This window comes from Trichosurus vulpecula, chromosome 1 (assembly GCF_011100635.1).
Source record: "Trichosurus vulpecula isolate mTriVul1 chromosome 1, mTriVul1.pri, whole genome shotgun sequence".
NCBI classification, from domain to species: domain Eukaryota; kingdom Metazoa; phylum Chordata; class Mammalia; order Diprotodontia; family Phalangeridae; genus Trichosurus; species Trichosurus vulpecula.
In genome coordinates, this window is record NC_050573.1 from 205,253,719 (window position 1) to 205,367,394 (window position 113,676).

Genomic DNA, 113,676 nt, shown 5'->3' on the forward strand with positions numbered 1-113,676 from the left:
CTCCCTCCCTCTCTCTCTCTCTCTCTCTCTCTCTCTCTCTCTCTCTCTCTCCCTCTCTCTCTCTCTTTCCCTCCCTCTAAGGGACGGCGAATTCCTGTTTCAAAGTATTTCTGTTCTTTACTGTTATACATACACTTTGTGTTTTCATTCATGCCGATGCTAGCTGGATACAGGATCAATCCTAACTGTTCTTGGTTATGTAGATTATTATTTATGAAGGAGAAGACAAAGAGAAAGGGGGTCAGTGAACGGTTTGTGGTATATGAAAAATAAAAGGACAGAGGTTCAGACCTCCCAAGTCACTAGGACTCTATCCTAGCTGAGGGCTTGATCTTGTGTGGGACAATAATTCCCCTAAATGAAATAACAATCAAAGGTCTCTCAAGGTAAAGACAGAAGCTTTATTTGCAAGTCTCGCATGAGAACTGGGCATCACCTACTCTAGGGCGGAATGGGGTAGGGAGGCCAGTTATAGAGAGCAGATAGGCAGTTTATATGCCCCTTGGAGACAATTCTAAGAAATATCCCTAAAACCCCCTTACAAAACAAATCTAAGAAGCCCCCCAAACCCCCTTACAAAACAATTCTAAGAAGCCCCCCAAACCCCCTTACAGAACAATTCTAAGAAGCCCCCAAAACTCCCTTACAAAACAATTCTAAGAAGCCCCAGAAACTGGACTTCTATCCCCATTGGTGGGGATAATTGGCCTCACATTCTTGAAACAAGGAAAGATTCTTAATCTAACACCTTAACCCCAAACTAAAAGACAGCAGTTACAGGCATGTTGTAGGATGTGGGTATATGTGGTATATGTGCAAGTTTAAGCAGGGAGGGGGAGGGTTAACTTTAAACTTTATGATATAGTTCAGGCTTTATGGAGGCTAAAATATTAAGTATCCTTTTCCTTAAATGAGAGACTTTCAGCCATTCCACTCAATCTAAATGAGGAAAAAAAATTATTGTTATTGGTTTTAAAAATAATTTTATAAATTCTCAAAGTAGAGCAACAACTCATGGGAACCCAGGCCAGCATCATTATTTCCTCTGGGCACAAATAAATTAAAAGCAGCCTTAGGGGAAAAAAAAGATTTGGTAAGCAAGAGGAAAGTTGACCTCCCCTCCCTGCCCCCATCTCCCCTCCCATATTGTTCCAACAGTCTAGTCTGCTCCAGGGCTAGGAAAGTAATGTCCCCAGGGCTGGTTCCAAAGAGAAGATGGAAAGAAGATGTGTGGGCCATCAAGAGAGAGGAGTTAGATTTCTGTTAACCTAAACATCTTCGATCTAGACCCTGGCTTTACTTGTTTTATCTTCTTCTGGGTTATTGTGAAGAAAGTGCTTCATAAAACTTAAAGCTCTATTAAAATGTGAATAGTCATTATTGGTACTGCTGTAGGACTCTACAAAAAGACCCTGAGTTCTTTCAAACCAGTGCCAGAATAGCCGAAGATCTGGCAGGCCCGCCAAGTGGGAAAGGCTGCAGGTATGGGCCCTTAGTCATGGACTGTAAGGCAGGGGTGTTCAGTAGCATCTGACTCCTGGTGACCCATGAACCTACATAGCATGTTAATGCTGTCCTTGGAGTTTTCTTGGCAAAGATACTAGAATATTTTGCCATTTCCTTCTCTGATGGATTAAGGCAAACAGAGGTTAAGTGATTTGCCCAGGGTCTCACAGCTAGAAAGTGTCTAAGTCTAGATTTGAACTCAGGGGCTTCCTGACTCCAGGCCTAGTCCTCTATCCACTGAGCTACCAAGCTGCCTCCCAGGGAGGGGTAGCAAGGCTCAAATGAGATAATGGATATAATCAGTCATTTTTTAGTCATGATCAACTCTTGGGGACTCCCAAGAGTAATTTGACACTTCCTTATCCAGCTCATTTTACAGATGAGGAAACTGAGACAAACAGAATGAAGTGACTTGCCCAAGGTCACACAGCTAGTAAGCGTCTGAGGTCAGATTTGAACTCAGGAGGATGAGTCTTCAAGATTCCAGGCCCAGCACTCTATCCACTTCACCACCTAGCTGCCCGATGGACATGAAGCACATTGCAAATCTTAAAGTGCTATGAAAAGGCTAATTATTATTATTATTTATTACTATTATTGTTAACTTGCAGTTACCTCAGAATTGCTGCACTTTTGCTGAGCTCAAGTAATGTTTTAAGGGCAATACAGGAGTGTGCTGACAAATGTTTAACAACTGGCCTCCCCAAGGAAAAAAAATTTATGCATAAACTTTTAAGTTTAATCTTCATTATTAATACTTACTTAAGGCTAAACCATCAACAAGACAATAAGCAAGCCTGACTTGTAGCCGATTTATTATTTCTGAGGTGTAAATACTCACACTGAAAACTCAGAGCTGGCTCCAGCATGCTACTGACTGTAGGTCCTGCCTAGCTAAGCTTAGAGTAGGTCATCTGGGTTGGCTGAGTAAGGAAAATTTTCATCTCTAGCCCTCAGACCACCACAAAGTTGTTGAGATTTCTATCGAGGAAGGGTGTACTTCCACCAATTCAATTCGGTTCAACAAATATTGGTACCTAGTTGGTGTAAGGAACTAGGAACGCGAAGACAAAAACAATACTATCCAGTTTCTCGGGGAGCTTGAATTTTACTTGGGAGGTGCAATATGCACCCAGGCGAGTAAATACAAAGTATGTAAAAGTAATTCAAAATAATTTCAAGAGGAAGAGACTATCAACCGGGGTTTGGGATCTGAAAAGGCCTCAATGATGTGGCATCTGAGTTCTGTGTGGAAAGATGCCAGGGGTTCCAGGAGGCAGAAGTGAGAAGGCTGGAGGGGTGGGGGGAGAAGAGGTATCTGTGCAAAAGGAATGAAGAGGCAGGAAATAGCATGTCAGTTGTGTACAGGGAATAGGTAGCAGGCCAGTTTGTCTGGAAAAGAGAACATATGAAGCAAAGTAATAAGAAATGACACGGGAAAAGTAGATGGCAGCCAGATCGTGATGGACTTAAATGCCAGAATGGGACATTTAAAGGAAATTACAGAGTCCGGATGAAGTTGTTACAGGCTATTGTATTCTTACCTTTCTGTCTGATTCCTAAAGATTGATAGCTGGTAAGGCAGGGACTGGATCTTGTTCATTCTTCCATGGTGCCCATAGCACATAAATCAGCCTAAAACATCTTCCAAGTCCTTCTGCAGCAAGAGCAGAAAACATTATGCTTGAAACTGGCTAAATTTGCAATTCTAAAGAATTGTGCTGGACAGCCATTTTCCAACATGACTATAATTAGCGAGAGGGCAGGAGGGAGAGGGGTCAGAGCAGCTGGACAGGAATCAGCAGGCATATTTGGGGATTTCTGGGTTATTTATAGATCCCAACAACTTAAGGAGAATGAGTTAGAATCCCAAATGCCAAGGATGCTTTGCTCGCATCTTGAGCCACCAAAACTTTAACAATAGGTTAGAAAAAAAACAACAACCTAACAAAACAACAACAGCAAAAGGATGCTCTGGCCCTCTCCCACAGGAGATAACAGTATCTCCTTGCACTCAAAAGTGCCTTTTGTTTCCTCTGAAAATAGAAAGGATGTTTCAATAGCTTTCTTATTTAGCATATTATATTAATCAAGATGAGCTATAATATTCTTTGGTTGCCTAATGTGTTTTTTTGACTGTAATTATATGTATATATGTATCTATCTATCTATCTACGTCTGTCTGTCTATCTATCTATCTATCTATAGGGAGGCCATCAATATGTATTGAGCACACACAAGAGCTTGACAATGTTTTCCTATCATAGGGAGATGGTGATGAAGCCGAATTGTGGCAGCAAAACAAGGCAACATGTCCTGTGGGTAATAGCTGAAAAGTGAGTGAACCAGCCTCCTTCACATGGCCAAGCAGGATGCAACCAGCACATTAAGGCACAGAGGCAGGGCTGACCCTGATGCTGTTGCCCTAAGAATGTTATCAGATGAGTCCACCAAGGGCAGCACGAGGAGCAAAGCAAGTCTAACGTGGCTGGATTACCAGCACTTACCTAAACGTAATATTCCATCTCTCCACTCTGGTATTGGCATTACCTCGTTCTCCATGCCTGTGATGTCCTCCTCCTTCGTCTGTGCCCCTCAGAATATTTGTCTTCCTTCAAGGTTCTGCTGGGGGCTGCTTCCTCTCTAAAGCCTTCCCTCCTTTCCCAAACTGCTAGTGCTTTCTGCCTCCTACAGTTTTCCTCGTATTATAGTTAATTTTGTACATGTGCTTGCCCTTCCCTATCTGCTCAGCTGAATGTAGACTCCCTGAGAGCAAGGGGTTGTTTGGTTTTTGTCTTTGTACCTTCAGTACCTTGTGTCCCTTGTACCTTTTGGGTAATGAATATTTGGGCCTCAGCAACTCAAAGACCACTACTGAGTTAGTGAGATCTGCATCAGGAAAGGATATAGGTGCTCAATAAATGTTTGTTAACTTGCATCACACTGAAGCATGGTCTCAAGGAGCTTTGGTTGGCAGAGACCTTCATTTTCTTGTGTGCTAGTATAATCCAGCTTCTACCCAAACTTGGGGTGTTTTGGATGCTGTAGAGGGACATGTGACTCTTGATTAGCAGAGAAAATAGCTGAGCATGATGCTACATACCTCTTTAAAGGACTCTTCAAGTTGGTGCCAGGGTTTCTTTGGAGAGCCAGGTAGATGGTGGACACTCCAGAAAGGAAAGAGATAAAGACTTTGGAATGGTATGCAAGCATGGGAAGCTGGCCCCATCATGTCTCTGGACATGCTTGAAGTTATACGTATCTCTGAGCATGAGCCTCTGCTGAGTTAAATCATTCTTCCTCTCCTGGTTTGAGAGGAGAATTCATCTTCTCTCAGATGAAGAGCTTATTCTTTTGCTTCATCTCAGGATCACTGCTCAGCCGCCTACGCTCAAGAAAGAAATACAACAGAAAAGGCAGCCCAAGACCTAGGCTCAGGCTCTAGGTAGGGCATGTGCCCTCTACCACGTCCTTGCAGATGCAATGCTTTTGGGGCAGGGAAAGGGAAGCCCCTTCTGCTAACTCCCTAATAGGAGGAGGATTAAAGAGTTCGGATGCAATGGATAGGTGACAAGAAAAAGATACTCAGAGGGCGGCGTCACTGCCTTTAAAATATGTAGGTGAATCTTCTTGGCTTCCTGACCAGTCCTCTAAATGGATACATCCCTTGCTGCCATCTCAGGACCAAGGAACCAATAGCGGGATTGCTTCATCATCTCAAAGCACCCATATCCACACGTGGTCAGCCACGGCAGCTCAGTGTATGTTTTATGGGTTGCACTCCAGTCTGAGCCTCACTCTACAGGTGCTTAATGAATGCTTAACAAATAAATGCTTTAAAAATGCTTAATAACTGCTTAAATAAAATTAAATCAAAGGGGAAAATTGGACTAAAAGTCCAAAGAACTGAATTCCATTCCTAATCCTGCCATTGGTCAGCTATACAACCCTGTGTATGCTGCTAATCTTTCCTATGAAGTGAATCTTATTTTCCTATTTTCAGCAAATTGTGATGCTGCTCTGATCTTAGGTTTCTACATCAGAAGTGTCAAACACATAGGCTGCAACACTCTCAAATGGGGCAGAACCAGATTAAAATATAATCAGGAAATATTTAACAAAATGAATAAAATACAATAAAACATATATAATGTTAATATGTGGTTTTCTAAGTTAATATGCAGCTATGGAAATCCTTACATAAGGTTTAGTGGCCTCCATTTCTACTTCAGTTTGATACTACTCATCTAGATCACTTCACAAAGGGTAGTTATGTAGAATGATATGAAGGATTAGGTAGGAGAGCTTTGCTATTGTCAGCAAGATTTTTTTTCAGTATGAAAAGGATTCTTTCCCTTACACATATGTTACAAAATCTAGGTTTGAAACTATCAGAAAGAATGACTGAGTGGGTATTGAGGATATATTGAGCTGATTCCCTACATTGTAGGGCATGAAAGAATAAACAGACATTGTTCCTCTTTTAAAAGTTTGTTATTCTGAGGGTCTATAATTCACCTATGTAGTTCTAAGACTTCACAGAACACAGGGTCAGCCTATGTAGAACTCCCTTGTTCTCCCTAGCCAGAGAGGAAGAAAGGATCGCTACATACATGTGTTTTGGGTGCTGGGGCAGACTGGGTGGGAAAGGAGTTTTTTCCCCTACTGATGGCTGAAGAGGTTTGTTCTAGTTCTCTCATAGTGAAAAGGCCAGAGAAGAAGGCTACATGGAGAACACGGAGAATAAATGGCAATCTCTACAGGGTTTCATGACCACAAAAAGGAAAGATGAACTGATTTGGCAGCATGAAGACAACTGGGACTGGGAATAGCAATTCTTGCCTAGGCTAAACCAAGCCAGAAGCTACATTGGAGACTAGAACAAGTTGAACAAACTACAAGGAGCAGATAACAAATACCATTGTTCAAGCAAATACACCAAAGCTATCTACATGGACATTTTCCATGCCTCTCTACAGATACAGAGATCTTGCCTACCTCTGACTTTAGTGGAGGCATGAATCTCACAGGAGTTCATTACTCAGGCTGCTCTAAGAATGGATGTGGAAGGACAATTTAGTCATTCAGGAATGTGGCTGATATTATTTTCCTTTGATTATTATCCATTTCTGTCCTGAATCAATGTCTTATATTTTTTGAATATACCTTGCCTATATTTTTAAGATGGGGTGCAACTGAATAGCAATTAACTTTGGAAGTTTCCAATTTTTGAACTAGGTTGGGGTGAGTCAAAATATGTTAATTACAACTAAACGTTCCCACTACTTGAATTGTAAGAGTTCAGAGGTGATGGGAGTCACAAACTACATATAAATTATATAGAAAGACTAAATTAAGAATCCTTTCACATGCTTACCTGAACTACCTTACACATCATGGACATGTAATATAAATTTTGAATTGTCACTTCTTCAACATGATTTACCATGTTTACTCCTCTTTTGGATTGCAATCCACAGCCTCAGAGTAAGCTGAAGGGAGGATTTCTGAATTGTGTTTTTTTTTTCCTTTCAAGATGGAGAACCAGTTGCTATGTCTCTCACTCCTAAAGAAGAAACAAAGATGGGCCTCATGGCAAATGCCTGTTGTCCCTGTTACTGGGGAGGCTGAAACTGGTCCATCCATTGAGTTGGGAGCTCTGAGGTCTAATAGAGTGAAAGCCCAATATATATATGTATATATATATATGTGTGTGTGTGTGTGTGTGTGTGTGTGTGTGTGTGTGTGTGTGTGTATATATATATATAAATCAACTTCACAAGTATATGATGAGGGAAGTATGACAGCTAGCAGTTTGTCTAAAAAAGATCTAGAGGTTTTACAAGATTTATGAATTCAGGAGCAAATGGCTGCAAAGAAATCAGTGCCCAGGAATTAGGGAGTTATAATACGACTTTCTCTGCTTTATCAGACCATGTCTAGATTGTTATATTTAATTAAGGGTGCCATATTTCAGGAAGGACACTGATAAGCTGGAGAGTGTCCGAAGAAGGGCAATGAGGATAATGAAGAGACTTGAGGTCTTGCCATATAAAGATCCCCTAAAAGAACTGGGGAGCCTTAGCCTATATAGGACAAGACTTGGGGGAGTTTGCTATCTGCCTTCAAGTATTTGAAAGGCTGTAATGTAAAGGAGGGATTAGGTTGGTTTTGCTTTACTCCAGAGGGTAGAACTAGGAGCAAGGGCAGCTGTTGCAATGGTTGATCTTGCAAATTGAGGCTATAAAGAAAAATGTCTTAATAGTTAGAGCTATCCAAAGTAGAATGGGCTGCCTTAGGAGGTAATGCAGTTGTAGGGGAGAGGACCTCCTCAATTGAGGTTCATTAGTGTAGGCTGGAGGACAACTTCTGAAGTATGATGTAGATCCTTTTTCAAGTTCAAGTTGGATTTGGCATCTAAGGTGCTTTCTAGCTCCGAAGTTCAGATTCTATGAAGATAAACTTTCTTGTAAGTAGTTATTTAAACAGTCATTGCTGAAAAAAATCATCTGTCATTATTGTTCAATATGTATGCATTAAATGATCTCTTCTAGCTCAAACTTTCTGTGATTATAAGTGAAATGTTGGCATTCTCTTTCAAGATTTCATGTGCCTGTTGATTCAGTCACCCTCGCTGTTATGAAAGGTACATAAAGGAGTTTAGGCTGAATTCCAGTTCTATTTGTATAACAGGAATCCCTTAATTTTTAGACTCCAATGGCCAACAGCAAATAGGTGATTTACCAGCAACCTGCAAAGATCATGAGTAATAATCTGGCAATGTGCCTGAGTGAAACAAAGCAAAACTCAATATAAGCAAATTATGCCATAGAAAAAGAAACTAAAGGCAGAATTAAATATGCATTTATGATTCAAATACTGCTATATTTTGCATAAAATACAAGAAAGTCAATTTCAGTTTCAATCTAAAAACTTTAGGAGCTTCTGTTTCCTGTTCTGTCATAGATTTTTCATGAATAGGAAACCAGAATATGTTTTAATTACAATAATAAAAGGGTGGTAGGTCCCTGTAAATACACACATACTATTGTTTCCCAGCTAGTGTTGGGAAGCTGGAATGACATGTTTAATTTGTTGCAAATTCCTCCTTACAATTTTTGGTTGAGTGTGGAGATGATAATTTTGGACTGGAGAGAAGGAAAGATGGCTGATATATGTACATAATGCAGATGAGGATAGGAATGATTGAAGTAAATACCTGAAATGATGGATGGCTAGGGTAGGGAGCAAGGATGAATCGTCCCTTCACAGACTAAAAAGGTTAGAGAAATTGATGTTGGCAGCTATATGATTTAGAGTTTGGACTGAATTTGGCTATAACAGACTGGTGGTGGGGTCTCCCTCTTCAAGATATGTTGGTTTGTCTTACCTCAAGTGGCTAAGCAAAGAAAAGTTTCATTCTGATTGGATCATACTCTCAAAAGCTTATTACAAAGCCAGAATTGTATCTCTCCAAAGCTACTTCTCTCTTAAACCTTGACATATTTGTAGCATCCATCTTGCGCTGATTTTCTCCCTATTGTCTACTGGTGAAGTCATCCCACTATTCTCTGCTGTTCTCTGTACTGAATATGCTACCTCCCCAAACTATGTAATTACTACTCTCTCCTACCATTTCCTGAGCTTCAATTTTTCAGGGCCATCTTTTGGCTCTCTGCTCCTACCTACTGAGATGTAGTGGTCAGAAAGCCTCACTCAGATAAGAATACTTGTGTTTTTTTCTTTTTTAAGAATATTTTTTAACCTACCCAGCAAAACTGAGTATCATGCTCCAAGGCAAAATATGGATTTTCAAAAAATAGAGGACTTTCAAGCTTTCTAAGTGAAAAGACCAGAGCTGAATAGAAAATTTGACTTTCAAACACAAGAATCAAGAGAAGCATGAAAAGGTAAGCAAGAAAGAGAAATCATAAGGGACTTACTAAAGTGGAACTGTTTTGTTTACATTCCTACATGGAAAGATGATGTAATTCATGAGACCTCAGTATTAGGGTAGCTGAAGGGAATATACATATAACATATATATATATATTATATATACATAATATATATATATATATATATATATACATATATACACAGAGGGTACAGGGTGAGTTGAATATGAAGGGATGATATCAAAAAATAAAATCAAATTAAGGGATGAGAGAGGAATATATTGAGAGAGGGAGAAAGGGAGAGATAGAATGGGGTAAATTATCTCACATAAAAGTGGCAAGAAAAAGCGGTTCTGTAGGAAGGGAAGAGGGGGCAGGTGAGGGGGAATGAGTGAATCTTGCTCTCATCGGATTTGTCCTGAGGAGGGAATAACATACACACTCAGTTGGGTATCTTAACCCACAGGAAAGAAGGAGGAGGGAGATAAAAAAAGGTGGACAATAGAAGGGAGGGCAGATAGGGGGAGGAGGTAATCAAAAACAAACACTTTCGAAAAGGGACAGGGTCAAGGGAGAAAATTCAACAAAGGGGGATAGGATAGGAAGGAGCAAAATATAGTTAGTCTTTCACAACATGAGTATTGTGGAAGGATTTTGCATAATGATACACATGTGGCCTATGTTAAATTGCTTGCCTTCTTGGGGAGGGGAGGTGGTGAGGGAAGAAGGGAGACAATTTGGAACTCAAAGTTTTAAAAGCAGATGTTCGAAAGAAAAAGTTTTTGCATGCAACTAGGAAATAAGATATACAGGCAATGGGGCATAGAAATCTATGTTGCCCTACAAGAAAGTAAGGGAAAAGGGGATGAGGGGGAGTGGGGTGACAGAAGGGAGGGCTGACTGGGGAATGGGGCAATTAGAATATATACCATCTTGGAGTGGGGGGAGGGTAGAAATGGGGAGAAAATTTGTAATTCAAACTCTTGTGAAAATCAATGCTGAAAACTAAAAATATTAAATAAATAATAATTTTTAAAAAAAAATATTTTTATCATGCCCTTTATATTTATATCACTGTCACACACACACACACACACACATACACATACACACACACACACACAAACACACACACACCCCAGCACCTTCCTTTGTGACATAGTATAAAGCCCACTTTGCTCCCAGGATCCTCCCTAATTGGCTACAAATGAAGTTGAGCAAGAACAAAGGCAAAGTGAAAAGGGCAAGGCCACTGTCCTGTACCCTCCTGATCTATTCATATTTCTGTCTTTCTCGTATAAATCCACCAGTACCCTAAACCCCTGGATTTTGCACAGTATTCTAACTGGCAAAGTCTCACCTTGTGAGCTATGTCACAGCATGTGAGTCACAGTATCCACGTTGATGCTGGTTTGTAGTCTATAGCACTTTAGAGCCCACACACAGCAGGCACCAGATTTGGGAGAGTAGGGGATGATGAAAGCTGTGACTGGAGTCAACCTTGAACTGTCTATTTGAATTGTACCAGCTGAGCTCACTCCAATTTCCCATCACCTGGAAAGGATGCTCAGTGGTAGGCAACATCTTTGATAGGCCTAAAGGAAGTGGGGGCTGGGGGAGAGTTCAGTTAATGTTCGTCTTAGGTGAATTAAATCCTTTGCTTGTCAAATTTATTTTCCAATGCACTTATGATAGCAATGAGTTCTGGAAATAGGCACTGCTTGTGGCATGTGAATGCTTCTACACACCAGGGACAGGTAATAGATGTGTCCTAATACATTTATTTACTGATCATATACAGCAAGCACTCTGTTTCTCATAGCCTAGGGATCCAAATTCACTTGAAATCAGGTTAACTAGAACTAAATTTGGTCTCTGTGTGACCTGATTAGGTATATGCAACCTGGGGTATTGAATTTCCTGTTTCATATTGTTTTTGTTCTCAGTTGCATCTAGTTATTTCCTCAGAGACCACAGAGCACAAGTAGGCAGCGAGGTAATGAAATGTGGTAAATCTGGTTAAGGAGAAATATGACTACAAATGCTTTCTTTTCTCTCCTTTCAACAGACTCGTATATACACTATGGTTTCCATTAGTTTGCAAAGTACTACAATCCCTGCTTAGCTGGTCTGATTATTTTGGGCTAAACAGAACTGGCTTAATTTCATACCATCTGAGAATTCTTGTGTTGTCATAGGTGGGACTGAATGTCAGAATGGGAGCTGTCAACAACCACTGCCGAATGTATTCTTTGTCCTGTTACTTAACGTGATTTTTTGCTGATACCAAAAAAGCACACATCTAATTTCATGAGGATATTTTCAGAATGAAAAGCCTATGACCTCTGTATGAACTCCTGATCATTTTAAACTTCTGACCATTTAAAAATACTGCTATGTCTGGCCACATTTTTGTAAAGAGCTGGAAACAAAGTTGGTGTTCTTGAATTGTGAAATGGTCAAACAAATTGGGATATATTAATGGAATGGAATATGACTGTGCCACAAGGCATGATGAATATGAAGAATTCAGGGAAACATGCAAAGATGTGTGAATTGCTAAAGAGTTAAGAAAGCATTATCAGCAGAACTATATACCCACTGTCCAGAATAATGGAAAAGACGAGATTACTAAAAGGCAACAGAAATCACATCAACTGTAATGATCAGTATTGCTTCCAGATAACTGAGGCTGAAACACATTTCCTTCCTTTTGGGAGAGGTGGCAAAGTATGAGTGTGCAATGTTATATTGGCTTAGTCTCAGTCACATGGTATTGAATAGTTTTGCTTACCTGTTGTTGATGTTGTTCTGAGGGAGGGTACAGAGGGATTATTCCATTTAATTCACTGTGGTAGGTGCTTGGTTAAAGTTAGAAGCTGTCAGCAGGTGCTATCAAACCACCTCACCAGGCAGTCCTTCCCCACACGAGTGCCTCCCTGGCAGCTTAGTCCCTTCCTGAATCTCCAACAGAGGCCTCCTAGTCAGTAAATTAACAAACATTTATGAAGTACCTACTGTGTTCCAGGCCCTGAGCCTAGCACTGTGAATGCCTTATTATACATTGAAAGCTTCTTGGGGATGGGATGAAGTGGGGAGCTGGAGCAGGGGCTGGGACCAAATATAGCCTCAGGAATTGCTGAGTGTAACTAGCACAGTCTCATAGCTTCCTTGGAATAAAGGCTAAGGTCTTCTGCACTTGAATCCCATGCCTGTGTAACAAGCCCCCTAAACAGGATAATATAATACCGGAGTAATTTATGTAACCACCACAACTTACTTTAAAAGATTTCAATCACATCATGGATCAATCATAGCAGGTCGTCCACGTAACACTATTGGGTGAGTTTTTGTTTTTGTTTTTGTTTTGTTTTGGAGCGGGGGAGGGCAGGGCAATTAGGATTAAGTGACTTGCCCAAGGTCACACATCTAATAAGTGTGTCAAGCGTCTGAGTCCTGATTTGAACTTAGGTCCTCCTGACTCCAGGGACGATGCTCTACTTACTGCATCACCTAACTGCCCCCGTTGGGTGAGTTTTTAATCAGTAAAAACTAGAGATGATCATCAAACCCATCTCCTCTTCATGAATAAAAAAAAACTCTTGTCTTAAAGGAGCTCATATTTTGATGAGTGAGACAACAGACAAATAACTATATACATTCAAAATATACATACTATAAGTGGGAGATAATTTTAGAAGGAAGGCCCTAGCAGTGGTGGATGGGGGGAGCCTGAAAGTGCTCTTGCAGAAGGTGGGATTTGAGCTGAGTCTTGAAGGAAGTCAGGAAAGACAGGAGACAGAAGTAAGGGTCTAAGGTCTCTCAACTCGTCTCTTAGAAAACTGACTTGAAGGCATGCTTGGTGTCACTTGTCTAGGGTGCAAAAATTTTGAGTTGCAATTCCATTAAAGAGAACCATTGAAAGTAACATCAAGTAAAAAAATCTTATAACAATTAGACCTCATATATGATTATGTATCTGGTAGGAAATCTGAGTTGAGAATATAAATGTCAATCTGTTGGCATCGGTACAACTCATTAGTTGTTCATCTTGACTTTAACTGATGCAATTAGCTTAAAAATATGTTTTATGTTATCTACAGCTTAAGTGATGCCCCAGAACTTTGTTCAGGCAAACCTAATTTATATTGACTTCAGGCCATTAACTGAAGCTTTAGGGCATGAGCACTTTAATTTTACAGTTCAATTAATGGGGCAACTAGGTGGCACAGTGGATAGAGTGCTGGAACCGGAGTTAGGAGGACTTGAGTTTAAATGTGACTGAAGACACTAGCTGTGTGACCCTAGACAAGTCATTTAACCCTGTTTGCCTCAGTTTCCTCATACGTAAAATGAGCTAGAGAAGGAAATAGAAAACCACTCGAGTATCTTTGCCAAGAAAACCCTTTAAACGAGATCATGAAGATTTGAACATGACTGAATAACAACAATTAATCATAATGAGCATTTATTAAGCACCTGCTATATATACTAGGCACTGCGAATAGAAAAGGGGCAAAAGACAGTCCCTGCCCTCAAGGAGTTCACAATCTAATGGGGGAGACAACAAGTAAATGAGTATATGGAGTCAAGCTATATGCAAGATAAATAGGAAATAATTAACAGAGGGAAAGTATTAGACTTGAGGGGTTGGGAAAGCCTTCCTGTAAAAGATTGAGATTTTAGTTGAGATGTAAAAGAAGCCAGGGAAGCCAGTAGGCAGAGTTGAGGAGGAAAATCATTCCAGGCAAGAGGGGCAGCCAGTGAAATTGGGAGACAGAGTATCTTATTTAAGGAACATCCAGGAGGCCACTAGCATTGGATCAAAGAGAACCAGATAAGGAGTAAGGTATAGGAACACTTGAATGGTAGGAGGGGGCTAGGTTATAAAGGGCTTTGAATGCCAAACTAGGGAGCCACTGGAGTTTATTGAGTGTGTGTGGGGAGAATAATATGGTTGGACCTGTGCTTAAGGGAAATCTCTTTAAGAGCAGAATGAATGATGGATTGGAGTAGGGAGAGGCTTGAGGCAGGCACAGCCACCATCCAAGCATGAGAGATGGCAGTGTCAGAGGGTACATATTTGAGAGATGGTGCAAAGATGAAATCAACAGGTTGGGGCAACAGATTGAATATGGAACGTGAGAGAATAGTGAGGAGTCAAGTGTGACTTCTAGCTTGGGAGCCTGAGGGACTGGGAGGATTGTGTTGCCTTCTAGAGTAATATCAAAGACAGGAGGAATGGGGGAGCATTTAGAGAAAGATATTGAGTTCTGTTTTGGACATGTTGAGTTTAAGATGTCTACTGGACTTTTAGTTAGAGATGTCTGAAAGGCAGTCAGAGATGCGAGATTGGAGGTCAAAGAGAAGTTGGGGCAGGATAGGTAAATCTGAGAGTCATCAGCATAGAGATGATTATTAAATCCATAGGAAGTGATTAGATCACCAAGTGAAGTGGTATAGAGGGAGGTTGAGAGCTACTCCTTCTTTAAGTAATCCTCGTATTGGTTTGCAAAGAGCTTCACATCAGTCAATCAAATAAGCATTTATTCGTCACTGTGCCAGGAACTATGCTAACCACTGAGTATACAAAGAAGGGCAAAAACAGTCCCTGGCCTGGAAAGATTCATCCTTCATTTTCAAAGAGGACCAGTAAAGACCAATCTCCAATCATGAGGAGGTGATGTCTTAACTCCTGTGTAAACTGAATTTAAGTAAGGCAAAGCTGCACAAAGTAGTCAGCCTCATTATCTCTTCAAAATCCCAGTGGCAAGACAAAAGTCAGGACAACTGGCAATGGCCCAGGACGCAATGGACGATCTTGGCATCTTCAATGTCTGACCAAGCTCTAAGCTCTCCACAGTGCCTGCTTCATGGCCATTGGAATAAATTGTTCTCATCTGCCCATTCCACAGAGGGAAGTCTTCACATGCTTGAGATAGACATCCCCCCCAACTCAGTAGGGTTTTGATGCCTGTTGGTTATTCTCAGCCTCATTTAGCCTATCTGCCTAACTGGTTTTACTGGGATGTGGTTGCTACAGCTTTTTGGAACCACAGATGAGAGTTGGGTGACAGGTGGACACCGAAGGTGGATGAGCAGCCCTGGAAAGGGCTTGGCAAACTCTCACACCAGAGGTGCTAGTCCTCCCTGAACACCCCATATATTCCTATGACCCTGCCTTTGTCTCCTTCTGGAAAAAGCTCTCCTGCAGGATTCTGGGTCATGGAGCCCGAGGCTGGTACTGCTGGGCTATGTGCTGTGTGCCACTGCCCCAGGACAACTATCAGGTCCTTTTCAGTTTCCCTACTCTGCGCCTGAGTAGATGGAAGGTACCTTTAGAGGGGAGGCAGCAACAGCTGGAGAGGACTAGGAAAGGCATGCTGCAGCAGTTGGCTTTTCAGCTGAATCTTGAAAGAAGCCAAGGATTCCATGAAGTGTAGATGAGGAAGGAAAGCATTCTAGGCACAGGGGACAATTAGTACAAAGCTGTGGAAATGGGAAAGGGAGTGTCATGTACAAGTTAAATAAGGCCAGTATGCCTGGACTGCAGAGTATGTAGAGTCAAGTATGAGGAAATTGGAAAAGTAGGAAGGAGCTAGTTATGAAGAGCTTTAAATGTCAACATTCTTTATATTTAATTCTGGAGGTAATAGAGAGGTGCCAGAATTTACCAAGGAGGAAGGCAGCATGGTCAGACCTACACTTTAGAAAAATCACTTTGGTAATACAGGGATTTGCTTTGCTTGACTACGCATATTTGTTACAAGTATTTTCTTTCTTTTTTTGTCTTTCAGTTGAGAGAGCAGTTGGAGGGAGAGAAAATAAGTGCTTGTTAATTGAAAAAAGAAAAGAAAGTTACTTCAGCTGTGTGAAGGCTAGTTCAGAGTGGGAAGAGACTTGAAATATGGAGTCCAAGCAGAAGGCTATTAAAATCATCTAAGCAACAGTTAACAAAGACCCAAGTGATGGCTGTGTGAGTAGAGAGAGCTGTTGTAAAGGCAGAAACACAAGATTTGACAATTGATTGGCTATATGAGTGAATGGAGTATGATAGTGAGTTTGCAAATGTGTGTGACTGAGGATGGTGGAGGCCTTAACAGTAGTAATGATGTTCAGAAGAGTTGTGGATCTAGGTGGAATGATTCTGTTTCCTACATGTGGAGTTTGAGATGTCTCAGGGCCATCCAGTTTGAAATGGCCAATAAGCAATTGGTAATGTGAGGCTAAAAGTAACTCTACTCAGGTTCATTTATAGGATCATAGGATTTAATGGAATCCAACCCTTTAATTTTAGACAAAGAAATTGAGGGTCAGAGGGATGAAGTTACTGTGCCTAAAGTCACACAGATATTAAATAGCAGATTTGGGGTGTGTTTTTGGTTTGGGTTTTTTTTGGCAGGGCAATTGGTGCTAAGGGACTTGCCCAAGGTCACACAGCTAGTACATGTGTGAAGTGTCTGAGGCTGGATTTGAACTCAGGTCCTTCTGACTCCAGGGTCGGTGCTCTACTCACTGCGCCACCTAGCTGCCCCCAGGTTTGGGATTTTAAATCAAGATTCCATAGTTCAAATTCAGTGCTGTTTCTACTACAACAGGTTGCCGGGTTAGATGGTTAAAAACCCCCATTTTAAAATTCGAAACATCATTGAATTATAATGGCAAATTGGTATACTTCCTACAATGGACCTTAATGGAATTTCAACCACTTTGAAAAACAAGCCAAAGTGCTTTAAAACTTTATACCAAACAATAATAACTTCTGGACCCAGTGGGGCTGTCTACTCATCCAGTAAAAGGCCCCTTTGATCTGGACCCCTTGATGGGTCAGTCAGGCAATAAACATTTATTAACTGCTTACTATGTGCCAGGCACAGTGCTAAGTGCTACAGATGTCATTGAACCCATCTTTTCATGAAAACTGGAGGTAATTTTAGAGGGAAGCATCAGAGTGGACTGTATTCAGATTTGATCAGACTAGATTCAGTCTTGGAGGAGCCCAATTACCTAGAAGAAAGGCCTAGGCCCAGCATTCTAGCGGCCCATAGTAATAATAGCTAGCATCCATACAGCCCTTTAACGTTGGCAAAACTTTTTACATATGCTATTTCATTTGAGCCTCACAACAACCCTATGAGGTAGGTGCTATAATTATTTCTGTTTTGCAAATGGAGAAAAGGGGAGCTGAGATAAATTGAACTATTTTCTCAGCGTCACACAGCTAGGAATTTCTGAGACAGAAGTTGAACCCAGATCTTCTAGACCCCAAGCCCTGCAGTCTGTCTACTCTTTCACCCTATCTCTCTTTCAGATGAGCTAAGGTACACTTGGTATATGATTAGGTATAAGAGATACAGAGATATGTGATTTCCAGATGCCACAAAAGCCTGTCAACACTGATAGCTCAAGGGGATGATATATTTATGAAAAAGGCTAGCCTGCCCTGAGCCAAACAAAATAAGAACCAGTCCTCTACCCTGGGAAACAGCAGAGTAATGTAAAAGTATTGACTGCGATTCCCTCCCGAATTCTGGGTGAGCTTTCCCTTCTGCCCTTTTTCTTCTGTTTGATGAGAATGGGCAACATGTGAGAGTTCCCATAGCCTTTGAGCTGAGTTAGTCTCAGCTTGGACCCCTGACAAGCATAGGTTTTGGCCAGCCTACAAGTAGTCTATTTAAAATAAGAAAACAGGGGGCAAAAATAGAATGAAAATATTGCAGGTGTGTGATGTCTTGAATTGGTGGAGGGGGGTCTAATTCACATACACTGAGCGCCTACCATGTGCAAGGTATTGAGGGGATACAATGATGAATGATACTAGTCTCTTCAGGGTCTCAGGAAGATTACATCCTAACCGGAGGAATGAAACAAGCATACAAGTAAGTAGAGAGACCTTACAGAGCATGTGACTAACAATATAGAGTATTAGACATTTTCTCCAATCTTCACAACCTCTCGATCTTCTCCAAATTAGGAATTATGAACAAGAGATAAGCAAATTCAGCTCCCTTCATGGTCTAGGACACCAAGAACCATAAAGATGAACTAATAGCAGAGAAGGCTAATTCCCCATAATTCATTTAATCAGCACCCCTTCCTCCACCCCCACTACACCCTGGCACTAGGGCTGCGTAAGTTAACCCATGAGGATGCAACAAGATACAACTCTATATCTTCCTCTCCCTTCCTTCCCTCTCCTAGTGGCACAGAAAACCGAAAGACAGAAGCTTGTCCTGACTGGGACACCCACGTGACAGCACTCTGTGCTACAACAGAGCTCAGTCAGAAAACTGAAGAATAGAGGGTCCTGGGGCAGGACATGTGTGGTTGTGTGGCATTCTACTAAGCCTGAAGGAAAGAGCCCAGCATGCAACTGAGGCCAGCTCACTTGGGGCAGAGACTGAGGCTGATGAAATTTGAATTACCCAGCATGGGAAGGTTGAGATGGCTTTAAGAGGTAGGCCCCAGGGAAATCATATTGAAATTTGAAAGCATCAGAGAGTGAGCAATAGGAGAATATAATAGGTAAAAGACTGAAATTACAAAAGATGTTAGGAAGAAGAAAACTCAGTTAAAGACCTTGAGCATAAGTAGATAAACTAAGAGGGAAGATATTAATAACAGAAGGGAGTGTGTCCTTCAAGTCAGCTAAAAGAGTCCAGAGATTTATGAATAAATTTTGCAAGGCAAAGGGAAATGAATTAATATCTGATGAGGCAGGGAGACCTGTGGATTCTGAAGAGAGCATAAATTCTTGAATGTTTTAAAAAGAGAAATAAGAATTACAGAAGCAGAATTTATGGCCTTTACAGAAGAAATAATTGGCAAAAATATAAAAACATTATACTATGAGGGACCAAAGACAATAAACCAATATCAACATTAAACTTACATGCTCCAAATTCCTTAGCATCTAAATCTATAAAGGAAAAATTAACTGAACTATAAGAAGGCATAAACACTGATACAATAATGGCAAGGGATTTCAATGTTCCTCTCAGTTTTGGATAAGTCTAACAGAAAGATAAATAAAAGAGAAAATATGGAATTGAACAAAGTTCTGGAAAAACTAAAGCGGAAAACTTACGGGATCTCAATTAGCAGATACGTTTTGGAAAGAAATTTGAACTTATGCAAATAAAGTGAATAAAATGTTCATACCCTTTAACCCAAAGCTTCTATTACTAGGCTTATACCACCAAAAGAAGACATTGATAAGAAATTACTCATATACACCAAAATATTTATAACAGCAATTTTTGTGATAGCAAAGGATTAGAAGCAAAATAGGTGCCTATTGATTGGGAACTGGCTAAACAAGTTGTGGTGCATGAAAGTAATGGAATATTGCTGTGCTGCAAGAAATGATAAATACAATGAATACAGGGCACTGAGAAAAGATCTATGTGTGCTGATGCAGAGTTAAGTAAGCAAAGCCAAGAAAAAACAAACACAATGACTACGACAAGGCTAACAGAAAGAACAATCATATGACAAAATTATAAGAACAAATATGACTTGAAAGAAGAAATATGAGAAGACACTCCCACTTCACCCTTTTGCCGAGGTGGGAGCTCCACAAATACATTGCACATATTTTCAGACATTTCCTATGTATTGCCAATTATACTGATCTTTTTTCTCCTTTTTCTTTTCTTTTTTTCTCCTTAAAAATTATTGTTTAATTATTTTTTAGCTGTATTTGACTCTTAGTGACCTCATTTGGTGCTTCCTTGGCAGAGATATTGGAGTGGTTTGCCATTTCCTTTTCCAGGTCATTTTACAGATAAGGAAACTGAGGCAAACAAGGTTAAGTGATTTGCCCAGAGTCACCCAGCTAATGTGTGTGAGGCCAGATTTGAACTCAGGAAGATGAGTCTTCCTAACTCGAGGCCCAGTACTCTATCCATTGTGCCACCTAGCTGCCCTAAAAATGTAATTTTTAAAAATACAATTGAAAAAATACCAATCTTCAAAAAATACAGTTCATTAAATGGGATGGTTTTCTGGGAGGAGAAAAGGTAGGGATACTGGGGAAAACTATAGCAATATATAAAAAAGCAATAGACATTCATAAAAACTTATTTTTTTTAAATACGTACATAGGAGAGGTACAAAGCACTACCAGAGGTCGTAAGAAGGTATTTCTTGTGTTTGAAGAATCAGAGAAGGCCCCACAAAGAAGATAGCATCATTGCTTGATACAAAAAAAGGCAGAGAGAAGAAGTGGAGGATACATCTGGGGATGGCGAAGAGACGTATTTGCCTGGAGTAGGGAAAGGGGAGTAGCTTGGGATCAAACTGGAAAAGCAGATCTGAGCCATGAAAAATTTTTGAGCAGTTAGTGATGTGATCAGACCTGTATGTCAGGTGTGGCATAGTGGAAAGTTTATTAGCAGTCAGTCAATAAACATTTAGTACATGTACCATCACTGTACTAAGCATTGGGAATACAAAGAAAGGTAAAAATATGGAATGCTAAGCTAGCACTATTTACTGCAGTAATGAAGGTTCCCTGAGCTGGAGGGATTTAAAAATGCAGAGGAGACTTGATCAGTTTCCATGATCCATTTCATTTTTAAAAATTTTATGGCAAAACCACATTATTATGTAGCAGCAACTCTGCTACCACCCTAGGGAGAAGAGGAAACCCATGCATAAAGCATAAAGTGTCCAAAGTATTAAAGGATATGCTTTACAGCTTGCTAGAGAAAGAAGTAGGACATTGCAAATCAGCATCCGTATTAGGTCAATGATGTGACAGTTCCTCAGACTAGAGTTATGTGGCAACCCCTCAAAAGGCTTCTGAGCTTTCCCTTTTTGTATAGTAAGTCTCACCTCTGATGTGTGTTAGAGATATTGCTTCCTTTTCAGGGGTTCCAGAATGGTAATTAATAAGGAATAAAGTGTTATCTGCTATCTCTGCTCCCAGAGCTATGCTTTGGGATCTTTGAGTACAATAATTGGTGAAAGGGAGAGTACAAGAGTGGAAAATTTCCAGATTTACTCAAGGTTAGGCAACAAGTGGGAAATGGAGGGTCTCATCTATGACAAGGTGCTACGGAGCTATCGATGCCAAGATATATGCTTTTTCTAAGACGTCATTATTGGTCAAAAGGGGGGAGATAGTCTCAACTGGCTTTAGGGATGAAAGCAAAAGAGCAATGAAAACTTAAGGAATGGGTGGCAGTTTTCTACACAGTAGCAGGAGAATGGCCTTAGATTATTCTCTCAAGTGAAGAATCAAAGTCATCATAGAAATGCTTACCTTTTTCTTTTGCTTGATATTCCATATGTGAAAAGTTAACTCAGATTCCATGGAGAGAGAGGATAAATTTCCCATACACAAAGATTCTGACAAGGGCTTACTTATTAATATATTTATGTCTAAATGTTTATATTCATGATCATGTTCTATAGCAAGCAATATTGGTTCATTTACATTCCTAAGGATGAGGAAGGATATCACTTGCAGTTAGAAAATTCTAAGAGGCAACATCATGTTAATCTATCTGTCTATCTATCTAGTATATGCATACATAGATATTTACATGTAATAAGAAAGGAGCATAGAGCTGCAGAGACTGGCTATTTTGGAAAGCACTACAGAAGTTAAAATTTTGTTGGCCATTCCATTGATAGTCTTTCTTGCTGGGGGATACTTAGGAGGGTGCCAAGCAGATTCTTAGGAAAATATGGTCATCATTCAGTACCCTCAAAATTTATTTCAACTGAAGGGTATGATATTTTTCTCTCCTTTTATCATTTTAAAAACACTGTGGGCTTTACTACTATATCATGGAATTCAGTGTAATGGATTTATCATGAAACACCTTGTCCTGGAAAAAAAGAGTTAACAAGGAATCATAACAAAATAGATATAAAAGAGTGGAAAAAGTTAAGAAGGGGAAAGAACAAGCAAAGTAATATTGTCACTACAGTATTAAATTTATTTAAAAAAAAAGCTATGGATTAACAGTTTTATTTGTAATCCCCTTTTTTCTGGCCTTCTTTGTATAAGGAAATGTTTGTGTTTGTTGATGATTTTCTAGTTCATGATAAAAAAAAAAAATCTTTAAAACACAACCCTCTGAACACCTGAAAGAAAAAGAGAGGTGAATAAAAATTACATGTGTTTTTTCTAAACTGAGAGAGAAGCAGTATTTACAGTCATTATAAAAGGTGAATCTATTTAAGATTACCCAAGTCTCAAGAACTCACACTAAAATTTCAATATCTTCAACCATTTTCCTTTTCAAAATCTTCAACCATACTTCTTCCTTCTCAATTCAGAGGATAAAGTGTTCCTACTTTTTGCCAAGGACAATCCTTCCACCTATGATCTTGATCTCATCATCTCCCTCCTCTGCAAAGACTTTGCTTTGAAATAATCACTCTCTCATAACGTAACTCTAATCTTTCCTTGTTCACTGGCTCCTTTCTATCTCCCTACCAACATGCTCAAGTTTCTCTAGTTCTAAAAAGGCTTTCCCTCAACCTTTCTACACCACCAAACTACCATTCCATCTTTCTGTCAATAATTACATTTCTTGAGAAAATGGCTTTATATTCTATATCTCCACTTCCACTCATTTCTTCATACTTTGAATTCTAGCTTCTGCCCTCAGTACTTAACTGAAACAGCTCCCAGAGAGCATCAAGGGCTTTATAACTAAACACAAAGAACATTTCTTTCCCTGCCTCACATTAACTCTCTGTAGTTTTTGACACTGTTGACTACTTTCTTATAGGACAATCTTTTTCTTTGTTTCTAAGATATGACACTATCTCACTTCTTCTACCTCTCTATCTTGTCCTTTGTTTCTCTCTCTTTCTAGTTGTATTTCCCAGCTCCTAAATTATGGTGTTTTCCAAGATTCCATCCTTGATACTCTTAGTTCTACACAATTCTCACTTTGCAGCTTCAGTCAGTAACACACAACAAATTCAATAGGCATTTGTACCACAACTACAACTATCAGATAGAAGCCCAATCTCTTTCTAGTATTGACCTTTTCCAAAGCTTCAGATTTATGTTATAGACAATCTCCAATTGATGTTCTATAGACTCTCAACTTGCTCTCCTTTTGATTTTCCTGTTCCGTCAGTGGTACCAAAGGTCACTCATGCTAAAAAACTTAACTTTGGGGGCAGCTAGGTGATGAAGTGAATAGAGCATCGGTCCTGGAGTCAGGAGGACCTGAGTTCAAATGTGGCCTCAGACACTTGACACGCTTACTAGCTGTGTGACCTTGGGCAAGTCACTTAACCCCAATTGCCCTGCTTCCCCCCTTCAAAAAAAAACACTTAACTTTGTTCTCTTTCTCATACTCTTCATATCCAATTAGTTGTCTATCTCTGAAATATTCATTTAATCCATTAACCTCTCAATTTTCACCTCAGTAAAGGCCTTATTATCACACATCAGGATTTTTGCAATTAGTTTCTAATTGGTCTTCCCTTTCTTATCCATTCTTCATATGGTTTAGATTTATCTTCATGCGCAGATCTGACCATGTCACTGCTCTGCTCAAAGGCCTCTGAATGGCTTCTAACTGTTTACTGTTAACAATGACACCAGGCATTCATTTTGTGCTTTAAGCTTTACAAAATGCTTTACATCTTGTATCTTATTTGATCCTCATAATAACTCTGTAAGTTAGGTACTACAGATAATGCCATTCCAATTTTGCAGATGAGGAGACAAAGTCTAAATGGTTTGCCCATGATCAGAAAACTAGTATGTACTAGAGCCTAGGTTCAAACCTCTTTACGTGTACTGTACTCCAACAAAACTAGTCACAGAATCTAAGAGTTGGAAGGGACCTGAGACATCGTCCTCCTGAACAAGATGCTGCCACCCCACTCCATACCTAGCAAGTTGTCATCCAGTCATCACTTCATTTTTATTAGGCCTAGCTAGAACTAGACCTGTTCTAGTCCTTTGAATCTTTCTGTATCTTGACCATCATCTAATGTGTTCAAATTCATTCCAGTCATTAGCTAAAATATCAAACAACACAGATCCTCAGGGACATCCACAAGACACTACCCTCCAAGTTAACATTGACTTGTCAATAATTACTCTTTGAATTTGGTCACTCAACCAATTTTGAATTCATCTAACTGTGTTACTGTCTAGACAACATTTTCCCATCTTACCCACAATGACAGCATGAGAGATTTTTAGTCTTTTTTTTTAAGTTGGAAAACCCACTATTGGGTTTTTATAATTTTTTTTATTTTACACTTGAATGCAAAATGAGAAAAGAAAAAGAAAAAAGGAAACATTGCCATGTACACAGCACATTATAAGAGAGGATTCAATATAAAACAATAAAGTCCCATCTCAAGAAAACATATATAATAACTACTACACATTGTTTTCAAAGCTGCCCAGCTTTTCTTTACTTTTCCATTGGTTTTCCATTGTTCTCTGCTGTACACGTCCTACTTTGTTATTTTTCAGTTAGTTTTTTAAAAGACCTTTAGTTAGTCTTGAATAGAAATCATCATTTATATCGAAAAAAATTATATGATTTTTGAAAAAAATTTAGAACAATGAAATAAGAAAGGAATGTACATGTAACAGCTACATTGTACCTCTTTTTTAAAACCTCTTTTTAATTAAAGAGCTCATTAACAGGATTAAAAGCATTCATTTATTTGTTTAATAAACATTTCCTAAGTCTGTATCATGTGCATATCCTGTTGGAAAGGAGCCTTGGAAGCAAAGAAGCTTTGAATACTGGTCCTTTTCTCAAGCCACTGGAAATCTTGTGACAAATTAAAACAAGGTACTGTTGGAATTTTAAAAAGGTGAGATCATCGAGAGTTGGAATGGTCAGGGGAAAACTTTATAGAAGAGGTAGAAGTTAAGTTAGATCTTGAAGGATAGGTAGACAGAGAAAAGGAGGGAGAGGGGAGAGGAAGTGAGTAACACAAGCAATATTCCATGAAGCAGAGGAAAGGAAACGTGAGAAAAGGCCTGAAGTTAGGAATATGTAACTTGTGTCAGCCTGAACAAGTTATCCTTGGGCAGTAGTTACAGTCTGAAATGTAGGTCAGGGCCTTAGCACCTCACATATAGTCTTTTCAAACTTCACTCCCCCTACATGGATGTTACAATGTAGCAACACATATATGATATTCTATCTCCTGATTCCATGCCTTTCCACCTCACCCCTGGAATTCTCACCCTCCTCTTCTTGGCTTCCCTGAAGATTCAGCTTAAACTCCACTTTCTGCAAGAAGTGTTTTTCATCCCCTCCCACTGCCACTGCCTTGTTTTTGAAATTGTTGCCTATTTATATTAAATTTATTTTGTATGTATATTTTTATATGTTGTCTTCCCCATTAAAATGTAAACTCTTTGAGGGCAGGGACAGTTTTTTTTTGTCTTTATTTGTATCCTCAGCACTTATCATATCACCCAGCATGGACTTACTAAATGTTTACTAAATGCTCGATGATGCCGATGATGATAGAGTTTGAATTTGCTCCTGTAGGAGCAATGAGGAGCCGCTTAAGATCATTTAAAAAATAATGAGGACCCATTTGCAATTGCTTAGCATATGGTTTATATGATGACTATATTATTCAAGGAAGTTCTATAAGGGAAGAGATCAAGTTAAATATCTTTGTATTTCTCCCAGTGGGAACATTATAATTTCCCCATTGTTATCATTCAAGAAATAATGTAAAGCAGAGATTAGTGAGGGAGAGAAACTGGAGGCAAGGAAACTAGTGAGGAAGTTCTTGCAAAAATTTAGGCGTTGGATAGAGTTTTGAGTAAGGTGGTAGTAACGGGAATGGAATGAAATAGAAAATAATGAATACAAGTAGCACTATGAAGAATCCACAGTTCTTGGTGACTGGATACTGATGATAAGTGATGCAAAAGTCTGAGGCCTGTACAACTAGGAGAATGACAACGTCACTGACAGAAATAATGAAATAGCAGTTGGAACCAATATGAGATAAGGTTATTTTAATTTTATTTAAATTTGGGTTGACAGTGGGACAATGAAGGAACACTTTGAGATATATGGCTAAACCTTGGGATAGAATACGGGGCAGATATAAAGATTTAGGAGTCATCTGTATAGAACTGATAAGTGAAGCCAAGAGTATAAATGAATTCTCTGAGTAAAAGAGTGTAAAGAGAGAAGAGTGGAGAACTAAGGACTGAACTTTGGGAATGTCCAGAGTTAGGAGGTGAGAGGAGGTCATTGATAGTGCAAAGTGCTATAGAAAGTTGAGGAAAATAAGGCCTGATAAAAGTTTACTGGATTTGGTGTTTAGGGAGTTATACATGGCAATGGAGAATGAAGTTTTAGTAATTGATATAGATGTAAATCAGACTAAAGGATGTTAAGAGTAAAGAAATAAAGTAAGCAAGTAAAGACCTCTCATTCTAGGAGGTTGGCAGTGAAAGGAAGGAGATTAATAGAAATTCCTTCATAGGTTAAGAAAGTATTTATTTATCAGTCCACTCATATTAATAGATCAAAAACTAATTTAAGAATATTTTATAGGGTCCCTAAAATCTATTAAAGGAGTGGTATTCTCTATGGTCTTACTGAGGGTCTTCTTCATGCTGTGCCAGCCTAGAACATGACATTAGAAATAAACATTATCTTAAAGTAGGTTTATTGTTTGCTTTTCAGAATAAGATAATGTAGAAGACATAACAATATGAATAGTTTAAGATGGACTAATGATTCCATAAATGAGCAATAAACTAAATGCTAGTATTGACAAAGTAATTCATGAGTCATTTTGCAGCAAAAGAGCCAAAACTGGTCTGAAGAACAATATTAGAGTAAGAAGACAAACTATCCATTGAGCTGTCCATATTTCTGATTTATTTACTATGGCAGACATGAAATAAAACAAATACTATTAGGCATAAAACACTAAAAGACAGCATGGATAATATCTGAAAAAATTGCATTCCTTTAAATATTAAACATTAACTCAGGCATGTTGCTGTAAGTTTAAGAAAGCAATTACTATAAAATTTTATGGTACCCAAATAGCCTTAGGATACAAGCAACCATGGAATCAGTTATCCATGGCTTTACAATTGCTAAGTTTCTGAAAACAATGTTCAACTGACAAGCAAACCAATTTTTGGCTCTTGGGAAAGACTTCTGAGTATGCATATGACAAAGCAGATATGAAGAATGCCTTTTTGATTCCATACAGCAGATGGATTATCTAAAATAAATAAACACACATATACACAGATTTATATTCATTTAGCATTTTAATCAGGCTTCAAAATTGGAAACTAAAGAATTCTACAATGCGGTCATATTTGTTCATTATTTCAAACAAAAATCTTTGTACCCATCAGTGAACATTTATAATAGTTTGGTCTGTGACTACCCACCCTCCATTGGAACTAGGATATCAAATAACCAAGTAACCAAATTGTACATATTTATGCACATCAGAACAGGAACATCAAAACAAAAAACACTTTTTCAGAAAAAGGAACTGAGAATAACATAAATAAATGTTCTCCCCTTTAAAAATTTATTAACTTAAAAATTATTCTAATTTATCTTTATATCATATTGACCAGATTAGACTGTAAGCTCTTTGAACGCAGAGGCCATATCTTATTTATTTTTATAACTCTCATAGAAACTAAGATAGGACTTTGTACACAGAAGAATCAATATGTGTTGGCTGTTTGAACACATGAATTTAAGTGATAGAGTCTGAGCTCTTGACCCCTTCCCTTACTGCCTTGCCCAGCAGAAAATCGTATCAATCACTTCCTAAACTTCAGCATCTCTCTACCTACTGATTCTTTCCCTATTGCCTTCAAACATGTCCAACTATTCCCCATTCTTAAAAACTTTCACTAGATCATACCATCCCCTCAAGCCATATCCTATATCTCCCCTTCTTTTCTCAGGGAAATTCTTTGAAAAATTATCTACATTTGCTGCTTCTACTTCTTTCCTCTAATCCCTCAATCTGGCTTCTGACCTCACCCTTTGACTGAAACGGGTTTCTTCAAAGTTACCCCTGGTCTCATACTTGTCAAATACGATGGTCCTTTTAGTCCTCATCTTCCTCAGCCTGTCTGCTGTATTTGACACTGTGGTCTACCTTCTCCTGAATATTCATCTAAGCTTTTGTGACACTGGTCTCTCCTAGTTCTCTTAGCTGACTAACTACACTTCAGTGTTCTTTACTGGTTTACATGGGGATACCACTAATTCTGGGTATTCCCCAAGGCTCAGCCCTAGGCCCCCTACTTATTACTTTCTATCTTTTTTTGGTGATCTCATCACCTCCCATGCTTTAATTACCATCTTTATACTAATGAATTCCTAAATTATGTAGCTAGCCCTAATTTGAACTGAGTTTCAATCCTGCATCGGCATTTGCCTACATGTCCCAGAGACACTAAATTCAACTCAATGTTGGATTCAGACTCAACATATCTAACACAGAAGTCATTATTTTGCCCCTAAATCCACCCTTCTTTCAAATTTCCCTATTTCTGTCAAAGGTACTGTTCTTTTTTAGTCTTCCAGATTCATAATCATAGCATTACTCAGTTCCTCCTTCTTTCTCAACCCAAATATCCAATCAATTGCCAGATCTTGCTGTTCCTATCTCTATAACATTTCTTGTATCCTCCCCCTTCTCTCTGCTCACATACCTTAGTTAATACCTTAATTAAGACCCTCATTACCCTCTCAGCTAGATTATTGCAACAGCCTCATGGTCTCATTGTTTCATGTCTCCCCACTTCAGTCCAGTCTCCACATTGTTGCTAAAGTGATTTTCCTTAAGTGAAAATCTGATTATGTCCCTCTCCTAATCAATCAACTCTAGTGGTTCTCTACTACCTCTTGGATTGAATATTAACTCTTCTGTTTAGCTTTTAGGCCTTACTTTATCTTAACAATCTCTCTGGATATTTTCCTCCTTCCCATATTCCACAATGCAGCCAAACTCATTTCTCTGTTCCTTACACGGGACACTCCATCTCCCATCTCTGTGCTTTTGCACTAGCCATCCAGTGCATCTGTGTCTGGAATGCACTTCCTCCTTTCCTCTGCTTCAAATAATTCTTCTCTTCTTTCAAGATGCAGCTGATGGACCAAATTTTATATTAAGCCTTTCCTGAATCCCTCAACTGCTTGTGCCTTCCCAGTGAAACTACTTTCTACTTAGCTACTTTGTATATATTTGTTTTTATTCTATTTTTTTTGTTTCCTTCTATATTTACATGTTATTTCCCCCATTGGCATGTAAGCATTTAGTGGGCAGAGATTATTTCATTCATTGTATTTGTGTCCCCTAGCATAGTATAGCATATGGTAGGCTCTTAATACTTGTTGGTTATTTTCTTAAATTAGATTTTTTATTTTTAGTTTACAACACTTAGTTTTACATGTTGAGTTTCAAATTTTCTTCCCTTTCTCCCTTCCCCTCTTCCCCCCCAAGATAGCATGCAGTCCGATATAGATTCTACATAGACCTTCACATTAAACTTATTTACACAATAGTCAAGTTGCAAAGAAGAATTATGACCAATGGAATGAATCATGAGAGAGAAGAAACAAAACCAAAAAAAAAAGAGGGAAAAGAGAGAGCAAATAGTTTGTCTCAATCTGCATTCAGATTCTACAGTTCTTTCTCTGGATGTAGTGAGCTTTTTCCATCATGAGTCCTTTGGAGCTGTCTTTGAGCCTTGTATTGCTGAGAAGAGCCAAGTCTATCAAAGTAAGTCATCACAGAATCAATACTTCTATGGTTGTGTATAATGTTCTCCTGGTTCTGCTCCTCTCACTCAGCATCAGATCATGTAGGTCTTTCTGGGTTATTAATGAAGTCCATATCTTCCCCATTTCTTATAGCACAATAGTATTCCATTACATTCATATACCACATCTTGTTCAGCCATTCCCCAATTGATGGGCATCCCCTTGATTTCCAATTTTTTGCCACCACAAAAAGAGCAGCTATATATAGTTTTGTGCACACAGGTCCCTTTCCCACTTGTGTGATGTCTTTGGGATATAGCCCTAGGAATGGCATTGCTGGGTCAAAGGGTTTTCCCATTTTTCTAGGCCTTTGGGCATAGTTCCAAATTGCTCTCCAGAATGGCTGGATCAGTTCGCAACTCCACCAATAATGTATTAACGTTCCAATTTTCCCACATCCTCTCTAGCATTTATCATTTTCCTGTTTTGTCATGTTAGCCAATCTGACAGGAGAGATGTGGTACCTAAGAGCTGTTTTGATTTGCATTTCTCTAATCAGTAGTGATTTAGAGCATTTTTTATATCCCTATAGATATCTTTAATTTCTTCCTCTGAAAACTGCCTGTTCGTATCCTTTGACCATTTCTCATTGTTGACTGATTATTGAATAATAAAGAACACAGACTCCCAAAGTCATTTGTGTCTGTCTATATAGTATATCCTGTTTGTAACTGATCTTTGAAATCATAGGATTTAGAACTAGAAGGAACCTTAGAGATAATCCAGTACAACCCATTTATTTTAGAGATGAGTAAACTGAGGCCCAGAGAGGTAAAGAGATGTGGTTTCAAGGTCACATGACCAGTAAATGGCAAAACTAGGATTCTGAAATCTGGCCTCTGACTCAACCCAGTATGATCTTTCCATCAAATCACAGCTGCTTTTCAAGAAGCATCTTGGAGTCTGAACACCTGGAGGTGAGTGGAAATGCATGTAAAATGAAGATAATTACACTTGACTACTTGGTTCACAAGGTTGTTCAGAGGAAAACATTTTATAAAAGTCCAAGTCCTATACAAATGTCCTTTTACTATTATCTAATTATTTTTGCTTAATCGGATAATACAATTCTTATTGGAGTGGTATGGTAAAGAGCTTGCATTTGGTATAGGATAAATATGTGTGTCATAATACTAGCTGTTCTTTGTAAAATTTGTTTGTCTCTTTAGAGTTTCTTCTTCAAATTATACCTGATCTCAAGGACCATTTAAAAAACATATTTACAGGTTTAATCTGTGGGACAGCCCTGGTTTATGGGGCAGTAGTGGGAGGAAAGGGAGAAGAATGAAGAGCAAAAGGATGACTGGTGACTGATGGATATGGCCCTCTTCCACCTTCACCTCCACCCAGATGGGCAGAGATGTGACAGAGGAAACAGCAGCAGACTTGGGTAAGCAGCAGGCCTACTGAAAATGGTCTGAGGTGGGATACTACTTGCCAGGGCATAGGTTGTGCCCTTACCACCATGCTTTCCTTCTCAACACTTCTATATTAAAAAGACTCCTACCAACCTCCCTACCCAAAAGTCCCTTCCTAGTAAGGGGTCCCTTGACTGTTCCATGTCTCCAGGATCCAATTATCTGTCCAGCTTGGTCTGATGCTCAATGCCTATAGATAGATCCTTCTGTATGATCCTCTTCCACCAGTGGAACAACGTGGAGAAATTAGGGTGTGCCTCAGAACAAGTGATGTCTAGAGAAAAGGCTGCAAAAATACTAGACTGGTTCCTCAGGCCCCAGGGTAAGTGGACGGTGATGGCATGTAGGGAGGAGGAGCTGTAGTATTGTAGACTGGGGAACCAGCTGGGTACATAGGATACTGGGGTAGGGCAGGGCCACTGGGGGGTACACAAAGCCTGCCTGGGAGAATACAGGGCATGCTTTGGAGTCCTGAGGATATAGGTACACCAGCTGGATGGGAATGCCTACCATCAGAATCTCTTGAACTTCTAAGGGACTTTGAAGCTGCTGATGTCAGTGGTGCAGGTAACAGCAAGAGCAGAGGAAGCGGCAGGTGGTAGTCATTATCATGACAATGAATAGGATCATAGCTGAGGCAATAGTCTTGGGGCCAGAGGAGCCAACAGGATAAAGAACAATAATCCAGCTAGCTGCTGCACGGGGATTCAAGGGCCAATTTTAAGGAAAATTTCTGAGAGATGGGATACTTTTGTTTCTGCATCTTAGCAAGGAATCTTTTTGATACTGAAAGTATGACAGGGTGCAAAAGAAGCTAAAATGTAATTTTTAAAATTCCTCAATTAATGTCCTACTTCAATGCCTAAGTTTAGAATGAAGGCAACCCTTAGTTATTATAAGCTATGCCAAAAGAACAAAGACTTTTGCAGCTCCTTCCAAGTTGGCAAGGTTTTGGGTGTAAGTCTAATAACTGTATGCCTTTCATATGAGGTCTAGTCTACTAAGTTTAGAGACTTAATTACCCTTAGTTCAGAGACCAATCACTAGTTTGGCCAAAGTGTAATGAATTTTTCTTTTTTTATTTTATTTTTAATTTACAACATTCAGTTCCACAGGTTTTTGAGTTCCAAATTTTCTCTCCCTCCCTCTCCTCCCCCCCAAGATGGCATGTAATCCAATATAGATTCTACATTTACCTTCACATTGAACTTATTTACATAACAGTCCAATTGTAAAGAAGAATTATAACCAATGGAATGAATCATGAGAAAGGAGAAATGAAACCAAAAAAGAAGGAAAAAAAAGAGAGCAAATAGTGTGCCTCAATCTGCATTCAGACAGCATAATTATTTCTCTGGATGTGCATAGGTTTTTCCATCATGAGTCTTTTGGAGCTGTCTTTGAACCTTGCATTGATGAGAAGAGCCAAGTCTATCAAAGTTAGTGCATACAAATACTGTGTGTCTGTAATCATATATAACGATCTCCCGGTTCTGCTCATTCAGCATCAGGTCATATAAGTCTTTCCAGGTTGTAATGAAATCCATCTGTTCCTCATTTCTTATAGCACAATAGTATTCCATTACATTCATATACCACAATTTGTTTAGCCATTCCCCAATTGATAGGCATCTCCTTGATTTCCAAATTTTTTCCACCACAAAGAGAGCTGCTATATTTTTGTACGGAGGGCCAGAGCCAAGATGGCGGCTGGAAAGCAGGGACTTGCGTGAGCTCCCCACCAGGTCCCTCCAAAAACCTATGAAAAATGTCTCTGAACAAATTCTGGAACTGAAGAACCCACAAAACAGCAGAGGGAAGCAGGGATCCAGCCCAGGACAGCCTGGATGGGCGCTGGATGAGGTCTATCACACATGGAGCTGGGAGCAGAGCCTGGTGTGGGCTGCGGCAGGACCAAGCAGACCAGGAGCCCAGTGGAACAGGCCCTAGCAACCTGAATCAGTGAGCTGTGGCAGTTACCAGACTTCTCAACCCACAAACACCAAAGACAACAGAAAAGGTTAGTGGGAAAAGCTGCGGTGGACAGAGTGAAAAGAGTTCTCGGTTTGGCCACCTCCCTGGGGGCAGCGGGGGTGGTGTAGCTACAGAACTACAGTTGCAGTTGCTTCTGGCCCCAGGCCCACCTGGTGGGAGGAATTAAGTGGTGGATCACAACAGGAGTGCAGAGCCTGCTGAAGATTTGCATCAGGTCTGGGTTGGCAGTTCTTGGGGAAAAAAGAGTGCTGGTGGGGCAGAGCTGGCTGTATAGAAATATCTCTGAAATCAACGGCACATCCCCTCAAGCTTGGAACAAAGTACTCTTTACTCTACAAGCAGTCATACCCTGACAAAAAACTCAAGGGTCAAGTAAGTTGGCTGGGAACATGGCCAGGCAGCGAAAACGCACTCAGATTCAGTCTCAGATTTTGGAATCTTTCTTCGGTGACAAAGAAGACCAAAACATACAGCCAGAAGAAGTCAACAAAGTCAAAGAGCCTACATCAAAAGTCTCCAAGAAAAACATGAACTAGTCTCAGGCCATGGAAGAGCTCAAAAAGGATTTGGAAAAGCAAGTTAGACAAGTAGAGGAAAAATTGGGAAGAGCAATGAGAATAATGTGAGAAAACCATGAAAAACAAGTCAATGACTTGCTAAAGGAGACCCAAAAAAATACTGAAAAATATACTGAAGAAAACAACACCTTAAAAAATAGACTAACTCAAATGGCAAAAGAGCTCCAAAAAGCCAATGAGGAGAAGAATGCCGTGAAAGGCAGAATTAGCCAAATGGAAAAGGAGGTGCAAAAGACCACTGAAGAAAATACTACCTTAAAAATTAGATTGGAGCAAGTGGAAGCTAGTGACTTGATGAGAAATCAAGATATTATAAAACAGAACCAAAGGAATGAAAAAGTGGAAGACAATGTGAAATATCTCCTTGGAAAAACCACTGACCTGGAAAATAGATCCAGGAGAGAGAATTTAAAAATTATTGGACTACCTGAAAGCCATGATCAAAAAAAGAGCCTAGACATCATCTTTCAAGAAATTATCAAGGAGAACTGCCCTGATATTCTAGAGCCAGAGGGGAAAATAGAAATTGAAAGAATCCACAGATTGCCTCCTCAAAAAGATCCCAAAAAGAAAACTCCTCGGAATATTGTCACCAAATTCCAGAGCTCCCAGGTCAAGGAGAAAATACTGCAAGTAGCCAGAAAGAAACAATTTGAGTATTGTGGAAAAACAATCAGGATAACACAAGATCTAGCAGCTTCCACCTTAAGGGACCGAAAGGCTTGGAATATGATATTCTGGAGGTCAATGGAGCTAGGATTAAAATCAAGAATCACCTAACCAGCAAAACTGAGTATCATGCTCCAAGGCAAAATATGGATCTTCAAGAAAATAGAGGACTTTCAAGCTTTCTCAGTGAAAAGATCAGAGCTGAATAGAAAATTTGACTTTCAAACACAAGAATCAAGAGAAGCATGAAAAGGTAAACAAGAAAGAGAAATCATAAGGGATTTACTAAAGTGGAACTGTTTTGTTTACATTCCTACATGGAAAGAGGATATGTATGATTCATGAGACCTCAGTATCATAGTAGCTGAAAGGAATATGCATACATATGAGTGTATGTATATATATATACATATATATACATATATATATACACATATATATACACATATGTGTGTATATGTGTGTATATATGTAGGTGTATATATATGTACATATATGTATATGTGTGTATATATATAGACAGAGGGCACAGGGTGAGTTGAATATGAAGGAATGATATCTAAAAAAAGTTAAATTAAGGGATAAGAGAGGAATATATTGAGAGAGGGAGAAAGGGAGAGATAGAATGGGGTAAATTATCTCGCATAAACGTGTCAAGAAATAGTAGTTCTGTAGGAAGGGAAGAGGGGGCAGGTGAGGAAGAATGAGTAAATCTTGCTCTCATCGGATTTGACTTGAGGAGGGAATACCATACACACTCAATTGGGTATCTTACCCCACAGGAAAGAAGGAGAAAGAAGATAAAAAAGGGGGGAAGATAGAAGAGAGGGCAGATGGGGAGGAGGTAATCAAAAACAAACAATTTCGAAAAGGGACAGGGTCAAGGGAGAAAATTCAATAAAGGGGGATAGGTTAGGAAGGAGCAAAACATAGTCAATCTTTCATAACATGAGTATAGTGGAAGGGTTTTACATAATGATACGCATGTGGCCTATGTTGAATTGCTTGACTTCTTAGGGAGGGCAGGCAGGGAGGGAAGAGGGGAGAGAATTTGGAACTCAGTTTTAAAAACAGACATTCAAAAACAAGAAAAAAAGTTTTCGCATGTAACTAGGAAATAAGATACACAGGCAATGGGGCATAGAAATTTATCTTGATCTACAAGAGAAGAAGGGAAAGGGAGATGGGAGGGGAGTGGGGGGACAGAAGGGAGGGCTGACTGGGAAACAGGGCAACTAGAATATACACCATCTTGAAGTGGTGGGGAGGGTAGAAATGGGGAGAAAATTCGTAATTCACACTCTTGTGAAAATCAACGCTGAAAACTAAATATATTAAATAAATTAAATAAAAAAATTATTTTTTGTACATATGGGTCCATTTCTCACTTGTGTGATCTCTTTGGGATATAGCCCTAGAAGTGGTATTGCTGGGTCAAAGGATATACACATTTTTCTAGCCCTTTGGGTATCGTTCCAAATTGCTCTCCAGAATGGCTGGATCACTTCACAACTCCATCAACAATGTAGCAATGTTCCAATTTTCCCACATCCTCTCCAGCATTTGTCATTTTCCTGTTTTGTCATGTTAGCCAATCTGACAGAAGATATGTGGTACCTAAGAGTTGTTTTGATTTGCATTTCTCTAATCAATAGTGATTTAGAGCATTTTTATATGAATATAGATATCTTTAATTTCTTCCTCTGAAAACTGCCTGTTCATATCCTTCCCCATTTCTCAATTAGGGAATGACTTGTATCCCTATAAATTTTATTCAGTTCCCTGTATATTTTAGATATGAGGCCTTTATCAGAGATACTAGTTATAAAGATTTTCTCCCTATTTTCTGCTTCCCTCCTAATATTCGTTGCATTGGCTTTTTTATACAAAAACTTTTCAATTCAACATAGTCAAAATTATCCATTTTGCATTTTGTAATGCTCTCTGTCTCTTGTTGGGTCATGAATTCTTTCCTTTCCCATAAATCTGACAGGTAAACTATTCCTTGCTCTCACAAACTGCTTATAGTATCATCCTTTATTCCTAAATCATGAACCCATTTTGACTTTATTTTTGCGTATGGTATAAAATATTGGTCTATGCCCAGTTTTTGCCATACTATTTTCCAGTGTTCCCAGCAGTTTTTGTGAAATAGCGAATTCTTAGCCCAGAAACTGGATTCTTTGGATTTATCAAAGAGTAGATTGCTACAGTCGTTGATTATTGTGTCTTGTGTATCTATCCTATTCCACTGATCCACTGCTCTGTTTCTTAGCCAGTACCAAGTAGTTTTGATGGCTGCTGCTTTATAAAACAGTTTAATATTTGGTATGGCTAGGCCACCTTCCCTAGCATTTCTTTTCATTAGTTCCCTTGCTTTCTGGTCCTTTTGTTCGTCCAGATGAATTTTGTTATTATTTTATCCAGCTCTGTAAAACAATTTTTTTGTAGTTTAATTGGTATCACACTGAATAAATAAATTTAGGTAAAATTGTCATTTTTATTGTATTAGCTTGGCCTAACCATGAGCAACTGACATTTTTCCATTTATTTAGATCTGACTTTATTTGTGTAAAAAGTGTTTTGTAATTGTGTTCATATAGGCCCTGGGTTTGTCTTGGCAGGTAGACTCCCAAATATTTTATAGTGTCTATGGTAACTTTAAATGGAATTTCTCTTTCTATTTCTTGCTATTGTTGGGTTTTGTTAGTAACATATAGGAATGCTGAGGATTTATATGGGTTTATTTTATATCCTGCAACTTTACTAAAGTTTTTTATTATTTCGAGTAGTTTTTTACTTGATTCTCTAAATAAATCATCATATCATCTGCAAAGAGTGATAACTTAGTTTCTTCTTTGCCTATTCTAATTGCTTCAATTTCTTTTTCTTCTCTTATTTCTAAAGCTAACATTTCTAGTACCAAACTGAATAATAGGGGTGATAATGGACATCCTTGTTTCACTCCTGATCTTATTGGGAATGCATCTAGCTTACCCCCATGTAATGAATTTTTCTGACCCAGCAGCTATCAAAGATCATCTACCATGCTATAAAAGGATTATGATTTCTGTGGGTAAAGGAAGTACTCTTATGGAGAAACCAAGAATTCTTGATATATTAACAAAGCAATAATAAAAATTGTTCCATTCCCTAAGGTTTATTGATATGGCATCAGAATGGAGACAATCTGAGAATACACGGGGTGGAGAAACTGCTTTTCCAGCATTTTACATATCCTAAGGATGATCTAAAGTTGATTTGCTGCTGATTTTAAAGCTGATTCAACTAACCTACTATCCTTCATACATGGCTTTCTATTTCCTGTCTCTGTGCCTTTGCACACTATCCCCCTGTGCAATGGATAGCTGCTTCTTAGAATCTTTTCTTTTTTCAAAGTTCAGTTCAAGTACATTCTATAGAAGGCATCCTGATCCACCACACCTTATCCTATATCTGTTTTATATATTTATTATGTACCTTATATATAACAGTATATACTTGTATATAAACTTTGTGTGTATATATATACATTCATACATACATATACATACACATATATATTTTTCTCCCAATAGATTATGAGTTGCTTAAGACCAAGGATTGGTTGATTTTTGTCTTTTTTCCCCCATTGCCTGGTACAGTGCCAGGTACATATGAGCTTACTGATCGCTTAAGCATTCCCTGGTATGTACAATACTTAATTTGAGGGTTTACAATGTGTGCATCCTGAGTGATTATCACATCTTCACACTTTGTTTGAAAAGAATATTCTAAAACCTGGATTTAAACAAAATATGCTTTCCCATTGACAGTGGTATATTGGTCTACAGTTAAAAACTATAAAAGAATTCTGTACAGCAACAATTTCCAACAAAGGTGGGTAGCAAATTAAATGAGGCCTACAACTTCAACAAATTTTGATTAAGCATACACTATGTGTAAAGTTTACTAAGTTAACTATGTGCTGGGAGACAGGGGAACATAAAACATAGTCTAGAATCTTATAAAGCTTATAATCTAGTGGAGTACATAATATAAATACACATACACAAACACAAAAACCTTACAAATAAAAATGATGCAAGATACGTGCAAAAAATTTGCTCTGAAGTCAGATGACATGGGTTCAAACTCAGATTCTGATATTTAGCTGTGTAAGTCTAAGCAATTCACTTAGCTATTCAGTGTCTCAGTTTCTTCTTCTGGAAAATAAAAGGGTTGAACTATATGATCTCAAAGGCTCTCTCTAATTCTAAGATATTATGATCCATGAGTATAAAAAACACTTAAGTACCATTCAAGATTCAAGGAGGAAAGAATTATAACTGAGAAGACTGCTGTGAAGGCATCACAAAGGATACCATCTAGCTTAAAACCACAGGGAGGATTTATTTTCTTCCAGATGGACATTCAGACTCTGAGTGTTTACTTACCAGGGATCTCCATACACCAATGAAATTAGAAGTCCAGTAAAAACAAATAAATAAATAAATGAAGATATAGAGCTTAAAGGGCTTTAGAGACCATTTAATCTAATCTTTTTTATTTTATAGATGAGGAAACTGATTCCTAGAGAGGAAAATGATTTGTCTTTGCTGACACAGGTAGTAAGTGGCAGAGCCAGCCTCCAAATCCAGATGCTGAATATCTAGCAGGCAGTGAATATTCAGTTTGGCAGGACAGCAGCATAGGTAGCGTGAAATAAGGCTAAAATAAGGAAAGATGCATACAGATTACCTAAAATGAAAAGAAATATACAATACCTACTTTACAGGATTATTGTAAGGCTTAAATGAGATAATGCATATAACGTATATATGTGAATATAATATACAATTATATGTTATATTTGTGTATATATATAATACTATACAATATACATATAATATATAAGCATTATATAAATGTCATTTATAATTATGTGGAGGTAGATAGAAAGAAAAGCCAAAGTTATTAATATGCATCTTGTCCTTTTTTGTACTGAGATTAAGATACTCAAGCTTAGGAGACTTCAGCATTTTTTGTAAGTAATAGGTATATTGCATTTTTTTTCACTAAATTACCTGGTGGGTATTTTGATGCTCTTCCAGGTCCATGTTCTAAATGTTTGGAATAATCTGGGATTTCTTAGGCTTTGATTTACCTAATCCTTTCCCCTATAAACAGAATAACAGTTGAATTCTTTTACAAATAAATCATACTTGAAATTGTATAGAAAACAGCAAAGTAAATAGATTGACATGACACAACTCAATTACTAGCAACCCTGTGTCCAATGGTGTTTTTTCAGAAATCTTTTTAGCCCTCATCAGTTTCTATATATGTAATGTCTATGTCTGACAACTTGTAAATAACAAACTTTGTAAAAATATTATCAAGAATACACAGGACCAAAAAAGGTGTGTGAAAAGAAGATACAATAGATGGAGAGGCCTCATGGTATACTGGTACTTCAACATACTGGGGATAAAAAAAGCCTCTGATCCATGGTGTAGATGCTCTATGAAGGAAAATATGGATGAGTCACACAGGATAAGCTGTGGGGAGATTGTGATTTGCATTTATGGACGTGAGTACTCATACCAATGAAATCATGGGAGTCAAAAAAGTAGTATGCGTATACCCAGACTACTCTTGAAGGACAGAATAAATAAAAATATGGATTATGGAACATGGAACATGGAACAATCACAGTTCACTTTTTGCTTATCTTCCTCTGGATCTATAAGAGAATGATCAATGGAACAATTTCAAGTAACTAAGTTTCAATTATAAATAAGAAATGATATATAAACCAACTTCATTATTACCCCACAATTACCCTACCATATGTAAATGTTTAAATATTTCTGTTTATAAGTTTGTTTTGGCTATAGGGTTTTACTACACCTGCTAGATGTTCTCACAACAGTTCCATATACAACTAAATGCTGAGTGTACACATGATAGGTACCTACACTACATTTTTCAAAGGTTAAAAAGTCACTGAATTGGAATTACTGAAAATTATTAAAAATATACTTTTTTTTACCTGATCAACTGAAGAGCTGAACAGTCCATGATGAATGGCAGTAATGCTGTCTTTTAAAGTTTCTGAAGATTTTTGGTGAAATTTCCTCTTTGACCTAGAAGCTGTTCTGTTTGACACTAATCGGCAAATATTTAAATCTACCTCTTTAGCTGGATTCATCGATTGTTGTTGTGGTATCTGGGAATCCTCTGTCTCTGTGTCTGAATCAAAAATGTGGAATTGTCTTTTCCTTTGTAGTAACTCATGGTCATTCCCCAAAACTTGTATAGGATGCTGACTTGCTAGATTTTCTTTCTTTTGGATGTTTGTGACATTTCTAATTATACGTGAATTTTTATCCAATAAATGAAATACTGAATCATCAAAAAACTGGGGCTTGTGTCCACTTAAAGTCACATTTGATGATGTGCATTTAGGCAGATAAAAATTTGACTTTGTATATAGGTTTTGTGGAGGTATAAAAGTCCTTGGATTTATATTTCCAGTATGTGTTGCAGATACATTATTTTTAGTTCTTTTTTTCTCACATTGGCCCAAATTCAATTTGTTAACTTGGGTCACACGAGATTTACTTGCTAGTATCTTTGATTCTGTACCAATATGCTGTTTTTTCTTCTGGTTAACAGACTTTGAGATATTTTCATTCATCTGCATCAGTCTGCCTTTAAAAATTGGTATGATTTTAGTGGTACTTTTATTTTGGTAATCAGGAATTAAATCTTGAACTTGAATGCTCCTGGTTTTGCGCCCGGATGCTTCAAAAGGTAGCTGTGACTCCTTGCCACATGTGCCTTCATTCTCGTAGTCTGACTGAAGATTAAGACTTGAGAAAATACTTGGCTTTGGCTGATTGGCTAAAAGCTCCATCTTGTGGTCAAATGCCATAGTAGCTGATAATGGACTCTGAACCAAGGTAGGTTTCACAGAAGGGACCTGAATCAGAGAATCCCTAAACATTTTTTTGGCAGTCAGATTAGGAGTCTTGACTTCGTTTCCCTGAAAGCAGAGAATATCAAAATAAAAAAATAAAATCAAGCCTTTAATAGAGAAAAAACAAGAGGTATTAAACAAGAATCCAAAGTAATGTAGGAGAGAGAAAAATAATTCAATAGGAAATAACAAATAACCTTTTTTTAAAGTGAGTGGATTATTATTTTCTTCCTATATAACATAGGTAATATAGGTAATCTTATAATACATAATATTATAATATAGATATAATAATACCCTTTAATATAGGTAGTCTTCTCTTAGAGAATATTTTACTATACAGATAACATGCTGTAGGAATAATTAAGTCCATGGATGTAGTAGGAAGATGATTGGGCTGAGAGTCAGGAGATCTAGATTTTAACCTATGCTTTGAGACTAACACTCTATGCCCTTGGGCAAGTCATTTAACTCTCCAGGATTCCAGTTTACTCATATGTAAAATAAAATTCTAAGTTCCATTAATCATTTATAAAAATTACTGTCACGAGCTAACTATTCATTTGCCTCAGAACATGCCCTCCTTTTTCCTTTCAATTTATCTAGTCTTGTCTTTCTTTAAGTCCCAACTTCCCTATGAAGTCTCCTCCAGTTACCCAATACTATGATAACGTTCCTATCCTTCAAAATCCTATACAGCTGTCTGTATCATTCATTTGGCATTTAGTACATACTACCATGAATTGTTATTTATTTTTTAGTTATATATCTCATCTTTTTAAATAGCATGTAATTTCTTTGACATCAATAACCATATCTTTGTTTCCCTAGTTGTTGGTGATGATAAAAGCTGTGGGGAAAAAGTCACTGGAGTAGGATAACATTAAACAACAGGTCTTCATTAAGACCCTTTTGAAAGGGTGTACCTTATTTTATGTAATCGATATATTCTTTAAAAGTTTGTGTAAATCAAATCTAACTTAAAAATTGCTACAATTCATTTAATCCATTTGTCATTTCATTGTAACAAGAGTAACTGCCTCCTAATTTACCTATTTGCTAAGTTTTTATTTTTCATATAATTTCATAATGCAGTTATATGGTTATAGTATTGTATTTTTTTCTTTAAACCAATTTACACTACCTAAAAATTTTGGTTAGTATTTTATGTAGCAGCTAGAAAAATAATAAATCACATTTACAAAATGTTTAAAGATGAATAAAGCACATTTCTTCATAATAATCCTGTAAGGTAAAGTCATATATGATTATAGCAATTTCATAGTTAAAGAAATTTTAGTTCAGAGAAGTTAAGTGATTTGTCCAAGCTTATACACCTAGCAAAGGATGTGGCAAAGCAAAGACTCAAACAGATCTTAATTAGCAAGTAGTTTTACTCATATTTCTCAAATAAGATGAGAATGATCACCACAAAAGTTACACAATTTTTTCCTCTTATTTCTAATCTCCTTACTCTGCTTTCTCATCTTGAATGTTTCTGGAGACTCAATATAAAATGCTCTGTTCTCTACATGGTACAAATGTCAAGCTTCTTGGCAAATGTAGACATTAAGTGGTTTCTTATTCTTTTGAAGAATACAAAGACCAGGAATTTATCAGATCTATTGGGAAAAGAAACCTACAGGTATATTTAGGCAGACGAGATAGTACTAAAAATACAAACAAAATTTATGTTTGTGGGTTCCAGATTTGACAATCTAGCAGCTGAAGTAATGACAGAAAAAAGAATATTAGCTGTTTCAAAGGTGCCAGCAGATAGATTTAAAATGATAAATTTTCTTTGGTAAGTGGTGGAATACAATTTAATAACCTCACTATGTCAGTATTATGCTTGTAGTGATCTAATCAGTTTAGTCATCCTGACAATCATAATAATCATGTGACCTCATAGTAATAACTGCCTTGTTAGAGCCTACTAAAATGAACAAGTGATTTAAGTTCAATATCACTGATAACACTTTTAAATACCGATGTGATATAGAGAAGTAATCTCAACATGGGAAGAGCCACACAGTAATTTACATCATCTTTTCCTGTCTAAACTATGTCAATTCCATATTTCACTAATATAGGTGGCCTGCAATGACTTTGTACTACACTGTGCTTTTACCCCAATAAAGTATCCAAAACACATACACCATGAAAAGAATTTCCAAGAGCTTATGACTTCTGGTCTCTAAGTTATCATTTACTTATTATTTCAATTTGTAAAACACAGTCAACACTCCAAAGACCTCCAGGCCCATATACAAAATTTATACAAGCCTACAAAAAGGACCTATGAAAACAGCAGATGAGGTCCTAAATAATTGAACAAAAGGGGGCAATTAGCTCCAGGACTCTTTTTAGGCAAACCTTTTCCTATAACTTCACAGTAAACAAACTAAAGCTTTTTGAAGTCATGACCTGACAAAGAATATGTCTGTAATGTTCTATACTGGGTCTGGCATATAGTAGGTCCTTAATAAATACTTGTTGATTATTATGAAAAGGCATTACTCTAGTCTCCTAATTAGGGTCAAAGAATCACTGCTCAAAGTATGTAGTTGGCCTCATTTTCTAAAATTATATGTGTATTTCAGGTGACCTCTAAAATGACAACAAATCATATATAAGAATTAAAACATTAAATTGTACTCTGGATAGTTAAAGAAGATTGACACAAGAGTGGGAGTTTTTATGAAAGTTTAGCTATGGACAAGATAATAACAATAGATATTTATGGTGCATTTTGAAGTCTTCAAGACACTTTATGTATATATTAACTAATTGGAGATATCTGCATAATTTAATATAGATATCATTATCTTTATTTACAGATAAAGAAGCTGATGCTTAGAATCAGTTAAGTGACTTGTCTATGGTCACACAGCTAGCAAGGCAGAAAAGTTATTTAACCCAGGTTTGGTTGACTCCAAGTCCAGCACTCCAGCTGCTCTGTCATGCTGCATAGTTTGATTAGGCATTTTTGCTGGGGGGTCGGGGCGGGGGAGGAGAGAAAAAGAGAGACAGAAACAGAGAAAGATAGAGAAAGACATGAGAGACAGACAGAGAGAGAGAGAGAGAACTATGTTAACTGAATCATGCTAGGTCATCCGCATGGTTCTATTTAAATTATGGGCAGTAGTGTTTTGTTTTGTTTTTAACTGTAGGGTTTTTAACCCTTTCTAGACTTACAGGTTTATATTCCTTGACTCTGAAGAAGAGTAGCGAAGTGTAACGGAAAGAGCATTAGACTCGGACTCAAGGACTTAGTTTCTCGTCTCAGTTCTAACATTAATCAGTTGGGGAACCTCAGACCAGGTTATTTAACTTTCTGGGCCTCATCTTTCTCCTCTGTTAAGTGGAAATAATACCTCCCCTCCCTGCTTTACAGATTTCATAAGGATCAAATGAGATAATGAATCTTATAAGAATTTACGGAACCAGAAAAAAACATCCCTGGCTCCTCTGTCTTAGTGTCCTAAGGAGAATCACTTAGTAGATCAAGTAAAAATCAGTTCAACAGTCCTCAGAGATATTTACTTGCTTTCCTTATTCTTTTTCAGTTATTTTCAGGGAACTCTGTGTTATTAGGGGAAACAGTATATTGGCTATAGGCAGATACTTACATTATATTTTATCAGAAATACTTCCGTGGAGCCATAATTTCATCAGTACGGGCACCCCTGCCACTGATTCAGATTATCAGACATTTGCACCTTTTCCTCTTGAGCAATCCTTGTCTATGCCTTTACATAATTTCTCCATTCAAAATCTGTTCAACATACTGGAGGCCTTCCTCTGTTTTGTTTTTTAAATTCATGGACGTCAGGACGGAAGTAGAAAAGTAGCACAGTAAATAGAGCACTGGACCTGTAGTTGGACAGACCTAAGTTCAAATCCTGCCTCCGATTGGACCACTAACTGTTGGACCTTGGACAAATCATCTAAACATTGTCTGCTTCAGTCTCCTCATCTGTAAAATGGGGGTAGTAATAGCATCTGCCTTCCCAGGATTGTTGAGTGGATAAAATAAGATATTTGTAAAGCACTTTGTAAACCTTAACGCGCTATTACTAATAAAAGTACTATTACTAACTAATAGTACTAGTAGTAGTCCTCATAGTCACAGTCAAAGTTGTCATCATCACAGGAGTATGATGACCCTGTCTCATATAGGCTCACAAAAGCCAACTGTTAAATTTTCAGTGTGAGTGTTTACATCACAGATATCAACAAATGATATAAATCAGGGCTTGAAATGTTGTGTTATTGACTGTCTAGACTTAAGAAAGTCATGCAGAAAATGTTAATAATGCAAATTAAACTTTAAAGTGTGTCGCATATATATTTTTTTGGAGAGCTGGTTGTTAAACACTCACTAAGCACACCCCTGTAGTACTCCTACCACTCAGGCTATCCATATGATATCCCTTACTCTCACTGTATGACTGGCCTACTTCTTTCTGGTCATGCAAATTCTTATTCTCCTTTTATGTCATTTCTTACATGCAAGTGATTGTTGTTAGAATGTTGCGTCCTACTTACTTACCATGTATCTTGTCATTGATCTTTTGACTACCTACATTTATGGTTACTCTTTTCCCTCTTGGTTTTTTGGTGCTAGGTTTTCTGTGCAATTGTAGTTTTAAGGTTTTGCTGCCCTATGGACTTAGACTGGGAATGACTTGTACCATTTCATTAGTCTAAAATAAACCAAAAGTTAGTATGTCATTACTAGAAAGCAATTAAAATCAGAGCTGAAATATATTTTTGTCTCCTTTGGTAGACTAATTATGAGTCACCTAAAGTCTTTTTATGGTTATTACCCATGTTTTTCCATGTGTTCATTCTTGCTTCAAGGATGACTTCACTTTGAAGATAAAATCTGATTCAATTATAATGTTTTCATGGTGGGGACAGGTAGGAGAAAGACAGGATATCATTTTATCTTTGCACCATCAACAATTCTTCCTAGTTGTTCCTTTTCTGGTATTTTTTAAAGTAATTATAGTTTCCTTCTACAAATATCCTTAAAAATCAAACAACAACCAAAAGAACTCAGGTGTTATGAAAAGATGTGTCAATAGGCTTTGCAAACTAAACAGATTCAACCAGTGGTTATCTCAGAATCATCAAAAGAATGCTGTGTATATTGGTAAATATTTTCAAACTAAAATATATCATAAAGTATTTTTCATCCTGTATTATTTAGACTACTGAGGCCTAGGAAGGGCATATACCATTGGTCACTGAATAGAACTATCTTCTTACCTGTAAAGAAGGTTTGGTCAATTCTTGAGTGTAGTAGCATGGCTTACTCGTCATCTTTATTGGAAAGCCACATATATGAGAGAGTTTGGATTTCAGATCAGTAAGAAAGCTTTTCAATACACTTTCCACATCAACCCTTGGAAAAAACTGTGCAGGTTGACTTCTAATGCAACTGAGAGGATACTTGGACAATGTTAAAGATTAAACATCAATTTTTTGTTACAATTAATACATACAAAGCTGTAATTCTTTGGTATCATTATCATTTTATTGTAAGCTTCTAGTTCCTTTTCTTATCTTCTATCTTATACCTACTTTATATACATATTATAAACATACACATGAACATATGTAACATATACATTATTTTCCCCATTAGAATGTAAGCTCCTTGTAGAACCAAAACAATTTATAAATAGACTACAACATTGTAAAGGAAAACAAATTTGAAAATTTAAGAACTCTGATCAACGTAATGACTTCTCACCTCTTGGTGGAGAGGTAATGTACAGTGGTACAGACTTAGACATATATTTTTTCAGAGGCAACCAATACAAATTTGTTTTGCTTGATTATACATATTTGTTAAAAGGGAGAGCTTTTATTGAGGGAAGAGGGAGAATGCAGAGGGAAGTGAGAAATACTGATAGTCATACAAAAATGAAAGAAAAGAACATCATTGAAACATAAGAAAAATACATAAGGATTTTAAAATGGGACATAGATGAGAAGGAAAGTGTTGATACTACCATGTTAAAGCTATATACACTCTCTTAAAAAATCTGTGAATGGTGAATTTAGTTTCATAAAAATCTTTTTTCTCTCTTTTATACATGGAAATCTTCATGTCTGTTGATATTTGTTAAGTTTATCTTAAAACACACATGTATGTTTTAAAAGAATCTAAATCCCTAAGGTCAAGGATTGTTTTCTTCTTTGTATCCCCAGTACACAGTAAATAATAGACTCTTGGTATTTGATAAAATGGTGAACCTTTTAAAAACACACATTATTAAATTTCATTATTCTATATATGCTTGTTATGTATTTTCAAGAGTTGAAAAACACACTTTTTGTAGGCAATCCTGTTACTCAATATTTAACAAGCAATCAAAGTATGAGTAGTCCTCCCTCTAGCACTTCAAACTCTATATATCCCAAACTAAACTTGTCATATGAATATTTGGAGTGGAGATGTTTCTAAATTTGTGCATTTCATATTTATTTTGAGCTACTGCAATTCTGCTTTGCTCACAGAGTACAGCTCTTTCTTTGATGTGGGCATGCCATATGGGATAGTCTTGTGGCAGTGTCTCCCATGTGTCATAATCAATCCCAAAGTTCTTCAGAGAGATTGTGAGAGTGTCCTTGTATTGCTTTTTCTGACCTCTATGTGAGCACTTGCCTTGTGTGAGTTCTCTGTAAAACAGTCTTTTAGGAAAACATACATTTGGCATTTGAACAATACAGCCAGCCCATTGGAGTTGTGCTCTCTGCAATGGAGTTTGAATGCTTGGCAGTTCAGCTGGAGAGAAGACCTTGGTGTCTGGTACCTTATCTTTTCAGGTGATCTTTAGAATTTCCCTAAGACAATTCAAATGGAAGCGATTCATTTTCTGGCATGGTGCTAGTGGACTGTTCAGGTTTCAAAGAAATACAACAATGAGGTCAGCACAACAGTTCATTAGACCTTCACTTTGATAGGCAGTCTAATACCTCTTCTCTCCCACACTTTCCTTCAGAGCCTCTCAAACATTGAGCTAGCTCTGGGAATGCATGCATGCATTCCTGTACAACATCTATGTGTACAACCCTGGAAAGCATACTGCCAAGGTAACTGAACTTAACCACAGCATTCAAAATTTCTCCATTTGCTATGACCAACAGTTCCACATATGCATGGTATGGTGCTGGCTGATGGAGAACCTGTGTTTTCTTGGTGCTAATTATTAGGCCAAAATTAGCACAAGCAGCAGACAACTGATTCAGACTTTGTTGAATCTTAACCTCAGAGGCTGCATTGCATTGAGTGCACAATCATTTGCAAACAAAAAGTCATGCACCAACTCTCCCTCCACTTTAGTTTTGGCTTGTAGCCTTTGCAAGTTAAATAATTTGCTGTCAATGTAGTGGCTGACCTTGATGCTGTTTTCATCCTCATTGAAGGCTTCTGACAATATCACGGTAAACATTGTGCTAAAAGGCATGGGACAAGCACACAGCCCTGCTTCACTCCACTGGTGACTGGGAAAGTTCAAGAGCATTGCCATCATGAAACTCATGAACTTCTCCAAGTAACCAAATCTTGCCATAATTTTCCACAAGCTCTCATAACTGACAGTATCAAAGGTCTTTATTAGCTAGACAAACATTGTATATAGACCTTGGTTCTGCTCCTGGCATTTCTCCTGGAGTTGTCAAGCAGCAAACACCATAGTGACTGTTCCTTAGCACTTTCTGAAGCTACACTGGCATTTGAGTAGATGACCATTTTTCAGATGAAGGATCAGCCTATTAAAGAGGACTCTAGCAAGAATCTTAACAGCAATTACTAAGAGAGAGATCCCCCTGTGATTGTCCATAAGTGTGCACACATTCCGTGTACTGATGGTAAATGGAATCATCTTTGCAAAAGTTTATGTACTTTTTTTTTTTAACTGCAAGATGGTATCCCTCAGTAAGCAGGTCAGAGTTGGGTGAAGCAGACAATTTTGGGGCACCTTTCCTAGCTCCTTCCTTATGCCAGGAGGTGAGCAGTGTGGTTCTTTTAAAAAGGATGCTCAGATAACCAGGGGGCTGCTGAATCCCTGTGTTGGTAACCAAAAATGGGCTCCTTAGCACTTAGTCAACAAGCGCCCTTGACTAGTTTGGCTTTTTCCCCTGAACTGAATGCTGTTTGTACATTGGATTGGAGTAAGCTTGTCAGCCCCTTCACCTTGTTTCCCTTGCTTAAGCTGATCGAAAGAACCTGTGCTTTCCCAGTCAACCCCTTCACCTTGCTTAAGCAGATCGAAAGAACCTGTACTTTCCCCAGCGTACCTTACACCCCCGCAGAAGCTAGATGGTTAAAAACAGCTTCCGTTGGAGCCAGAGGCTGCTACAGCTACAGCCACAGCCAAAGCTGAAGCAGGAGCTGCCGGTAGCAGAGCTGACCTACAGGAGGAAGCTGAACAAGGACCTGAGGCCAGTGGGTAATCTTTTTACCATAGATGGGAAGCATGTATATCATTTTGCTGTACACCATCATGCTTCTCTGTGGCCTCCTAGTTACTCTTGTGAAGAGTACTTATTGGGCCTGGAAGCTTTTAATCAACATGTCAAAATGGGGATGCTGGTTCATGGGTTGGTTACTGTGGAGCCTAAATAGATGCTTTGATTCTTCTGCCTCTTATCTTGAGAATTTCTTATATCCAGCGGTTCCAAACCTTTCAGACATATATATGATCCTCTTTGAGATTATAAACTCTGCCTTCCTAATACATTTGGCAACGAGGATGGGATCGCTAGGTATAAGATCTCTATTTAGAAGCAGAACAACTTCAGAGGAAGAGAAGAATATCCCAGGATGGGAGGATCCATTTTATTCCTCCCTAGCAAAAGAATTGGCTAAAAAAGCTGGACCCTGTGAAAACTGGGAACCAAGGCTACGGAGAGGAGATCCTAGGGATTTGGAAAGGTGTTTACAAGAAGTTGGGATTCAGTCAGGGGCATCACTATCTAGGCAAAGCTGGATAGTGTTATCAGCCTACCGGCTAATATATGAAAGATTGAGATTAAGTGAAAGAGATGGGGGCACTCCTACCCCACAGGAAGAAGGGGAATCTCAGATAGCAGGAGAACAAACTGACTCAAATGAAAACTTTTCTATTAATGTGGCTAGGAGCAACAGGAGACCAAATAAGCCCAGAGTGCATTCCAACCCAGCCCAGACTGAGCCTGACTGCCTGCTTTGTCCTTGCCATGGTGTCAGGGGAAGCAAGTGGAGGGAAAATGAGACAACGTTAGGGGCTGAGGCACAAAACACTACTAGGGTTCAGGACGTCCCTCACACAGAGAATGGGAGATGGTTACATGATCAGACAAGGGCTCGACCCATACAAAGGAGGAAGACAGAAACCCAAGGTGATGATTCAGTTACAAGGGAAATTCAGGAAGATTTCTCACCGCAAGAGGTCACAGATATTTTGAGTAGATTCAGCCAAAGAACAGGAGAACCATTAAGTAAGACTCAGTGATCAAGGGGCCAGTGGAATATCAGTAGATAGGACAGACTGTATGAGATTCATAGGTATCAGCCATGATCCTCTAGTTCAACAAGCTTTTAGGGAACATCATCAGCAATGAGATGGTGATAGCAGGACTACTCTGTTGGCGTTAGCCACTGTGGGATGCAATAAGAGATATGCTACTGATTCTATGTGGCCCGCTGAGCACAGACCCTGGTATTCACTTAGAGATTGTATCATGAGACTAAAGGAGGAGGTAATGAAGACTGCTATCATGATAGGAACTGCAGACAAATATTACAATGATCCAATGGGACTGCCTCATAGGAATTTAATAATTAGGACAGCTCCCTCTGCTTATAAACAACTAATTTTGAATTTGTTACTTGTGGAAGTAGGGAGCCATCTTACAACAGTGATAAATAAGATTTTACAGTTACATGACTTAGGAGACTGGGGAAGGGATAGATCTCCTCGAGAGAGAGGGGTGAATAACCAGCAAACTTGGCGCCAACATAGAGTAACAAGAAAAGAAATGTTTACTGCTCTATTGAGAGCAGGGGTAGGTTTTGAAATGATAGATGGCATTCCAACCAATGAATTGTACAGAATGTACTGAGATAAAGGACTCGATAACAGAAGAAATAGGGAAATAAGAACTGCTCCTGCAAACCCACAAGCCACTCAGAGGGAAGGTGACCTTGTGTGATTAACGGATGAAAACTTGTACATCTGGGGAAAGGCTGAGAGGGCAATCCTAGTCTCTACCTAGGATGGGATCCTCTTAGTTTAGTTTTCCCATTGTGTTTCCTTGTACATCTGGGGAAAGGCTGAGAGGACAATCTTAGTCTCTATCTAGGGTGGGATCCTCTTGGCTTCCTCATTATGTTCCTTTTGAAAAGAAACATTTCCCACCTGAGTTTGGCTCTGATGTTGGATCTTTGCATAACTGAAATCTCAACCAAACTTGAGATGATTTTATTTGAAGGATAATAGTCTGTACTTGCCTACTCTTTTTGTCCTTTGTTTTGGCTAACGTTGTTGCTAGTTCTGTTTCCTTTAGGCTTAAGCACCCTACACTTTCCGGTGACTGCCTAAGCATGTAGCATTCTTGGAATTCCTGCCAGCTCGTTAAAGAACTGACCTCTGGAATGGGACTTTTTGGGGCAGGGACACCTCTACATCCAATTTCAGCAAGAAGAAGCTATGGAAAATGACACCTTCACCCCTTACCCCAAAATTTTGAGCCCCAATCGTTCGAGGGGGGTGGGAATGATGATAGTGTTCTATGTACTTATTTTGTGTTATCCTTGCTATGTTGTTTTATTGTTATGATATTATTGATCCTATGTAATGGGTACAAGGATCTAGGGGTGGACATTTGAACTATTAATAATTATTTTTGGGATGATTGATTGAAGAGATTATCTTGCTGGGACCTAGGGGTGGATCACATTTGAATCATAAACCAATATTTAGGAATGTCACCAAATGATATGTTTTGCTTTATTATGAATGATATGTTTTAGTTTCCTTTGTAATTGGATCACAATGTATGTTCTAGGATACATGGCTGATTAGATGTATCCTAGAACAAAGGGTGGAGAAGTGTGTTGGTAACCAAAAATGGGCTCCTTAGCACTTAGTCAACAAGCGCCCTTGACTAGTTTGGCTTTTTCCCCTGAACTGAATGCTGTTTGTACATTGGATTGGAGTAAGCTTGTCAGCGCCTTCACCTTGCTTCCCTTGCTTAAGCTGATCGAAAGAACCTGTGCTTTCCCAGTCAACCCCTTCACCTTGCTTAAGCAGATCGAAAGAACCTGTACTTTCCCCAGCGTACCTTACACCCCCGCAGAAGCTGGATGGTTAAAAACAGCTTCCGTTGGAGCCAGAGGCTGCTACAGCTACAGCCACAGCCGAAGCTGAAGCAGGAGCTGCCGGTAGCAGAGCTGACCTATGGGAGGAAGCTGAACAAGGACCTGAGGCCAGTGGGTAACCTTTTTACCACAGAGGGGAAGCATGTATATGATTTTGCTGTACACCATCACGCTTCTCCGTGGCCTCCTAGTTACTCTTGTGCAGCGTACTTATTGGGCCTGGAAGCTTTTGATCAATATGTCAAAATGGGGATGCTGGTTCATGGGTTGGTTACTGTGGAGCCTAAATATATGCTTTGATTCTTCTGCCTCTTATCTTGAGAATTTCTTATATCCAGCGGTTCTGAACCTTTCAGACATATATATGATCCTCTTTGAGATTATAAACTCTGCCCTCCTAATACAATCCCACTGCTTCTTCAGCCCAAGAAAATGATCCTATGGCCTGGGCTACATGGGTCCACAGTTGTGATTACAGCTCCCAGTGTATGCACCCAACACCTGCTACTTCACTACTTGCCTGTCACCACAAGACTTTGTGGTAGATAAAAATGATAAAACAGTGTGGGTGGTGTCTTTTGACTTAAGGATAAATTAGATTTAAGTAAAGCAGAGTTGCGTAGTCATTGGCCTCTTTCTTCTAGAGCCATCAGAGTCCAGAGGCTAGACAAACATCAAGACGGTTGAGAATGGCTTGGGATGCAGTGGATGACCTTGGTATCTTCAGTGTCTGACCAAGAGCTCTAAGCACTCCATACCACCTGCTTCAGCCAATGGCCATTAGAACAAACTGTTCTCATCTGCCCATTCTGCTGGAGTAAGTCTTCACACGCTTGGAGTAGACACCCTCCTAACTCACTGATGGGTCTGAGACCCCTCATTTACCCTTGACCTGGTTTGGTCCATCTGTCAAAATGGTGTCCGGGAGCTGCTGCACATGCTACAGCTTCTTGGAGCCACAGGTGAGAGTTGGGTGAATCGGGTAGAAAGCAACCCTGAAAAGTTCAGCAGTCCTTACACCAGAGGTACTAATCTTCCCTGAACAACCTACATCCCTCAAGGAGCTTGTATTCTAATGGTGGAAGACAACACATAAAAGGGAGCTAGAAAGTGGGGAGAGGGAAATAAAGGACCCCACAAGGAGGAATGGTAACTAAGTCTATAGAGACAGTAGTGCAAACTGATGGGGAAGAAAGCATGGACAAGCCTGGGCCTGCTGCTAAAATAGAGGCCCCCTACAAGGAACTTACCAAAAAGAGAAGGTGCCTGGCATGGTGGAGGGATATTCCAGGGCATAAATGATAGAAGGATTAGGGGACAAGAGATTAAAGAGTATAGGATAGTGCATCACTGAATTGTTTAATTATAGGATTGTGACTAAAGGGAAGAAAGACTAGGGCAAGAAATGATAGACTGGGAGAAACAGGTGGTAGAGGGATTCAAAGTCATGTTGAGATTGAAGAACATGTTTATGAACAGTGATACAAAGGCAGATATTATGGTTAGAGATATTAGATTGTGAGCACCTTGAGGGTAGGCACTGTCTTTTGCCTTCTTTTGCACCACCAGTACTTAGCACAGTGCTCTGTTGTTTTCTTGCCTTTTCCCTACTCTCTCAAATCCTATTAAGACAGATGAATATGCAAACAAGTGCTAGCAATTATTAAACTGATAAACCTCCTTTTCACCTTCTCAACTGACATCATCCTTCTACCACTATCCCCTCCTTCACCTCTGTCTTCCAATAAGAGGTGGCTTTTCTCCTTACCAAGGCAAACCTCTCTCCATTTACAAGTAATCCCATTCCATCCCATCTTCTCCAGAAGATTGTCCCCCCTTTCATTCCCACTTTCTCACTAATATTCACTTTCTCCCAATCTACTGGCTCCTTCCCTACTGCTTACAAATATGTCTATGTCTCTTTCATCCTCAAAAAACCCTCACTTGTGCCACCCATTCCCACTAGCTATCACTCTGTATCTCTCCTCCCTTTAATGGCTAAACTTGAGAATGCTGATTTTAGTCAGTACCTGTACTTCTTTTCCTTTCTCTCTCTTCTGGACTGCACTCTGGTTTCCAGCCACATCATTTAACTGAAAATGCTAACACCAAGGTTACCAATGATCTTTCAATGGCTTTTCTTAATCCTCATCCTTCTGGACCTCTTTGAAGCCTTTGACACTATCCATCACACTCTTCTTCATACTTTCTTCTCTCTAGGTTTTTGAGACACTGCTCTCTCCTACCCATCTCAGTCTCTTTTGCTCCTCTGCTCATCTGGGTCACTCCTGCAAATAATGAGTATTCCCCAAGGCTCTATCCTGAGCCTGCTTCTCTTCTCTCTCATACTATACTTATTGATCTCATCGGTTCTCATGTATTCAATTATCATCTCTAGGTTGATGGTTTTTAGATTAATTTATCCAACCCTAACTTCTGTCCTAAATTCCAGACTCCCATCTCCAACTACCTATTAGGCATTTCAAAATTAATATGTCCAAAATGGAATTTATCTTTCCTCCCAAGCCCTCCCTATTTTTGAACTTTCCTAGTGGCAACAGAAGGCACCACCACGATCCCAAGCACCCAAACTCCCAACCTAGGTGTCACCCTTAACTTTTTACTCTCTCTCAATGTACTTCATCTAATATTGTCAAATCCTATCTATGTTACCTTTACAATGTCTCTCATATACTTCCCTTTTTCTCCTCTGACACTGAAGCCTCATCTCAGCCTTGTTTCCTCCACTATAGTCCATCTTCCATTCAGCTATCAAAACGGTTTTCAAGTGAAGTTCTAACTACATCAACTCCCTCACCCCTTTCAATCAACTCCACCGGCTCCCTGTTGTCTCTAGGATCAAATACAAAATCTTGTTTGGCTTTTAAAGCCCCTTATTACTTGGGTCCTTCCCACTTTTCCAGTCTTCTTTCCCCTTATTCTCTACCATGTACTCTGTGATCTAGTGACACTGGCCTCTTGGCTGTGCCTGGCACAAGATACTCTTATCTTTTTACTCTGGGTATTTTCACTGTCTGTTCCCCATATCCCCATATCTTCTCCCTCATCTCCCTGGCTTCCTTGGCTTTCTTTAAGCCTCAGCTAAAGTTCCACCTACAAGAAGCCTTTCCCAGAACTCCTTAATCTTAAAGTGTTTCCTCTAGAAAATTTTCTAAATGTCTCAAATGTCAGTGGTAGATTATGCAGAATTTTTAAAAATCTTCTTTCATTTATAGTTAGCTATAAGACCTATTTGTTGGACAATTTTACCTAAAAATCTCCGATTTACTCTATATCTTGCTTGTACATGACTGCGTGATTTCTCCCTCATTAGACTGAGTTCCTTGAGGGTAGGAATTGTTTTTGCCTTTCTTGGAACGCCAACCTGGGTTTCTTTGAACCTGGACACAGTGACTGGCACATAATAGGTACTTAAATGCTTATTATTGACTTAATATAAAACTTTTAACAGTGATGATAACTTTGTGGAAGTCAAAAGAAACCTGCCAAACATATTTGAATTTTATTTAACTAAAGAACTGTATGCATTCCATTCATGTGCTAGTTGCCATATAACCATGTTTAATTAAACAAATATAGAGTGATAGCTATGGGGGACAGATGGAACACCTGCCTCCAGGTTCAAAGAAACTAGGTTGGGATTCCAAGAAAGGCAAATACAATTCCTACCCTCAAAGAACTCATAGTCTAATGAGGGAGAAATCACACAATCAGGAGGGTTTTTTGAATATGAAAGAGACATAAGCATGTGTGAAAGCAACAGGGAAGGAACCAGTAGACAGGGAAAGAATGAAGATTAGTGAGAAAGTGGGAATGATAGGGGAGACAATCTTCTGGAAAAAAATGGGATGGAATGGAATTACCTGTAAGTGGACTGGGGTTCACCTAGGGAAAGAGAAAAGCCACTTTTTATTGTGAGACAGAGGTGAAGGAGGGGATAGTGGTAGAAGGATGATGTCAGATGAGAAGGTGAAAAGGAGGTTTATCGGTTTAATAACTGGCTATCACTTGTTTACACGTTCATCTAAACTGAGATTTGAGAGAGTAGGGAAAATGACAAGACAGAAAAGAGAAGAAGACAAGAAATTATGTAGGATTAGTCAAATTGTGGCTTGCTTGTTTCCTAAAACAAAAGGTCACACTCTATTTTTGAGGATAAGTAAGTGTAACACAATACACAAGGAAATAGGATTTAATCACTCTGGCATCGCAAAAAAAAAAAATCACTGTAAATGATCATATAATACATAAAGTTAGGTCATAAATACATAAAGATGGCCAAAATGAGCACACTGGCTGCCCCATCAGAGTAATGTAGTAGGTACAGTATTAGTCTTTAGGTAACAAAGACCTGGGCTGGGTGTGGCAGCCAAAGCCTATAATCCCAGTCGTGGGAGTAACTCCTTGAGCCCAGGAGTTTTGAGCTTTGGTGTAAGCTGACTGCATGTCTATAGCAAGTCTGGCACCAAGATAGTGAGACCATAAGAATGGGGGACTACCAGGCTCCTAAACAGGTATGAACTGGCCCAGGTTGGAAATGGATCAGGTCAAAGCTCCCACGTTCATCAATCAATAAATATTTTTTAAGCATCTACTATTTTCCAGGCACTGTGCTAAATATCGTGGATACAAAAAGAGGCAAAAGACAGTCCCTGTCTTCAAAGAGCTTATAATCTAGTGGGGGAGAGAACATAAAAATACACACACATACACATATATACAAAGCAAGCTATATACAAGATAAGTAGTAAATAATTAACAGAGGGGAAGCACTAGAATTAAGAAGGGATAGGAAAGGCTTCTTTGTAAAAGATAGAATCAGAAATGGGATCCAGCCAGTGAGTGATCCCTGTGCTTCCAGCCTAATTAAAATAAAATGACCCATTATCCAGAAAAAAAAGAACAAGAAAGCACTGTGTTTGAATCTTGTCTCTGATATTAACTATGTAATCATGGATAATCAGGTAACCTTTCCAAGACTCAGGTCCTTATTTGTAAAGTAGAAATGATACCTGTAATTTCTACTTTGCAAGGTTGTTGTGATCTTCAAGTAAGAAAATTTCTGTAAAGTGCTTTGCAGAATTTAAGGTGTTATCTGAATGTTAATTGCTATTATAATAAGAAGTAGTAACTGTAAGAAACGGGGAGGGCGGGGAGGAGTTTTGTTTCCACAGAACTGAAGGTGTAACTTTCCCCCTCTCCCACCCCAGCTTTAGCAGAAACCAGGCCTCAGGTTGGTCAGGTAAAAGGTCAGAGGCTGGTACGCATGATTAAACGAGCCATTTGAGAAGGGCATGAGGTAGGCAGTCAGGGGGTTGTATCTGGCCAATGAAGAGCCTGGCAGGAGATTCAAGGTGAGGGTCTATTAAAGGACTGGCATCCATCTGAGTCCTTTGTACTTTCTCCTGTACTCTGTTTCGGGGAGGTACCCATTTATTCAGGGGGAATAAATGTAAATTATAATTAAAACATCCCTGGCTTCCCAACAAGTCTTTAGACAATGTAAGTATGTTTCTAACAGTAACTCTAGGTGAACATAGCCTGTGACTAAAAACTAGTATTTAATGAAATTAAAAGAAATAGAAGAGAATATATGACTGCATTTAGAAACAAATTAGATCTAGGACCAACATATAAAACAATGGTGCTAGGATAGGTAAGAGATATTAAAGAAAATCTTAGAGGTAGTGGTTTTCATAAGGATATGTGAAAAGCCTTTCTCCTATCAATTTGAAGTAGACAGTGCAGTATATTTCCATCTCTCCACAATCCTCTGGGAGGTTATATCCATACTAAAACATTAAAAAGAAAGTACATGCTTTTGAGAGACAGTAAACATCGATCAAATTAGGAACATGGAACAAAACATAAATATTCCTTACCAGACTATCCCAATGTATCTGAAAATCTTCACGTGACCGAAAAGGACAATCAGGGGGAACAGTATGAAGAATACTTGTTATTTGTCCCATTTTCATGCTATGCAAAAATGATATATCATAAGCATCATTAATTAGAAATGGAATACAGTTCCATAAACAAAGTGATTTCTAGCTTAGTTCTAGTAGGCAAAGTAATGTTATTTAGAAAAATTTTACTACTGACTCCAGAAAAAGCAGACATTATAAAAACTCACCAATTCAGACTAATTGGTGGGAAAGAAATCTGAATTAGAAAAAAAAGTCTGTCCTGTACGACATTTTACAAAGAAATCTACGTATATTACAAAGATTATTACAAACTAATATCTAAGAAAGGGTTTCCTGTACAAGTTTTCCCAGTATCTTTTCTGATACACAGAAGAGTATCATTTGTAAATAACCCATTAATTTATATACCAGTAATTCTTTATTTTTGAAGAGGGAGGGATCTAGCCCTGTGATTTAATTAGGATGGATACCTAGGATGGAGTTGATAGAAACTCCCTCCACAAATGAGACTGCAGAAGGCCTCTGTAACATAAACCCTTAAGAAAGTTGCCTGAGAGATTAAGTGAATTGCCCACAATCACAGTTTATATGTGTCTGAGGCAGGATTTGAATACAGGTCTTCCCGACCCCACGCCCAGGCTTCTTAAAATACTCAAAGTATTTTCCTGTAATTTAGTTAATTTTTTTTTTGAGGGGGGAAAGCAGGGCAATTGGCGTTAAGTGACTTGTCCAAAGTCACACAGCTAATAAGTATGTCAAGTGTCTGAGGCCAAATTTGAACTCAGGTCCTCCTGACTCCAGGGCCGGTGCTCTACTCACTGTGCCACCTAGCTGCCCCAATTTTGTTAATTTTTAACCTCATTTATCCTAATTTCTTCAAGAAACTCCTTTAAAAGAATAAAGATTCAGCCTCAACTCAGACCATCCAAATAATCATTAATTCTTAATTAGTAGGACGCAAATTAGTGAGATTTTATTATATCTGAATAAAGCTTTAACAGTTGTCATTTCATGTTATTGTTGTTCAGTCTTTTTTAGTCATGTCCAACTTCCTTTGGGGTTTTCTTGGTAAAGACACTGGAGTAGTTTGCCTTTCCTTCTCTTGCTCATTTTACAGATGAGGAAACAGAGGCAACCGGGGTTAAGTGACTTGCCCAGGGTCACACAGCTAATAAGTGTCTGGGGTTACATTTGAACTCAGGAAGATGAGTCTTCCTGACTCCAGGCATGACATTCTATCCACCTAGCTGCCCTGGAATCATTTTCCAATCTTATATTATTGACAATTCAAGTCTAGAAGCTTCAACTTATAATTTGAGATGCAATCAATTCTGTTATACAAAAATAAACCATGAGTCACTTAGCTTGCAAATGGAATGGGTGTACCTTTTTTTATAGAGAACATTTTTCTATGGTTAGAAAAAAAAGCAAAATAATTTTTGGTAATTAAAACTAACAGCTTTTGTAATAACTTCCTTTGAGGGATATGATGAAAGAAATTAATGAATCTAGTAGATAAATATACCTCTACATACTGATGAAATACCTCATAGAATCTTAGAATTTATGAGTAAGACTTAGAGATCTTAAAGACTAACTAATCCAGACCCCTCATTTTGGATGAGAAAACTGAGCCCCAGATAGGCTATGTCACAGGCAAGACCAGAATCCAGGTTTCTTTTCATTATAACATTCTGTCTTGTTTTGTTTTTTTGATACAATTTTATTTATGACACAATTCACAAATTTTAACCTTATGTATTCTAATTTGCACATATCAAGAAGGGGAAATGAATATTTTTAACCTACTGGAGAATTTAAAAATTGAACTCTTACCTTGGCAAGACATAGCACCAGTTGCTCAAAATAGAGTGCCCCTCAATAATGGCATGTTTGTTACCATCAAAATTCTTTAATATGTTTTCAGAAATTTCAAAGTCATTTAGCTTTCAATAGAAAGAAGACATGTTAATAAACCCCCAAATCAAGTCATTAAAATTAAATCTATAAAAAAAAATAAATAAAAAATAAAAAATAAAAAAAAAAACAAAAAAAAAAATTAAATCTATACATATAATCAGATCCACTCTCACTTCCCAGGTACACCAGTTTAAGTTACCTTGATTCACATATACCTGTGTAATATACTGGGACCAAATCACCTGGCTTCACATTTACTTAGAATAACATGTACCTTCCTCTTTGCCTTCAACCAGAACTCATATACTTGTACCTTTCAGTCAGAATTTAAACTATCTGATAATTCATATGAGGATATGAATGATTAATATGAATAACCCTAGAAGGAAAGCATTTATATTTTGAAATAGGGGCTGTTAGTCAAAACATCTTTAATTGGTGGAACACGTAGGGCAATCTTTTGATATCTGGTGTCTGGAAGAGGAGTGGAGTAATAGGCAGGGTTCTAGAAGTTGTAGAAGTCTTCCTAACTCCTATGTGTATCCACTTCCCATATTCTGATGTTCCTTTTCTCTAGTTTCTCAACCTGCCAATAGTAGTCTCAGGGACATTTTTGTTTATAGATGGCCAGCTTTAGATCGTTATGCATACCTAATCCTAGATCAGTCCCTGAGAAGAAAGATAGTTTTTTGCAGCAGATGCGGTAGAGAGAGAGAAATGGGGGGAAAGGCTTTATGAACAGGGTCACGTATTAGGTCTAATGGACAGAGAAAAGCTGAATCTCTTAATAGAAGACTCGTGTTCTGGGACTAGAGAAGTCAGTTCACATCATTCTTACTGTTTGCCTCTCCTCATCTTTCTAGGACAGGACAAAGGAATGGATAAGATCTCTAAGGCTTCCCTTCCTGTAAGGTCTGGTTTTTCAAAGGGCCTTTAACTGCTTTATGTCTTGGCTCTAGGTAGTGTCTCCTTTCTTCACCGTCTCTAACCTTCTGACACCTCCTTTCCCTCACCCTTCACATAAGAGAAGTACAGAGGAACCGAGACTTGTTTTCCTCCAGGTTCTAGTGATTTAGAGTGTTAGGGGGTCAGCTCTTTCTCAATAACAAAACCTCTCAGAAGAATAGATTATGTAACTCAGAGGTATTTATTGTTGTTCAGTCGTTTTCAATTGTGTCCAACTCTTTATGACCCTATTTGAAGTTTTCTTGGCAAAGATACTGGATTAATTTGCCATTTCCTTCTCCAACTCATTTTACAGATGAGGAAATGAGGCAAAGAGGGTTAAGTGATTTGCCCAGAGCACACAGCTAGTAAATGTCTGAGGCCGGATTTAAATTCAGCAAGATAAATCTCTATCCACTGCACCACTAGCTGCCCCTGTCACATAACAGGTGCTTAATAAATGCTTATTTAACTCTTCACTGACTGTTTATACAACTAACTTGGTACTAAGCATATGTTATCTTGTATTGTTATTTATTTTTTAATGTAGTATGTCCTATGGCAGCTAGGAGGCACAGAAGATAGAGTGCCAAGCCTGGAGTCAGGAAGACTCTTCTTTCTGAGTTCAAATCTGGCCTCAGACACTTACTTGCTGTGTGACCCTGGGCAAGTCATGTAACCCTGTTTGCCTCAGTTTCTTCATCTGTACAATGAGCTGGAGAAGAAAATGGCAAATCACTCCAAATGGGGTCATGAAGAGTCAGACACAACTGAAACGACTCAACATGTCCTAACATGTCCAACCAAACTATAAGTACCTTAAAAACAGAGACCATTTTTCATAAAACTATTATATCCCTAATACTTAGGAGTATATACCACACACAGAAGACACTCAAATATTTGTTGATGACACCTCCATTATACTATTGAAGTCACCAGGCATCTCCTTCTTGCCATCTCTAACAATGTTTTCTCTTTCCATGGCTATTCCAGGGCATACTAATTTTCCCTTCTCTGAACTGCTATAGTATACTTAGTAGGATTGGAAAGGGACTATGTACTATGTATATAAATGTACGCATGCACGCATCAATCAACAAGTATTTATTGAGCATTTACTGGGTGCCAGGAACTGCGTTAAGTAATAGGGATAAAAAGACAACTGTCTGTGCGTGCGAGTATAAGTGTCCATATGTATGTATCTATGTATGTATCTTTGTGTACACATTAAGCCCAATAAAACTTCTTACGTAATAAACTCTTAATGATTTTTTGAAAATCAGAAATCCATGTTTGTTGATGATTTGTCCTAACTGGTCCCTCCTGAAATCCTCTATATTCAATAGCCCAATTTGGGGCATAGCTAATTTGATGGTGGGATCTTTAAACAAACCTAGAGCAATAAAAACAGTAAATATTAATGTATTTTGATGACAAAGCAAAATGAACTTTCTAACTTTCTTAACATTAAACAAACAAAAAATATCACCCTAAAGTAAAACCCAGTAAAAATCACTAAGGCCTAGAAATTGGAATACTTTGGTACCTTTGGTGGTGGTAGTCTAACTGTACAAGCTTCTATGCTGATGCAGAGTTGGTTTTCTGATACATTTATGTCCAAAACTGAAAGTAAAATAAGTACTGCCATTGGTCTCAAATTTTTATCATATCAAATTTTTCTATGCTATAAAAATATGTTAAGTATTTCCAACCTAATAGTAAAACAAAGTGCCCCCCAACAGAAGCTAGGCTAAGAACAATTTTTTGAACGGACATTCCAAAATACATACTAAGGACAGAAAAAGAGGTGAACTGCCCATGTAATGAATGGGAGAGCCGATATAAAAAGGGAATATGATGTAATAAAAGTAGCACTGGATTAGGAATTGGGTTCCTAGGACCTGGGTTCAAATCCTGGTTCAGTCACATGCTACCTGTATGATTTTAGACATGTTACATGAGCTCCAGTCTCTTCACATATAAAATGATGGGAATGGATTATATTCTCTTAATTTCACTTCTAGTTGAAACCTATGATCCTATATTCCAATCACAGCAGATGGACACTCAGTAGTGTGATACACTGATACTCTCAATATTTTGAGGCAGTGAAAGGATTCCAGCACTTTTAGTAGATCTTTTATGGGGATTTGTGAGAAAATATGGACAAAAATCATAGCATATGCAAGGATAGTGATCTGCTTTGGTGGAAAGGATATTCAAATCGATGAAATAGTGAATCCACCAAAGGAAACACAGAACTCAAATAAGTTATATATGATGTTTTAAAAATCTAGGGCTTAAATATTTGAAGTTAGACTACAGACTTAAATTAGAGTGAGAGGAAGAATATGAAAAGTCCCACAGCAAAATAAAGGACTAGTATAAAAATTTCATAAGCCCAAAGTTTGTTATGTGATTGGATAACATGTAGGATGGACTCACCCTAAATATATGGATGTACTCACCAGAAAGTCTTCCTCTGTGCTTTCTAGCTTTTGACCTGAGCTGCCTTTCAAATAGTAAATGAGCCCAGAGGTTATAGTTGGACATTGCAAAATTCACAGAGTCTTTGAGAGCCTCCATCTTTTTTCACTTACAATTAAAATTGCTTTCAATGTCAGTATGAGGAAGCCTTACTTGTCACTTCAGATCCAACCCAGTGGAATTCTCTACTCCTGGATCCAGAGATAGGACACAGCAATTGTTGTTCAACCATTTCAGTTACGTACAACTCTCTGTGAACCCATTTGGGGTTTTCTTGGCAAAGATACCAGAGTAATTTGCCATTTTCTTCTCCAGCTCATTTTATAGATGAGGAACTAAGGCAAACAAGGTTAAGTGACTCACCCAGGGTCACAAAGCTACTACACAACAATGTTTGTGAAATTATGGACTAACAGTGGGGGTGGGGGAGAGGGGGAAACTTGTCCTAATAATACATGTCCACTGAAGGATATGGTTGTGTTATGTGGTTGATCTTGACATTTTAGAACATGTCTCATATTCCAGACAGTTTTTGCCTTTATGAGAAAAGGAAGCATTTGGTTCTTATTAGAAGACAAGTTTTCATTTTTAAAAATATCACTATTATGACAATGCGAACAGGCTCTTAGCTTGTTTCTTCTTGGGACATCATAAAAAACTAAATGTTGCCTAAACCCACTATCCCTAATATGCTAAAATAGAATACAAAAGTGTTTTTCTAATCAGGATAGCTTTTCTTAATCTAATACCTGCCAATCTTTGGGGGAGAATATATTTGCTATCCTATTTCAGATTAAAATGCTAGAAGAAACTCACAAAGCGAAATTTATCATTCTGTTCCACTATAAAAATACAAACCAAAATCACATGAACTCTAAGATGTGTAAAGACGTCTTTTAATAATGGCTAGTCATATTATTTTACCTACTAACATATACTTACCAATAGCATTTTGCCTTCCTCTTTGAGAAAGAAAATCTTTCCCTTAAAAGAAATCCACAGAATATATTGTATTACTATAATTCAAGAATTTTATTGCTGCATATAAAAGTCATCATCTCTGAAATTTTTCACACATAGAAAATAAGGAAAATGCTATAAAATTAATGTGTTATTCAAAGGAATCTTTGAAGATATTTCAAAGGAAAATAAAACCATCCGTACAGTTGATTTAAATCAAAAGTAATATAGAAATATTTAGCCAAATACATAAGAAAGGATATAAAGACTTTTTTTCAACAAAATATTTCCCTGCCAGAAGAGAATATTTAGATAGAATTAGATATTCACTAAGTAAACGTGTATACATTCCTTAGAGTCAGGTCTTAACTATGAGTAAACAGCGTTGAGTAAGCAAAATCGCAATGACTTTAACTTCTTTCTGGACTTTAAAAAAATTGTGAAATGAAACTATACGCTAATATGCTAGTGAATAGATGGTAGAGCAAACTTTGTTACCCCTATTGGAACAAATGTGAAGGAAATAATAGCTTTAAATAGTAGTTTTAAAAAGTAGGAAAAAGTAAAAAGATATAGTGTAAAGAAACTAGAAAACATGACTAACAAATGAATTATTAAATGAGAATGAAACAAATTAAAATTAAATGAAAATTAAATAAAAAATAAATGGTTTTCTTTTGTTGTCGTTGTTACTTGACTATTGGAGGAGAACTCTCTTCATTGTCCTTTTTCAAGTCTTACAAAGGACCAAAAATGAGGGTGTAGGCAGTTAGTTACTCTACAGACTCTTGGTGTTATTATCTCCTGGGAATTATCACTAATATATTTTTTCTATCCACAGCCTTGTTCATCTGAACAAGTTTATTAAGAGGGTTTGCCGGAAGTATCACTTTTGTACCTTAACAGTAAAATCTGAAAATTGTGCTATAGATGATTAGGTCTTTATAATTATGGGAGACATTGTGGGTTTGGAACTATCAAAAGAGTCTGGGGCAAAATTAGAGTTTTGGATAGAATACAGGATGGCACTCATATTGTTGTTGGCTCTGAGTGTCTGCCTGGGACTGACTACATTCAAAGCAACATCCTTTGTAAACAAAATAAACAGAGACAGAGGACAAACCACAAAAATTACTTTAAATTTACTTATTAGCATCCATGATACATTCTACCACCACCACGACCTTCTCTAAAAATTAAGCTTTTCAACAATTGTGGTTTTTTATCTTTGTATTCTTAGTGCCTTGCACATAGCTTGTTGAATGCTTTTAAAAACTGAAATGGCAAACAAAAACAAACTAGAAGGGCTCATGAGCTCAGAAAGGCTCTTAAATTCACTGATAATCAGGCAAATTGGTTACCTTGAACTAGCAAATGACCAGCTTTATTCCATGATGGAGAAAGTCTGGCTGTGACTGAATAGGAGAGACAGGTTTGAAGAATGGCAGGAACTACTTTCTGAGGAGTCACCATCTAAAAATATTCAACAGCAAAAAGGAGACAAATTTTAAAAGCAATGAGCATTTTCCCAGGGAATCATCAATTCTGCATTCAAAATACTTTTCATATCTGTCACTTCTTTCCTTATACAATGTCTACCACCTTGGTACAGTATAAATCTTTTTATTTTAAGTGGAAAAAGTTATATTTGGAGTCAGAAAAACTGGGTTCAAATATCAGTAACTAATTGTTTAATCATGGGGAAATCACTTTACTTCTCTGAGCCAGTTTCCTTATCAGTAAAATGAGAGAGCTGCACTCAAAGCTCTAAATCTATGGTCCTGTTCATCTCCTTTAACTACTGCAACAATCTCATAACAGATCTCTCTACCTCTACTAATTTGTCCTTTATTCCTGTTCCTAAAAATCTTTCCTGTGCAACACTCTAGTCACATCACCTCTCTGCTAAAAAACTCTCATGACTGCCTTGCAAAACCTTGAATGACCTCCCTGTGCCACAAACATCACAAAGACTTTGCACAATTTTAATAAAGTTTATCAAATATTATTTTGTCCTGTATTTGTGTGTATATCATATTTTATAATACATCACATCCTGATTAGACTATAAGCTCCATGATGGCAGAGTTCATATCTTACTATCATATCTAAAATTTGTGCCCACACCCTCCCTCCCATCTAGAAAATACTCTGTATACGTTGGGTAATTAATAAATATTGAACTGAATTGACTAAAAGTTCCTTTCTTGGTCACTTATATGGCAGGACCTTTAATCAAAGCATTATATTCAGCAGCAGACAGACCATTTTGGATTAAAATATTTCCAGATATGCATACATTAGATGCATGAGCCCATCATTGTGAGAATCCTTCTATGTCTTCTCACTTTTTTCCATGTTTTGCCAAGCATTGGAATCCTTCCTATTGTTCCTTTATTATCTTTGTGATAATCATAGTTGATAACATAATGCAGCCTAGTTATACTAAGCCATGCATATTTCTGTTTCCCCTGAGGTTGGCTAAAATAAGTAAATATAGACAGACCTGCAGTAGAATTAAGGAGTTTAGCGTCACTTAAAGCTCTGTATTAGATCGCAGAGTCACTGATTTATGAAAGAGACTTTAGAAGCCATCCAGTCCAACATTCTCATTTTATATATGAGGAAACTGAGGCCAAGAGAGGTTAAGTGACTTACCCATGGCCAGAGAGGTAAGCAAGTGGCAGGACTGAGATGTAAATTGGTCTGGGATTGAACCCATAGTCTCTGACTCCAAATGTGGCATTCTTTCCACTGTATTAAACTCCCTCACTAAATAAAAATGATTACCAGAGACCACTGTTTCTGATCAATCTAACTTTTCATAAGCTTAAATAATCCTTTATGGCTATTCACGTCCAAACTACCAAGTTTGCAAAGGTAGATATTAGCAGATTTCATTAACCCAGCAACCCTATACTTGTAAAGTTCCTGAGCAAGAATCCCTTTCACATTTCTTTCTATTCTTCCCTGTTCTGAAACCCTGCCAGAAATTTCTGGGGCTAATTTTAATAATTATTTACTGTGGAATACAAATGTCCTATTTTGATGCCTCACACGGAAATAACACTGAGGTTCTCAAAGGCTGTAAAAGCTCTGACAAAGTTTATCAAGTCACTTTTTGAAAACTATTGTTGTTTATTTCAAGTATAAAAACAACATTCATTCAAATAGCTTCTAAAATTAATGACTGGGAAATATGACCAGCAGTAAGATGGAGCAGGAAGGTTTTTATTTTCTTAGAGATCACTCCAACCTAAGAGGGTGGACCAGTTTTCTAAAGCAGAAGGCATTCTTGGCATTTCCATAAAGCACTGACGTTTCATGAGCCAATATTCTGAATTTAAATGTTTACCTAAATTCATCTATTTGATTAAAAGATAAAATGTTTCAATACTCATTTATGAATGAGAACTATAAAGCCCCTTTTATTTAATTAAAAAAATCTTCAAACGCCCTACTTTATTCTTTCAATGCATTCAGAATAATTACTAGCTTATCTTAAGTGTTTCTTTTGGGTGTGGGGGGGGTGTGGGGGGGTGTTAATAGGGCACCAACATTCCCTACATCTTACTCTTTTTATTCCATAATACAGTTGGCTGGTATCCTCAGAGATACATTCTATTACATACAGTGAGACCTGTGAAAAAGTTATGATCAGTATGCACAATTGTGAATGTAAAGGTCAATGTGTAAAAGATTCTTACTCTTGTTCATAGTATGACTTTGTCTATACATTCTACTTTTGAATTTAGGAAAAATCTCTTGAAGCATTTTATTTTTTGGAGGTGGTCAAATATGTCCACATGAAAGAGCAGCTAGAACTGGAGACAGAAGAGATATGTTTGAATCTTGGCTCTTTCACTTACTCCCAATATGACCTTAGGTGAGTCATTTAATTTCTTTAGGTCTCAATCTCCTTATCTATAAAATAAAAGGACTGGAATAGATGATTATTCCAGCTCTAAATCTATGATCCTATAAAGTATGGGCCTAGCAACAAACTCTGCTGCTATTCAAGTACAAGCCTAAACAAATATGGAGAGACTCAAACACCAAATGATGAATTCTTTAGCTGTGGTGTCCCCTTAAATAAAGAAAAATATAAAATGGCCCTCAGTCCTCTGTGGCTCCCTTCTATTCCTTAAGTGATAGAGCAGCAAAAGAAGGTAGGCAAAGGGTGATAAAAATCAGTCTTTGGAACATTTATAACACTAGTTTAACTTCTTAGTACTTGAAGTAGAAGATCTTAGTTCAAAACTGAATTGCATAAATATGGTACATTTCTTTTATAAATGACACTAGAATATATATAAAGAAGTTGGAGGGTAAATGACTCACATCATAGTTTAGGCTTTTGCCACCTTCCTTCCAAACTACTGCATTAACCTACTGATTGACTGCCTTCTCCTCCTGCTATTCTTTCCCCTCTCTAATCCATCTTTGGTTGCCAAAGTGATGCCCCTAAAGCACAGTTTGACCATGTCCCTTCCTTTCCCTTCTCAAAAAGTTCCATTGGGTCTCTATTGCTTCTAGGCTAAAATGCAAATCCCTCTGTCTGGCTTTTGTTGTTGTTGTTTTAAATTGCTTTATTTTTTTCAATCATCAATTATTCATTTTTCTCCCTACCAACTCTGTCTCACCAAAAAAGACCCCAAAACCTCATAACTAACTAGTATAGCCGAATAATACAAACTCTCATATTAGCCATGTCCAAAAATGTGTCTCATTCCATATATTAGTCCATCACTCTTTCAGGCAGTAACACCATTCATCATCAGTCCTCTAGAATCATAATTTGTCATTGCATTGACGAGAGTTCTGAAGTCTTTCAAAACTGTTCATTTTACCACATTGATGTTATAGTATAAATTATTTCCCCAGTTATGCTCACTTCACTTTGTATCAGTCTATACAAGTCTTACCATGTTTCTCTGAAACACTTCAATCATTTCTTATACCACAATAGTATTTCATTACATTCATATAATTTATTCAGCCATTCCTCAATTGATGAGCATGCTTTTAATTTCTTGTTCTTTGGCACAAGAACTGCTAGAAATATTTTTATACATAAATGACCTTTTCCTCTTTCTCTGATCTCCTAGGTATATAAGACCTAGCAGTGGTATCACTAGGTCAAAGGATATGGACAAATTAGTACATTTGAGGCATAGTAGCAAATTGCTTTCCAGAATGGCTGGACCAATTCACAAATTCACCAACAGTGCATCAATGTGTCTGTCTTAATGCAGCCCCTCCTACATTTGACATTTTTCCTTTTTGTCAATGTTCTTAATCTTATGGGTATAAGGTGGAACCTCAAAGTTGTTTTAATTTGTTTTTCTTTAATTCAGTCATTCAGTCAATAAAATGTATTAAGTGCCTACTAAGTGCCAGGCACTGGGACTTTGTAGGGAGGAAGAAGGTATCTAGCAGGCAAAGGCACGATGTAGAAGTACAGAGGACTACAGTCAGATAGGAAAAGAAGAGATAGCTGGCCTGGGCACTCACCTTAAATGGAAGTTCTAGGAGGGCTCTTCACTCTCCACCCTCCAATCAGAGGGCACTGATTGTGAGTTCTAGGGCTAAAGTGATCTTGCAGGATGAAAATGTTCCTATGGCATGAGGGAGAAATCCAGAGGAGTGCAAACAGGTGTGATTTGGAGCATTCTTTCATATGGCGATAGGTAGCTTGCATTTCTTCCCTTGAGTTCATATATACTGTTGCGTTTATATACACTTTGACTATTTATTAATTGGCTAATGGGTCTTATTCTTGTAAGTTTGAATTAGTTCCTTAATATATCTTGGAAATGAAACCTTTATCAGAGAAACTTATTGCAAAGATTTTCCCCCTCAATTGTTTTGCTTATATTCTTACCTGCACTGTATTTGTTTGTGCAAAAACTTCATAATTTTATGTAATCAAAATTGTTCATTTTATCTTCTGTGTTCCTCTTTATTCCTTGCTTGGTTATGAACTCTCTTCATAGATTGGAAAATTAATTTCTTCTTTTTCCCCTCTAATTTGTTTGATATGACCTTTTATCTATAGGTCATTATCTTTTGGGAGCTTGTCATATGGTATGAGATATTCTCTAAACATAATTTCTTTGATATTGCTGTTCATTTTCCCCAGCAGTTTTTGTTAAATAGTTGGTCCTTGTTCTAGGAACTAGGGTCTTTGGGTTTTATGGCTACTACATTCATTTACTTCTTTATATTGTATATCTAATCTGTTCCATTGATCAATTTCTATTTGATAATTATTACTAAGTAGTATGATTTGAGTTGGTATTGCTAGCCCTCCTTTCTGCCCTGCTTTTCTCATTATTTCCTTTGAGATTCTTGATCTTTTGTTCCTCTAGATGAATTTCATTATTATTTTCCTAGTTTTAGAAAGTAATACTTAGGTAGTTTTATTGGTAGGGAACTGGATAAATAAATTTAGGTAGTATTATCATTTTTATTAAATTGACCCTGCCTACTCACATACAATTAATATTTCTCCAGTTATTTAGATGTCTTTATTTCCATAAAAACACTTGGCAGCTGTATTCATGTAATTCCTGTGTACATCTTGGTAGGCTGACTTTCAAGTATTTTACACAGTCGGTAGTTATTTTAAAAGGAATTTCTCTTCATCTCTCTTCCTTTTTGGGTTCAATTAGTAATATATAGAAATGTTAATCATGTTTGTGTTTGCTTTTTATCCTGCAACTCTGCTGAAGCTATTGTTTCAATTCATTTTAGGTGACTGATATCATCCATGAAAAGTGATGACTCTTTTTTCTCTTTCTTTATGCTTATTCCCTGAATTTATATTTCTTACCCAATTGCTATGACTAGCATTTCTAACAGTATAACCTGTAGTAGTGGAGACAATGGACATCCTTGTTTCCTTCACAATCTATGTTTCAAAGTTGGACTACTATAATGAGAAACTAACTGATCTCTTGCTTTTAATCCCCACTTCTCCTCTCCATGTTCTTGCCTGATTGCCTATTGAGTTTAATGTATGTCTACACCAAATACTTTGTATGTGTTTAATCCTTCTTTGTCCAATTCAGATGAATTGGACACTTCCATCATGTTTCTACAATGTTCTTCCCAGACACCGGGATTATGTGAGATAGTAAGTTCTATCCCTTTGATCTCTCTTGCTCCTAGGCTCGCTGTCTTTGTACTCACTCATGGAGACATTAGGGCTATAAGGAGATACTTCTTTCTTTTTCCTTTCTTAGAATGTACACACATCATCATCCTAAAATCCCTTCCAACTGCTTACCTTTCTATGCTCCTCTTGACTTTTGTTTTTCAAAGTATCTACTCAGATCTGGCCTCTTTCAATGACTGAACATTCCCTATTTAAATTAAAGGTCTCTTTCCCCCCAGTAACATTTCATGAGTAAATGGTTCATGGTGGTAAGCTTTTATCTTCTGCCTTCCAGAATAATGTACCAGCTCTCCTCTTCTTAAAGTGGTAGCTGCCAGGTGTTGGGTGACCCTGATTGTGGCTCCTTGATACCTGAACTCTTTCTTTCTGGCTGCTTGAAGTATTTTTTTTTCTTTGATGTGGAAGCACTGGATTTTGGGTATGATGCTCCTGGGAGGTTTCATTTAGGTGTTTCAGGATGTGACTAATAGATTTTTAAAAATATATTTACTTTGCCCTCTAGTTCTAATAAGTTTATGCAGTTTTCATTCATAATTTCTTGAAATAGCATTTCTAAGCTTCTTTATGATCTAGATTTTCAGGTATTTCTACAAGTCTTAGATTCTCTCTCCTTGACCTGTTTCCAAGACAATTTTTTTATAGGTGATACTTTATATTTTCTGATTTTTTCTCTTTCAATTTTGTCTATTTCTTTTTGTTTCATGAAATAACTCTGTCTAATCCAACCTAATTTTCAAGAACTTTATTACGTGAGTAAGGTTTTGTCACTCTTATGCTATGCTGTTTATTCACCTTCCAGTTCTTTCTTCTATAGATCTCATTTGTTTTTTATTTTTCCCCTAGAGCTCTTGTTTCATTTATAATTTCATTTTTTAATCCTTGCTTCATTTCCAGAAACTGCATACAGATTGTAGTATACCTGTGACTTTCTTCAAGGCTTGGCTTTTAATAATGTGGAGTTATTCTCTTCTTCTATTTGTTATATCATGGACATTTTCTTCTGTTTACTCATTTGTCTAGCCTTATTTAATGAATTGGGACTTTGTGGTAGGGCTAGGCTGTATGCACTTCTGGAAGGAATGGTTCAGTCTTCTTCTGTCCTGATCTGTACTATCATGGTATTGGTTAAGAGGGCTATGTTTACAAGAACCTCAGGAGTAGTTCCAGCTAACACACTGTACTGGACAGTTAACAGAGAGTGTTTTGTGCCAAAGTAGTTTGATCTAAGGAGCACCTTGATTGTTACCCTCTAGGTGCAAGAAGGCACACAAGATCCAGTCTGAGGTAAGAGCAACAGAGATGGAGGCTTTAGAAGTCCTTGGATAGCCCTTGGTTCAGGTTCTTGTCTCTTTGCTACCTGTATATTGCTGCTGGCTCCAGGCTTTCCTTAATTGTCCCCATCCCCAGAACTAGAAGGAGTTGTACTTCTGGGTTATCTTTTTCTATTTATACCCTTTCTTTAGTTTCTTCAGGCTTCTCTCTGTCCAGACCATGACTACCAAAATGCATATGTTATGGTTTCTTCTTAGCTTTCTCGATCATTTGATTTGCTGCTCTTTTCTCATCCTTATTAGTTTATAAGACAGCTAAGTTGTTCTGTTTCTCCTAACACTGCCATCTTGAGACAAATTGTGACAGAAACCTTTAATAATCACAATTCTCTTTACAATGTCTGTTTGATAATCATAAGATAAATAATGTTATTCCTATTATATCTTTCAATGAATCTTGTATGATTTTAACTTATGTAAGGAGCACACCTTTTTTTGGAGGAAAATCTTTAAGGCTCTATTTTGTTCTACTGAATCTCTAGTAAGAAATTGCATTTTTATACCTTTCAAGTTAGTTTTGTGGCTGTAAAGATAAATTTTTCTACAGAGTATCATTTGAGAAAGTATGCCTATTCCATTCTCATATCTTCATCAAAGATGCCCTAGATATGTATGCAGATTACTATTAAAGATTTTTTTAAAGTAGGGAAAGTAGCTGCATAGGTCAGAAGTTATTCATTTTTGTCTCTGTCTTTTCTGCTTTTCTTGGTTTTTTCCAAGTGTTTGATATCATTTCTTCTTTCAGATATATTGAGAATTTGCTCCTAACTGCCCTCAAAGTTGTGTTATCTCCAGCATGAGCCTCCTCTAAGTATACTTGGTCTGGTTCAGCTATTCTTCCTATTTCATTTCATGCCATTTCAATTTTTTTGGTGATGTTTCTTGGGGCTAACCATGTCTAATACCTCTTGACTCTCTTGAAGAAAGTACTCAGTACTCGATAAATAATTATGAAATTTTTCTGCATAATACTTAGCCTCTTCCATTTCTTAATCCTGAGCCATAGTTTCCAACATATTTTTTGTTGCCTCTCCTAATCCTACCTTTACACTGATTTCACTGAACGTTAGAGTATATTTTAATTTGCAGGATTTTACTGAGCTCTTTATAGAATTTCTCTACCATCTTATCCACTGCAACACAAATGGATACATAAGCTGCAATTATCTTCAAAGTTGTGTTTTGTAAATGAACACTACAAGACAATCCATGAAATGATATTTCTTGTTACCTTTGGATGCATGATAAAAACCAACTTCTGTCTTATCTTCAAGAAGATCCTGTTAGGCCCTTTTCCATTTAGCTTTACATTTCTTTTATCTTCTGGTTTCTTTCATAGTTAGAATATTGAGATTGATAATATTCAGTTCCCTTAATAGTTCCATTTATTGGTCACCAGAGAAGCATTTAACATTTATAATATTATTAAGGGTAGAGTCAAAACCACTCCACTCCATTTTACCTGGGATACTTTAACTAGGTGAGAACAGATCTTAATTCTAATCATAGCCTTGAACTAAGTACAAAAAGGCATTCTAAGAGGTATTTGATGGATTCAAATGACACCAGCCAAGAGGTCTGTTCTAGTTGGCTAGGAGATTTAATTATGCCTCCTGGTTCCTTTATCAAAGCATTTCCAGGAAAGATATTGATTCCAGAAATTGGAGTGAGCATGGTGTTCTAGTTAAACTCTCCTGCAAAGGAATTTTGGGGGGGAGGGAGAAGGAGAGTACTTAATTAAGTCTCCTTTCCTCCCCTAATTCTTGACTAAAGGAGGGCCTTTGAAGAGTCTGGAGAATGTTGGGATTTCCTATCTTTCCATCTATGTCCTAAATTGTGTCCCCAGATCAACTGGAAGCAGTGTCTGCATCATAAGGCACCAAGGACAGACCAGACTCATGGCTCTACAAGGAATCCATGAAAGGCACTATATCATGCCTATGGGGAACTTCTTCAGTACCCAATGAATGGAAGAAAAAGACCTCCACCAACCAGGAGCTGTGGGTTAACCTTTGTCACATGTGCTTCCTAAGCTGGAACCCACTTTCCTCTCAACTCTATATGCTTATGAAAGGATGTGTGGCAAACATTTGGAGATGATGTTTTGTATCAACTATTCTTATTATATCACTTTAGTAAATAAATAGTCCTTCCTAAAAACTACTTACATATGGCTAACTAAACTGATTCTTAACAGATAATCTTGAGGGAAATACAGTGGGAGCTCCAATAGAGGGTACTACAGGATTACACCTGAACCTTCAGTAATACTCCTAGAACCTTAAGGGGGAGATGTAACCAACCTAGCTCTGGGAATCCAAACAAACTGTGAGGTTCAAAGTTAGGATAAGGATGACCCAGAGTTTATATTGGTTATATATTTTCATAGATTTTGTAAAATTATGTGATTCTTAGTACTCTCTATTCCCTTTTTACCCATTTTGGCACTATAACCACAGGAGCAAAAGGAGCTCTCATAGGACTTAATTATTTTATGTATTTTTCTTTGTTTCAATAATTTCCAAAGAATGTCTAGCAGACAGCCCACTGACAAGGAGCTTCTTTACGTTTAGATAGGTGACATAACAATTCCTAAGATAATAGCTGAAGAATTTCTAGCATGAACAAATTTACCCAAGCTTGTACTCTACTGGCATAGCCTTGAAAAATCTATTTTCAGTCCCATGCCATGATAAAGCATCAGCATATTACTTTTGTATACATATAAGTTTACAAACAGGAAATGATTAGATGGCAGCTGGAAAGCAGGGACTAGCGTGAGCTCCCCGCTGAGTCCCTACAAAAACCTATAAAAAATGGCTCTGAACCAATTCTAGAACTGCAGAACCCACAAAACAGAAGAGGGAAGCAGGGCTCCAGCCCAGGACACCTTGGATGGTCTCTGGGTAAGGTCTATCCTGCACAGAGCTGAGAGCAGAGCCCAGCATGAGCGGCATGGACCAACCAGACCACGAGCCGGGCGGAGCGTGCCCTAGTGCCCTGAATCGGTGAGCTGCAGCAGTTACCAGACTTCTCAACCCACAAACACCAAACACAACAAAGAAGGTTAGTGGGAAAAGCTGCTGGGGACAGGGTTATAAAGGAGTTCCTGGGTCAGCTACCGCCCCAGGGGCAGCGGAGGTGGGGCAGCCACAGAAGTACAGCTGCAGTTGCTTCCAGCCCCAGGCCCACCTGGTGGGAGGAATTAAGTGGCAAATCAGAGCAGGAGTGAAGAGCCTGCTGAAGATCTAAGCCCAATCCGGGTTGGGGGTTCTTGGGGAAGGAGGAGTGCTGGTGTGGCAGAGCTGGCACATCCCCCAAGCTTGGAACATAGTTCTCTAAACTCTACAAGCAGTCATACCCCACTGAAAAACTCAAGGGTCAAGTTAGTTGGCTGGGAATATGGCCAGGCAGTGAAAACGCACCCAGATTCAGTCTCAGACTTTGGATTCTTTCTTTGGTGACAAAGAAGACCAAAACATACAGACAAAAGAAGTTAACAAAGTCAAAGAGCCTACAACAAAAGCCTCCAAGAAAAACATGAACTGGTTCCAGGCCATGGAAGAGCTCAAAAAGGATTTGGAAAAGCAAGTTAGAGAAGTAGAGGAAAAACTGGGAAGAGAAATGAGAAGGATGCGAAAAAACCATGAAAAACAAGTCAATGACTTGCTAAAGGAGACCCAAAAAAATACTGAAAAATATACTGAAGAAAACAACACCTTAAAAATAGACTAACTCAAATTGCAAAAGAGCTCCAAAAGGCCAATGAGGAGAAGAATGCCTTGAAAGGCAGAATTAGCCAAATGGAAAAGGAGGTGCAAAAGACCACTGAAGAAAATACTACCTTAAAAATTAGATTGGAGCAAGTGGAAGCTAGTCACTTGATGAGAAATCAAGATATTATAAAAGAGAACCAAAGGAATGAAAAAACAGAAGACAATGTCAAATATTTCACTGGAAAAACCACTGACCTGGAAAATAGATCTAGAAGAGATAATTTAAAAATTACTGGACTACCTGCAAGCCATGATCAAAAAAGAGCCTAGATATCATCTTTCAAGAAATTATCAAGGAGAACTGCCCTGATATTCTAGAGCCACAGGGCAAAATAAAAATTGAAAGAATCCACTGATCACCTCCTCAAATAGATCCCAAAAAGAAATCTCCTAGGAATATTGTCACCAAATTCCAGAGCTCCCAGATCAAGGAGAAAATACTGCAAGCAGCCAGAAAAAAACAATTTGAGTACTGTGCAAACACAATCAGAATAATCCAAGATCTGGCAGCTTCTACATTAAGAGATCGAAGGGCTTGGAATACAATATTCTGGAGGTCAATGGAGCTAGGATTAAAACCAAGAATCACCTACCCAGCAAAACTGAGTATCATGCTCCAAGGCAAAATATGGATTTTCAATAAAACAGAGGACTTTCAAGCTTTCTCAGTGAAAAGACCAGAGCTGAATAGAAAATCTGACTTTCAAACACAAGAATCAAGAGAAGCATGAAAAGGTAGTCAAGAAAAGAACAGAAAGAATTGCAAGGGACTTACTAAAGTTGAACTGTTTTGTTTACATTCCTACATGGAAAGATGATGTGTATGATTCATGAGACCTCAGTATTCGGGTAGCTGAAGGTAATATGCATATATACATATATATATATATATATATGTTTATGTATATATATGTATACGTGAGTGTGTATATATGTATATATGTATGTGTGTGTATATATATAGAGAGAGAGAGAGCAGGCACAGGGTGAGTTGAAGATGAAGGGAAGATATCTAAAAGAAAGAAAATCAAATTAAGGGATGAGAGAGGAATATATTGAGAGAGGGAGATAGGGAGAGATAGAATGGGGTAAATTATTTCACATAAAAGTGGCAAGAAAAAGCAGTTCTGTAGGAAGAGAAGAGAAGGCAGGTGAGGGGGGAATGAGTGAATCTTGTTCTCATCAGATTTGACCTGAGGAGGGAATACCATACATACTCAATTGGGTATCTTACCCCACAGGAAAGAAGAAGGAAGAAGATAAAACAAAAGGGGAGATGACAGAAGGGAGGGCAGATGGGGGTGGAGGTAATCAAAAACAAACACTTTCGAAAGGGGACAGGGTCAAGGGAGAAAATTCAATAAAGGGGGATAGGTTAGGAAGGAGCAAAATATAGTTAGTCTTTCACAAGATGAGTGTGGTGGAAGGGTTATACATAATGATACGCATGTGGCCTATGTTGAATTGCTTGACTTCTTAGGGAGGGTGGGTGGGAAGGGAAGAGGCAAGAGAATTTGGAACTCAAAGTTTTAAAAACAGATGTTCAAAAACCAAAAAAAAAGTTTTTGCATGCAACTAGAAAATAAGATACACAGGCAATGGGGCATAGAAATTTATCTTGCCCTACAAGAAAGGAAGGGAAAAGGGGATGGGAGGGGAGTGGGGTGACAGAAGGGAGGGTTGACTGGGGAACAGGGCAACCAGAATATATGCCATCTTGGAGTGGGGGGGAGGGTAGAAATGGGGAGAAAATTTGTAATTCAAACTCTTGTGAAAATCAATGCTGAAAACTAAATATATTAAATAAATTTAAAAAAGAAAATAAAAGAAAAAAAACAAACAGGAAATGATTGATTGTTGGAATGGCAGTTATTTCAGAATTAGTTACCTATGAGTAATCAGATTATTAAATAGAACAAAAGTAAAAATCAACACTAAGTTAGAAGGATAAAGATGAAACATTGTGTGCAATTACAATTCAAATTGAGCCTATTTAATCAAGCTGCTAATTTAGAAAAATTGCAAATGTACTCTGATCGATCTCAAATTCAACACATTCAAAACAGAACTCATTACATTTTCCTCAAAATCCATTTTCTCTTCTAAGCTTTTCCATTTGTATTTAGGAAACCATTATCCTTCTAGTGATGTAAGTGTGCTACCTTGTCATCATCCTTCACTTTTCTTTCTCCCTCATTTCCCATATTTAATCACCAGCCAAGTCTTGGTAGTTTTACTTCCAATTAACAGTACTTATTTCACAAGATTGTTGAAAGAACCAAATTAGATAATGTACATTAAGCACTTTACAAACCTTCCATGTTATACAATGTTTACTAGCATTGCTATTATTATTTTGGTTTTTGTTTGTTTTTCAAGGCAACTGGGGTTAAGTGACTTACCCAGGGTCACACAGCTAGTAAGTATGTCAAGTGTCTGAGGCCAGATTTGAAGTCAGGTCCTCCTGACTCCACTGCACCACCTAGCTGCCCCTACTATTATTACTGTTAACAAATGTTGCTACTACTACTACTGAGTATTCTCTATCAAATCCCTGACCATTAGAAGAATTAATCTTTTAATGGTCAAGAATGCTCAGGAGCAGTAGTAGCAGCAGGAATAGTAGCAGCAGCAGCAGCAAAAACTTCTACTAAAAACCAAAGAAAATCTTGGAATACAATATTCTTTTTTGTTTGTTTTCTCTTTTTTTGTTCTTTTTTAAAAAAAATTTATTTTTAGTTTGCAACACCCAGTTTCACAGGTTTTTGAGTTCCAAATTTCCTTCCCCTCCCTCCTCTCCCCCCTGACCCCGAGATGGCATGGAATCTGATATGTGTTCTACATATACCTTCACATTAAACATATTTATACAATGGTCAAGTTGTAAAGAAGAACCATGATCAATGGAGTGAATCATGAGAAAGAAGAAACAAAACCAAAAAAAAGATATAGAAAAAAAAAAGAGAGAACAGATAGTTTCCTTCAATCTGCATTCATACTCCATAGTTCTTTATCTGGATGTACATAGTTCTTTCCATCATGAGACCTTTGGGGCTGTCTTTGAACCTTGTATTGCTGAGAAGAGCCAAGTCTATCAAAGTTAGTCATCACAGAATCAATATGTCTGTGGCAAAATGGATAATTTTGATTATGTTAAATTGAAAAGTTTTTGTATAAAAAAGCCAATGCAACAAAGATTAGGAAAGAAGCAGAAAATTGGGAGAAAATCTTTACAACTAGTGTCTCTGATAAAGGCCTCATATCTAAAATATACAGGGAACTGAGCCAAATTTATAAGAATACAAGTCATTCTCCAATTGAGAATGGTCAAAGGATATGAACAGGCAGTTTTCAGAGGAAGAAATTAAAGATATCTATAGGCATATGAAAAAATTCTCTAAATCACTATTGATCAGAGAAATGCAAATCAAAATAACTCTTAGGTACCACATCTCTTGTGTCAGATTGGCTATCATGACAAGACAGGAAAATGACAAATGCTGGAGAGGGTACGGGGAAATTGGAACATTGTTACATTGTTGGTGGAGTTGTGAACTGATCCAGCCATTCTGGAGAGCAATTTGGAACTATGCCCAAAGGGCTATAAAAATGGGCTTCTCACTCAGCAATACCACTTCTAGGGCTGTATCCTAAAGAGATCACACCACAAGGGTGAAAGGGAACCGTATGTACGAAAATATTTATAGCAGTTCTTTTTGTGTTAGAAAAGAATTGGAAATCAAGGGGATGCCCATGAACTGGGGAATGGCTGAACAAGCTGTGGTATATGAATGTAATGGAATATTATTATGCTATAAGAAATGGGGAAGATATGGAATTCAAAATAATCTGGAAAGAGCTACATGATATGATGCTGAGTGAGAGGAGCAGAACCAGGAATATAATATTCTAAAAGGCAAAGATTTATAACCAAGGATAACTTATCTGCAAAGCTAAGCATCTATAGGGGAAAATGGATCTTTGATGAAATAAAGGATTTTCAGGCATTTCTGATGAAAAGTCCAAAGTTAAATTGGAAATTTGAAATAAAAACACACATAGAGGATTTTGAGAAGATGGTGGAGTAAGATAGTAAACACCAGGTTCTCCAAAATTCTCCCACAGACACAGTAAAAATATTTCTTTAAAAGGAATTTTGAGCAGCAGAAATTATTAAAAGTGGGATAAAGCATTTGTCCTCCTACCTAAGACAACTGAGAAGGACCTTAAGACCCAACCTCCAGGGATGAAGTTTTGTCTAGATCGATGGGCAAACACCTCCAGGCAGACTCCCCTGAATCAACAACAAGCCCCAGGGGCAGGTAGCAGCCTCAGCTTTGGGAATTTTCACATCACAGACAGTGTAGGGGTCAGATAGCTGAGCAGAACAAGATTGAAGGATCCTCCCCAGATGCTGGGCCTCCAGGCACAGGTTTGCTGACTAGACTAAGTCCAGGCAGCAACTGTGGGCAAAGAAGAGTGAGCACACTCCTGGTGAATGCCATCACAGAGGGTTTGATACCCTGCTGGTTGTAGGTATTCACAGGAGAGTGTAATGACTGGTTTGAGTTTCTGTTCCAGGGCAGAGAGGTGAAGTGAAGTTTGCAAGAGGGAGGGACCCTGGGGGTGTTAGGATTCTTATTTAGCTCCCTCAATACCCTTTGAAGACCATAAGCCTCTGAAGGGACACTTGTTTTTTCTCCCCTTATTAAAATATTTCTGAATCTATGAAAAGGTAACATTTCAGAGTCAATTTAATGAATGGAACATATTATTAAATTATTAAATTATTTTACCAATAGTGTCTCAAGTGGCTTTAAGCACTATTTTCTTAGATGACCAGGGAAAATATAGAAAATTTAATATTTATGTATTCAGTTGTGTTAGATTATCAAGTTTTGAGCTGTAGTAGATATTTTGATTGGATCAATGAAGCTCAGTTTCCTCACCCATAAAATGGGGATAATAATTTTTGTTGTTTCAGTTGTGTCCTTCAAGACCTCAGTCGTCTAAAAGTATCCCCTTTAGATTGTAGTGTACCTAGAAAGGTAGATTTATTTGAGCTATTGGAAGGAGTGGTATGATGTTGTAGAACTAGCATTCTAATAGAGTGAAGGAGGCTTCTGTATGCATACATCATTTTCACCACTCACAGATTAATTAAACTTCTGTTTGTGTCTTGACTATTCTGTTTCTAGCCTCCCCTGTTTGTTTGGCTCCAGTCACCCACAGGTTAGAAGTTGGTTCCAATCCAGTTGACACTATATATAGTTGTGTTGGCAACCAAAAATGGGCTCCTTAGCACTTAGTCAACAAGTGCCCTTGACTAGTTTGGCTTTTTCCCCTGAACTGAATGCTGTTTGTATGTTGGACTGGAGTAAGCTTGTTGGCCCCTTTACCTTGCTTCCCTTGCTTAAGCAGACTGAAAGAACCTGTGCTTTCCCCGGCGTACCTTACACCCCCGCAGAAGCCGGATGGTTAAAAGCAGCTCCCGTTGGAGCCAGAGGCTGCTATAGCCACAGCCACAGCCACAGCCGAAGCAGGGGCTGCCAGTGGCAGAGCTGACCTACGGGAGGAAGCTGAACAAGGACTTCAGGCCAGTGGGTAATCTTTTTACCATAGAGGGGGAAGCATGATTTTGCTTTACGCAATCATGCTTCTCTGTAGCCTCCTGGTTACTCTTTCAAGGCATACTTATTGGGCCTGGAAGCTTTTGATCAATATATCAAAATGGGGTTGCTGGTTCATGGGTTGGTTACTGTGGAGCCTAAATATATGTTTTGATTCTTCTGCCTTCTACTTTGAGAGTTTCTTATATCCGGCGGTTCCGAACCTTTCAGACATGTTTATGATCCTATTTGAGATTATAAACTCTGCCCTCCTAATACAATAGTTCTCTTTTTTTTGTTGTCTTCTATTTAAATTCAAAGTGAACAAAACATTTTTAAAAAGTTCAATGTGTACTAACAGCACTTTATTTGGTCCAGATAATTTAAAAAAATTTTTAAAACAGTCCAAAGAAACCTAGAAAGGTAGATTTATTTGAGCCATTGGAAGGAGTTGTATGATGATGTAGTCCTAATTCTAATAGGGGGAGAAAAAACAAGTGTCCCTGCAGAGGCTTAAGATCTTCAAAGGGTATTGAGGGAGCTAAATAAGAAAAACAGAGGTGTTAGGAATGGACTGATTCTGTTCTAAGGGTTTTAAAAGGAGAAAAGGAAGGGAGAGTAAAAGAAGGAATATGCTAGCATAGATCTCTTTGACATCAGAAGCATCAAGAAAGAAATAGAACTTGGAGTACCTAAAAACTGTTGTTAGTCCTTTGTTCTCAGAGAAGATAAATGATATCAGGAGGGTGAGGTCCTGACGTGCAAGTGAATTGGATTTAAGTGAGACAAAGCTGTGCAAAGTCATCAGACTCACTCTCTTCTCCAGAGTCATCTGATTCCAGCGGCATGACATAAGTCAGGATGACTGGAGATGCAGCAGGAGACCATGGCCTTTTTAAACTAAGGTCTTTCCCAACTCTCAGTTTGTCTGAGGCAACACCCATTCAGTGATTAAAAGGTAGGCAAGAATTAAGGCAAAAGATGGCCTAGTTTGCCTACTCAAAAGAATCAATTTGGGAAGGGAAGACTCTCAGGGTTTCTGGCCAGAACAGAAACAATTGCTATTTATGCTCACTCTGGAGCCATCAAAACTCAAAACAATGAGCAAATGAGGCTTGGGCTGAGACCTATTATTGGCCAGTCAGTCAGAGCAAGAATGATTTGGGTTTAAAGGCATAGTCCAGTAGTTCCAGTTGGATTCAATGGGCTCTATCAAAGCCTGGTTTTCCAAAGATCTGAAAAAAAGAGTGTACAAACATGGAGGACTGAGTGGGGACAGTGGGAATGAGATGAATCTCATTTTTATCTGAATGGACAAAAGAGGGTTAAATACACACACATCTGTACACATGCATACATACTCAAAGAATTTAGGGTAGAAAAACATCAAACTCAACAGGAAAAATGTGGGGATAAAGTGAGAGTTAAGAAAGAAGATAATTCCAAGGAGGGAATTGTCACAATCAAAACAAACTTCCTGATCCTAAGGTGTCAGTTAAGAGGGGGAAAAAGAAAAGAACTACAATCTAAATGGGATACTTCTAGACAACTGGGGTCTTGAAAGACACAACTGAAACAACAAAAATTATTATCCTCATTTTATGGGTGAGTAAACTGAGGTTCATTGATCCAATCAAAATATCTACTACAGCTCAAAACTTGATAATCTAACACAACTGAATACATAAATATTAAATTTTCTGTATTTCCCCTGGTCATCTAAGAAAATAGTGCTTAAAGCCACTTGAGACACTATTGGTAAAATAATTTAATAATATGTTCCATTCATTAAATTGACTCTAAAATGTTACTTTTCATAGGTTCAGAAATATTTTTTTCTATTTTAATTTTTCTTCAATTTCTTTGCCCCATAAATATTTGAAGAAAAGTAATGAAATTCTTACTTTCAATTAATAAATACTATAAAGATAAGTTCTTCCAGAACAGTTGGGTGAGATACCAGAATGGTAACACACCCTTAGCTATGCTGCTAATGGATAGAATAGTGGCTTTGGAGTCAGAAAGATTTAGGTTCAAATCCCCAACTGACATTTCTTAGCTGTGTCATCCTTGACAAATCATTTAAACCTCTCTCAGCTTCAGTATACTGGTCTGTAATATAGGATACTAATAGAACCTACCTCACAGGCTATTGTGAAGATAACTTAACACCATATAACATATCATAACATAATGGCTTTAGAAACCTTAAAGCATTATACACAGTGTCCCATAAATAGTTTCAAGTTATCAGCTTAAAACTGCACTAAGACTCTGGGAGCACCTTATACAAGTGTTAGCTGCTACTATCAACTACTCCCTTAAAAGAAATTATTTCCTAGCAAGAAGTCAGGAAAAAAGGTTTCCAACAGGAAAAACAGACTCTAGACAAAAAAAGGTCCTAAGTTATTACCCTTTTTAATGTAACATATCCCTTTGGCAGTCTGGTGAATCTAGGATTGTTTTAGAGACAGCTTAAACAGGCTAAGGAGAACTGACTTCTATTTTCTATGTGTGCCTCTGCACCTTGAAAATCAGCAAACTACAAATCAAACTTTGATTTATTGTTTTGTTGATCATCTAGACTTAAGAAAGTAAGGGGAAAATGTTAATAATGCAGATTAACTTAAAGGAGTGGCAAGCAAACATCCTTTAAAAAAAATGAGCCAGTTATTATACATTTACCAGCACACCCTTCTCAAAATAATGCTTGTAAAAGTCTAAAATAAAATATATATGGATGCAAAGGAAATCAGTTTACTGAAATATAGTTCTAAATATTTTTAAAAACCAAGTTCATGAAGCCCAGGTTAGGCACCCTTAATAGGGGTTTTATATAGTCTTATAGATAGGATAGTATAGGAACCTTGTCCTGGGGCTCTAGTTTTAGATGAATGACATTCAACTGGTAAGGCTGGAACTTCTGAAAAGCAAGAAATTATCAAAGCCTTTCCTAAATAAATAATAGTTCCTCTGGCTACTCTAAAATAATTCTGTTCACTCAAATCCTGGTAGTTAGGTCAAGCTTTCAGACTTTTTAACAATGGAGCACCCAAACTCACTCTGAATGCCCTCAAGTCTTATGAATATACATCTTAGGTGTCTCAATCTTAAAGCTTGCCTGAATTCCATAATCAATCAAACATTAATTAAGCACTTACTATGTGCCAGGCATAAAATGTAAGAGATGAAAACACTGCTTAGAAGGATACCTGGCCAGGCAACCAGAATAATAATGCTAAAGTGGTTTGGCAATGTCAGAGTTTCACAAACAGATGTATAGATTAATCTAAGCAGACTTCAGGCATTTACTAGTGTGTTGGTAAGCAAAATGGGCTCTTAGCACTTAGTTGGCTTTTGTCTCCTTTGAGTAATTCAGTGTATTTCTTTGAGCCTTACTAGGTGCTAAGCCCCAGGCCCAAACCCCTATTAGATGTAAAACCTATGTGGGTGTGGACTGGTAACTAAGGTGGGGCCCAAGGTGGGGCTAACTCAGGGGAGGGCCTAGTTTTACACGAATTTGAATGATAGGTTTGGGACAGCAAAGGCTCTTAGACCACGTGGGTTTAAGTCGCCTCTTTGTGACGATTTTAGGTCACGTGGGTGAGTCGCATGTGTGACTCACCCCTGACACTGAAAAAGATAAAAAAGCTATTCTTTGGAGCTCTTTCCCACAGCAGTAGTGGCGCAAGTGACTCTGGGCCAGTCCTCGTTATGAGCTCCCGGGCTGAACCTAAATGTTGGTAACTATGAATCTGTATTTGGTCTGTCTGTCGATGTTTGTAATTTGTTTGTATTTGTTCTGAAGTTCAGGGTGCTGGCTTTTTCCCCTGAACTAAGTGACTGATATTTGTACGCTGAATTAAAGTAAGCTTGTCAACCCCTTAAACATTGCTTTCCTTACTAAAGCAGATCAAAAGAACCTGTGCTTTTGCAGTGTGCTGGCAGTTTTCTGGGTGCTGGCTGTTGGTGGATCTTACACCCCCACAGAAGCTGCTAGCTGGATTGTTGAAACAATTAGTTAGCTTATGAATATGTAGGCTGCGTCATCTAGCCATTTCTTTGCTTGCCTAGATCCTATATTTACCACCATGGAGATGTCACTAATCAATTTACTAGGATCCAAAATTATTGGTGTCTTGTACGCAGTTCTATAGAAATAGCTTATAATAAAGATAACTATATTTTTGTCCACTATAAGTAATAGCAAAATTTAACACAAGTCAATTTCATAAATATTAGGAATTGCAAAAAATTTTATAAACCTACCTTAGCTCCATGTTTTTCTGTGTAGGCCTGAAGTTTTTCTGATTTGTAAAACTGTATCTAAAAAAGATCCATTTTAAAAAAAAAAACTTGATAAATATAACATTAAACAATGCAATACACAAAAAATTGAAAGTAATATATTACACAAAGAACAGAATTAGGTCTTCCTAACGTGTCCTTGAACAAAAGTAGTCCTTTTGCTTGGATATAAAGGCACAGCAAAGAAATACATAGAAGTGGTTATTAAACAAATGTTTCACTCCTTTATTAAGCCCCAAGCTATGACCTTTTTATGATGATAATAAGCTGGTGACATTCTCCTAATCCTTAAATATCTATTGTATCATTTTAACAATCAAAGATAGGAGAGTTAAAACTTTTCAGAAACATGATGGAAAGTACAGGCAGGCAGAAGAGTTTTTGTTTTTGTTTTTGTTTCTTAATGTCAAAGAAATATATAAGATACTGTGTGTGTGTATATATATACATATATATATATATATGAAGATTTATAAAATTTTTAACAAATACAAATTCCAATTTTCTTTACCATACAATACTTTATTCCCCTTAGCCTGCTGCCTGCATTTTATGATATACCACTTTTGATTAAAATTGTGTTGTTTATCCTTAGTTTTCAAAGAGGAGATCATGGGGTGATGTCTTGACTTGCTGTGAATTGTATTTAAATGAGGCAGAGTTGTGCAGTTTTCGGCCCCACTGTCTCTTCCAGAGTCACTGAAGTCTAGTGGCAAGACAAAAGTCAGAATGACTGGCAAAGCAGTAGATGACCCTGGTATCTTCCATGACTGAGCAAGCTCTAAGCCCTTCACAGTACCTGCTTTAGCCACTTTCATGGCCATTGGAACAAATTGTTTTCATCCACCCCTTTTGATGGGTGAATAGGTGGGGGGAAGTCTTCACATGCTTAGGGTAGCCATTCCCCTAACACATCGACAATTTGAGGCCTGTCAGTTACCGTTAATCTGGTTTAGAACCTGGTTTAGCCCATTTGCCAAGACAGTTTAACTGGTTGTAGCCACTGCATGCTATAGCCTCTTGGAACCACAGATGGGAACTGGGTGAAGGTGGTGACCAAAAGTGGATGAGCCTCCCTGAAAAGGGCTTGGCAAGCCCTTACACCAGAGATGCTAGTCCTCCCTGAACACCCCATACACCCCAATTATAATTATAACACTTCTTAACTTGTCCAACAAACTTTCACTTTTTTTGTCTAACTCCTCTGTCTGGCCATCGTTCCTACCCTAGCCTTTGCTCCTTCAATCAATGTACCACTGAATTGTCCATACCTTTATCTCTATTTACTCCTCAGTTCCTTCTTCTTCTCAGGCCCTTTATGAACAGAGTTGAACAGCTGTACCCTTTATTTTCTATAATAGTCTTTGTTTAATTTGAGGATGCTGTACCACTTCACTCCACTGTTTATCACCTGTCTACCTCTGAATGACATTTATTTACATTAAGACTTTATAATGCCTCCTTTATACCCTTGTGGAGGAAAAACAGTCACCATAATCATTTTGCAATAATTAGACTGACTAATAATATGGGGACCCCTCCCCACCCCAACCAACTGCTATTGGAGAAGAAACATAATATAATGAACTATGGAAGGACACAGTAAAAAGTAGATAATGCTATAACTACTATAACAACTATTTGCTTTTTGGTCTAGTTATGGTCTAGTCTAAATGGTTATCTCAACACTATAATTAAGTCTAAAGTTTTGTCTAACCTCTTTTACAATTGTAAAAGTATTGGTTCATTTCCCCTTGTGTCCTGCCCTTGAACAGGGAATATCTTTTCATTCTGTTAACAAACTCTGCCAGCTTTATAGCAAATATTCTCCCAGAAGACTGTTGGTGCCTTTATCCTTGAACAAGTTCCCCTCCTTCTATTTCTCCCTCTGCTGTGAAAGTATTGCCTATCTATCCTAAATTACCACAGAACGCTGCTAAGTGGGCCCAAAAAATTATAAAAATTAAATTGGTGCCCCAAGAAGTTGAAGCAGTTTCCTTAGCACTTCTTTGCTTTCACTTGGCCTATCTTTGACCCCAGCTGCCTGGTATGCCTTTCCCAAGGGATCCAAGTCCTCTTGGAAGAGAAAATTCCCTGGCACAATCATGACAACTTCTATTGATTTCTACTTTTCATATATTTTAGACTCTACATTTAATATTTTAATAGATAGCTTAAGGTCATTTAACCCAAGGGCTCTCCCTTAAATTCACAATCACTTTTTAGGGAGATGAAGTAGTGATTCACAAGCAATCCTAGGGTAAACTTTTTGGAAATCATAGAAATGACATCATGGTTTAAAAATAAAAAGAATAAAACCCTCATTTTTTTCATTTTCCTGTTTCCTAAAAAAAAGTTTTATATACTTAAAGAGCTAATGTCAAGATTTATGAAGACAAGAAGACTGAATCTGAAATTAAAATAATATAAAATGGAAGGTAAGCATTAGTCATTAAAGATATCTTCTGATGAAAAAAATTATAAAAAATATCTTTTCCAAATTCATCCTGAGATTTGCCAATAAAATTATTAGAAGGTATTATGTTCCCTGACAAAAGTCTATAAAAATATACCCTAGTGCTCTCCATTAAGTAAAGTTTGCTTTTGCAGATGGAGCAAATATAAAAAAAAATTAAACTCTGCCTTTGTGTTAGGGAGAAGAGAGGAATGGGCATGGCTAGCCAGAGCAGAACTAAGGCTGGGAGTGTAAACCCCAGGCACATGGAAAGGCTTGTAGCTTGTCCTAGAGCAAAGTTCCCATTGCAAAGACTACCCCAAATGGCACGTAAGCATATGTGCTGAACTTTAAGGATACAGTGAATATGGTTGCCGACTTCCAACTTTCTGATACATGTACATTCTACAGGCATCTAGATTGGAAGGCCTAAAAGTGAAACTGGAAAAAGAAGCATCTTCTAATATCTTATAATCAAGGAAACTCTTCTCAATTAAATCTCCTAAATCTAAGAAATGTTTTCAGAGGCTATTACTGTTTACAAAAAAATATAAAAGATATCCAGACTACTTTAAATGGCAACAATTATGTCTTCTTCATCTATAAACATGTATATACTTAAGTTTATAACTGTAGAGCTCAATGAAAGAAATTTGGCTTGTATTTTCTTCTTATTCATTCCAAGTTAGACATTCATAAAAACAGGTTTTTTTACATAGTTACAGGATTATCTTTACCTCGAAATAAGTTAATCATTGTTTTGCATGCAAAGTGCAATGTTTTGTTTTAATGTTTTTAAGATGTTTTTCTTCTGGTGGCTAAATAATATAAGAATCCTTCACCTTTACAAAATGGAAAATAAATGCAATTGATAAAAAAGAAATCTGAGGAAAAAAATTCTGTTTTGTATTTATTAGGATATTATGGGAAGGATCAACTTATATATCACATGTATTTTAGAGATGAATAACATAGAAAAATCTCACCAGCATGATCTGATTTATTCTAAGAGCAGAGGTTAACCTAGGGTCTATAGCAGGAATTGGAAGCCTGTGGGCTTGAGGCCACATGTGGCCCTCTGGGTTCTCAAGTGCAGTCCTTTGACTGAATCCAAACTTCACAGAACAAATCCCCTTAATAAAAGGATTTGTTCTGTAAAACTTGGACTCAGTCAAAAGACTGTACCCAAGGACCTAGAAGTTCTCATGTAGACTCAAAGTCTATAGACTCTATAGACTTGATAGTTTTTGTTTTGTTTTCACATTTCCATGTAACTGGTTTCTTTTGTAATAGTATGTATTTTATTTTAGGCATTTAAAAACATTATTTTGGAAAGGCACATAGGCTTCACCAGACTGCTAAAGAAGTATGTGCCAGGAAAAAAAGCTAACAAAATAAAATCTCTGCTGTAAAGAAATATACCTAAACTTTATTTCTAAACCATGTATTAATCATTTGGGACACATTTTCATGATCATGTGATTGAAATTTACATGCTCCCCTGTATCTAAAGATTTATCAATCATACAACTCTAAAGAGACAAGGACAAAGTATGGTTTGGGTGCTCTAGAATTACTTTGTGGTTTGTTGAAGCATATAACAACAACGCTTATAAAATATTAATAACGAATGTCCTAGAATGAAGTCCTTGGACTTGCTGGACCAAAAGACCTAATCAGTTTTCCTTGAAAAGAAAAGACTTCATTCCCAGAAATGAAAGACTTGGTCATACTAATGGTGCCCAAATTAAGAGTGGAAATATCTTTGTTTAATTTAGTTAAGAGAAAAATCTTTTTTCACCTTTGACCAGATTAAAAGGGGAGTAGTGAAAGAAGAAGTGATTAGTTTCAGGATACTATCTTCTCCTAGGTGTGTTTGCATTAACATTACTATGTGGTAAATAAAAAAACCCTAAATTGAAACTATGTTTAAACTTGTGTTTTACTTTGCTGTGGAATTTTGTCTTTAAGAATATATGAAATGGAAATTTCTTCAGTCAAAGAAAATTCCAATTATAGGGGAAAATCCACAAGCAGAAAAGTTAGCATAGTTAATAAATAATCTGGCAGACTTTGGCTAAAATCCCTAGTATAGTTTTTTCCTTCCACAAGATCAAAGTTGTGATGATTCAAATCACTTTCTTGGAATACCTAAATCCTTGAAATTTCTAGCTTCTAATTTAATTTCCAATTTGTAATTGATATATTTGGGGAGAAGGGCAATAATCCAATATGATTAAAAAAGAATGAAAAATATCACTAACCGTCATCACTACCCAAATCTGACTTAATATTCCAGGAACAGGTGATGTAAGAAGCTCTTGGTGCATAAACAACAATTGCCTGTGGAGAAGAAACGCATTAATTTTAAAATGGAATTGTTCATATTCTCCTTGTTTTTACTTAATTTTGCAAATTTAAAAACAACTGAACTCCCTTATTACTCAGTCATTACTTATAACTCCTTAAGACCAACTATTACATAGTTTTTTGAATCGGCTTTCAGATGGCTTGGTTGGTTACTGATAATACAATATAAAATTCCTCTTCCTGCCCTTATGCTTCCTATTTCTCATCCATGGGACTGTAGCAACAATTTGGCTAGCAGCTGTTGTGGCGGTGAAAGACCAACACAAGCCCAACAACAAGAACACTGCCAGCACAGATTCTTTTGATCTGATTTACTAAGGAAAGTAATTTTAAGGGATTAACAAACTTATTTCAATCCATCATACAAATATCATTCACTTAGTTCAGGAGGAAAAGCCAGTACCCTAAACTTCAGAGCAAATACAAACAAATTACAAACACACACAATATAAACATACTAGCTCACAATTCATAGTTACCAAAAAAACATCATCTGGCTTGACAAGCCAGAAGGCTCTTAGAGCAGCTGCCCAGAGTCTCCACATCAACACTCCTCCAGGAGTGAGAGCCCCAAGCAAACAACTCTGTTCTCTCTTTGTATACAGTCCTTAGCCGTAATCCAATAGACTAGAATGTCATTAGGTGCATACCATTGGCTCTGGTCTTAGTAACTCCCCTTAGGGCCCTGGAGGCTTCCTGCCTCTCAAACTAGCAACCTAATTTGCTAACCAGCCTGGGGCTTCATACCTAATTAGTAAAAGGGCTTAGGCCTGGGGCTTAGCACCTAGTTAGACTCAAAGACACTTAATTAATTTAGCATTCTAAAACAGTAAAAAGTCCTACCTTAATTACCAATACAGGGACCTAGCTCCATGTTTCAGATATTTTCCAAACTTTTTGGATTCTGAGTTGCACCCCAAGCATGGAAATGAGATGAACCCCAGAATTGTAGGAGATTGAGTTAGAACATATATTTAAAGCTGGCAGGGACTTTAAAGGTCTTCCAAGTCTAATTTTATCATTTTATAGAGGAAGAAACTGAAGTTCAAGAAAGTTAAAAAAAAATATTCTCCGGGTCATACTGGTAGTAAGTAGCAAAGCTGAGATGAAAATCTAGATCTACTGACTCCAGTATCATCCCACTGGACCATGTGGCCTCCAAGACTTGCTTGAAGTAATGAGAAGCAGAGCCTAGAATGCAGATCTCCAGAATCCTATTATAATTCTTATTCTACTAACACTCTTTGCTGAACTGACTTCAAGGGACTAACTCCAGAACATCTCCTGCTTGAGAAAATAAGATTCTTGAGAGCAGACTGTGTACCAAGGCCTTTGGAGCATGCATCATTAAAAATATTTTATATATTTTTGAAATTATGTAATTTTTTAAAAAAACATTAAAGGGTTAAAGAAAGTAGATTTCCAGGTGGACAGTGAGTAATTTTTTTTGAAAAGGGGGTATTAGGCCAAATAAGTTTGGGAACCTCTGGACCAACCTGTGATAATCCTCTTTTTCTGGCTTGTGCTTTTTCTCACAGTTCATCACAGTGTGGATGCCATGAATTGAACTGGTGAGAGGGGAAGGACTTCCTTTCCCTGCTTTCCCTCTTTTTTACCCAGTGTCTTCAAGAAATGGGCCAATAAGTGTTTGTTTCTGTTCTGTTTCATTTGTCTTTCTCAGTTTTAGGTGTAGGCAGTTATCCCCACTAGACTAGGAGTTCCAGTCACAGAGTTGAAGTCAAGACTTCAGGGAGGTGTTACAGCCAACCAGCCAGACATCCCAGCAAGGAAGCCCTGGAGAAGCCCAGGTGCCTGAGACTTGAGTAGAAGAGGGATTTTGGACTTAGAACTGGCATTCTGAGAAACTAAAATGAGGCAGCACAGTATAGTGGGCATAGAGCTGGTCTGGAATCAAGTAGACATGGAGCCAAGTAGGGCCTCTGGGACATGCTAGTTCAGTGACCTTAAGCAAGTCACTACTTGGTGAACCAGGCAACTCTTTAAAACTGTATCTTGCAGAGCAGTTGCCAATCTACACTGTTTTGAGAATTCCTTATACCAATGAAATAACAGGTTTAGACTAAAAGAAGAAACAAAAAATATGTAGCACCTCTTAGAATAGTGCTATTGAGGGTAGGCATATAATAAATGTTTCTTAATTGCAGCAGAAAGTAATTTACTCAAGTAACTGTTTTTGAGAAACAATTTACAGTACAGAATCATAGAATTTGGGAGCTACAAACTTCCTACTTACATACACAGAAAGTGATACTCAAAAAGGTTAAATGACTTGTCTTGGTTCACATGGCTAATTACCCTAAAAGTTATTTTTACATTCCAAAAAATTCACTAATAGAAATTTTTATCTCTGGAGTATCCCCAGGTAGGTAATTCTGAGCTCCTTACCAAACTTAACATGGTATACTTGGTTGAAACTAAAATTGATATTTCCCTGTTTTTAGTAAATACACAAAACGCTTAATTTTTTTTATACCTCTTATAGATCCCCAGGGGTCTTTGGACCATACTTTAAGTACCTACAGGAAGGTCTTTAGAGTTTTTGGTATAGAGTCTAGACTGAATTATGGAAGGGCATAGACAAAAACCACACCAACTCTGGGTTATGGCAATAAAATCACAGGCCCACTGGAGTGCTAAAATGTTATAGAGGACAAGTATTTCATTTGTAAATTTCATATTTCTAAAATACCGTCTTTCCAAGAAACACAAACCCCAAAGATCATAAATGCTTTTTTTACCTGCACATCTTCATCTGTGTGCTTCTAATCTCTGTGTCTGGCACTTGATTACTTAGTACTACCTTGACAACACAAAGCTTTTGTAGGTTTGGAGGGTTGATGAAGAACAGGGACTGTTGCCCAGAAGTACTCATGTTTTCTGCTCACTGCATCAGCGGGCAACCTGGCCTTTTAAAATTAGAAAAGTAGCAAATTGCCTCATCAGCAACAGGAGGAACAAAGACTCTAGATAACTACTTCTATTTACAATATCATGTTGCTGGGATGCCAACTAGTAAGTTAATAAAATTCAAAATTCAATATTGAAATTTTTTCTTTGAGCTTTTTACCGAAAGTTCAGAATATTAAGATAGTAAATCAAAAACAATAAAAGAAAATTTAATCCATGCGAAAAGGTTAAGATCTTATCATAGTTATTTAACATGCACCAAATAATTATTATTGAACATAGGATAAACTTTGTGACTCCTCCTACTCCTATAATTATTTTTATTTCCCTCTTCAGTTTGTGGTTCAGTCATTTTCAGTTCTGTCCAACTCTTCAGGACCCCCTTTGGGGTTTTCTTGGCAAAGATACTACAATGGTTTGCTATTTCCTTCTCCAGCTCATTTTACAGATGAGGAAACTAAGGCAAACAGGGTTCATAAGTGACTGAGACCAGAGTTGAACTTAGAAAGGTGAGTCTACAAAAGGGGGGGGCGGAGCCAAGATGGCGGCTGGTAAGCACAGACTAGAGTGAGCTCCGTACCCGAGTCCCTTCAAAAACCTATAAAAATGGCTCTGAACCAATTCTAGAACGGCAGAACCCACAGAACAGTAGAGAGAAGCACGGCTCCAGCCCAGGACAGCCTGGATGGTCTCTGGGTGAGGTCTATTCCGCTGGGACTGGGAGCTGGGAACGGAGTGGAGCAGAGCCCAGCCTGAGCGGCGTGGACGATCCAGACCAGAAGCCGGGCGGACGGGGCCCTAGCGCCCTGAATATGTGAGCTGCGGCAGTTACCAGACCCCTTGACCCACAAACACCAAAGACTGCGGAGAAGGTTAGTGGGAAAAGCTGCGGGAGTGGAAGGAGTTCAGGGTTCGGCTTCCAGCCCCGGGGGCAGCGGAGGTGGGGCAGCTACAGCTGTTGTTACTTCCGGCTCCAGGCCCACCTGGTGGGAGGAATTAAGTGGCGGATCAGAGCAGGAGTGCAACAGCCTGCTGAAGATCTGAGCCCAGTCTGGACTGGGGGTCCTTGGGGAAGGAGGAGTGCGGCTCTGACAGAGCTGGCACCTCCCCCCCAAACGTAGAACATAGAACTCGTTAGTCTACAAGCAGTCATACCCCACTGAGAAACTCAAGGGTCAAGTTAGTTGGTTGGGAATACGGCCAGGCAGCGAAAACGCGCCCAGATTCAGTCTCAGACTTTGGATTCTTTCTTTGGTGACAAAGAAGACCAAAACATACAGCCTAAAGAAGACAACAAAGTCATAGAGCCTACAACCAAAGCCTCCAAGAAAAACATGAACTGGCCCCAGGCCATAGAAGAACTCAAAAAGGATTTGGAAAAGCAAGTTAGAGAAGTAGAGGAAAAATTGGGAAGAGAAATGAGAAGGATGAGAGAAAACCATGAAAAACAAGTCAATGTCTTGCTAAAGGAGACCCAAAAAAATACTGAAAAATACACTGAAGAAAACAACACCTTACAAAACAGACTAACTCAAATGGCAAAAGAGCTCCAAAAAGCCAATGAGGAGAAGAATGCCTTGAAAGGCAGAATTAGCCAAATGGAAAAGGAGGTGCAAAAGACCACTGAAGAAAATACTACCTTAAAAATTAGATTGGAGCAAGTGGAAGCTAGTGACTTTATGAGAAATCAGGATATTATAAAACAGAACCAGAGGAATGAAAAAATGGAAGACAATGTGAAATATCTCCTTGGAAAAACCACTGACCTGGAAAATAGATCCAGGAGAGATAATTTAAAAATTATTGGACTACCTGAAAGCCATGATCAAAAAAAGAGCCTAGATACCATCTTTCAGGAAATTATCAAGGAGAACTGCCCTGATATTCTAGAGCCACAGGGCAAAATAGAAATTGAAAGAATCCATCGATCGCCTCCTCAAATAGATCCCAAAAAGAAATCTCCTAGGAATATTGTTGCCAAATTCCAGAGCTCCCAGATCAAGGAGAAAATACTGCAAGCAGCCAGAAAGAAACAATTTGAGTATTGCGGAAACCCAATCAGAATAACCCAAGATCTGGCAGCTTCTACATTAAGAGATCGAAGGGCTTGGAATGCGATATTCCGGAGGTCAATGGAGCTAGGATTAAAACCTAGAATCACCTACCCAGCAAAACTGAGTATCATGTTCCAAGGCAAAATATGGATTTTCAATAAAATAGAGGACTTTCAAGCTTTCTCAGTGAAAAGACCAGAACTGAATAGAAAATTTGACTTTCAAACACAAGAATCAAGAGAAGCATGAAAAAGTAATCAAGAAACGGAAATTGCAAGGGACTTACTAAAGTTGAACTGTTTTGTTTACATTCCTACGTGGAAAGATGATGAGTATGATTCATGAGACCTCAGTATTAGGGTAGTTGAAGGGAATATGCATATATATGTGTATATATGTGTATATATATATATGTTTATGTATATATATAAGTGAATATGTATGTATGTATATATCTATGTGTATATGTATATATGTGTATGTATGTGTATATATATATGTGTTTATATATATATATATGTAAAAGAGAGAAGACACAGGGTGAGTTGAAGATGAAGGGAAGATATCTAAAAGAAATAAAATGAAATTAAGGGATGAGAGAGTAACATACTGGGAGAGGGAGATAGGGAGAGATAGAATGGGGTGGATTATCTCGTGTAAAGGTGGTAAGAGGAAGCAGTTCTATGGGAGAAGGGGAGAGGGCAGGTGAGGGGGGAATGAGTGAACCTTGCTCTCATCAGATTTGGCCTGAGGGGGAATACCATACATACTCAGTTAGGTATCTTACCCCACAGGAAAGAAGAGGGAGGAAGATAAAAAAAAAGGCGGGGGGATGATGGAGGGGAGGGCAGATGGGGGTGGAGGTAATCAAAACAAACACTTTGGAAAGGGGACAGGGTCAAGGGAGAAAATTCAATAAAGCGGGATGGGTTGGGAAGGAGCAAAATGTAGTTAGCCTTTCACAACATGAGTATTGTGGAAGGGTTATACATAATAATACATGTGTGGCCTAGGTTGAATTGCTCAACTTCTTAGGGAGGGTGGGTGGGAAGGGAAGAGGGAAGAGAATTTGGAACTCAAAGTTTTAAAATCAGATGTTCAAAAACAAAAACAGTTTTTGTATGCAACTAAAAAATAAGATACACAGGCAATGGGGCCTAGAAATTTATCTTGCCCTACAAGAAAGGAAGGGAAAAGGGGATGAGAGGGGAGGGGGGTGATAGAGGGGAGGGCTGACTGGGGAACAGGGCAACCAGAATATAAGCCATCTTGGAGTGGGGGGGAGGGTAGAAATGGGGAGAAAATTTGTAATTGAAAATGTTGTGAAAATCAATGCTGAAAACCAAATATGTTAAATAAATAAATTGCATTAAATAAAATAAAATTAAATTAAAAAAAAAAAAAGAAAAAAAAAAAAAGAAAGGTGAGTCTTCCTGACTTCAGGCCCAGTTGCCCCTCTCCCTTCCAGGTTATTCTTTAATTACAAAAACTTCTAAGGAAAATAAAATTTGCCACAAGATAATTATGATTGTTTTAAAAGCCTAGAGCATACACAAATACTACAACATCTTTTATTATTCATGTGGACTCTTTCAGGATAAGTAGTACCCCACTCTCATTTTATATGAGTGAATATGTCATTATTCCTCCAACTTGCCTCTATTTACTAGATTGGACTCTCAACAATTTTAACATGTAGAATTTAATTTTAGCACACATTTTATACTTAGTAACTAAGAGAAGTAAATATTTTAAGAATTTTATTTTCATACAAAAATAAAAAATTACTCATTCCAAATTTCCTGATGTCTACATAAAGTCAGTAAAAGGGCAAAAGGAAGCAGTAGAAGCCCCAGAGACACATATTTCACAGTTTTGTCTAGGACTCACCTTACCTATAAGGTTACTACTTTTTTTTTCAGAGGGGGAAGACAGGGTAATTGAGGTTAAATGACTTACCCAAGGTCACACAGTTAGTGTGTCAAGTGTCTGAGGGCAGATTTGAACTCAGGCCATCCTGACTTTTGGGCCAGTGCTCTACTCACTGCGCCACCTAGCTGTCCCTAGATTACCACTGTTAAATTTATTTACTGAGAATCAACAATATGCTAGATGTCACAGAAGATTTAAAAATATTAACCCGGGCTTCTTTCTGGAGCAGTTCATAATTTCTACCTGGGAAAAAAACAAAAAAAAAAAAAACAAAAAAAACATCGGAAGGCAATATCATGAGGAAAAGTTGAAAATTCACCACCATCACTAAAGTTCAATACTAAATCTGAACTCTTACAGGAAAAGTGACTAATAAAAGTACAATTCATTCCCCCCATCTAATACCTATCAGTAAATCCAACGGCTTCAGTTTTAACCCCCCACCCCTTGGTAACATATAGAACTCCAATCGAACTTCTCCCTTTGTTTATATTATTTATGCCTGGGTCTTACCAGATCAATTGGTAAGCAAACATAAAATGTTTGAATTATCTCAGCAAAAGAAACATATGTACTTATTATTAATCATTAATAATTTCCTATCAACAAAAATATTTTAACTTTTAATGCGCAAAACTGGCACATTCTTAAAACATTTTTCTTTTCAGTAAAGTACATGCAGTTTGTCATAGCGGATAGAGGGCTGGACTTAGGAGTCAGAAAGACCAGCTCCTCAGACACTAGCTTTGTAACCCTGGGCAACCCACAAAATCTCTCAGCACCCCTAAGATTTATCAATTAAATAAAAGTCAATAGGTCCTAGGAGTTCACAGGATAGCTTCCACAGAGTTCATAATGAGTTCACTGATTTTTCAGGTATTAACCACTTAGATTAAGGTCCATGAGATAACATTATTCAAAGTTCACAATATAAACCAATCCTTATTAATGGATAACAATGAACTTCCAAAATATTCCAACATGGGCAGGTAGGTGGAACATCACATTGGCTGTTGGATCTGCAGTCAGGAAAACCTAACTTCAAACACTGTCTCATACACTTAACTAGGTGTGTGACCTAGTTAACCTCAGCTTCCTCATCTGTAAAATAAGGATATTAATAGCACCTACCTCAACCAAATACTGTATGTAATTTGTAAACTTTAAGGCGTTATACAAATGCTATTTTTACTGTTACCAATATTCCACAGATAACGGGCAGCATAAAGTGTTACACAGGCCACCTCAAGGGTTTCTTGGAAGGTATCACTCAAAAACTTTCATATGACCTGAGGAGTCTCAAGAGCCCAAGTCTCAGCTAAAGTCCCATCTTCCACAAGAAGCATTTCCTAGTCCTTTTTAATCTTATTGCCTTCCCTCTGAGATCACTCCCAATTTATCCTGTATTTGTCTTGTTTGAATATAGTTGTTTAAATGTCCTTTCCCATTAGACTGTGAGTTTCTTTAGAGCAGGGCCTGTTTTTGCCTTTCTATCCCCATATAGCAGAGCCCATCACATAACAGGAGTTTAATAAATGCTTGCTGATTTGTTCTTGCCTTGACCTCTGTAACCACACAAACACACGTGCCACTAGCCTCAGAAGAGATTGCATACGATATCTCATGGACGTTAACCTAAGTGGTTAATACCTGAAGAGTCAGCGAACTCATTGTAAACCCGGTTGAACTCAGTTCATGAACTCCTAGGATTTACTGACTGCACTGATTTATAATCTCAAATATTTAATTTCTGGGGACCAAAGCTTGTTGTTGGTTAACAGGTAAAATGCAAAATGAAAACATGCACCCAGGGCCAGTCTTCAACCTCACCGCAACCCAAACTGGGCCTTTCAAAGTGCCTGGCCAGTACCATTAGACACAGCCATGGCCCTGACCCCCCCAGACCCGCAGCCTGTTCTTATGACATAATGTCTTCTTTTGGGGCACAGATTTAAAAGCTGGAAGGTGACCCTGAAGGCTGATCCTGCGCAGCCCCTTCATTTCACAGAGTTCAAGGAAACCAAGGCCCAGATGGGGGAGGTGACTGGCCCCGGGTCACACAGCACGACGACGGGGAGAAGCACCATTCGAACACGGGTCCCCTGATTCCCGTTCCCGGGTCCTCCCCGCTGCACCACACCTCGAAAGAGAGAAAATGCTTCTCTCACCCCTTCTCCTGACGTCAGGCTGGGTTACACCCCTGCAAGGGGCAGTCAGACTGAAGGGCAGACAACGCCGCCTCCGCCACCGCCGCCTCCACCAGGGTCCACCGCCCCAGGCGCCAGAGCCCGCCCACTGCTTTGCGCAGGCGCGCTAAGGACCGGCTAGGTAGTCACGTGCCGATCACGTGCCTCTCCTCTATCCAGCCTCCACAACTGGGTTCCTAGGTAGGCTGAGAGCATATCCCTGGGAGTTAGGAAGACCTTGGTTCAAATCCAGCTTCAGATACTTGGTGGCTGTGTGACCCTAGCCAAGTTACTTTGCTTGGTCTGCCTCAGTTTCCTTTAAAATTTACTTTACAGTAAAACTTGCCTACCAGGCAGGTTTGTTATGAGGTCAAATATTTTGTAAAGCACTGAGCACCGTGTCTGGCACATAGTAGGGGCTTAATAAATACTTATCACTTTCCTGTCTCCCCCTGAACGTGAATGGGACTGTTGTGTCCCTTGCTCTAAACAAAATGCTATATCATTGATGTAACCTACTAAAGTCCTCCTCAGAAGTCTCATTGAGCTCCTGAGGGCTAGATCAGGGGAGAACAAGCTTGGAAAGGTCCAACCAAGATGGAGAAACTCCAAGGAGGACCTCATAATTGACTTTATACCACATAACTTTTGAGGACCAGTATTGGAAAGTATGAAGAGGCACATCACCAAGTTGACTGTGGGGTGATTAATTTTTAGACCACAGTAAAATCCTGAAGACCACATGATCTCCAGAGTACTAGCAGACTACTTACTGGAGTGATCATGAAAGACACACTTTAACAAATCTGAATACTGCATCTGTTCCAGGAGAACACGTGGGAGCAATGGAAAGCCTTAAAGAAGCAATCCCACAAAAGTAGTGACAGAACTTTTGTGAAAATGTATTACATGAATTAAGCTTTCTGGAACCAACCTTGTCCAGGAATTAAAAGAAGCAATGTGAGGTCACAACCAGAATAAAATTTTGCAGACCATACATAATCTACAGTAGATCTCTGCAGCCACTCTTCTCTGGCCCCCACTCCCCAATGGTCCTTGAAGCAGGTATCTAAGTGTTCTATAAAGCTCTTTTATTCAGCTATCTAACTAGTAATAGTAGAGTAATAACAAATGTTTACAAGGCCAGATGGGCTAGAACAAAGAACAGTTCAACATATATCCCTACCATGAGAAAGTAAGGGATGGAAATGATATCTGTGTATTAAACAGTTTGAAAAATATGTATTTCCTAGGATAAAGGCAATTTTTTTCTGTCCTTTCTTGTTGCTACTTGTTTTGAAAAGAGTAATTTCCCCACATCCTTTCCAGCATTTATCATTCTCCTGATTTGTTATTTTAGCCAATCTGACAGGAGAGATGTGGTATCTAAGAGTTGTTTTGATTTGCATTTCTCTAATCAGCAGCGATCCAGAGCATTTTTTCATATGCCTGTAGATAGCTTTAATTTCTTCCTCTGAAAACTGCCTGTTCATATCCTTTGACCATTTCTCAATTGGGGAATGGCTTGTATTCCTATATATTTGGCTTAGCTCCCTGTATATTTTAGAGATGAGGCCTTTATCAGAGATACTAGTTGCAAAGATTTTCTCCCAATTTTCTTCTTCCCTCCTAATTCTTGTTGCATTGGCTTTTTTTGTACAAAAACATTTCAATTTGACATAATCAAAATTATCCATTTTGCATTTTGTAATGCTCTCTATCTCTTGTTGGGTCATGAATTCTTTACTTTTCCACAAATCTGATAAGTAAACTATTCCTTGCTTTCCCAAATTATTTAGAGTATCAACTTTTACTCCTAAATCATGAACCCATTTTGACTTTATTTTGGTATATGGTGTAAGATATTGGTCTATGCCCAGTTTTTTCCCTACCATTTTCCAATTTTCCCAACAGTTTTTGTGAAATAGTGAATTATTAGCCCAGAAACTGGCTTCTTTGGGTTTATCAAAGAGTAGATTGCTAAACTTGTTGATTTCACCTACTTGTGTACCTATCCTATTCCACTGATCCACACCCCTGTTTCTTAACCAGTACCAGGCAGTTTTGATGACTGCTGCTGTGTAGTACAGTTTAATATCTGGTGTGGCTAAACCACCATCTCTAGCATGTCTTTTCATTAATATCCTAGATACTCTAGACCTCTTGTTTTTCCAAATGAATTTTGTTATTATTTTGTTCAGCTCAGTAAAAAAATTTTTACTGAACATTGTTGCATTGCTGGTGGAGTTGTGAGCTGATCCAGCCATTTTGGAGGGCGGTGTGGAACTATGCCCAAAGGGCTATAGAAATGTTCATACCCTTTGACCCAGTAATACCACTTCTAGGGTTGTATCCCAAAGAAATCACGCAAGCGGGAAAAGGACCCATATGTACAAGAATATTTATAGCAGCTCTCTTTGTGGTAGCCAAGAATTGGAAAGCAAAGGGATGCCCATCAATTGGGGAATGGCTGAACAAGCTGTGGTATATGAAGGTGATGGAATACTATTGTGCCATAAGAAATGGGGATGATGCAGACTTCATAACAACCTGGAAAAACCTACACGACATAATGTTGAGTGAGCGGAGCAGAGCCAGGAGAACGTTGTGCACAGCCACAGATATGTGGATTCCGTGAGGACCAACCCTGACATACTGCGCTTCTTTCAGCAACCTAAAGGGGCAAGGACAACTCCAGGGGACTCATGATGGAGAATGCTATCTTCATTCAGAGAAAGAACTGCGAAGTTTGAATACAGACTGAGGCACACTACGTGCTCGCCTTTTCTGCTTCTCTTTTGTTTTTGTTTTTGGGGTTTTTTTTTGTTTTTTTTTTTTTGTTTTTTTTTTTTTTTTTTTTTGGTTCTGTTTTTTCTTTCTCATGATTCATTCCATTGGTCAAAATTCTTCTCCACGACTTGACTAGAGCATAAATTAATTCAATGCGAAGTTATACATGACAGTTATATGAGACTTCATGCCGTCTTGGGGAGGGAGGGGGGAGGGAGGGGAGAAAAACTGGAACTCAAAACTATGTAGAACTGTGTGTGGTAAACTAAAAATAAATAAAACACCTTTAAAAAAAAAAGAGTAATTTTAGTTTGGGGTTGTTTTTCTGTCCTGTTTTTTGCTACTGATTTTCTTAAGAAAAATGGTTTTATTTACTTGTCTATCCTAGTCTTGGAGCAGTACTCAAAGGGAACTCCTCCACTTCTTATTGTTTTCCCAGATATGTCTCACTTATTTGACGTTTGAGAGGCACAGATGTTCTTTTGCTTTGTCTGCCTACGCAGGAACTTCAATGCACCCCAGTAAGAATGGTCCAACAGGTCCTGCGGAAAGAAACCTTTATTGCTACCTTCCTTGAGGTACTTAACACTGCAAATGCAGCCTCCACTCCTGTCTCTAATATTCTATTTCTGTGTGGGTAGGCCTTCTCCTTCTCATGAATCATAGCCATTCATCTCCCTTCTTTGTGTCTTCTCTGTTTGTAGTATGTAGGGATTTGTTAGAAGATGTAAAGCAAAGGAATGAATGATTGAGGTAAAATTTGTTTTTATGTAAAATGATTTGCATATTTGTCTCTGAGTTATTTTTCCAAAATGAGCAAGGAACATTTGGGTTCTCTATACTTAATAAATTTAAATTCCTGTTTTCAATGAAATACTTATGTGACAGTGTTGTTGGTGTAATCTATTAAAGTGCACTACTGACAAAGTTAAATATTCCAAGTTCATGATATTCTTGGAATATGGGTAAAAGTAGGACTCTCACTAACAAAAGAGAGGTTTTGATCTACATTGGTGGAGGGTGAATCCACACAGATGAAAGTACAGATCTTTATGTGAAGTTGAAATAAGGTGCACAGTTTTGTCACATTAATAGTTCATATTGAACCCCTTTCTTTTTTCATAAACTATTTTCCAGCTATATTCTGTGCCCCACCCCAACCTATTCTTAAACAGTTGATTCTTTGAATATAATTAATATAATAATAATATAACTAATATATTATATATAATAATATAACTAATATAATAATAATAATATAATATAACTATATCTATATCTCTATTGATTTTTACCTTGTTTGGTTTTATCCATCTTGGTTTTGTTTACTTTATAATTATTATAATTACTGATTAATTATGAGATATGTCAAGTTAGCCTGCCAGGATCTTTTTTTGTAAACTAATTATATCATTCTATTATACCTTGGATGCCCTAACTCACTCTCCCAGAGCAGGCTGGCTGGATCAACCTTCCGTGTTCTAGGATACCCTGAAGGGTTTTAGGATATCTTTCTTCTTTACTGCCATTGATTCAAGCCCCCACTGCTTATGTTCTCAACATTATTAGGAGCCCATGATTAGTCCTCCAGTTCCTTTTAACCACTTAACATTGGTTATCTTTTAAAAAAAGATATTTACTTTGAAGGCATAGCAATAAGAAAGTACAAACATTTTCCCCAACATCTCGGAGACATAAAATACTTTATTCCCTAGGTCTGAGAAGGTAGGGGCTAGGCTCAGAACTTAGTTCAGTTCTGACTTAACATTAGTCCAACTAAGTTCATGTCCCAATGTGGCATGCCAGATGAGTCCTTTTGCTAGTTAAGTCCTGAGGATCACTCTCAAAAATTGCTACTTGTTTCTTGAGGCATTGATGTTTTATTGGCTTTCCTGATCCCTCTTAATTCTATTGCTTTCCCTCTGTTCTCTATTTATGCTGTGTATATCTTATTTGTACAGAGTTATTTCCATGTTCCATTAGAATGTGAGCTCCCTGACGCCAGGCATTGTCTTTTACATTTCTTTGTGTGTCCAGTGCTTAGCATAGCTCCTTGCACATAATACATGCTTAATAAATTTTTATTGACTGATTGACTGGCAGCAAAACCAAAACTAGATTATCAATCACTCCCAGATTTCTATCCCTCACTCTCTCAACCTTTCTGAAAAGGCCAAGGACTGAGACTTGTTTCTTGAGTCTACATTGGCTCAGATGAAGGAAAGGCCTTAAGGTCTTGACCCTTACGACACTGTCTCTTGCAAGATGCTGTGATGAAAAAAGTCACCAAGATTCTCTAAAAGCATCTGAGGCAAAAGATAACAATGGTTAATGCTGACAGGCCTTTTTGAATGTTTCCAAAACCAATCAAAGGGCCACTACAGGGACCATCAGTTTATCACAACAGGTCACAGAATGACTACGCATTCTCCATAGACTCTCCAAGGCACTTCTCTTACACACCATCATTATTCTCCTAGAAGGAAGCTCTGCAGCATCTTCCATATGGAGAGCTTTCATCAGTTAAGCAAGTTGCTGGGATCTGTGTGTGTGCCAAAGCCTCATAACACTATGTATTATCTATCCCCCCAGGTTTGTGTTAGTCAAAAAAATTGGCAATCGTGCCATTCTGTCTTCATTCAAGTCATGATAAAAATTGTTGAATGGGATTGGTCATCCTTCTAGGTATAGGTATTCAGCTGGATTCAAATCCACTCTGTTCAGGTATAGCTAATTTGTCATTTTTTTGTCTATTTAGTTGTGTCTGACACTTTGTGACCCCATTTGGGGTTTTCTTGGCAAAAATACTGAAGTGGTTTGCTATTTCCTTCTCCAGCTCATTTTACAGATGAGGAAACTGAGGCAAACAGGGTAACATAACTTGCTTAGGGTCACACAGCTAGTAAATGTCTGAGGACTACAAGGCAGGCAGTCTACTGTATCACCTAGCTGCTCCATGCGGCTAATGCCTTAGGTTCAAAAAGGAGGTAAAGGACCCATTTTAGAATAGGAACACAGCAGTGGATCTAGGACAGCTATTTATTTCTTACCCTACACAAGAAATGCTTAAAATTCAAAAAATTCATAAGCAATTAAGAAATAGGGAATTTGTGGAACCTTACAGAAAGATAGCAAAGTGCAAAGTGTCTTTCTCTTGGTTCCAGCTATACATGCTATATCCATACTACATACATACATGCATAAATATACATATACATAGTATACAATTGTCTGAATCCATTCTGCAGAACTTCATACAACACTTGGTCAGTCAAGGAGTGAATACTGCTTGAAACTTGTTTGACAGAACTCCATTATTAATAATACTCCAGATGGTACCCTTGGGGTACCCTTGTTACCTAATAAGGAGCAGCTAGGTGACACAGTGAATAGAGTGCAGAGCCTGGAGTCAGGAGGACCTGAATTAAAATTTGACCTCAAAAACTTACTAGCTATGTGACCTTGGACAAATCACTTAACTCTATTTGCCTCAGTTTCCTCATCCATAAAATGAGCTGGAGAAGGAAATGGCAAATCACTCCAGTTATCTTTGCCAAGAAAACCCCAAACAAGGTCACAAAGAGTCAGATGTAACTGAACAGCAACGTTGCCTAATGATCAATCAATGAGACACTGAACAAATGGACATGTTGTAAAGATAGAAAAGACAACTGATAACACACGCAAGTGAAGGAGAGTGAGGAATTGAGGATAATGTGAAAGTTGCAAACCTGGAAGATGAGAAGAATGGTGTAACAGGAACAGTAAAGTTTTGAAGAAGGATAGATTTTGGGGAAAAGTTGTGACTTTCTTGATACGATATCTAGTGGTGATCTAAATAAAAGGAATTATTATATTTGTCTCATTAAAGCATCTATCCATATTGAGCTATGAAGACACACGTTTACAAGCACAAGCTCCTAGCAAGGGACCTTGCTAAGGCTTCTCTTTGCTGCTGTAATCATAGTAATCGTTTCTATAACTTTTATTAAAACTCTTTTTGCTACTACATTATCTCACTATCTTGGTGTTCCCACAATTTGAATCTAAGCCCTCCTTAAGGGGTAATGGGCATTAACAATAGGTAAAGTTTTCAAATCAATTTAACACTGACTAAATCTAGAAGTTTAATGATCCTAGACAAACAACAACAAAAAAGAAAACCAAAAATATCTGAATTCTGTCTTATAATGAGTAAAATTGACCCTGAAGATAAGAAAAAGCATCTGCTTTGCAGAGGTGGGGAATAATGGATGTGGAATATTGCATATACCACTGTCAGACTAGATTAATACTCAAGTTAGTTTTCCTAAACTACATGTTTCTTCTTTTTCACAAAAAATTCTTAGTTATATATCCTATGTAACTCTGGGTTGGAGAGGAGAAGAAGGAATCATAGATTTGGAAATGAAGATGATACAAAAACAAGACATAGCAATAAAAATTATAATGTTTGTAAGTGAAAGGTTTACTACTTAGTCTGCTGTGGGACTTTAAAAACATGAATATTATGAAAATTATTTGAGAAGCTGGAAAGGAAGATGATCTAAAACAAAAGGTATTAATAAAAATCACCATATATATAAAGCAAAGTTTGTTAATGAAATGGTTATTTTACTATGAAATTTTAAAGATATGAATGTTATGCAAACTATTTGAGAAGTTGAAGTAAGAAAGACAATAGTGCATAGGTCATGGCCTACCTACCTTTTTTTTCCCTACACTTGAGTGTACCTATTTGAAAACAGGCCAGAGGTATTGCTCAAATACACCTGATTTCTTGAAGGGTTTACATTTTCGTGGACAAGGTGGCACTCAAATTTTTAAAAGTTTAATGACATTTGTTTTTAATCTGCGGATTGGGAAAGAAGATGACTACATTCATATACTTCTTTTGCCTGGGGTACCTTAGGAGGAAAGTAGGTTTTATGTGTTAATACTTGCTTGCCAACGAGAGGAAGGATTGTAAATATTTGTCTAACCCTCTCTTTGCTTGGGTTGGTTTGTCCCTCATTATACCTACGTGTCTTTACATCATGTGCCAACTTCATATAAGGCTAACCAAATCAAATGATGCTTCCTTATTCCAGTTTTTTTGAAGGAAGTGGCATATCTGTTGCCCTAAGTAGCCCGGGCCAGAGATTAAATTATAATCTACCTTCAAGTGTCCATGGAATTTGAGAGATTTATTGAAATTTTGGAAGCCATGGGGAGATTCAGTCATCCTGAAAAGTGATGATGAAATTTTATTTTTTTGAGTACTTACAATTATTACATACCCAAATGCCTAAATCATCCCAATTTTTTGTTGGTCTATCAGAGTATTTACATTTACATTTACAGAGTATATACAGAGTATGTACACAGCAACCCGTATATGGTATAATTATCCAAATAATCTGCTTTTAAGTTTGGTTTCACTATGGAATAGTAGAAAGAGTACCTGTCTTGGAATCAGCAGATACCTGGGTTCTGGATTTGAGTCCACACTACCAGATGTATGTGTGATCATGGTAGCTAGGTAGTACAATGAATAGAGTGCTTGCCCTGGAGTCAGGAAGACACATCTTCATGAGTTCAAATCTGGTCTCAGACATTTACTAGCTGTGTGACCCTGGGCAGGTCATTTAGCCTTGTTTGCCTCAGTTCTTCCTTTGTAAAATGAGTTGGAGAAGGAAATGGCAAACCGTTCCAGTTGGTTAATTGTTGTCCGTTGTTCTCAAAGAGGACCAAAATGACATCGCTATGTTGGAGTCAAGGTACAGTGTGTCCGACTGTGGCTAATCAGACCAATATGAGCTCACAAGGCTCTACCACAGGTCAGGCACAAATAGTCCATATGAACATTTGGAGCGGAGATGTCTCTAAATTTTTGTGTCTCACCTTTCTTTTGAGCTACTGCAATTCTTCTTTCCTCATAGAACACAGAGCCTTCTTTGATGAGGGCATGCCATGATGGGTGGCCCTTTGCTAGAGTCTCCAATCTATTCCAAAGTTCTTCAGAAAGACCACGAGAGTGTCCTTGTATTGCTTCTTCTGATCTCCATGTGAGTGCCTGCTTTGCATGAGTTCTCCAAAATGTCTTTTAGGCAAACATAATTTGGCATTCAAATAATGTGGCCAGTCCATGGGAATTGTGCTCTCTGCAGGAGAATTTGAATGCTTGGCAGTTCAGCTTGAGAAAGGACCTCAATGTTCCGTACCTTATCTTGCTAGGTGATCTTCAGAATCTTCCTAAGACAATTAAAAAAATTCGATTTCCTGCCATGGTACTGGTAGACTGTCCAGGTTTCATAGGCATACAATGATGGGGTCAGCACAATGGCTCTGTAGACCTTCAGTTTGGTAGGCAGTCTAATACCTCTCTTTCCCACCCTTTAGAGCCTCCCAAACACTGAGCTAGCTCTGGCAATGAATGCATCAACCTCATCTTCTATGTATATATCCCTGGAAGATATACTACCAAGGTAAGTGAACTTACCCACAACATTCACAATTTTTCTATTTGCTGTAACTGATGGTTCCACATATGGGTGGTGTGGTGCTGGAAAACCTGTGTTTTCTTGGTGTTAATTGTTAAGCCAAAATAAGCACAAGCAGCAGAGAATCAGTCCATACTTTGCTGTACCTCAGCTTCAGAGATTGCAGCTAGGTGGCACAATGGATAGAATGCTGGGCCTTGAGTCAGGAAGAGGAGTCTTCCTGAGTTCAAATCCAGTCTCAGATACTTACTAGCTGTGTGATCCTGGGTAAGTCACTTAACCCAGTTTGCCTCAGTTTCCTTATCTGTAAAATGAGCTGGAGAAGGAAATGGCAAACCACGTCAGCATCTTTGCTGAGAAAACCCCAAATGGGGTCACAACGAGTTGGATGCAACTGAACAACAAATGTGTGATCATGGGCAAGTCACTTAAACTTTTCCGACTTTCAATTTCTCACCTGTAAAATAGGGATAATGATATTTCTACTCTCTCACAAGGTATTTAAATCTGCCTGGGGTGAAGGAGGTATGTATCATTTCTTATTGATGGCTACATTGTAGTTTGGAATTTGTTGTTGAGTCATTTCAGCATTTATTATGTTTATTTATTTTAAAAGACATTTAAACTTTTTTTTTGGCAGGGGAGAAGGCAGGGCAATTGGGGTTAAGTGACTTGCCCAAGGTCACACAGCTAGTACATGTGTCAATTATATGAGGTGGGATTTGAACTCAGGTACTCCTGGCTTCAGGGCCAGTGCTCTACTCACTGCACCACCTAGCTGCCCCCATTTCAGCATTTAAAAAAATGTTTCGGGGACTCTTTTTTCTTTCTTTTCTTTTTGGCAGCCTTACCTATTACTAGTACCCTCCATTCCCCCAATGGAAAAAGAAAAGAAAAATAATACCCTGGTACTAAATGTACAGTCAAGCAACAGAGTCTCTGGTAATATTTTTACAAAGCAACTTCCAGGGTATGTCAAATGGTCAATCCAGATTTATCTCAATTCTTCTATTCCCATGTCTTCTATATACACCATCATTACTGACACCATAACTGATCTTATTCCCAGTTAGGCTCTATTAGACAATAAAAGAGTCAGCGTGTTGTATAGGAAAGAGCACATTGGCTCTGAAGTAGTAGGACCTGCATTCAAATTACAGCATTGATGCTTATTCCCTGGTGACTTTGGGAAGCTATGGTTGAGAAGTAACTGTGCTAAATGGAATGATTTGGAATGTCTACTTTCTATAGGAAAATTTAAGAGAAAAAGAAGGCATTTGTTCTCTCCTGACAATCATTGAAGTTGTCACTCAAATTGTTCTAAATTTAAAAATTCTTTAATAGTGCTTTTGTCATTGTTAGACAACTTTAATTAATGATTTAGTAAACATGCATAATAGCTAGTGGTTTTGATATGGCAAATTTATAATAGTCATCTTACTCTTGTGCATTTTAGACTTGATATTACATTAAGTCCTATTGTATCCTAATAAGTTCAGCATGTTTTACATTATTTATGTTCATTTTATAAGACAATGTAATTATATGGTTGTAGGGGTTTATAGTACTGACATCTTTGCTTTTATGGTGTTGGTGATAGCCTTGATATAAAATAGCATCTTTGATGCTTACTGCTGTCACTTAACCTGTCTAAGCCCAAGTTTCCTCATCTGTGAAATGAAGGGGTTGGACATTCCAAATCCCTTACAAGTCCACATTTATGATTGTTTGATGTCAAATCTTTGGTTAAGAAGCACTGGAAGTAAGGAAACCTTTGCCACTAACTAGCTTCCTATCATTGAATGTCACATGACCTCTGTGAAGCCCAGTTTCCTCATATGTAAGGAGATAGTTTGGACTAGATCAGCATTTTGGCTCAGATCATTTTGCGTCATGGAACTCTTTGACAATCTGGTGAAGCCTTCATCAGAATGCTTTTAAATGCATAAAAACACATATGATTACAATGGAAACCAATTACATTGAAGTAGTTATTTAAAAAAAAACAAAAACAAGTTCATGGATCCCAAGTTAACAACCCTTGGAGTAGATGATCTCCTCCAGGTCCCTGACAGTTCTAAGAATCTAGGTAACTGAATGGAATTCCTTTAAAAAAAAAAACAACTATTTTAATTGATACACTCTTTCAAAACAGAATTTTATTGATGCTTTTGCTGTTAAAATAGATTTCATTGCCATCCTGCTTTAAAAAATATAATATGGTTAATAGATATGTAGTATTTATAGATGCATAATATAAAGCACAAAACATAAAATATATAATAATAGCTAGCATAGGTGGCCTATTAGTGATTTAAAGTTTGTGAGGTGCTTTCAGTGTTATCTCACTTGAATCTAAGGTGCTTTTTATTATTTTTAATAATAAATAATTACAGTTAGCATTGATATAGCTTCTCTGTACGTTAATCTCCTTCGCTTCTCACAAGAACCCTGTGAAGCTATTATCTTCATTTTACGATGAAAGAAACTGGGGATTTAGTGAGGTCAAATCATTTGCTCAAGCTCACAAAGATGGTAAGTTTCTGAGGCAGGATTTTTGAATTCGGATCTTCCTGACCCTAAGTCTAGGACTACAACCACTTTGCCTCAATAACTACGCATTTATTGGGCACCTACTACGTGCTTGGCATTGTGCTAAGTGCTAGGGACAGCAAGAAAGGCAACGACAGCCCTGGGCTCAAGGACCTCACGGTCTAAGAGAGGAGACAGCCTGCAAATCAGCTAGGTACGAAGGAGATACACGGGATTTATAAACCGGGTAATCTCAGAGTGAAAGCACTAG

General features: G+C 38.0%; 1 protein-coding gene across 1 annotated transcript; it reads right to left on the minus strand.

The window, feature by feature from the left end:
• Positions 1-39,506: 39,506 nt before the first annotated feature.
• On the minus strand, positions 39,507-95,394 carry C1H18orf63 (chromosome 1 C18orf63 homolog). Its single transcript, XM_036742002.1, has 13 exons — positions 95,261-95,394; positions 92,396-92,474; positions 87,638-87,694; positions 66,834-66,945; positions 65,455-65,496; positions 63,572-63,648; positions 60,994-61,103; positions 59,110-59,206; positions 58,934-59,019; positions 47,104-47,287; positions 40,897-41,892; positions 39,929-40,021; positions 39,507-39,572 (listed from the first exon to the last, which is right to left on the minus strand). Exons 1-12 carry the CDS (start codon positions 95,392-95,394, stop codon positions 39,965-39,967), a joined length of 2,031 nt encoding a protein of 676 aa, XP_036597897.1. The 3' UTR covers positions 39,507-39,572; positions 39,929-39,964.
• Between the last annotated feature and the right edge of the window lie 18,282 nt (positions 95,395-113,676).

Bases quoted from the DNA above. Each gene is read 5' to 3' on its own strand.
- C1H18orf63 (XM_036742002.1), bottom strand. From the start codon at position 95,394: ATGAGTACTTCTGGGCAACAGTCCCTGTTCTTCATCAACCCTCCAAAC. The intron at 92,475-95,260 runs GTAAAAAAAGCA...TCTTCTCCACAG, and splicing joins ACACAGATGAAGATGTGCAG to GCAATTGTTGTTTATGCACC. The intron at 63,649-65,454 runs GTAAGTATATGT...TTTTACTTTCAG, and splicing joins AGGAAGGCAAAATGCTATTG to TTTTGGACATAAATGTATCA.